This window comes from Dreissena polymorpha, chromosome 12 (genome assembly GCF_020536995.1).
Source record: "Dreissena polymorpha isolate Duluth1 chromosome 12, UMN_Dpol_1.0, whole genome shotgun sequence".
NCBI classification, from domain to species: domain Eukaryota; kingdom Metazoa; phylum Mollusca; class Bivalvia; order Myida; family Dreissenidae; genus Dreissena; species Dreissena polymorpha.
Genome location: NC_068366.1, coordinates 13809469 through 13952963, shown reverse-complemented (window position 1 = coordinate 13952963; position 143495 = coordinate 13809469). Strand labels below are relative to the sequence as shown.

At 33.5% G+C, this 143495-nt stretch overlaps 4 protein-coding genes across 4 annotated transcripts; 1 reads left to right on the top strand and 3 right to left on the bottom strand.

Moving 5' to 3' along the window:
• Positions 1–33695: 33695 nt before the first annotated feature.
• LOC127852380 (type-1 angiotensin II receptor-like) lies at positions 33696–34905 on the top strand. The gene is made up of 2 exons (XM_052386339.1): positions 33696–34397; positions 34708–34905. The coding sequence occupies exons 1-2, from the start codon at positions 33696–33698 to the stop codon at positions 34903–34905; spliced, it is 900 nt and encodes a 299-aa protein (XP_052242299.1).
• Positions 34906–56332: 21427 nt separating this feature from the next.
• On the bottom strand, positions 56333–68498 carry LOC127853982 (uncharacterized). Its single transcript, XM_052388883.1, has 7 exons — positions 68130–68498; positions 64338–67124; positions 62936–62976; positions 62687–62735; positions 61357–61899; positions 60168–60289; positions 56333–59693 (listed from the first exon to the last, which is right to left on the bottom strand). The coding sequence occupies exons 1-7, from the start codon at positions 68371–68373 to the stop codon at positions 58827–58829; spliced, it is 4653 nt and encodes a 1550-aa protein (XP_052244843.1). The 5' UTR covers positions 68374–68498; the 3' UTR covers positions 56333–58826.
• A 471-nt stretch (positions 68499–68969) lies between these two features.
• On the bottom strand, positions 68970–114771 carry LOC127852379 (uncharacterized). The gene is made up of 4 exons (XM_052386338.1): positions 114717–114771; positions 72029–72634; positions 70984–71142; positions 68970–68990 (listed from the first exon to the last, which is right to left on the bottom strand). The coding sequence occupies exons 2-4, from the start codon at positions 72608–72610 to the stop codon at positions 68970–68972; spliced, it is 762 nt and encodes a 253-aa protein (XP_052242298.1). The 5' UTR covers positions 72611–72634; positions 114717–114771.
• Positions 114772–129401: 14630 nt separating this feature from the next.
• LOC127854241 (uncharacterized) lies at positions 129402–138292 on the bottom strand. The gene is made up of 2 exons (XM_052389259.1): positions 137984–138292; positions 129402–129724 (listed from the first exon to the last, which is right to left on the bottom strand). Exons 1-2 carry the CDS (start codon positions 138230–138232, stop codon positions 129473–129475), a joined length of 501 nt encoding a protein of 166 aa, XP_052245219.1. The 5' UTR covers positions 138233–138292; the 3' UTR covers positions 129402–129472.
• Positions 138293–143495: the final 5203 nt, after the last annotated feature.

Below are 143495 nucleotides of genomic sequence, written 5' to 3'. Positions count from 1 at the left end.
CCTTTTTACATATATTTTTAAATAAAACTTGTATATGACAATTCTTTGTCATGAACCAATCTTTTACCATGCTCATAGTAAAAGAGGTCCATGGAGATAACTTTGGACAGTTGTTTTCAGTCATACAACGCTTGGCGTGTAACATTCCCGGATTTACAAATTATAGGGACATCTTGAGCTTTCGTTACGAAAGCAAGCATCTAATTTTACATATTTGCATTTATGAATCTCATTACATGAAACCGTATTTATTATAATTCTTAAAAAATTAAGATCTATATGTCGTCTACTGTTTGAATGAGGATGTTAGATTGCAGGTTTATCGTTTCATGACATAAGCAGTGCCTTCACTTGCTTCCGCCGCGCTCTTCTTCTAGTATCATTAAAGATGGACATTGGACTATCTGATATCCAATCACAGCGGCAGAAACCGATGCATCGATCACCATTTCGCTAATGAACTTGGTCAATTAGACCGACTGAAATTCAGGAAGGTCTCTTTCGGAAATTGTTTGGTTGCGTGACATGAAATCAAAACTCCCGATATAATATATGCTGCGACATTTTTTTTACAGTTGTATGTTCATCATTTACAACTTTAAATAAAGACTAAGAAATATGTTCGAGACATCATAAACGACGGAGTCGTAGTTTTGTAATTTTGTAAACAAATTGCAACATCAAGTAGTTCAAGGACATATTTATAAACATTTATTGATTAACTAAATCAATAAGGAAGCAGTAACCTCAACTTTTGTTTAGACTTATCTCATAAAAAATAGTATTACGGGTCTCACATATGAATTTACGGAAATTATGAAAGGGTAATTTGGGATATATATAGTGTGATATATTTTCTGAACGTTTTAAAATACTGGTCTGTTACGTTCGGTTTCATTATAAAGTACACATACAAAGCAATCCATATTTTATGAAAAAATAGATTTCTAAAATAATTCATGTTATGAAGAGTTATATTTGATGTTCTTTTTTCAGTCTTTTTCATTGCATATTTTAATCTGTTGCTTAAACAACATTTCAAAAGTCGTGTTTAAAATATAAACCTTAGTTTTAATGTAAAAACCTGTATGAAGCATGCGGACTGGTTTTTATCGCGAGTGCGTTACTGCACAAAATTTGTACCTCTTTTAAAACAGATATAAACAGAGAATGTTTATTTGCAAGTACGCGATATTATAAAGACTTAATTTAATTTGCAAGAAGAAAGTCTGTTATAATTGGCAAAAAATGTTGTAGATTGAAAATTTGAAAAAAGAAAGCGCAAACAAAGATAGTTTTGACGAATTTTCAAAAAAAAAATAATAGCGTCATCAGAAATAAAATATCTTAAGAAGAATCTACAAAGATTTTGTTGAAATCTTAGTAACAATTTGTCTGATTTTTGTAATACTTAATCCGATGAATACAAAATATTTTGACAGTTATTTGACTCTTTCTTGGGTTGTATATTAAATTATGCGTCAGAAGTATGGGGTTTCACGAAGTCAGATGATAGAGAAGGCATACATTCAAATTTTTGCAACAGGTGAAAATAAATGAATGTTATGTTGATGTTTATGGAAAATTAGGTAGATATCAATTGTATGTAAACAGATTTGTTAAAATTATATAATATGTGTTTAACGTTCTGAACAATACACATATTATAATGCATATTGTGTACAAACAAGCGATTGTAATAAAGGATGTACAAATTCGGTCTCAAATGTAAAGAACATTTTAACATGTTTTGGTTGTTGCTCTTTATTGGAAAATCCAAACGCTGCTTAAGTTAAAGTTTTATTCGCGAGATCAAACGCAGAGTTGTTGACAATTTTCAACAAGAGCTGTACGGTAAAATGAATAATAGTACTGTATTTGATATGTAAACAGAGTTTAAAAGCTGTTTGGACATAACATAACACATATTCAGATTTACTTCCTAGACGTCAGCGATTATTTTTTGTTTAGTCTCTGCACATCCGTTAAGAAGCTTAACGGGCAGATTCGCCAAAAATTTCACGAAATGGAAGTTATTGTTTATGTTGTAATGACTTGGGTTAAGACGATGAATTTTATATGTATATGCCGTTGTTACACTGATCTAAAGAAAGACGCATATTTTATATAAACCCATCTGTATATAAATTCCAAAAGTTATAAGTTCCATGTGACAATTCAGTAATTTATAATGTATGTAAATCTACCAAAGAGGCTCTTGTGATAAGAAATACGATTATAATAACATTGTTTAATAAATTAAAAAATGATCGTTTGAGGACTCTGAACTGTTTGTTAATAGACATGAGACCAATTTCTGTTTATTATTCTAAATTCATAAGCAACTTAAAAGTTAGATAATGTTTAAACTGAGCAACTTAAATATGACTTTACTCGTTTAAGAGATATGAACATACAAAAGCATTTAGAATTTATAAACAAGAGAAAATCACGTCTGCCCTTGGCTCGTGACAAGAGTTTATACTACTTTTTGAAATCACATATTTGAAATGGCAGATATTCTTTAAAACAATACATTCGTTAAGTGAAATATGAGCCTAATATACAACACGTGCTCACGCGGAGTATTGGAGAAGGAGAACTGAAAAAGTTTGTTTCAGATTACAAGACATTCATTAAATTCCTAAACCCAATCATGTATTGATTGTGTTCCTATACATGTTGTTTTTATTCTAAACAAGTGATTTGTTTTAATGACAATATTAATGACACAAATTGTAAGGATGGTGACTCACTTTATTATGTTATCATCGAGTTAATATTCTTTAACGGAACACTTTACTATACAAAATACCGGCTACTGTAAAATGTTTTGGCAATATAACAAGAAGAAAACATGCTTCGTCTCAATATATGCGCGAAGAACCATACACTAAGTTTGATTTCGCCTTTCCATTAAAAGTTATATCATAATATACGTAGTTGAATGCGTATGCTCTTTCAATTGTATATATTTTGATCAATCATAAGCATGAGCCTCACCTTCCAATACGCAAAAAAATATCACACGAACTAAAAAATTGTCTGCATTAATTATGATAAGTCCCAATGGCGCAGACAAGATTAATGCATAAAACTTGTATACATCTCTACATTGTACGAAATATGGCAATTATCTTATATACAACATGTCATTATTAATTAAGGGAAGTACATTTGTATGTTGACCGTTCTAATTAGAACGCAGATGATCAACCTCCGCCCATCTAGTCGACTGATACCGGGCTAATCAAATCACTGCTATCATAATAAATCTATAACATGTGTCTGTTTTTAAAAAGAATGACCCGGACGATGTGTCTAATTATAGAGGGAACACTATGGTAAGATGTATTTCCAAACATTTTACGAACATTCTAAATAGCCGTTAAAGTAATTTGATTGAAAAAAAAAAGACATTTTATGTGATGTTTCCGAAAGGGCCGTTCGACTATTGGCGGTATATTTGTACTTAATGCTATTTTTAAAAATGTCGTGAATGCTGAAATGACGTTGTACTGGTGTTGTGTCGATATAAATCGTGCATTTGAGTTCGGTCTCTTTATATAGTCTACGGTATAAGCGATACACGCAGTTACGCAGGTATTAACGGTAAGTTATTAAAAATCATCAAATTCATGTAATCTCGAATATAATTATGTGAAAACAAGTGTCATTTGTAATCGGACTTATTTAATTGTGCGATTGGACTCTTACAGGGGGATTTAATGTCGTTGGCGTTGTGTGATCTATTCTTAGATGACCTATAATTATTTTATAGAAAAGACGTCTATTCTTGATGATGATTACCTTTTATTTATAATTATGATTTTTCTGATGATATGGTAATATTCGGCAAGTAAGTAGCTGACCTACAGTAAAGAATTAACAACCTTAGGGAATATTGTGATCGTTTGTGTCTTGAAGATAATATCAGTAAAACTAAGCTACTGGTATTAAAGGGGCCTTTTCACAGATTTTGGCATGTTTTGAAGTTTGTCATTAAATGCTTTATATTGATAAATGTAAACATTGGATCTAAAAAGCTCCAGTAAAACATCAAGAATAAAATTAAAAAAGGGAAAAAAAGTAGCCCGCAGCACGGCTCGAACCAGTGACCCTCGGAGTCCTGAAGTAAAAACCAATTAGACCGCTCGGCCATCCTGCCGAGTCGAGAGACGTATTTTATAGTTCATATAAGCAATCTTTGTAGTTTCACAAAATTAAACGACAACAACAGAACTCTTTATAATTTTCAGGTTTTTAAATCGTCAAAAGATGCATATTATGGCTATATTATACCATGGTAAATGTTCAGTATTACTGTTTCCTCACAAATATCATAACTAAAACGAAAACTTGCGAATCTAAAACAACTTTTTCAATTTTGACAATTTAACAAAACGTGAAAAGATCCCTTTAAGAAAAAAGAGGGCCGTCTTCAAAAGAAAAGTGGTTATTTAAATGAGAACATTGAGATTTAATTGATGACTTTAATTACTTGCGATCATTTTTTTATTACACACCCCAGGAAACCCGATACCTTGCGGGTCGTGTAATACCATAGGGGACAGTGCTGTGCATTTTGGCATGAACTTACATAGGGTAAGTAAAATAGAAAAAAAATATTTTTCAAAGTCCAATTTGAAACAACTGTGTATTAACATTGATAACAAAGGTATTGGCCTACATGTAGAACAAATCCTGACAAATTTTCTTAAAAAATGAGCGAAATGTGGCTCCCTGAAGTAGAAGATCGGGCGAAACGGGCCATGTTCAGGCATTTAGGGGAGAAAAACTGCTTTAATTTGAAAGCCACTACCATTATTAAAATATTTATACAAATTTTCACATGTCTGCCATAACCTCTCAGCAGGGTTTCTCCAGAAAACTATTTATTGTGGAGAAATTTGCGTTTTTAATGACCATGTTGGGAAATCATTGATACCATCTGGGGAAGACCAGGAAACCATATGTGGGCAGTGACTTTATAATTCTTTTTCGTGACAAAAAACCTTATTTTTAGCCATTTTAATGCAATTTCTCTGCTTTGTAGAGGCCTATAGTAAGCGATGTGGGCACATATGCATACAAATGTACTTTTAATGCTTTTTAATACATTCAATGATATTATTTGGCTTTCATCCAACATCATTTCAGAAACGTGAATCCTTTGTCTTATATTTAATGTGGTTATTCAATGTCCACTTTAGATATGTCAAAAAGCTATCACAATGCTAGTGTTGCCCCCCCCCACAAACACATTATTATACCGCCACAAAGTCTGTTTGGGGGGCTATATAGCTATATAGGAATCAGTTTGTCCCGACCGTCCCTGTCCCAGTATGTTACGTCCGTCCCGATTTTTTGTCCGTTTGTCCGCCCGATTTATTTTCATAAAATAAATTTTGAACAAATGAACATATAACATTCAAACTTCATATGTTGATGCAACCTTATTAGCTTTATATATACACCCCACCGTCTTTTAGGTCACTAGGTCATAGGTCAAGGTCACTTAAATCTCTTATAGAAAACTTTATCATAGACTGTATAATGGAAGTGCTTCCACCTACAGCCTTTTAAATTCATATATTGATGCACCTCAATGAGTTTTACAGGTCAAATCCAGTGTCATATCACAAGGTCAAATGTCAATGTCACTTCAACCTCTAATAGAAAACTTTAATGTTGTCTTCAGAACTAAAATGCTTTCATCTGCAATCTTCAGACTTCCTATGTAGATACGCCTGACCTAAATGAGTTTTACATTATCACACTACATTATTTGGCCATTAGGTCAAAGTTCACTGTGTTCTCTGATAACGAAACATTACATTGGCCCTTCCTGGGTTCTAAAAACCTCATATGTAGATGCATCAATGAATTTTGCGCAACACATACCGTTATGATCACAGGTGGAATGGAATATACATTATTAAAAATGCATACTGTAATAGAGTGAGTATAGGTAAAATGTCTTCAACATTCAAACATATTATGTCAACATGAGAGCTATTGTTACTCTAAAATCTATCATTGTCATTGCACAAAATCAAAGACTGCTTGTGATTGTAAATTTGTTACAGCAACTAGCTGTAATATGAGCTTTTATTAGTCCCATTTTGGTTGGCAACTTGCATTATTACATCTGCAAGTAGGATAGACAGGAAAAGTTGCTTTTGCACAGTTTTCCATTTCATCCTCTTAATATATCACATGCATTTTGCAAACATGCTTAGTGTTTTCTGGCGGTGTGGTATTAATAACTTATCAAACTTCTTCTCAAGAAGGTCAGATATCTATCTATCTATCTATACTGTCTAACTCCCCTTGCGGTTATTATTGACAATATGGTGGACGAACCAGTTATCGAACACATAGGGAATTACGTTAAAATTTAAACACTTAAAATAACAAAAACATTATGTTATAACAAATGACTAAAAGTTTAATCATTTAATAACGTATCTGTAAAGTTTTCCAGCAAATATCCTTCAAGAATTCATAACAATGATTAAACTTGTCTGTGAACAAGGTAAGTGTTATTCTTTTTAGCAACTGTACTTTGTGTGGTTAAATGTATAAAATCGGTATCAACGTCATGTGTTGAAGTCTTGTTTGCGGCTATAAACTAGCAATTGCCTAATTCGTTAAAAGGGGAGTAACAAGTCAGCTCATTTAAATTAAAAGGTCAAAATCAACTATTATTTTGTTTGATAGACAATTCTTTCCAAGGCCAGTCTGTGCCGATTTTAATGTTACTTAAATACGCTTAACAGTAAAATCACAGAAAACTTAAGGCAATCTTAACAAAAATAAGCGCAACTTTAGCGACTTCATTTTAAATGAGTTTTTCTCATTTTGACATTTGCCGAATTAGCACCAAAAGTCTCAGAATACGCCACATAAATATTTTACATAAAACCCCCATATACACTTATTAAGACATCATTTGTAGGTACCTAACCAATTATTGTATGCGACAAAGCAGTCAAGTCTTTCTTTATATTTTCCAAAATAGTGTTGGTAACAAGAAATAAAACTCGAAAATGTTGAAAAGGCATTATTTATCATATATAAGGCATTAAACGTACAATTGAATGCATATGTGCCCTCATACACTTACTGTAGGCCTCTACAAAGCAAAGAAATTGCAACACAATGGCTGAAAAAGAATTATAAAGTCACTGCCCACATATGGTTTCCTGGTCTTCCCCAGATGGTATCAATGTTTTCCCAACATAGTCATTAAACACGCAAATTTCTCCACAATAAATAGTTTTCTGGAGAAACCCTGCTGAGAGGTTATGGCAGACATGTGAAAGTTTGTATAAATCCTTTAACTATTGTAGTGGCTTGCAAATTAAAGCAGTTTTTTCTCCCCTAAATGCCTGAACATGGCCCAATTTGCCCGATCTTCTACTTTAGGGAGCCACATTTCGCTCATTGTTTAAGAAAATTTGTCAGGATTTTTCTACATGTAGGCCAATACCTTCGTTATCAATGTAAATACACAGTTGTTTCAAATTGGACTGTGAAAAAATTAATTTTTCCAATTTACTTGCCCTATGTAAGTTCATGCCAAAATGCACAGCACTGTCCTCTATGGTATTACACGACCCGCAAGGTATCGGGTTTCCTGGGGTTTTACACGAGTTCGTTTTCTCTAAACGCTGAATCTCTTGCTGGAAAATGTCTTAGATCCCAAAATGTTTGTATGCATAATACAACAAATCTTGATATTAAACCCATTATTGTTTTTCAACTTTTTGACGCATTCGTGGGTGCAACTTTAAATTACGGGGGCGAGATATGGGAATTTGACAAGTTTATCGATCAAGAACGTATACAGCTAAAATTTTGTAAGTCTACTGTAACGTGTGTTTTTAAGCAATCTTGGTGCGATTCAATTAATAATAGCAACTCTTTACCTTCAGTAATATTTTTCTATATCAACTTGTCTAATTTAATTCATTTTATTCATCAGCTGTATATGTTAATCTAGCAAATCTCAAATAGTATAAAAACATAGACATTAAACAATATCTCCTGTTCAAAAATAGTATCAAACTAAAAAAATACATAAAAACACTTGGAATTTTCTTGACGACTAAAAGTGCACATAAATATGCTTACAGTAGGAATTGCAAAATAGGTGCAAAGTGCGCGTATACAAGCAAAACTTCGCCGTTCAGGCTCAAACATTTTCGCGATGTATTCCGAACAATCTACTCTGTCCTGTTTGTTTATTACAGAATATTCGTCATATAATGCAAACATAATCCAGCAATTTATATGACAACATGTTTCGGACATCGGGCGGCAGGTTTAACTTAAGTTTCGCTTTATTTTATTGAACTAACATAGGGTTGGGCATTATTTTGCACATAAGTACACTGTTCATCCATTTTATTTTTGTATACAGTGTCAACCATTGATTTATCCGTTCAAAGGGTATTAGTCAAATCTACGATATGTTTAACTGTTTAAATAATAAACAATGAAAGCCAAACTTAACATACATATGACAGGCGTGAGAAGACGGAAGCATGTTTCAATACGAGGGACTCTAATACATTTGCTTTAAGCTTTACAACGCCGGAATAAAAAGTGGACAGTGTACGTTTAAAACAAAAGTCGTGCAAGCTTTAAGACTTTAACGACATAGGCGGTTAAAGTTTGTTCATTACGCGTGTACTATGTGAAATTCATACCTAAAACGTATGTATCGAGAAAATGTTCTGTAAGTATCTTTGTGTACCTGAATTTATACGACGAAAGGAGATTTCTCGGTGAGGCTTGCCTAAGACACTAACTTAATATTATATCCATTCAATCAGATGATTTAGTTATTTAATGTTGGTTTGGGACACTATTTTAGCGTTTAATTATTACAAACTATTATAAAAAGCAATTAAGTCACAAAATAAAAAAAATATAGGGAAGCCATATGGAAACTTAAGAGTTGAATCGATGCATAAAGCGCCTTTTTTCACTGATTAACAGCATGTTAACCCTAGTAATAAAGGACGGTTTAATTTAAACATACATCCAAGGTATTCCAAATATATTTAACCCCAAATACTAGTACATGGTTGTCGATCATTACTTTTAAAAAGTGCATATTGAGGATTTGAACTCCGATATTGTATCGTTTGTATTTCAGGCATTGTTCAAATTCACAAACATCTGTAGCCAATTGTATAAATATGGAAAACTTTAGCCAATTCTACGATTACCTTATTCGGATAAAGATAACCGAAGACAAATACATTGGCTTAATCTTATCCAAAACTTTACCGAAACATGACCCTTTTCGGATATCTTATTTTAAAAACAATTCATAACCCTCAAAATATCCTTAACTGAAGATTACCAAGCGATATCCGCTGGGTAGTTGTCAAGATTAAGACAATTGCCAACTGCTGGATAAGTTAAGAAAATTATTGAATTATGAATTATACTTAAAGACTGCAATTAAACTATAAACAATGAATTTTCCATTTAATTATATTTTTGATTAATTATTCTGCCTTTAGCCAATTACGTTTGTTTGTATATACACAACTTTTATTTGAAGTTTCGAAAATCAGTAACAACATGTAATACCATTTTAACTCAATGATATAAGAAAAAAAGCTTGATCAAATTTGATATGATCTTTCCATACTTATTTATTTTATTTGTCATTTTCAACATATACCATAACAACTATTAATTATAAAAGGCGTACGTGGGCCGCATAAAATTTATGTACGTCGTACGATATAAATCTATTTCGAAACTCGTAATTAGCAAACCTGAAATTATTATTAAAATCTATCGTTGTTAGACTCAACAAAAACGTCATTTATTTTTTGTTGTGCACTTGCTGATAGCATTCTGATAAAAATGCAATCAATAATTATTTTAATCAATATGCTCGTTTCTGGTAAATATGTGAATGTCTTCAATTTTATATAAATTGTTTAATACCAAAAACAACTAAATGATTTTTCTTATCGCAAACAGTAATTGCTAAAACTTTTGCCGTTCTCTGCATTGCCGAAAATGAGCGGAATTCCGCTGGAAATCAGTGTCCCCACTGCGTAACACTTACGGCAATGATTATTAGCCAATACCCATCTTGGACAGCTATGACGTCACACACCATATATTCTCAATTTCTTAAAGGGACCTTTTCACAGATTTTGGCAAGTTTTGAAGTTTGCCATTAAATTTTTAAATGTAAATTTATTAATGTAAACATCGAATCTAAAGAGGTCCAGTATAAAACAAAAATAAGAAAAATATGTAATACAAACATGGGCTCTTACCGCTGACCCTTGGAGTAAAGTTTAACGCTTAAACAACTCGGCAATCCGTGCTGACACGGTGATTTATATATTTTATACTTTATATAAGCAACCCTCGTAATGCCACAAAATATAACGACAACAACCGAACTTTCCAAAGAATACAATTCGAGGGGTGAAAGCGAAACAGCTATAACTGATATTTTTTTTCACAAAATGACTTTGTTTTGTATATATTTTGTATCGCAACAGCCATGCCAATCATGTATTAAAATATCTTAGTGCCAGGCAATCAAATAAAAAGTAAAATTAAAATTTTGCCTAAAGCTCTAAGTGAAATTAAATATATTTTTTTTGTGCGAAAAGGTTTTATGTGCAGTGAAGTGCTGAGAGCTCTTTCGCATGTAGGTGGTTGATGTTTAGAAAATTCTTAATAAAACTTTTAGCAAAAACTGAGGGATAATTACAAAAATAATAATATATTTGTATTTTGAAAAACTTCAGAACATATAATATTTTATTAACCGATAAAAACAACTAAGAAAAATATTGATACAATTATTCACTTAGACCTTTTTGCACTGAATTTGGGTATCTTTTCAAATTTTCTTAAATTATTTTTTTCATGTGTAACATTTATGATTATATTTTTGACAATATTAACAAGCATTGAATCACTATTTAACATTCTGTTTTATTTATACATGTATTCTTTAAACTTTAAAGCTTAATATTGAAAAAAATGGAAACGTAATTGCAGAAAAGCTAGTTTAATTTGAAATGAATTTAAAGAGATGTGAACCTTGTTATGACCCGTACCTAGTTGCATTAATCCAACTCCCAGCTATTGAACCTCCGGGTGGTTGGGATGAGCTGTGCGCATGTACCCATAAAAGCTCAGAGCATTCAAGAAGAACTAGACCTGTACCTAAATGTAGATAGGTTCGAAATTAGTTAAACTTTACTAGCTGAGTCTAGTAAGAGTCTTGTGACACACTATTGGTCCATGCCTCGGGCTCAGAAGGACCTTATTAACTTTGAAATTCACACTAATACCACTACATGTAGTATGCTTAAACGAATTGCAAAGAGATGCAAGCCTTGTCCATCTACCTTATTTTTTAATATAAAGTATTTTTTTAGAAAACAAGAAGAATAAACGCATTAAAGTGTTCAGAATTTGAATATTAAGCTGTGTTATTGTTAAATTGCAAATACCTTTGTATTCTTCTCTCGGAATTGTGTTTTCAGTTTGTTGGTAACCATTCTAGTGATTTTGTTGGCAACCTTACTGGTTCATTGTGAATCAGTAGGCTACCATTCTGGTGTGATGTAATTAGGTTTGTAAGTGTGCTAATGTGTTTTAAGGTTCACCCAAATGCTAATACTAGTGCTAAGTGGAAAAAGTGTGTCCGTGGATTACATTTGAAAGACTGTTTCTGTACAACAAAATCAAACATTTATTATGATTGTAAATATATTGAAAAATTATATTAAATGTGTTTAAAAGTGGTATAGAGGTTAACTCTTATACACACACAAATCCCAACATTAAAGCATTAGTTATTGTCAGGATGACTCAACATTTTTTGCAATATTATTATTTTCAGTATCGGAAGAGTATTGTATATAAAATAAATACTATAAGCTGATCATTTAAGTTAAGTTTAACATTCACTTAGAACTTGACATTATAAAGCTTTTATTGTTTGAAGTAATAATCTGATACAGTTTTAACCTTCTTCTGTAAAATTTTGAAAAATGCACTTAAAGCTGTTTCGCTTTCACCCCTCGAATTGTTTCTCGTTTGTACCGCGTCATAATTTTCCGGTTTTTAAATTGTCAAAAGATGCATATAATGGATATTATAGAGTATAGTTAATATACAGTATTACTGTTTCCTCGCAAAAAACATAACTACAACGAAAATGTGCAAATCCGAAACATTTTTTTTCTTCAATTTCGTCAATTTATCAAAACGTGAAAAGATCCCTCAAACTACTTAACATGTCATAGATTTTTGTGACTGAAGTCAATCTTTTGAGATTCATTTGAAAAAGCAAAAGTTATTGTAAGCTGCTGCAGAGGGAATAGAAGCAATAGTCTGAAAATGACGTCACTGAATGCCAATAATCAGGTAAGTGCACAAGTACTTAAGACGCGTTTGCGTTGGTTAGAGACATTAAATCCGGAGTGACAGTGGAATCAAGACGTTTATGTCTAAAGTAGTGTAAACGTTGTTAGTTCAAGCATGATTTAATATGAGCAAATATCATATATAGTATGTGATATTTCACGATATATTTTTTATAATACTGTACAACCATTATAAATATAAAAATGTTTGTTTGATCGCTTCTTTTCTTCTCTCGGAAACCCTTGCAAAATATTTGAAAATTGTGGACTTTAAAAGTGTAACTTTGAACACGAGATATTTTATTGAAAGTTATAGAGCACCAAAGGTGTGTTTGTGGCTGAAACACACACAAACACACACACACACACACGTGCGCTTAACACACACTGATTATAAACATTTCATCAATGGCTTCGAACGGGAATATGACGGATGGTATGAATTCATCAACGAGTTCATTTTCATGGGCTTTATTCGTATCACTAGGCTTTGTTTGGATCCCGGGGATCGTCTGCAATATTATTGCACTCGTTTCCATCATCCGGGATATCAGGAAAGCAGTTTTTCCCGCAATTTTCCTGCTTCTTATTCTCGTCTGCTGCGATTTGACAGCCGTCATTTTCTCGACTCTGAATCACATTGTGGTATTTTACATTCAAAATGTAACACATCCGGTATGCGTCTTTTTGGCGACGTTCTACGTTTTCTTCAGAGTGGCATCCGCTTTAATGAACCTTATAATGGCGGTAGACAGGTATCTGGCAATTTGCCAACCATTTTTTTACAAACGGAGCGTCACCGTCGGAACGTGGAAGGTAACCTGCATTGTCGCCTGCATTTCTATAGTGGTTTATTGTATGTTTCCTGTGATGGGACTCGGTAACGTTAACGTTTTGAAAGTAGACGGAAGCGTCAGATGTAGTTCGCTAGCCTACGCGTTCAAGCCGACACAACGAGTTTTCGGTATGATGTTTCCGTTGATTGGATTTCTGTGTACGCTAACAATTTTCGTCCTCAACATGATTGTCATACGGGAACTTGATCGACTTAAAAACCGCGTCGCAGCTATAAGTTCGACTCTGGAAGGGAGTTCCAGCACCGACACTTCCGGTAATGCCAGTTCAGCCGCTAAAGTAAAACCATTCGAGGTGAAGTTCGCGGAACTGATGGCGTGTCTCTCGACTGTGTATCTGGTGTGTGGAACACCGTACAATGTAAGTGCTCGACTGTACATTATAAATGTGATCTTCATATTTGCATATACTTGAATCAATGCAAATAATAGCAATTCTAATAAAAGAATAACAATACACATAATGCTTATTTTACACTATTGACATGAAATTCATTCATAACAACAATGGTATTTGTTTCGCAAGGCCCATACCTACACAATAAAAACAGTGTTGCATATGCACGAAAACAATCGCTTGTCCCACACTGCTTCCATGCTCCGTTCTCAATAACAGGAATCTTGTTAAAAATATGGACATATTCGTTTTTTTTTTGTTTTAACCAAAAGCATACAAAGAAATAATTAATGATTTTGAAATTCAAAAATTTCTTCTTTTTATGTACAGTATATTATTATTTTCTTACACTGAACAATGAAGTGTACACTGATGAACTCATTTCTGATAATTCGTGTAAACAGTTTTATAAGTTCCATTCACTTACTCAAAAGATTACATCTAATATCACTGAGGGTCCGTCTTTAAAACATGTCGCACTTTTTTACTTTTATTTTCCCAACGTGATGGTGATGGCGTAATTTTTCTGCATTTAAAATTATGCATGACGTATATTTCCTAAGGTAATAGGAAAACGTATTTTCTTCATGAAGGTGACGAAATTTACTATTTTACGAAGAAGACGTCATTTTCCTTGAATACAATGTCCTATTGATAACTAATTAATATCTTCTTTATATTTATTACAGACGGTGGTGTTAGTCAACCAATTTGACGTTCTGGTCAATCCTGCGATCGTGGGCCCCATTCACTTTTTGGCGGCGACCATCTACACTGTGGACCCCATTGTCTACATACTAGTGCGCAAAACATCCCTTCAACGGATGAGAGATATGGTGTGTCGGTTTTGTACATGTCACAAGTCTAATGACAATATGCTAGTTTAATGCACCAATACGGCCTATGGAATGCCGTGTAATTTTCATGCAGTGAAAAGGCATATTTTACGAGTTATCTATCGTATTTGGGTACTCCCAATCTACCATGTCGACTAACTGGTCCACTATGCGTTGCTTTTAAACAGCAGGTCATGTCGGATGCGCTGGTGACATTGCTTTTTAAGGAATGAGAAAATGGTGACCTTTACAACATCACCATGTCCATGCTTTTGTAATGTTAACATTATTGCTATTCGATGCATGTATAACACTAGTGTAAGTATAATGATTTGGGTTTCTAGAAGGTCGTCGGTATATTTTAAGGTCATTTCCTTAAAACTTGTTTAGCGGATCCGACGTTCCAAGTTTTAGCAATTTCTAAATAAAATTTAGTTTTCTTCCGCTCGTATAAATGGGGAAACGTAACTCATACTTTTGTTTCATTTCCCTTTCCGTAATTTTTGTAACTACATTACGCCGAAAATACATAAAAGAACATTTTAAAATGAGCAATCGTTAATGTATGACCAGTTGTATATTGTTGAAAACCGGGGTGATCTCATTACAGCTCCACAGAGAAAATTCGCAGCGAGTTAATTCGAGATATTTCGCAAATTGTAATACTAAATAAACAGTAATCACTCTCGCACTGATATGGCTGGAAAGTGAGTGTCAATTAAAAATTAAACAAAAGTAAATAAGGTTATAAAACGGCGAAAAATAGTTGTCTCGGGATGGACGTCGCCATCTTGACTATAACGTGATTACCCCCTCTGATTAACGCCGTTACGCGTGCAAAATACGGCAAAATTTCATTGACCCATAACAAATCAACGCATATAGATTATATAGTGTGCTTATGTGATATACCTCCAGGAAATAAGTTTGGCTTCAATGCCGTAAAAATTGACTTAAGAAAAAAATTGAGAATTAAACAATCATCTAAGAGATTTTACTCTTACTACATAAAAAGTAGTGAAACAAATCATGACATCTCCAAATAATCTATATATACATGACTATTTAAATCTTGTCTTGATGAATTTCAACACTTCTGACAAAACGTATTAACGCATCTATAGATGCTTACCAATGAAAAAAATGTTCATGCATGAGACCTAAAACATAAAAGCGAATCCGTGATCAAACAGGCTTCAAAACTAGAGATCTATGTCAACTCCTTCATTTTTTTCTACGGTTTTTGAGAACGAATTCGACACAAGTGTTGTAGAACATTTGTCGTGTTACAATTGTCATGAAACATCAGTCCGCATATTAAAACATGGGCGATTCTTTATTTGTTGATGTTTTGTTAAAATATGATATTTGTTTTTTTGTTCGAAACTTGAACCAATTCTTCGAGTAACATTTCTTTACATGGATATATTTCTCATAATTTTTATTGGAAATTCCAGAACAAGAACACACGTAGATGTAGTGGTAGGGTAGTTTTATATTTGAAAGAATATTTAAAAGATGGTATTAACATTATTAAAAATCACTATGATTCAATTATCTGGTTAAAATTATATCGACATTTTTTGGTTTGAATGAAGATATTTATCTGTGGATGTTATGTTTGGTGCGAAGATTCACCTGCATACAATATCATAAGTGAAGAGTTTTTTGATTTACTCAAAAATGATATTTCTATTCATGAAAATAAAGGACGTGTTTACTTTGTGGTGACTTTAATAGTAGGATTGTGTCCAAATCTGATTTTGTTTTTTATGATGTTAAACATAGTTTGATAGATGATGTTGATTATTGACCCAGATATGTACTCTGTTAGGGCCTCCGTTGACATATCTCACAATAATCACGGAATTAAACTGCTTGATCAATGTAAATCCTCAAATTATCGTGTTGTCAATGACATAATATGAGATACGAGTCAGTTTACATACTTCCCTCATAACGGTTTATCTTCGTTTGACATGAACGAAATTTCGCACTTATTAAAGTATTTGTGGTACATGTTTTTAATGAATTCAGTAACCACGCACCGTTATCGTTTACATTATATTGTAACAACAAAACAGTTAATCAATTGTCATACACTGAAACGAAGTTTAAATGGGACGATTTATTGCGTAACTAATTTAGATCGGGTATTATTAGCGACCGACCTATGTTTAACACAATTGTAGAAGATTTAGATTGTTCAAGTTGTGACTCTATAAATAGTGCGTTAAATAAATTTACTGATGTTATACGAAATGTTGCTGATCTTTTATTTTCAAAAGAATATTTAATAACAAATACATCAACATTTGAACAGTGCAGCGCTGTTAGGCATGCCAATTGGTTTGATGTGGAATGTAAAACGGCACACGGTCGCTATGTTTTCCAGTCAAAACAATTTAATTGTAATAAGTCGGAAGACAAAAGACTTCAATTGTTGCAATATAAAAAAGAATACAAACAAAAAAAGAAAGAAAATCCCTATTTAAGAAATAAGGCCAATGAGATTGAAAGCTAAAAAAATCGTAAACCAAAAGAATTTTGGAAATACTTTAAATCAAATAACCAAGCTAAAAACCGAAATATTCCTTTGGAAGACTTTCATTTTTTTTCTCTGATATTAGTCATGGTTTGTTTGATTGTGTTAATGATGAGGCTGAACATTTTTGCATTACTCATGACTTCAATTTGCCGAATTTTCGTTTCCCCGAAAAGGATCAGCCATTTACCGTTGATGTGATTAGATTGTCTGTAAAACGATTAAAACGCAACAATGCATATGGGAGTGATTATATTTTAAACGAATATTTAATTGAATGTATGATATTTGAGCGTAGCATATATGTGATTTGTTTATGCAGTGTTGAACTCTGGTCATTTTTCAATGAAATGAACGGAAGGTATTATAATCCCTTTACATAAAAAGGCGATAAATCTGATGTGAACAATTATAGAGGGATTACTCTTCTAAGTTATTTATCTAAACTATTTACTTCAGTTGTTAACAATAGATTAGAAATTGTTTGTAGTAACTGTAATATAATTTCGGACGCCCAATTCGGATTCAGAAATGGGCGCTCAGCAATTGACGCTATATACATCCTAATTTCATTGATTCAAAAATATGTAAATGAAACTAAAAGACTATGTTATATACGTTGACATGATGAAATGCTTTGATACTGTTTATCGAAATGAATTATGGCTTAAAATAAACAAAGCTGTCATAGAAGGGAAATTACTTAGAATAATAAAAAATATGTATGAAAATGTTAAGTCATGTGTTAAGCATTGTTCATCATACTCGGAGTGTTTTAACTATGCTGTAAGTTTACGGCAAGGTGAAGTTATGTCCCCTTTGTTGTTTTCCCTATTTGTAGAGGACATAGAATTATTTTTACAGAATGACCAAATACTTTTATTGTACAATATTGTATAAATCTTTTTCTTGCACTATCAGCGAGATCTGTTAATAATACCCGAAAGGGGAGTTCAATAATATCCGAAAATAGATAGATAGATGACCCCTCTTCCGGTCTAAGTATTGTAACATTGTATTGATATTGTTGCTTTTTGCAGATGATATGGCCATATTCGGTAAATCAACCGGGGAAGTGCAGAAACACTAGGATATTTTATCAAATTACTGTAAATGCTGGGGATAAACGGTTAATGCTGATAAAACTAAAATAATGTTTTTTCGCGAACGGGGTAGATTATTTCCATCTGAAACATGGACATTTTAAGGTCAGAAAAAAGAAGTAGTAAATGGTTTTAATTATTTGGGAACCGTTTTTAATTATACTTGAAATTTTCAGTTAAATCAATAATATTTACGTGGAAAAACACTTAAAGCTATGAACATAGTATTTAACAAATGTAAAGAGTTTAAATTGAAACCAAAAACACAATGTCAGCTCTTCGATGCTTTTGTTGGATCTATACTGAATTACGCATGTGGGAAATGGGGCAAAACAAAGTCAATGGAATTGGAAAGGGTACACTAAAGTTCTGTAAACGATTGTTAAAGGTTAAGCAAAAGGTATGTAATGCTGTAGTGTACGGCGAGTTAGGAAGATACCCACTATTAATTCATAGATATGTTAAGATGGTTAAATACTGGTTTAAACTTATTCAAGCTGATAACATAATTTTGAAATCAATTTATATACAAGCATTAAATGATTGCCAAAACGGTCGTACTAATTGGGTATCTAATATAAAAAAATGGTTAGGCACCTATGGTTTGTCTTACGTGTTTAATAATCCAAGCTCTGTCTATGTTAAAATATTTGTACCACATCTAAAAATGTTGTTATTGATACCTATAAACAAGAGTGGTTTCGATCTGTTGAAAATAGCTATATTTTAGAGATGTACCGTGTGTTTAAGTCTATGTTTATTTGCGAAAATTATTTAGATTTATTACCTAAATCACTAAGACACTACGTCACAAAACTTCAAACTTCGAGTCTGCCACTTAGAATTCAAACTGGGAGATAGGCTGGTCAAAATATACCACGAAACGATCGTTATTGCCTTTGTTGTAACGAATTAGATGTCGAAGATGAGTTTCATTTTGTTTGCAAATGACCTTTATACATTGATTTAAGAAGAAACTACCTAAAGAAATGTTATTATATTAGGCCTTCTGTTTATAAACTCCACCAATTGCTGAATACAACGAATACATTTGAACTTATTAAATTAGCCAAATTTGTAAAAGAAGCTCTGATTTAAACAAATAATATTTGTAATGTTGTAACTTTACTTCAAACAGTTATCCTCCATATATAACACGTATATTTTACCTAGTTTTTTCGTAACCGTATACGATGCTGCTTATGTTTATATTACTACTATGTTTATCTCTGTGACATAATTGAATGTGAAATATCTAGTTTTTAGACGATACACACTGCGCAAGTCTGAATAGATATTTTTCTTGTCATTTCTTGTCATATTAAAATATCGCACAATCTAGACTGCGTTGCTCAAAGCTAAGAGTGACACCTTCCAGTCTTGAGATCAGAACATGCTACTACTCTCGTATTATTGGACCTCGCTGCTGACTTTGATATCATCGATCAAAGCACTCAGCTCTTAGGTCTCGAACATGACTTTTAAATAATCGACACGACACTTAAACTGATGATGTCTTATCTTGGCGATCGTTAACAAATTGCACGCATTAACGGCGACCTTTCTTATGCATTTAAATCTGAGATGATGGTGATTTGTCACACATCGTAATATATATGTTAACTATACTTTTCAGGTATTTGGTTTTAAAAGTCATTTCGCTTCCAAGTGTACAGTGTTCTCTATCTGCGTAAGTTTTCTACCCATGTGTGACCTTTTGTTGATACTTGTTTGACCTTTGAGAAACATTTCCGCAAAAAGCACCGAATGATTAAATGGAATTTTTGCATCAGTCTAAAAACGTAAACTTAATTATCTTAGCAGAACAGAACACGTTTCAAGTGAAGAGCTCTTGATCGTAAATTATATGAAGCATACCGTTAATAATTTTCACTGTCCATTCTCACAAGACACGTAGATACGGTTGTTGGTTCTAAGACATATGCAAGTGAACGCGTCAGTACCGGCATTGTGCAAATAATATCTTAATATTTATGCACATTTATAGTCCTGTATATTTGTTGTTCTCTATAACACCTAACTGTGATATACACAGAAACACACTTTTCCGCAGTTGATGTATACACTCAAACATATTAAACTAAGATTACCAATATTATTTGCATGACAATGATGTGAAATTTATACAACTAAGTTAAACTCACAGAATACAAAATTGCGATACGGAGAAAAATATTACCAAGTCGATTTGAAAGTAAATGATTCCATACAGAGATGCAAACTCATAAAAATGTCACTTGTAAGACAATATGTAGGGCAAAATTATTTCGATGATTCAAAATAGTTTTTAATAGTCGATCCTACTGTGAATTTATACTGCAAATACACAGTTTACTATCGGTCACGTTTTGTGTAAATTTAATGATAGATTGTATCATAACACATGTTTTTTTTTCATACAATTCATTTAACACGAACGGAACGCTTGTAAGAGTTCTGAAAGAGTTCGGTTAAGCATGTCACTGTACAATTTTTCATATTTTTTTTGAAAATATTTGGCTCCGGCCATATTTATTGCGTGCTAACCAACACTTGATTTCCATCTATGTCTGTAGAAACAAGCGCCGCCGTGTAAGAACTTATTTTTATACATAGGGATACATGAATTTTCGTTGAAATAATGAAGAAATAATCTCGATATTACTTCCCCTCCCCATTTTTTGGTCCTGGAAATATACTTTCAAAAGTTGGACTCAGACAAGTGATGTTGAGAGTAATATTACCTTTTATTTTATAGTTACATGTGGTTGATAGTGTACCGTTATAACACATAAACAACTCAACTCAATGAATAGTTTTTGCTCTTTATTCGATTGTTAACATAATGTTTCCAAGTCCATATAATTCTTTAAATTAGTTGTAATGCAATATTTCCAAGTCCATGTAATTCTCCAAGTAACTAATAACGTTTCCACGACAAGACAAACTCAGTCTGACTCCACCCAGACAGGACCCCACTTGGGGTCCTGAAGATAAACCTCAAGCGTCTCTCCTATGAGTAAAATCCATATCTGTTTTGTGTCCAAAGAAGCATTTCTTATATACATATATTGTTACATAAACATGTCAACTTAATGGGTCAAACTAATTTGTTGAAATGCATATACGGGCGTATTTATTATCTGGTAATTGCACCGACACGAAAACAAACATATATTAACCATGTTCATGCTATCGTGTCATGATCTTATAATTAAAATGGACTGAACCCAGTTGCAAGCGTGTATCTATTGTCAACAAACTAGTTAGTCTCCGGCCACACTGACGTAAACGCAGGGCATGCGTTATTGCGAACAAGATATAAACATCAACTATGTCACATTAGGAAGAAAGTATCAGTTATTTAAAACTCTTAATTCACTGTGTCAAGCACTAAAAAATAACAAAGATAATTATCGATAATTTTCACTGTTTCACAGTGTAACAACGTCTTTATTTTGCCGGCACGACGCTATTATTCAAGCAGTTTTTAAACCTTATGAAATGGGAATAAACGGTGGAAAGGAAACAATATATATATATATATCTATAAGATACTTTTGTTTCGGTAGATTATTGAATTTTATCCACCCCTGAACAAAGAAAATCAGTATTATCTATCGAGACTGCGCCACTCTTTAAAGAATTATTCTCTCTGATTGCTCGCGAGTTAAAATCGATAATATAGAAAAACCAGCAAATGTCATCATTTAATGGTTAGAACATCGTCGATTATATAAAAAACATGATCTGTCTGACAAGACGATAGCCATACTAGATAACCTAAATGTCTGATTTCTATATACCTGTTTTAATGATCACTCACACAGCACAATAAAATGCAATCATGCAATTAGTATTTAATGTTTCGCTTTGTCTTACTTGGTTGAAATCAGTATTGCAATATTAAACTGGAAGCAAAGCAAGTTTAACCCATTTATGCCTAGTGGACTCTCCCATCCTTCTAAATGGGATCAATTTATTTACAAAATTAGGGATATGTAGTATATTTATTTGTATATTTAGAATATTTATTACAGAAATTCGTTTAAGCAAACAGCGCAGACCCTGATGAGACGCCGCATCAAGCGGCGTCTCATATGGGTCTACGCTGTTTGCCAAGGCCTTTTTTCTAGACGCTAGGCATAAATGGGTTAAGATTGCTTGAAGTCTTCATTAAAACCTTGTTTGTGCTATTAACAAGCCTTTGTAGCCTTAATTAAGTGTTGCGTCAGATGTATACCGGTATATCGAGGATGTTTCAACAATATCAACTGTAATTGTGCGGATATGGTGATGTTTCAATACTTGGTTTCAGGTACAATCCGCAACTTATTTTGTCTGTTCAGACGTATTACGAAAGAAAGTGGTTTTATATCACACAAGATGTGGTATAATATGTATCATCATTTGCTTTGTTGAAATAACGATATGAACGTTTCAACAACATAGAGAACAATTGAATGTCTTACTTTAACAAGAACAAATTATTAGTACATACTGTATCAGATTTGTAGGAATGTCGGGATTGTAGTAGAAGATCCAGTTGATTATTAATTTTAATGGTTTACCAGTGGAAAATATTTTTTAAACATGTTGTAATAACCACCAAAAGTGTAGAAATTTGTTCAATCTTTTTCATTATTCCGGAATTTTGCACATACGACGGTTGAATTTGTGTATATTTTAAAATAATTAAACTAATGGTTTGTGTTTAAATTCCTTTCTTTATTCCAAAAATAGAAAGGTGAGCTATATTTTAAAATCTTGTTTCACCATGAGCATATGTACCGCAATACATCTTAAAAGTGTTCAAAAATCTATTATTTATAACTTTTTTTTAAATTGCAAATATGTGCTTCAAATTGTCAGATTTTTATCGGTTTTATCGGTCGAATAAAATTGATAAAGACAACACGTCTTAATTAGTAACTACCAATCGATTGCCGGTTTCAAATTTCAAAAAGTGATTATGGTAAGTTTTGATACAAGTAGAAGTTTAGCAGTTGTAATTTTTAACATTTTAAATTGTTCTTATATCAGTTTTAACATAATATTTATACAAATATCTACTCTAGGGTAAAATCACCAGAACTACCGAAAATTCACCGCACCAACTCCAAGTTAAATAAGATGAGACATGGTCAGACCGTTGAGAACCATGTATTATTCTGTTACAGATTTAAACAAGATGACCATGATGGCATTATATCGCTCATCTAACTTTTTATCATTGTAAAATATCACATACTGCAAAAAGACCAATGGTTCCATTTTTGAATTAAACTGAAAAAATATCTCTTAACTCGTTTATAACATACTGTAATGGGACTTCATGTATGTAATGCACATATTAAGTATGGTCATTAAATATCTCAACATAAGATATTTAATATTTTAATATGCTTAACATATTTGAAGTCCCATCAATATATTTTGTGAAAGAGAACACATTTGCATATATAAATATTTATGTGTTTGAAGAAAGAAATCCGCTTATCCGTAGATGTTATTAAACAACACAAGAATAAAGCGATAAAAATGTTTATTGGCCTATATACACCGCTTATGCAAGTATTTTTTGGATCATAATAACGAATTAAGTTTGCGATCAGAATGAGGACTACCTTTGTTTATGTTTGGCTCGTAAAATTATATATAGAGAATAAAAGGTTACCGGTCATGAACAATCTATCCAATATTTCATTACAGACGTAATTACAGAATCTATCCAGGTTACTGGTTCACACAATATAACGCAGCTATTAACTCTATACAAACATTCTACATGGTTATCATTATACGTATGCAAACAAATAATATTAATAAAAAAATATAAAAGAAAATTGTAAGATCTTTCGTCATCTCGTCATTTCATCAAATACCGATGAAAGAAACTGACGATTGTTCTTCTTGAATCAAAGGTACTAAGTGAATAGCTGTAGCTATAATTGCATCACAAATGCCCCTAAACGTTATCTCGCTATCTAGGTTTCGTTTAAGTTCAAGATCCATGGTATTTATTCACATACCTGGAACCATATGTTCGACAAGAAAACCTGGTTAAGAAAAATTTTTTTTATCAACAGATGGTAATCAGGCCTAGTAAGAATTGCTTTTGCGTGTTAGCATTCATCTTATCTTTATTAATATTTATAAATGTAATTGGCATAGTTCTTAGTGTGTTGTTATTATCTAAAATATCATATTGTTTTTTTATATAATATAAATATATAACGAAACGAAAAGTTGTTAAATATGATATAAATATATAACGAAATCAAAAGCCTAACTGAAAGACGTTCAAGTGTGCTTCCTGGGAAGAACCAATAGCATGTGCTTTTTTAATAAAATACACTATGGACCAAACAGAAGGTCTACAAATGCCCGGCAGGCACCATTTTAGTTACCCCTAAGCGAACTTTACATGTCCGAAATCCAGAAAAAAATTATCCCGATTAAAAAAAGACCACCATATCAATGCCCTTTGAACTATATGAGCCTTGCTCTGTGAAACAGGGGTTTAATGCATGTGAGTAAAGTGTCATCCCAGATTGACCGCTGCAGTCCGCACGGCCTAATTAGGAACAACACTTTCCGCCTATACTGGATTTTTGCTAAGAGACTTTCTTGAAGCGAAAAATATCATAAAAGCGGAAAGTGGCTTCTTTTGATACAGTGGACCACTCCATACTTATAATGAAACTCCGTGCTTCTGGTCTGGGAGATGATATAACAAAGTGTTTACAGTCATATTTGTCTGACAGAAAACAGCTTGTTGATGTGTCTGGTACCTTTTCGTCGTCAGAAATCATTTCCTGTGGTGTCCTCCAGGGCTCCATACTTTGTTCCGTGTTGTTTTTAATCTATGTAAATGATATGTCAGATGTGGTTAAACATAAATTACTCTTGTATGCTGATGATTCTGCCATTTTAGTTTCGGATAAAGCGTATCTACGGTTGAGAAGATTCTAAGTGACGATCCAAAGCAAGTCAGTGAAAGGTTAATTGACAACAAACTGTCATTGCACCTAGGTAAGAACGAGTCAAATCTGCTTAGTTCACGGCAGAAACCTAGGTCACAATCCATTTTAAATATTTAATGTGATGGAACAGCCATTTCATCTTCATCATCAGTCAAATATTAAGGGGTTACTATTGATCAAAATTTGTATTTCATTTCTATGGCAGAGTAGTCATCAAGATGGCCAATACACGGTGACAGTTTTTATATCGAAAAAATGATTTTTTTATCCACAGATACTAGAAGGCTTCTAGTCATGTCTTTAATTCAGTGCCATTTTGACTTCGGTTGTTCTGTTTGGTACACTCGTTTAACTCAAATGATAAAAAACAAGTTACAGGTCATCCAAAATAAACTTATCAGATTCATATTAAATTTGCATCCTATGTCTCACATAGGTAAATAACATTTTACTAGACTTAACTGGTTGCCTATTGAATGTCGAGTAAACCAGTTCACACTTTGTCATGTTTTTAAAATTAGCTCAAAGTTGGCTCCGCTATAATTGGGAGATAATTTTACTCCAGTCAGTAATATCCACAATAAGAATACTAGGTTCAGAGTAAGAACACAGTCAGACCCACCTAATACCGATCTTAACATGCATGAGTGCATTATATTATTATTATATACTGTGATATTATTATATACTGTGATATAAAACGTTGTCTACTATGTCATACAATATTATATCTAAAGGACCACAATGGAAATAAGGGTTTAATTGCAAACCCTGTATTGTGCAATCCTTAACGTTTAATGTTGATTGACATGGCTTTGTTTATACATGCAAGTTGTTTTTATTATTTATTGCATGTATATAACATGCTGCCATATAAATCTATGCATTTTATGTTGAAATAAATCTTGCAATGTCGTCCCTGATTGGTCGTGCGGACTGCACAGGCTAATCTTGGACGACACTTTACGCACATGAATAAACCCCATTTTCACAGCACACGGCTCATTTATTTTTATCATAACATATTTTAATAAGAAGCTTGTCTTCTAAACAGGTCTTAACTCTCTCCGTGCGGGAACCGAATTTTGAAGGTCTTGCAAACAGTTTGGATCCAGATGAGACGCCACAGAACGTGGCGTCTCATCAGGATCCAAACTGTTTGCTATTCTGATAGTATTCTTTGAACAAAATCGAAGAAAATGCTTATTTTAGAAATTCAGCAGACGACATTTTTGCAGATGACAAATTTCCCAGCATGCAAAGGGTTAAAATCTCCTAATTATAGAAGACTGTGAACTTCAAACAGAATTTACTCTGTGACACTAAGGCTCATCTAAAGGTTAAATGATCAATATACTTCTGCAATTTTCTAACGATGTAGGTGCCTTTTGATGATATGACCAAAGGTTTCATATGGCGTGTCAAACGTTGTAAAATCCAATATTTGTATGTTGTAGTATGGTTAAGAAATATTTTCCCGCTTTCGTGTTAGTTAATTGCGGTAATTACTAAGAGTTTGGATTTCCGATGCGTCGGAAGTAATAATATGTTGTAAAAAGTATTGTTTTTATTGTAAAATATTGCATTTTATTACACACATTCATGTTTGTAAAATATAATATATATTTGTATTGTATATCTACTTATAAGTATTCTTAAAATATTCGTCGTTCTGTTATTGTGTTCCCTTAGGGTTATTACACACATTCATGTTTGTAAAATATAATATATATTTGTATTGTATATCTACTAATAAGTATTCTTAAAATTTTCGTCGTTCTGTTATTGTGTTCCCTTAGGGTCATCCACTTTCGACTTAAATATTACAAGGGCGAGAACTCAATACTTCAGAGTAAAAATACAAAATATCACGCTTTCGCATCGTAATTCCGTCCCTTCGCGCACTGTTGTAAAACAGTGTATCATAATATAAATCTTGACGATTGCGTTCGCGGGAAACTCATTATAAAAAAAAACCTGCTAAGGGTATAAAACGTTGATGATTCGAAAATGCGAGTACACAACTGAAGTGTTCTTCACCTGTTGTTCTTCAATAAACCATATTGCTCAAATTGTATGATGGCATCTAAAGAATTAATAATTACGACACTTGTACACTTAGTTATATGTGTAGAATTCGATGCATGCGTCCTGTTTTCACATTTTCTTTTCTGTCTGCAAAGTACATTTCATTGAGTTCGTTTCAGAAGCGCATTTGGTTTGTTATAAATTATGTTGTAAATGTTAGGTTCGGATATCACTTGGTTTAAACCCTAACTGATTTGCCCTGACTGTTAACAGGTGTTTATACCAATGTTAATTTTTGCCTAAAGTTGGGGTTCTGTTACAAAAAAATAAGAAGATTTTCTCTCGTGATAAGAGTTTGTGGAGTTTTATTGTTTGCAATATTGGAAAGGTAGCTTGGGAGTATGTGCGTTTTTATTGTGTTTACATGATTGCATTAATAGGAGCGTTACATTATATACTTCCTGTTTAGTCTTCGTTTAGTTCTAGCTTCAGGATAAAACTATCTTAACCCATTTATGCCTAGTGGACTCTCCCATCCTTCTAAATTGGATCAATTTATTTCCAAAATTAGGGAAGTCTAGTATATTTATTTCTATATTTAGAATATTTCTTATAGAGATTCCTTTAAGCAAACAGCGTAGACCAAGATGAGACGCCGCATCATGCGGCGTCTTATCTGGGTCTACGCTGTTTGCAAAGGCCTTTTTTTCTAGACGCTAGGCATAAATGGGTTAAGTTAAATGGTTATTTCTTGAATACATAAGTCGTTTCTTTGTTAGTTTGCTTGACTTCTTCTGTTTTGAATTGGGGAGGAAGAATGATATAGTAACGAAAGTAACGGTTGTGTAGTTGTGTAGATTGTACATCTCATCGTGAAAGCTAGATGAATATGATGAAAAATAGACGGCATGATAAAACAACGGAAAACAGGGTTTTGATGCATCTGCCGAAAGTTTCGTTCCAGTTCAGCCTGTGTAGTTCGCACAGGCTTATCAGTGACGACACTGTGTTTTTTATTCTCGATTTTCAGGTACGATGTAAATAAAAATATCTTTCGACTTGATACACTTCGTCTTTTGATGATTTAAACGTTTATTGAGATTGCCTGGAAGACGAATTGCGGTAACTTGCGAGTGACTCAGCGTTATTTCACGAGTTTGATCTGTTTGTCCGCAGACAAACTGTCGATGATGTTATAGATATTGGCCGTGCTCTGTGAAAAGGGGGTTTAATGCATGTGCGTAAAGTGCCGTCACAGATTACCCTGTGCAGTCCGCCACTTCCCGCCTAAACTGGATTTTTGCTAAGAAGAGACTTTCTTTAAACGAAAGAAAATCATTAAAGCGGAAAGTGTCGTTCTGGTTAGCCTATGCGGACTGCACAGGCTAATCTGGGACGACACTTAACGCACATGCATTTAACCCCCTTTTCATAGAGCACGGTTCATAAAGTTTTGACTCCGGACTCCTTCTACAGTCACAGTGCGTCGATGCTCAAATGCAGCCTTTCACTTAATGGGAAGAAGAAGAAAAAGAAAAAGAAGAAGAAAAATTGCTATTTTACTGATATCCTAACAAGAGTATGTTAGAAATCAAATAACATTTTAATGACTGATAAACGTATACTGTCATCGTGTATCTGATCATGAAATCATTATTCTTGTAAAACAGAAGGGGAATATGATAAATTACACGTTGGTTTGTTGACAACTTTTTACGCATGCCTTGTCCTTCAAGCTTCTTCTTCGGTTACTTATTTGATTACAACTATATTTCTCACTCATGATATTAAAAATTAGTAGTACATGTACTGATTAATTGTTTAACCCGATAACATGGCAAATGGCCGACAGTCGCATTTATTAGATGAAAATGTGTCCTTTAAACCTGTTTGAGATGGAGTAGGTTTGGACAGAAGACCGTTGGATGTTGACAAGGACTATCGCGATATAATGTATGTGATTCCAATCTGAGCTAGAAATAGTTGCAATGAATGTAATGAACCGTCGTTTTTTTCATTGCACTCTTTTATTTAATTTTGCACTCCTCCTTTCTCTCTCTCGTTCCCTCGACTAAGAAAGTCGTTCCCACGACATAGCTAACTCGTTCCCGCGAGTAAATAAGTCGTTCTCTTGAAAAAGTATGTCGTGGGAACGAGATAGAAAAAAGGGGAGTGAAATCCACCTCTATGCCACCGTTGGTTACTGCCAGGGCAGTAACCTTTTTTTATCATACCTCTATGCCGCTATTTTCAAACAATTGATAACATATAATCGCTGCAACGCTTCATTAAAGCGGTAATTAATATGATGTTTGACTTTTGATGTGTACATCGTTACGTGATAAGCACTTGTTGCGAAATGCCTTTTAAACGGTGGCATAGAGGTGACATTCACTCCTCTTTTTTTAAATTGCACTCCTCTTTTTTCTATCTCGTGGCCACGAGATAGCTAAGTCGGGATCTCGAGATCACGAGATCACGAGATAGAAAAAAAGAGGAGTGCAAAACTAAATAAAAGAGGAGTGCAATTAAAAAAAGAGCGGTGCAGTAAATAAAGGAAGGGTGCATTTAGCAACAGAGAAGAGAATTTCGAGATCTCGAGATCCCGACATAGCTAACTCGTGGCCACGAGTTGGTCAGCCAATCAAATACTATCTTGTTCCCTCAAATTAATCAGCCAATGAAAACGTCCTAAAGGCAAAGCTCTGATATAACATAACATACTACTATTAGTACTACTATTACTACTACTACTACTGCTGATGTTGTTGTTGTTGCTGCTTCTGCTACTACTACTTCTACTACTACTACTACTACTACTACTACTACTACTACTACTACTACTACTACTACTACTACTACTACTACTACTACTACTACTACTACTACTACTACTATTTCTACTTTTTAGACTACTACTACTACTACTACTTCTACTACTACTACTACTACTACTACTACTACTACTACTACTACTACTACTACTACTACTACTACTACTACTACTACTACTACTACTACTACTACTACTTTTACTACTACTACTACAACTACTACGACTACCACTTGGACGACGACGACGACGGACGAAGACGGACGACCAACGGACGACCGATGTTTGAACGAGGGACGACCGACTGACGACCGACGGACGACGCGGGATGAACGACCGACGGACCACGACCGGAGGACGGACGACCGAAGGACCACGACCGGAGGACGGACGACGGACGACCGATGGACGATCGACCGACAACCGACTGTCGACCGGACGACGACCGACGAACGACGACGGACGGACAACGACTACGACTACTACTACTACTACGACGACGACTACTACTACTACTACTTCTACTACTACTACTACTACTACTACTAGTATTAGTAGTAGTAGTAGTAGTAGTAGTAGTAGTAATAGTAGTAGTAGTAGTAGTAGTAGCAGCAGCAGCAGCAACAAAAACAACATCAGCAGTAGTAGTAGTAGTAATAGTAGTACTAATAGTAGTATGTTATGTTATATCAGAGCCTTGCTTTTGGGACGTTTTCATTGGCTGATTAATTTGAGGGAACAAGATAGTATTTGATTGGCTGACTAACTCGTGGCCACGAGTTAGCTAAGTCGGGATCTCGAGATCTCGTAATTCTCTCCTCTTAATGCACCCTTCATTTATTTACTGCACCTCTCTTTTTTTAAATTGCACTCCTCTTTTATTTAGTTTTGCACTCCTCTTTTTTCTATCTCGTGATCTCGAGATCCCGACTTAGCTAACGTGTGGCCACGAGATAGAAAAAAAGAGGAGTGCAATTTAAAAAAAGAGGAGTGAATGTCACCTCTATGCCACCGTACTTTTTGCAATTTTTGATGCATTTTGTATCTTTATATATTTACATCTTGGTAACGTTTTTGTTTGTTGAATCTGGTTTAAATGTGATTCCGAGTAATATGACGTCCCTCTAAACATCAGGCAATTTTGTTTCAGGTTGATATTTATCCTTCCCTTCTTCCGTCCGGTACACGTTTGTGTCTGTAGCCATTTCTCGGCAATGCTTGGGGTGATTTCATTGAAACTTGGTATCAGTGTTTATATAGATAAGAAAATGATGCAGGTTAAATGCTTTGTAATCCATTTGCAAATAACGGAATAATGGCCGTTCTTGACTTGAAAATAAGCATGCTTTTGTTTCTGAAGCCACATCGAGGTCAAATATCCCAAAGTTGATATATTAATAATGTATGTGATATAAACCACGTACCCAAGCGGAATATAAGACAAAGAGAAGGGAATTCTTAAACTAAGTTTACTTCTGGTTACACGACTTTTTTTTAAAATGCACATACTCATGCATTTAGTGAGTTTTTACATTTTCTATAAATGTTGTTTTTGTTGGCTTAACACACATTTTAAAATGGTATCTCTGTTTCTGAAATAATCATCGAGTTTTATAATCTTCATGTTAACTGTTTACTATAAAAATCTCTCCCCAGCTGCCTAGTTAAATAGTTTTGCCATGCAACATGAAAACAATTTACCCTTCAATATATGTGTCAGAAACCGTGCAATAAGTTTGGTTGCGCCTTTCCATTAAGAGTTTTATCATAATAAACTTAGCTGATTACTTAGGATCTTTAGATTATTTTTTTGATGAATAATGCATATCATTATCAACTTCCAATTCGAAATAAAATATGACATAAACTTTAAAAAATCATTTAGTAAACTATAATAAGTCCCAACTGCAAGGACAATCTTAATGCATATACCATGTCTGCAATTATAGGTTGTAAGAAAAGTAGCAATTGTCGTATATACAAAATGCAATTATTAATTAAGTGACGTAAATTTCTATCTTGATCGGTCTTATTAAATCGCAGATCAGCCTCCGCGCAGTGATATTGCTGATGCAGGTGAATCTTATCACTGAAAATCAACACGATCTTTATTAGAACAAACTTCTCTTCATATTTTCGCAATCGACCATTGTTGATATATGCATATGAAAATATGAAGATATATTCGTACTTATAAAAATCGTTATTAATCGAATATCAACACGTGTTTTAAAAAAATAATATTTTATATATGATTAGTGCAAATCCATATTGCGTTAAAACTTTGCAAGATATACGAAAACTTCCACAATGTTCTCATTTGCGGACACTGGTTTAAATTATAATACTATAATTTTAGTCATAAAGGATTTCAATATTATTTTTCATTTATATGGTGTGAAACAGTATAATATGTGTAATAAAAACTCATTTATAGAGTTGTTGATATTTGCGCGTTGTTTTTGGTTTGATAAACTCATGTCTTTGAATAGTCTGCATGTTAAGTGTATGTGCATCTGTGAGGGAAGTACGTCCCACTTGTAGATCGATGTTGTTGAGAATTGCGATTTTTTTTAATTTTCTTTATAGTGAAACATATTTAGTTGTTTATTTTGAAATATCACCAATTGTCTTTCACCTTTATAGAGACCTTTTCACAGATTTCGGCATGTATTGAAGTTTTTCATTGATAAATGTAATCATTGGATCTAAAAAGCTCCAGTAAAAACAATAATACAACTAAAGAAATAAAAAAATAACACTCAACCGGGCTCGAACCACTGTCCCCAGGAGTAATAGTCTAACACTTAGACCACTCGGCCATCCGTGCACATACAAACAGTGTTGAATTTTATACTTTATATAAGCAATCCCCGTAGTGTCACAAAATATACCGACCACAGCAGAACTCTCCAAATTATTCAATCGTTTCGCGTTGCAACGCTTTATAATTTTCATGTTTTTAAATCGTCAAAAGATGTATTTACTAGATTTTATAGAGCATGTTTAATGTTCAGTATAACTGTTTCCTCACAAATATCATAACTTCAACGAAAATTTTCGAATCTGTACTTTTTATCAATTTACCAAAACGTGAAAAGGTCCCTTTAACCGTTTAATAACGCTGGAGACGTAACTAGAGCTATTGTTCCTGTAACGATTCTTACATGTCTTATTTTAGACAGCAATAGTTACTGTTAGCGGTTGCAGTGGAAAAAAGAAGCATTTGTGGTGACGTCACTGAATATCAATAGTCAGGTAAGTGTGCAAGTTACTTGATAAACGTTTTGTGGCTTGTAGGTATATCGCATTCTTAGTCCTATTGGAATCAAGACGTTTGTGTTTGAAGCAGTGTTAACATTGTTTGTTCAATCATAATTAAATATGAGCTAATATCACGTATCGTGTGTGAATTTTCATAATTTGTGAAACTAGATATATATTTAAATACAAAACTGTATAACTTTGATTATTACATTAATATTGTTAGTTTGATTCATTTCTTCTCTCTGAAACATTGAACAATATATGAATACTGTGGACTTGCGACTGTTTGAAATGTTATTTTGAACACGAGATATACAAGAAGAAGTTATAGGGAACCTATGTTGTGTTTGTGTAAGAAATAACAATCTGCAAAAACAAAGTACTTACCGAGGTAAATATAAACACATCATCAATGTCTAAGAACGGGAATTTGACAGATGGTCTAAAGTCATCATCGGCATCATTTTCGTGGGCTCTATTTGTATCACTGGGTTTTGTATGGATTCCGGGGATCGTCTGCAATATTATCGCACTCATTTACATCATCCGGGATATCAGGAAAGCAGTTTTTCCCGCAATTTTCCTGCTTCTTATTTTCGTCTGCTGCGATTTGACAGCCGTCATTTGCTCGACTCTGAATTACATTGTGGTATTTTACATTCAAAATGTAACGACGTTCTACGTTTTCTTCAGAGTGGCATCCGCTTTCATGAACCTTATAATGGCGGTAGACAGGTATCTGGCAATTTGCCAACCATTCATTTACAAACGGAGCGTCACCGTCGGAACGTGGAAGGTAACCTGCCTTATCGCCTGCCTTTCTATAATGGTATATTGTATGTTTGCTGTTGTGGGACTCGGTGACGTTAACGTTTTGAAGACAGACGGAAGCGTCAGATGTAGTTCGCTTGCCTACTCGTTAAAGCCTACACAACGTGTTTTTGGTATGATGTTTCCGTTGATTGGATTTTTGTGTACGCTAACTATTGTGGTCCTCAACATGATTGTCGTACGGGAACTATTTCGACTTAAAAACCGCGTCGCAGCTATAAGTTCGACTCTGGAAGGGAGTTCCAGCACCGACACTTCCGGTAATGCCAGTGCAGCCGCCAAAGTAAAACCATTCGAGGTGAAGTTCGCGAAACTTTTCATTCATTTAATCAAAACATTACTTTTAATATCAATGAGGGTCCGTCTTTAAAACATGCTGCAATTTTTGAATTTTGTTTTCCCAACGTGATGGTGATGGCGTAATTTTTTGCATTTTAAATTATGTATGATGTATATTTAGCAAGGTAATAGGAAAACGTATTTTCTTCATGATGGTGACGAAATTTACTATTTTAGGAAGAAAACGTCATTTTCCTTGAATAAAATGTCCCAGTGATAACTAATTGATATCTCCTTTTTTACATTTATTACAGACGGTGGTGATAGTCAACCAATTTGACGTTCTGGTAAATACTGCGATCGTGGGCCCCATTAACTTTCTGGCGGCTACCATCTACACTGTGGACTCAATTGTCTACATACTAATGCGCAAAACCTCTCTTAAACGGATGAGAGATATGGTGTGTCGGTTTTGTACACGTGACAAGTCTAATGATAATATGCGTGTTTAATGCATCAATACGGCTTATGGAATTCCGTGTAATTTCCATGCAGTGAATAGACATATCTAACGAGTTATCTATCGTATTTGGGTACTCCCAATCTGCCATGTCGACTAACTGGTCCACATTGCGTTGCTTTTAAAGAGTAAGTCGTGTCGTATCCGCTGGTGACAGTGCTTTTTAAGGAATGAGAAAATAGTAATCACGTGACCTTTACCACATCACCATGTTCATGCTTTTATAATGTTAACATTATTGCTATTCGATGCGTGTATTACACTAGTGTAAGTATTATGATTTTGGTTTCTAGAAGGTCGTCGGTATATTTTAAGGTCATTTCCTGATACCTTGTTAAGCGGATCCGACGTTCCAAGTTTAAGCAATTTCCTTGTCGTGTTACAATTGTCATAAAAACATCAGTCCGCATATTAAAACATTGACGATTCTTTATTTGTTGATGATTTGTTAAAATATGATATTTGTGTTTTTTTGTTCGAAATTTGGACCAATACTTCGAGTAACATTTCTTTAAATGGATATATTTCTCACAATTTTTATAGGAAATTCCAGAACAAGAACGCATGTAGATGTAGTGGTGGGGTAGTTTTATATTTTAAAGAATATTTAAAAGATGGTATTAACATTATTTTAAATCACCTTGATTCAATTGTCTGGTTAAAATTTGATCGACATTTTTTTTGTTTGAATGAAGATGTTTATCTTTGTGGATGTTATGTTTGGTGCGTTGATTCACCTTTATACAATATAATAAGTGTAGATTTTTTTGATTTACTCGAAAATGATATTTCTATTTATGAAAATAAAGGACTTTGTGGTGCATTTAATAGCAAGATTGGGTCCAAATCTGATTTTGTTATTCATGAGGTGGAAAATAGTTTGACAGATGATGTTTTTTATATTCAATATAAGACATACAATGTATACATGTATATGATCATATTACAAAGTGATACCATGTAGCATCAATAAGTTTCAGACATGTTATACAAGATATGCTAGTATATATAATTTTTTGACTTTGTGATTTCCTTTAGATTAAAAAAAGGGGTTTATAGAAAAGAAAAGGAAGAAAAGAAAAAAACAAAACAAAAACAGAATAGTTGTGAATAAGGATGAGTTGCATAAAGAGGGTAGATAGCATACTGGACTTGTTTATGAAAGTTTAATGTGTTTCCATTTTTGTTCAAATATATGAAGTGTATCATTGTTTAGGGCTATTTCTTTTTCAATTTGGATCTTCAGTTTTAAATAATTGATAAAACAGTTCATTGAAGGTATTAGTTTTTTGTATTTCATGCTGAATATTAAATATTTCATTAATATAATTATGTAATTCACAGTGTTATTAACCTCTTGTATTTTGAAGGTATTTACCCCTAAACTGATGCCTAAGAGAGATAGTTTAACATTTAATTGTTGTTTCTCTAGAAATGTTGTCAACTGATTCCATAGAGATTGAATATGTTTACACTCCCAGAAAAGGTGTTCTATTGTTTCAATATGTTCACTGCACATATCACATAGATTTGTGTTTGATAGGTTGCACTTAAAAAGATATTTATTTGTAGTCAGATTCTCTGGATGTATTTATATGGAAAATTTCTCAGTGTGCTATCAGTAGTTGATTTATATGGCATGACAAATATTTGTTTCAAATTAAATTCTTTTTCTCCAAGAAGGTTTTGGCATTTAGTTTGAGCTTTAGAGATTTCGGCAGTTTTTTTTTATTTGAACTGTGTAAAATATTTTGTTCGTTTTGTTTTGTTTTGCAATAATGTTTTCTACGAATGTTTTTGAGTACATGGTGTGTTATTTATATTGGTAACAGCTTTAATATGTATGGGTATACTTTTGATAAATGTGTAGTACATCAGGAAATTACTTGTTGGTATTCCGAATATGTAGCATAAGTTATCAAAAGTATAGAAGTCGTTTATTCTGTAGTCGTACAATTGATCTACATATTTTATGCTTCGTTCGAACTAATGTTTATAGAAAAACGTTTTATTGTTAGTAGTTATGTCTTTATTGTTCCATAGAATGATTTTACTGTTTATTTAGGTTTCTAAATTATGAGTAACTTGACACCATGCCGATAGAACATTCGATAGAAATATGTTTTGGTTGAAATTTTATCTAAGATATTATTGCCGATATTACATTAAAAAAGTAAGGTGTCACCATATGTTTTAAGAATTTTCTGGTAGAATAATTTCCATTTACTCGTATTGGTATTATCTTAATATCTTTTAACCCAACTGCATTTGACTGCATTCAGGAATGAATCTATATCCGTAAGTCTGAAACCTCCATATTCTACTGATTGAATTAATTGAGTTCGCATAATCTTATCAGGTTTACCGTCCCATATGAAATTAAATATTTCTGATTTTATATCTTCAATAATATCATTTGGTGAATTTGGGAGAACTGTTAGTGTATACATTAATTTAGTAAGTGCAAACGTTTTCAATACGGTGTTTATTTCTGATTAGTGTAAATATACGATGCTGCCATGATTTTAAACATTTTTTAAATTTTTGTAATGTAGGAAATATGTTTTTTAGAATTGTTTCATTTTCATTGTTTGTAAAGGTTATTCCTAACGTTGTTGCTTCATCTGATGTCCAGTTGAATTTCATTTTTTTTGAGACGAATATTGCTTTGTTTAAAATTACCTACTCGTATCACATTGTATTTACTTTTGTTTAGTTTAAGGCTTGATGCCATTCCATAAAGGGTTAGCGATTCTATAAGATTATTGAATGAGTCACTACTGTCATTTAAGAAATAAGTTGCATCGTCGGCAAATAGGGACTGTTTAATTTCTTCATCAGGTTCTAGCGATATTCCCTTTATATGTTTATTTGATTGGATATAGTGTGATAGATACTCGATGCATATTATACATAGCGAGGATGAAAGTGGACATCCTTGTCTTACCCCTCGTTCGATGTTAAAACTATTTTTGAAAAAGCCATTGTTTATTATTATGCTGTTAATATCGGTATAAAAAAGTTTGACCCATTTTATAAGACTTTCACCGAAGTTCATATTTTCTAAGCAAGAGAACATAAAGGAATAGTCTAGTGAATCGAAAGCTTTTTCGAAGTCTGTAAAGAAAATGAGACCAGAGTTGTTTGGTTGGTTGAAATAGTTTATGCATTATTGTATTAAACGTACGTTTTCACCAATGTAACGTCCTTTAATGAAACCAGATTGAGATCTTGAAATGACTGATGGTAATATTGTTTTAGTTCTGTTTGATATACTTTTATTTGCAATTTTATAATCGTTGTTCAGGAAACTAATCGGGCGCCAGTTTGATAAGGGTTTTAAGTTTTTTCAGGTTTTGGAATGAGTGATATTATACCTTGTTCTTGTAGCGTAGTTAAGTTTTCGTTGTTAAATGAATAGTTTAGTGAAATAATTAAATGAGTTTTAATATCATTCGAGAATATTTTATAAACTTCGATTGAGATGCCATCTGATCATGAACTTTTGTTATTTTGCATTTCTTTTAGTGCTTATCCAAATTCATATTCATTTAGTAATCCGTCGCACTGTAGTTTTTCCTCTTGATTTAAAGCATGATGTGTATTTTAAAAAGGGTGTTATTTTTAACATGTTTTCGTTTATAGAGGGTTTCGAAAAATAAACGTTGTTCTTCTAGTATTTTAGTTCTGTTTGTTATATCTTCGCCATTGACTACTAATTTGTGCACAGTTTTTTGTTCACTTCTACGTTTTTCTATGTTTGCGAAGTTTTTGTATTTTTTTCATTGCGTTCAACATGCTGTGCACGTGCTCTTAATATTATTCCATTGAGATGTGTATGATTAATTCCTTCTAATACTTGTTTTTTTAATGTTATTTCATTTTCAATGTCTTTGGTATCGTTTGTGTTTGTTTCATGTTATTGTTTTTCAAGTGTTTCAATGATTTTGATAGTTTCAGTTTCAAGTTTGTGTGTTTCTTTTTGTTTGAATGACGTGTATCTAATTGTTGTGTTTCGTAATTTTCCTTTTATTACTTCCCATAATGTGTTTGGGTTCGCATCTTTATTATTTTGAACTGTCTTGAATATTTCTTGTTTTATTTGTGTTTGATAGTGGGTATCTTATAAGATACTGTTATTAATTTTAAAGTATCCTGGGCCTCTTTCAGGTTGTATATTGTGCAGTTTAAGTTCACCTAAAGAGTGGTCAGTTATAAATCCTGGTTTTATGCTACATGTGTCAATAATGTTGCAAAGTGACTCATATATTAAACAATGGTATAATCTACAGAATATTGTTGGTTTCGTGTTTGAGTGCCAGGTGAATTTGCGTTTGTTTGGATACACTGTACGCCAGATGTCTACCATATTGTAGTTTTCGATTATGTTGTTTAAAATGCTTCTATTTTTAGGATGAGTATAAAGGTTTCCCTTCTTTTTATCTATTAATGGGTTAAGAACAGTATTGAAATCACCACCGACTATAATGTTTTTATCTTGCCTATTAATTATAAAGGATTGTTATGTTTCGTAAAATGTGGAAACATCAATGTTAGGGCCGTAAACGTTGATTAATGTTAATTGTGTTTCGTGTATTTTGATATCTATACTTGCTTGTCTGCCAACTTTATTATTTCGTTTAAGTTATCGACTGTGATTCCTATTTTATTTTTTATCAGAAAGGCAATGCCTTGTTTATTAGTATGTTGTCCACTGATATAGATGTCTCCGTCCTATTTATCCTTTAAAGCTTGTGCTAAAGTATGTGTCAAGGGACTTTCTTGTAGTAGGCATATACTATATTTTTTTCGTCTAACCATTTGAAGATTTTTATGCGTTTGTCTTTATTGTTTAACCCTTTTACATTTAGAGTGCATAATTTAATCATTTAAAGAGGTGGAGGGTGATGTAATGATTATTGTGTGTGCTTGTCCAGTAAGTTTCTATTTTAAAACATGTCCAGTTGATTTCTCTTATAGGACATAAGATGTCCATGCATACAAACAAAAAAAAGAAAGCAAAAATTAAGGATACAAGAAGAAGAATATTCCATAGACATGGAGAAGTAAAAAGAAATAATCACAATAGTGAGAAGAAAAGACAATTAAACGATTTTTCCCCAATTGAGACATAGAAAAAAGAATTAAATACAACATGTAAACACACAAAAACAAGCAAATGTGTTTATGCAAGGTAAATTGCCCTAAATATAGGACATAAATTATCGGTATCTAATGTTCCCAAAACCGAAGTTAAAAAAATTGATATGAGTAATAATAAGAATTTCACTGGAGTATGTATTTTATAAGTTTGAGTAATTAAGTTACTCTAAGTATAAGACGCTAATTTTCGGTATGTAAGATTTTTTTTTAATGTTTGAGTTTTATGTATATTAATAATAAAGGTCACACTGTGGCATGTATATTATATGTTTTAACAAAAGAGCATACTTAAGTATTGCAACATAAATTGTATATGCGTATTTGTACTATATCCATTACAGAAGAGTTAAAAAATCAACACAATACAAGTACATTTGGTGGTAAGCCGGGTTCCGATTAACAAATATTGATAAACACAATATTAATGTTGACTTTGTATACATACAAAGTGTAATATGGTTATTCTATGCTTAGTCTATAGAGCATATATAAGAAATCATAGTATACATACATATTTGTGCTTTATCCATTACAGAGTAGTTGAAAACAATACAAATACATTTGGTGATAAGCCGGGTTCTGATTTACAAGTATTTATAAACACAGTACCACTATTAGTTTTGCATAAAGAAAGGAGTTTAAACAAGAAAACAATACAAATACAGTTGGTGATGTACAAGAGTATGTTTAACAAGTGATGGTCAAAAACATAATATCAATGTAAGTGTTGTAAACAACAGACACGTTAGACAATTAAGAAGTACAATTACATTTTATGGTATGTCAGATACTGTTTTACAAGAATTGTAAAATGCTACTACTCTCGTATTATTGGACCTCGCTGCTGCATTTGATATCATCGATCAAAGCACTCAGTTTTTAGGTCTTGAACATGATTTTTAAATAATCGACACGAAACATAAACTGATGATCTCTTATCTTCGCCATCGTGAACAAATTGCACGCATTAACGGCGAACTTTCGTATGCATTTAAATCTGAGAAGATTGTGATTTGTCAAACATCGTTTAATATGTTAACTATACCTTTTCAGGTATTAGGTTTTAAAAGTCATTTCACTTCCAAGTGTACAGTGTCCTCTAACTTTGTTTCGGCGTAAGTTTTCTACCCAATCATGTGCGACCTTTTGTTGATATTTTTTTTGACTTTTGAGAAACATTTCCGCAAAAGCACCGGATGATTAAATGGAATTGTTGCATCAGTCTAAATGCGTAAACTTAATTAACTGAGCAGAACAGAGGCGTTGCAAGTGAGGAACTCTTGATCGTAAATTGTATAAAGCATACCGTTAAGAATTTTCACTGTCCATTCTCACAAGACGCGTAGATACGGTTGTTGGTTCTAAGACATATACAAGTGAACGCGTCAGTACCGGCGTTGAGCAAATAATATCTTGATATTTATATACATTGGTAGTCCTGTATTTTTGTTGTTGTCTATAACACCTAACTGTAATATATACAGAAAAACACGTTTCCGCAGTTGATGTTTACATTCAAACATATTTAACTTAGATTACCAATATTAATTGCATGGCAATGATGTGAAAACAACTAAGTCCATGATTCCATAAAGAGATGCAAAGCCATAAAATGTCACTTGGAAAACAATATGTGGGGCAAAATTATTACGATGATTCAAAATAGTTTTTAATAGTCGATCCTACAGTGAATTTAGACTGCAAATACAGTGTACGATCGGTCACGTTTTGTGTAAATTTAATGATAGATTGTATCATAACAACTTTTTTTTTATACAATTCATTTAACACGAACCGAACATTTGTAAAAGTTCTGAAAGAGTTCGGTTATGCATTTCACTGTACAATTTTTCATAATTTTTAATAATTTTTAGAAAATATTTGACTCCTGCCATATTTATTGCGTGCTAACCAACACTTGATTTCCATTTTTATCTATAGAAACAAGCGCCGCCGTGTAAAAACAATATATAATTACGGTATCTATACATGTGGTGTAACGGGCATACCCATAAACGCAATTCCATACTTGGGACATCGCCTCCAATTGAGCGGATTCGTTCGCTCCTTTATCGCTGATGTTTTTTATGCTCCCCCAAAATTTATTTTGGGGGAAGCATATAGTCGCCGCTTCGTCTGTCCGTCCGTGTGTCCGTGCGTCCTTGCATCAGTCCGTGCACAATTTTTGTCCGGGCTATTTCTCAGCAACTAATGACCGGAATTCAATGAAACTTTATGGGAAGCTTCACTACCAAGAGGAGATGTGCATATTATCAGCGGGTTCTGGTCGGATGATTTTTCACAGAGTTATGGCCCTTGAAAATTTCCATTAACTGTACATATAGTGCAATTCTTGTCCGGGTATTTCTCAGCAACTAATGACCGGAATTCAATGAAACTTTATGGGAAGCTTCACTACCAAGAGGAGATGTGCATATTATCAGCGGGTTCTGGTCGGATGATTTTTTTTACAGAGTTATGGCCCTCTGAAATTTTCCATTAGCTGTACATATAGTGCAATTCTTGTCCGGGCTATTTCTTAGCAACTAATGACCGGAATTCAATGAAACTTTATGGGAAGTTTCACTACCAAGAGGAGATGTGCATATTATCAGCGGGTTCTGGTCGAATGATTTTTCACAGAGTAATGGCCCTTTGAAATTTTCCATTAACTGTACATATAGTGCAATTCTTGTCCGGGTTTTTCTCAGCAACTAATGACCGGAATTCAATGAAACTTTATGGGAAGCTTCACTACCAAAGGGAGATGTGCATATAATCAGCGGGTTCTGGTCGGATGATTTTTCACAGAGTTATGGCCCTTTGAAATTTTCCATTAACTGTACATATAGTGCAATTCTTGTCCGGGCTATTTCTCAGCAACTAATGACCGGAATTCAATGAAACTTTATGGGAAGCTTCACTACCAAGGGGAAATATGCATATAATCAGCGGGTTCTGGTCGAATGATTTTTCACAGAGTTATGGCCCTTTGATATTTTCCATTAACTGTACATATAGTGCAATTCTTGTCCGGGCTATTTCTCAGCAACTAATGACCGGAATTCAATGAAACTTTATGGGAAGCTTCACTACCAAGAGGAGATGTGCATATAATCAGCGGGTTCTGGTCGGATGATTTTTCACAGAGTTATTGCCCTTTGAAATTTTCTATAAAAAAATCTTTTCCCCCCAACTATTGTGCCCTCAAGACGTTTCCTTTTATCTGAATATATAGTGCAATATTGTGACAAAAAACCTTTGGGAGCATCACCCGTCTCCGATGGTTTCTTGTTTTTCAAGACCTTAATCTTGCTGGAATTAATCATCCATAATAAACGAAGAAAAACATCACTTATTTGTTTCGTGTTTTTATTTTTTAATCGTAAATTTAGACTTTATAACGAAAATTGAATAAAGACATACGTTTAGGAAATCTAGAGCAATTGGAACTATTCATGTTTATTTAAGGCTCTATATTTTTCATGTTAAACATGTTTATCGTGAATTTAGATGTAATTAAGAAAAATTAATAAATAATGAAATCAATTTAGAAAATATTGAGAACAGCCCAAAACAGTTTATTTCAGACTATAAACTTTGATATTACATGCAAAACGTTATTTCAGTAATAATATAAGAAAGTTATAAGCAAAAGCTGATATGTCCTCTTCAATAATAAAAGTATGCCATGTCCTGACATGTTACACAGTTTTGCAAATGAATAGCTCCGGTACTTCACAAAATTCATATCCGGCTAGTGATTTTTGTATAAGCTTGAGAGCGATTTTTAAATAAAAGAAATTGCTTAAAAGCACTTTTAGTTTTAGACATACATTTAGTTAAAAAAAGTTTACCTCTACCTGAAATCTTACAGAGGTTCGATAAGCAATATTTCTGGACCAATTTTATAATCACAAACTTCATTTCGGCTAAAGATTTTTACCTTTAAATGACACTTACAAGGGAATAATTAATAACGAAATGGAAATAATACAGGCTTAAACAAAGGCAGATTCTACTTTTCAATAAAATTGTCTACCTCGTCCTGAAATCTTTTAAAGTTACGCTCATTAAAATCTCCTGCACTATTTACGCTAAAATCACAACGTTTACTTCGGACTTTAGATATTTCTATAACTTTTAACATTTTCATTGAATAATTTTATTCCATAAAGAAATATTTAAATTTTATACAAAGGCATTACTGAAAGGTATGCTTGCAAAGCAAACTCTGCCTTAAACATTACGTTTTGTCACTGAATATTGTTTGCAGAGACACATATTTTATAAATCTATCGTGTTTATTTCTTTTTTTTTTAACTTATATTGATTAACGATGCGATGCATATGACACTTGGTTTCATGTTTCAATGGTTTACAATCCTACTGTGCGAAGTCATTAAGTACTGTTTATTGGAATATATATTATATATATATATATATATATATATATATATATATATATATAATCAACTTCCAATGTTAAAACATGTTAAAAATTGAATTGAATTGAATGGGAGACATATAAATATTCCGAAAAACGAACGCATATGTAATATATATAACTCAGGTGATATTGAAGACGAATACTATTTTTTAATTGTATCAGTGCCCCATATAATTATTTGGGTTATATGGTTTTCACCCATTGATTTTGAAAAATAGGGTGATTTCAATTTTTAAATAGGGTGAAATAAGTTATTAACATTTATACCTCAAAATCATTGCCGCTTTACTTATGTTATACAGACTAGGTGCAGTATGCATATTTCAACTTATTTTTTCTGTCCAATAAACGTCAACAATTTTTAACCAGGGATATGAATTTTCCCACTTTTGACAGTTTTTTTTTCTAATTACGGATTTTCCGTCATGTGCTTGGATGTCAACTCGCTACTTTCAACTGCTGCATACACAGTTTCTAACTAAGCAATAACACAAATGATTCGGTTGTTTGTACTTGGTTGGAAAAAATTTGCGATTGACATATATTTAGCGCAACAATCGCGGACGTCTTTCGACCTCGCTGAGACATTTTTATTACGCACCGTTATAGAAACTGAATGTACAGACGCTTTACAAATACATTCATGTCATAAATATTTTAGTCTTGCTAACTTTTCGAATGAATAAAATCTTCGCCGCCGTACGATAATTCCAATGAGAAATTACCGAAATTGAGCAAAGCATTTTTGATCGAGACTTGTATCGTACGCATCCATTTTAATGAATAAGCGTAAAAGTCTAATTGATTGCGTTTTCAATACGCATTATATTGAATTTCTTTGCGTTTTTAAACATTTTATTAGGGTAAAAAACGCCGATACGCAGCTTATCTGGGGCACTGATTGTATGTCCTCTTTATACAGATGTAAGAAAAATGTATATTGACAAATTCTATTATAACCGACCTAGTATGCAGAAATTTATTTTTTTGCTAACAATTACTAAAATAAAGTCCTAACTAAACTCGCGATATTTTGTAAAAATGCTTTTAAAATGAGAACTAATAAATTGAATGCAAACGTTGAGTAATATGATGGCCTAAATGCATTTTTAACACCTTTTTATGTACTATTTTTGTCACTAGCGCATTACTATGCATATGCTTATTGCCTATGTATTGTCAGTTATGTATATGTAACGATGAACTGGGAATGTTCAAGTTATATGAATAAACTTTCTGTTCTGTTCTGTTCCAATGCGAAATAAAATATCAAATGAACTTAAAAAAATCATGTAAATAAAGTATAATTAAGCAGTGCTCTATGAAAACGGAGTTTAATGTATGTGCGTGACGTGTCGTGCCAGATTAGCTTGTGTAGTCCGCACATGCTAATCAGGGACGACACTTTCCGCTTTTATTTGCTGTTGACAGAAAGTCTCTTCTTAGCAAAATCCAGTTTAGGACTGCACAGGCTAATCTGGGACGACACTTTACGCACATTCCTAAAACCCTCTGTTCACAGATCACGGTAAACTATGATTAGTCTAAACTGCAAGGACAAGCTTTATGCATATAACATGTCAACAATTATACGTTGTACGGAAAGTGGCAACTATCTTATATACTGCATGCAATTATTAATCAAGTGAAGTACATTTCTATGTCAATCGGTCTAATTAGATCGCAGGAGATCAACCTCCGCGTATTGCTATAACTAATGCATTTAATAATGGCAAATCAACATGTGGTGATATTTGATTAATAAAGAAGTTTATTAGTACAAACTTCTCTTCATATTTTCGCAATCGACAATTGATGATATATGCATATGAAAATATGAAGAGAAATTCGTACTCATAAAAAACTTAAGTAATCGAATATCAACACGTGTTTTAATGAATACATTATTTGTATATATGAATAGGGCAAAACCATATTAAGTTAAAACTTTGCAAGATATACGATATAACTTCCACAATGGTCTCAATTTCGGACACTGGTTTAGTTAATGACACCATAAATTTCTTCATAAAGGATTTCAATATTGTTTTTCATTTAATTGCTGTGAAACAGTATTATATATCTAATAGAAACGTATGTATGGTTGATATGTTCGCGATGTTTTTGGTTTGGTAAACTCATGTTTTAGAATATTCTGCATGTTGAGTGTATTTGCATCTGTGACGGGAAGTAGATTGATGCTGTTTAGAATTGCGATTTTTTTATTTTCTTTATGGTATGTTATTATTTATTTTGAAATACCACCAAATGTCTTCCACCTTTAAAGGGACCTTTTCACAGATTTTAGCATGTATTGAATAAATGCTACATATCGATAAAAGTAAACATTGGCTCTAAAAAGCTCACGTAAAAACAAGAATAAAACTAAGGAAAGAAAAAAGTAACCTTTCAACTGTGTTCGAACCCTTGACTCCTGGTCAGTCTAAAACTCAGATAACTCGGCCATCCGTGCTCATACAATGAGTGTTGTATTTTATACCTTATATAAGCAATCCTCGTAGTGTCACAAAATATTACGACAACAACAGAACTCTCCAAATTATTAAATCGTTCGCGTTGCAACGGTTATAATTTTCAGGTTTTTAAATCGTTAAAAGATGCATATAAAGAATATTTTAGAGCATGATAAATATTCAGTATTACTATGTCCTCACAGATATCATAACTACAACGAAAATTTGCGAATATGAAACATTTATATATATATTTTTACGTAAATAGAGCTATTGTTCCAGTAATGATTCTTACATGTCTTATTTTAGACAGAAATAGTTACTTTAAGCGGTTGCAGTGGAAAAAAGAAGCATTTGTTGTGACGTAACTGAATATCAATAGTCAGATAAGCATGCAAGTTACTTGATAGGCGTGTTGTGGCTTGTAGGTATATCGCATTCTAAGTCCTATTGGAATCAAGACGTGTAAGTCTGAAGCAGTGTTAACATTGTTTGTTCAATCATAATTTAATATGAGCTTATAACACGTATCGTATGTGGATTTTCATAATTTGTAAAACTAGATATATATTTTTTTTATAATAAAACTGTAAAACTATGATTATTACATGAATATTGTTAGTTTGATTAATTTCTTCTCTTGGAAACCTTGAACAATATTTGAATACTGTGGACTTGCGACTGTTTGAAATGTTATTTTGAACACGAGATATACAATAAGAAGTTGTTGTTCGGAACCTATGTTGTGTTTGTGTAAGAAATGAAAATCCGAAAAAACAAAGTAATTACCGAGGTTAATATAAACACATCAGCAATGTCTACGGACGGGCATTCGACGGATGGTTTGAAGTCATCATCGGCATCATTTTCATGGGCTTTATTTGTATCACTAGGTTTTGTATGGATTCCGGGGATCGTCTGCAATATTATTGCACTCGTTTCTATAATCCTGGATATCAGGAAAGCAGTTTTTCCCGCAATTTTGCATGCATCCATCCGTCCATCCATCCATCCATCCATCCATCCATCCATCCATCCATCCATCCATCCATCCATCCATCCAGCCAGCAGCCATCCACCCACCCGCCTACCCAAAATCCACCCACCCACCCACCCAAAACCCACCCACCCACCCAAAACCCACACAAAACTCACCCACCCACACACCTACCCACACACACACCAACCCAACCACCCACCCACCAACCCTACCATCCACCCAACCACCCACCCAAACCCACCCTACCACTCGCCCACCCTACCACCCGGCATTTGCGGTTGACACCAGACAATCACCACGGCGAACGCTTAAACACTCGACACTCATTTAACGACCCTCGACGTTTGAGGATTTTTATGTATAAATGTTGTCTTGCTGGCTGGCAATAATGCATAAAAATTATAGTTGTAAAATAGCTTTGAAACAAGCAAGTATATTATATTTTATTTTATTCAAACATTCGTTTAATCTACTTGTACGTTAGTTCAAACCAATGGGCATTTTATCAAAAACAACAACAGCAACAACAAATACAAAAGCAAAAAAAACTACAACAATATACCTTAAAAAATAAATGCATTTTACACAATCTGGCGGAGAAGATTTGGACATTAAATTCAAAATTCTTGCTTACGCACAAGCAAGCGTACACACTTTGTGTGTTTTCATTTACCAGACCTAATACGTATATTATTTGTATGCAAATCGTATTTTTTCGCATCCCGTGTTGATATTTTGACCAAGTCCAAACACATTGTTTGTTACCATTTAAAATAGCGACAAAATATAGGTTGGTCCGCATTTTTTACTAAACACAAGTTATTTTTTTCAACTTTTAAATATTTTTGTCACAAATATGTTTTTATTTTGCTTATTTTAAGAAGATTAAAATACGATCGAAAGTAGAAAATATTATTGCAACTGCAACTTGTAATAGATAACAAGTTTAAAGACGGCCGCGAAATATTGATTTAGTGGAATCACACCCTTTTTTAATTTTTGGTATGAACGCTAAACAACCTTTTTTTCTAATATATTATCAATGATTGTTGTAGACAGGTTTGAAAATTTTTAGCATTTAACATTTTTTTTGAGGATTAAATCGTACATAATAACATAAATCTTGTTAAACTGATGAAAGTATATACACACTTGTTTGATTTTGTTGTTAGTGCTAAGAGCATACACACAAATAATTAACGATGTTTTAAATATAAATAATCAATCTTTTCATGTACAGTACTATTTTCTTGCACAGCACAATCATGTCTATACAGATGAAATAATCCCTGATAATTAATGTCAACAGTTGCATAAGTTCCATTCATTCTTTAAAATATGTTGCACACTTAGGCATTGTTTAACCACTAAGGTGATTATGGCCTCATTTTATGCATTAAAAATTATGGACATGGACGATGCATATTTCACACGAATATAGGCAAGAGTATTTTCTCCAGGATGACGACGTAATTTTCTATTGGATGAAGGTGACGTCATGTTCCTAGCATTAAATGTCTCATTGATTACTCCTATATATATATATTACAGACGATGGTGTTAGTCAACCAATTCGACGTTCTGGTATCCCCTGCGATCGTGGGCCCCACTAACTTCCTGGCGGCTACCATCTACACTGCGGACCCGATTGTCTACATACTAATGCGCAAAACATCCCTTAAACGAATGAGGAAAATTGTGTGTCGGTTTTGTATGTGTGACATGTCAAATTATAATATTCGTGTATAATTCAACAATACGGCCTATGGAGTGCCTGATACTGTAAAAATAGAATTGAGACATTTTGAACGATTTATCTATCGTATTTGGGTACTCCCGATCTATCACACCAACTCACTTGTCAACAGCGATGTACTGCTGATGCGCAATTGATATTTTTACGCCTGAAGGAATCAATGTGCCGAGTATGAGCACTGGAGACGATGACTGTCAAGGAATGAGAATTGGTGATCACGTGACCTTAACATCATCTCCATGTCAATGATTTTATAATTTTAACATTATTGGTATTCTGTGCAATGTTTTCAATGTTTTTTTTTAAAGAAAACTTATTTTTTTTTCTTCCGCTAGAATAAATGGGAAAATCTTACCGCTTTTTAAATTATCCCTTTCCGTTTTTTATGCAGTCTTGTCGCATTCCAACCATGGCTTCAGACGGCGATAATACATATAAGTACAGTTTAAAATAAACAGATGTTAATAGTTTGTATTTGAGTACACATGCATATATATGTTAGTTAATTTTCTTGGTTGTTGGTTTAATCATGGCCGTAATTCACATATTCTGAAGAAAGTTTACTTATAACGATGGCATTAACCAAGTCCATCTAATGGACGCAAGTTCATTGTCGTGTTTATTCTAGCCTGGTGAGTTGAAATAATGTTCATATTAATATAAATTTGCATTGTATTGTATTATGAAATGTGTGGGAATTAATTTGATAGTAATTTCATTCATATTTCATAATATTACATGTTTTTTTCTGTTTGTAAAATGTCTCTTATTGTCGTAGTTTAGATTGATAATGTCTGCAAATACATTGATGTATAAATCCATGAGCTTTATTTTCCATACGCCCAAACCATTAATTACTACATGAACATGCCACAAAGATTTAACTGTTGTTAAAGGCAAGACCCGGCACTTTGGTTGACAAAACATATGTTAATGAACGTGTACCCTCTTGCTACCACATCAAATCTCCGTCGCAGTGGTGGACATGGAGGGTGCCAATCACATATACGTACAGGACCACCATTGACATCCGTTATACGAATCTCTCTTTGTAGAAACTTGTGTTATATTGAGTTCATTATTAGCAGGTATATTAAAAGACCATCATCACACAAATATGGCTTTAAGGATAGTGACTGTCTTGAACAGCTATGATTCAGATATGCAATTTCAGATAAAAAACATAATTGTTGATTCTTTAAACTTTCATTAAGTAAATCACACAGAAAAAAGAAATTATGCCAGACTCGTTAGCGCAGTTACACGTGAACTAACATAAATTGGTGAACATACTTTAGATGTGATTACTACGAGCGAATAGTTTCTTATGTGGAAGTTACTGATCCTTGACTGTGTAATACTCCTTGAAAAGTATCACATACACGCATCGCATATTAAACTGACCTCCAACAAAAAAAAATCGTCTAAGAAACTGGCACAGGATTAAATAGACTTTCACTAACAAAATAAAAACTATTAGACTCGATTCATATATATATATCTTCTACCATACCATAAGAAAATCATCTGACAGATTTTACTCCTACGTCATCCCAGGAAGTGAAACAAATCATGATCTCCAATTAAATCCTGTGAATAAGAATTTATACCTAAAAGGCTATTGAAATATTGTCTTGGGTAATTTTACCACTTCTGACGAAACTTTTTAAACTAATCTCTGGACTAGGAATATGTATTAAAGACATATAATTGTTCATGTAGAAGGCCTCTATTAAAAGCCAAGGCCGTGGTCAAAACACGCTTCAAAACTATATGTTTTATTATATGTCTAATCTATCATTTATTTCAAAGGTTTTAGAGAAAGTAATTGAAAAACGTAATGTAGAACATTTGTCGCGAAAAAGTCGTCATAAGGAAAACATCAGTCGGCATATAAAACGTTTCACATCACATTAACGGTTATATATAACTGCTGTGATCAAAGCTCGGACTTCAATCTCCCAGTCTTGAGGTTAGAACACGCTAATTACAGGACCTCGCTGAATCCTTTGACACTATCGATCATAGTTATCTGCTCTCAGGTCTCGACAATAACTTTGGAATAAATGGTAAGCCACTTACACGAACGATATCTTAGCAATCGTTTACAAATTGCATGAATTAACGGATACCTTTCCAGTGCGATGAACACTGAGAATATGGTGATTTATTACACACATGAAAAAAAAATGTTTGTATATGTAATATATACTTTTCATGGATTTTATTTTTCATCAATTTGCGTCTTGGTGTACAGCACATTTTCAGCGTAAGGTTTCTAACCCATGTTTGACCTTTGTTAATATGTGTTTGACCTTTGAGAAAAGTGTCCGCCTTAGGCCCGAATGATAAAATTGATTTTTTTGCAAATGTTAAAAATACATGAACTTAAAACGTGAGCGGAATAGAAAACTTTTTGTTTTCTCTTATACATGTATCAAGTAATTAGTTGAATAATGCTTTGACGGTATATATTATGTAGCGTAAAGGGTCTTCACGTTTTGGAAATCGTTATTGTGGTACCTTCATGTTTATACGACACATATACACGTTGTTTTGGTTCTGAGACATATACCAGTAAATGTTTCGGTACCGGCGTTAAGCTAAGAATAATATGGTAGTTTTGCCCATTTTTAACAATGTATTTGTGTTTTTCCCTATATTACCGTACTGTGCTATACACAGAAAACGCATTTTCCAAAATTTGATGTTAACATTAAAACCTATTTAAGTGTTAAGACACATGTATTGAATTGCGATGATGTGCAATTGGTATACATTGTACTTACATTTAACACAGAGCATTGAACGGCATTCAGTGTCATTTCTCGATCAGTTTATTATTCTATAAATTCATTAATTGGGAGCCAGATAAGAATACATGCAAGTGTAAGTTGATAGCACAGTATTGTTTTCTTCAATATTCAATACCACGACAAAAGCATCGTCATTTACACGATGCCACGAGATTGTGTGAAGTCTATTGAACTATAAGAAAGCGGTGAATGCCGTAAATTTGCACCTTGAACAAAATACCTGAATAGTATAGAATGTCATTTCAAGAAAAAAATAGTATATTTATTTTTGCACATACGTTTATCGTTCATCTTCACCTGTCGAATTGTATGTGCCGATTATTTATTTATTCTTTGTTTTCATTTTTGTTTGCAAACAGGAAGTGTTTACATTAATTCTATAAGCTGATATAAGTGATATAACGAGACGAGGAATATTATGTATCGTAGTGTAAACCTTATAAAAATTGTATATATGCAATTAATTAAAAGACAAAAAATGTAAAACGATTGGAAAATAATCAAGTAGAACATTTTTTTTTAGTTTTAAATAACCTGATTATGTGAAACTGTCCGTTTTCAACCTTTATTTAAATATTTAACGCCGACATTTGTTTTTAAAGAAATTTCTGTTTCAATCTTTGAAACAAAGTTAGAATATTGTTATTTTGTCAATCTGTGAGCAGGTCCCTGTAGTAATGTGAATTATATTATTTTTTTATTCATTATGAGACATACAATGTATACATGTATATGATCATGAAACAAAGTGATACCGAGTAGCAGCAATAATGGTCAAACATGTTATACAAGATATGTTAATATATACTTTTTTGACATTTTGGTTTCCATTCGATTAAAAAAAGTTAATATGTATTTTTTGCTTTTGTTGTTTGTGATAGGTGTTTTAAAAAATAACAACAACATAATAGTTATGAATAAGGATGAGCTGAATAAAGTGGGTATAAAGCATACTGGACATGCTTATGTAAGTTAAATGTGTTTCCATTTTTGTTCAAATATATGAAGTGTATCATTGTTTAGGGCAATTTCTTTTTTTAATTTGAATCTTCAGTTTAAATAATTGATGAAACCGTTCGTTGTAGGTGTTTGTTTTCTGTAGTTCATGCAAATTATTTTGATAGTTAAAATTTACGGTGAAAAACAAGTAAAGGAAAGGAACGGATAAATTGTTCGAAGAAAAGGAATATTTCTTCCTGTCATTGTTCATTGAGACTTCACGATTGTATGAGTTTAAATTTATATATTCTTCCTCGTGTACATGACCAGATATATATATACTCGATATATTACTGAAATCAGAGAAAAGCTAGAATAGTGAAACTTTACAAACGTATTGACCAGCAAGGACAGTTGCATTTGATATTTTTAATTTAATTTTACGACATAAATATAAGCGGAGAACTCAACTATTTTGGCGAAAGTATAACAATTATGAGTTTGCGTTGGGTGTCAACCAATAATATTGCTATCAGGTCAAAACTTTACAAACATATATAAATCGGCACGTTAATCCTATTTTTAGGCATTTATATGACATATAAGCGAAATTATTGTCATACATGCAGAAATAAAATGATGATGATAATAAGGATTCAGCCATAATTATTTCAGAATACTTGGGTTTCCTTCTTTGTCTTTAAGAACATGCGTCGTCGTGCAAGTATTTATTCATAGGGGTACAAGAAATTGTATTTATGAAAATGCAGAATTTTGGTTATTTTACCGCCTATCCCCATTTGATGGGTTTAGAAAGCTACCGTCTCAACTGTGAATTATACAAGTGATGGGGTATTACAGTGATATTATCATTTAGATCATAAGTTGATGTGGTTTATTGCCAAAAATAGTGACGTAAAACTGGTCATTCACTGTGGGAAAACGTGAAATCTTTTTGCAAACTACGTTATGATTTTGCTGCATAGGCGTTCTTTATTTGCAATTAACTCTTTTTAAATCTGAACAAACGTTGGAAAAGCAAAAAAAGTTAAACATAAGGTATATTGGTTTCGGTATGTAAACGATTTTTATCCACTTATGATCATAGAACATGACTGTTATTAATACTATTAAATACTCTGATAACTCGTGAGTTCAAATCGATAATATACGAAACAAAAAAAAAATCTGTTTATGTTTGGTATTATGTCGTTTATATAGTTCCCAAGTTTCAAGTTTTTTTTTTTTATTGGAACATCGGCAAACGCCTTTGGTTATTAACGTTATAGTAAACCAAATAGTTAAAGTGCATCAGAACGATACAATGACAAGTGTTCAAACATCAAACGCAAAGAATGAGCCATGATCTGTCGGGCCAGACGACCGCGATATCAGATTGCCTACGTGCCTGATATACCTATTTTTTAATTGAACACACGCATAGAGCAATTAAATGCCATTATGTAATTATTTATCAATGTAAAGCTTATTCTCAATTAGTTAAATTCAATATGGCAGAATTGGAACGGAAGAAAAGCTAACATAGGATTCCGTGTCGTCTTTGTTAATACCTTGTGCAATTAAAAAGCTTTTGAAGTCTCAAGTAAGTGCTTATATCGAGACTGATTCAGCACCGTCAATTGTGCGGATATGTGGATGTTTCAGTACATGTTTTTATGTACAATCCGGAATTTATTTTGTTTGTTCAGATCTATTTCAAAATAAGAGATTTACATCAAAAGACGTTGCATAATATGTATTATCATTTGTTCCGCTGAATTTACGATATGAATACAAAACAGCATGGAAAGAAATTAAATGTCTTACTTTAAGAAGATAACATTATTTAGGACATACTATATCAGATTGTCGGAATGTCGAGCTTAAACTTTAAGCTCCTTTTTTATATTCATTTAACATTAAGTTGTTTCGGACTTGTTGTGTCTTTTTAAATCTGGTGGCTACTACTTAATTTCTATGTTTTATTTGAAATAAAAAACGGTTATCAACATTTTAAAATTTGTCTGACGATGAAAATCTGCAGAGCAATAAGCTTGCAAAAAATCTATTATTTATAAATTGTTTCATCTCAAGTATACGCCTAAAATTGTAAGTTTTTACCGGTTTTATTGAGGGTATAGAATTGAAACAAACACTAAGTCTTGATAGTTATAAAATGTTACGAATATAACTTGTGATGTTTGTTTTCACTCTAAATAATTCAGTGTACTGATGCTTACTAAGTTACTTCTTGACCAATATTATAACTTTCCTCAGATGTTGTCTGATATTGTCTATTGGCCTATTTTATTCAAGATTTAGTCGTAAATGTAGCTTATATAGCGGTTACAAGGTTTTACAAAAGATATCACTTTGTGAACTTGTTGACCCACCAGTACCGAGATAAGAACACTGTCTCAACATTTTGAAGATAAACCTTATTTCCAATATTGAGCCAAACCAATGTCTTCTAGAGTGATCAAAAGCAAAAAGTTGACGACGCACATCGCACAAAGAACGTCAACAGACGCCAGAAAAAGACTGATCACACACGATTTATTTAAGAGCGTAGTTTTCAGGCAACCTAAAAATGAATCAGCAAAAGGAAAAACTTGCACGTGTATCACTACATGAATTAAAATGTATATATATATATATATATATATATATATATATATATATATATATATATATAAAAAATATAAATACAATATATATATAAATACATTGTATATATATTTTCTATTTATATATATTTATAAACATATCGCAATAATTTTTCTTTTCATAATTTTGTTAAATACTCCTTTAACTACCTGCCTTAATACTTATTTATTAAAAGACATACATATATATCCATACATACACATACATATATATAGTCAAACGATATATTCTCAACCAGCAGCAAGCACTCTTATTTCCTAGATACATGTGGCACAGTATGAGATACGCTGTTGCATATATCTTCTATAAATAATATATAGCGTAACAAAAAATACACAACTTATTTAACAAGTTGACGTATATCTGTTTAAAACCATGTAAAAAAATATCATTTATTTGAATAAATTCGCATATAACTCTATGCATAAGTACATTTGACATGGGTGCCAGGCATAGTTTAATAAATGCATTATTGGATCTTCCTGCACGCATCATTACATATCAGACTCATGGCACACATGCAAACGGTGTGATTGTCTAATGACTGAATGGAATTATATTTTATGAAAACCCTTCTATGCGAATATGAGATATTAAGCAGATACGAATGCAATGACCGCTAGAATATTGTCCTTCATGTTGACATGTCTTTCCGCCTTCCACTTCTGAATGACCATATAATTTTTGCCAACATTCTTGAAAGGGTATACTAGATATATTGAGCAGGCACACAAATTGAAGTTACACGTTTGCCATTCATCTTGATCTGACCTGACTTACTCATGCCGCTTGTATATTTTATCCATGACTTTGAAATTTGATGAATTTTCATAAGAATATGTCCAACGGATATAAGCTAAATGGAGCAGACACACAAATGAAGTCTAAAACGATTGATTTTCAAGTGTGAATTTAACCTTCAGCCTGGGTTACTGACGTCTGCAAACTGTCTCAATTGTATAAATATTGTAGCTATGTTCCATGAAAACCCACCAAGCTATAAGATATACTGATCATACACAATAAGGGAGGCTCAAACACTTGACTTTAAAGTTCGACCTTGACCTATAATCGGAATGACTGACTTATGCCTTCTGTACATCGTCTTAATGTATTTAGTATTTAAGTTTCATGAAAATCCGTATATAAGAAGGGGGAGGGGGCGGATAAGCACTTGTTACTGACAGACTGACAGAGAGGTGAAAAAAATCCGCTTTGCAGCGGGATATTAAAACAATTTAATATAACACTGTGTACCGCCTGCTACCCATAATATCATCTTTTAGTAATAACAAAAACATCCAAAGACAAATTGTTTCCTAACATATGGAAGTCGAAAGGAAGGTCGTGACATATTCGTACATATCTTCCATGAATTTTATTGTTTACATAGTATTACTTTAATAGAATAGTAACAGACTAAATGCCAATAACCAATTCGCATGAAATCTAGTATAACATAAGTGTTCATATATGCGCATTTAAAATAACGTAAAATTAGCATTACATTACTTAATACAAATAAAAGTCCTAAAGACATATCCATTGCATATTTACAAAATATCACCAATTAAGAGAAAAACCAAATCGAAATCATACATAATCAGTGACTATCACCATGTTGGCAATATATCAGCATACGCATACTTTTAAATTCAAACGGGCACTGTTAATATCGGATTTGTTAAAAGTCAAAAGAAGGTATTTTTTTTAACTTTAACTTAGTCCACATCATTGATAACATATTAAAAGGGTGATAACATGACACTAGTACTCATTACACAATGCATTAAAAAGTCATATAGTCATACCGCTTATTTTTTAACGATCCCATAAGGTATGCGTGATACCAAACATACGGTTTTATACAAAAACATCCTTATTTATGTATTACATCTTTTCAATAAATAAACTTGTTAACAAAATATAAGGATACTATTTCTATTTTACACTAGTATTAACAATAAAGATAAAAACAATGAAACTTCAATAACAATATCAGAAGAGAAAAAAATGCTACTATCATCTTTTATTATATGATAAAAAATATTAAACAAAACACTGTTTATTGGATTCAGCTTGGGTTTCCGCCTTAAAATTGTCAGTGAAAAACATTGTGGGCTTTAACCTGTTAGATGGCTTGCAGAACCTCACATACAGCGTATACTTAATGACACAAAGATACATGTGAAGTCAAAAATATAAAGCAGACGCTCAAAATGTAGAATTTAAGGTATTGATTGTAAGTCTTTATTATTTAAAATACTATTTTAAAGTTTACCAGTTATTGATGAGTTAAGTACGAGTTAAACACACGTGATTCCCTATGCAGATGCAAAATAAAACACCATCGAAAGTGCTGAATGCATTAATTGTCCAATACACCTTTTTTCGATGTATCAAACGTATAGATAAACACGTTACGGGTTATATTATACAAATGTAACTTTACAACACAAATCGAATATGTATTATAGGTGGCGTTGCACTTAAAGCAAAAGTACAAAAATCCTTGCTAAGCGTAGGTGTAAAACACATTTTTATTAAAGAAATTAGGTTTACTGCTAACAGCGTCTGAAGAATGATATACGAAAATATTGAAGGCCGCATTCCTGATTCAGAAAATGCAGACAACTTGGATATAAACTTTATTCACAACATAATCTAAACTCTGAGGAATAAATTAGTGCTAGTTTCTGAAATGATTCCTCTAACAGTACTCCAACATAACGGCTGTGCGATTCACTCGATCTACTTTGTAACGTTCCAATCAACATTGCGATTGCGTATAACGTCTGTCCCCTTGCGTCTAAAGCACAAATAATCGCACCGCTGTCACCCTTGTTCGCGAACGGACAGCCCGTAATACGGTCTTGTATGGTTATTAACAATCCACCACTCACATCCATTATTCCTTCAATTATCCCTAGTCCGGGGGATGATGCTGCTCCCCATATATGCACAAGCGTCCCTTTTGTCAAATAATCCCTTTTCTCTAGCCCTATTAGTGTACCAAACATACTTTTTCCGTCTTCTGTTCTGAAGCGAGTATCACAGTGCTTCACACATTCGTCGTACACGTCAATAGGTAAAATGTCGAGCATTGGTTCGTTGTGAATAGAGTCCGTAGAACCAATCAGTTTATCGCCTACGCGTATTTCAAACCGACTTTCAACACTGTCTATCCTAGCTGCATGGCGTGCAACAAGGGCAACCAGTTTCTTAGTATTGCTACATGCGCCGTATTTATCCTGTGGGTTTGAAACATAAGTCCTTACTGCAAAACCACCGAGAGTTGAACGTGAAGGTGTACCCGAACAAATCTTATCTCCCGCAGAAAAGAAGAATGTAAACTTGCATCTTTCATATATGGTTTTTATATTTCGTTGTATTGTGATATGCTTGACTTGTTCTTGAACATTTTTATAGTCGTTGTCATCAATGCAAACTTCGAGCTTTCCACGTGTCTTTGAACAACCAAATACCCCCTTCACGTTAAGAACTTCAGCAATCACCTACAAACAATAACAAAGGTTGGGAAATTATTCAACGTTATGAATGGCTTGCGAAATGATCGTTTTAGACTTCATACTTAAGACAATTTAATATCGACAATTCTTTAGAATTATTAAAATTTATTTGATTAGTTTTAGGAAAGGCTATGTTTAAATAAAATTCCATATTTTCACAAAGAAGTTGCGCTTTAAATGAAATGAATAAACACTTTATAATAATTTAGTTATTTATCGCGCAAATGAAATTTATTGAAAACTAGATATAAAAAAAATGAAAACAACAGCGCGCAAGTTTTAGTTAAAATGTAGGAATAGTAAAATTAAGGAAGATCGGGGAAAAAGTAATGTCTCCAACAAGTCACAAATACATGGTTTTGAGATATGTATAAATTGCAGTATAAATATATAAAATATACATATTAAATCTATCAGTTAAAATGGTCAAACTATAATTTAATATATGGCAATACATACGCTATCAATATGATCTGGATAAGGAATCTCTGGTATACATGGCTGTTCCCGGAATGGTATTTCGCTTCTTCCGTACGCATGTTTTGCACACGTATAAAGCTCAACCAATGTTTCAGTTGTATCTGTAAATAGAATAGTAATATTTGAAGTTGATAATCAATTTATCGTATATTCAAATTGAATATAAATACAAATTACACATTTTTGTATTAAGTATTGATTCATTTGTGTACAACAAACCGAAAGCAGACTCCTGCAGAAGCCTATGTATTATGTCATCAATTATTGTACTATATTTATGGGCTCTATTACAAATAACATCGTTTTGAACACTTTCATGCATAACGTGTTAGTAAAAATAACTTAACTTTTCTGAAATTCAAAGCACGTGTGTGTTTAACATTTGAGTACATTTTAACGAATTCGTTTGACCTTTTTTACCAAAACTATTACCCTGATCCTGGTATACTTTTATCTTCGAACTGTTCAACCCATTGGTAAATTTTAGTATTGCTAAGTCCGTTAACGTTTACAAGAAAAGTGGCGTCGAAATATATTTCCCCGTGGCAACAATACTAAGTTTACGATTTAAATTGATTTTGAACGGTTGTTCTGGATTTGTAAGCTACCATCGAAGCCAACAGGTAGTACATTGAAAACACAACAAATACTATTATATGAAACAATCGTGGTTGTAAGTTTAAAATTATGAATCATTCGGACGCTTTATTATGTCCAAAAATAGGAATATACCATTAAGCTTTCCTCTGCGTCTGTATATTAATTTGACAATCGAAAATGTAATAACATAAGTTATTTTCAATATGTTCATTTCAAACAAAATATCAGCTAAATCATATTCTCGTGAAAAATAGTTAAAACTTCATTACTACTCCTATCTTCGAATCCGTATTGGTTGATATGTTTAAATGCATGCCACCGAACAATTAGTATTTGCTTTAGACTTTATATGTAAAACATACTAGTTATAGTGGTATATATATAGCCAAGTCAGCTCATATATTTGAAAAAGTCACGTAATTAAAAGGCACGATCGGGAATTGGAACAAAATGACTTACTACTTGCTACATGCAACAATAAATTATGTCAGTTTGTTTGGCTTTGCTATGGACAAGTTTACGAATATTCACATATGAAAATCAAAGTATAACATGGAAAACGTCTCACCCGAAGTATCCTCTAATATGTCGTACATCGACTTGCATCTTTCTATCAATTGTTTTAACATAAAAAAGACCATTCGTTCTAAAATGTCATTGGCAGAAGCCTTTATGTTTGAGTCGGCTGAATATTTAACAAATATGTTTCGTCTGGGTGGAATGTACGTGTTGTCTTCTCCAGGGGCTAGTAACAAAAAACATATGCCGGCATTATTTTCACGAGATGCCCCTATCCATTCCTCTACAAAACGTTGTTTCTCTTTTCGCACGATTACTAGAATCGGTTGTCCAACGAATTCCTTAATAAAACAGTCATTGGTCACAGTTGGCACGACATCAATTGCTTCTTTTAGTTCTTGTAACAAAGAGGTCTCTGAGTATATTTGAATTGATTTGGAGTTTACTAATGTGTAGTCAATATGTTCAAATACACGTTCATCAAGACCGCATTTCGCCTTTGCTCGTTCGACTATTTTCTGAAGCTCAGCACAACTGTGTGAAAACGCTGGTAGGCCGCCCAAACCACACTCAAACTGGAAATCAATGCCCACTGCGAAAACAGAAACCTTATGTGATTATCCGTGTGTCATGAATACATCGGAACATCATTCATTTTTGTACAGGAAAACACAATAATCATACATTTACTCATTTTATACGATATATTATATCTGAATGACACACACACACACATTTTGACTGTTCTCCAAAGTATATATATACTTTTGAGTACCGTCAAAATATGTAGATGTTCATGAGAAAAATTAGATAAACACAATTGCATTCAATATGCATGTTGCTGTACAATAATATCATTATACATGTTTAGTTTAAACTCTTTTTAGAATATGAAGCTCGTTTTTTGTTCAATCATGCTATTGGCATTGCAATAGACTTTAAGGAATTTTATTTTTTGAACCAATGTATCGTGTACTATTTGGTTTGGTTAAGGATAGACATACACAACGAAGATATGTAATGTTCCCTTTTTACAACTAATTATTGCTTCTTCCATAGATGCAAAAACGTGATCTGAATGTTACACTATATGATTCTATGCCTCTATAGCTTTTTTATCAAAGAAACTGATGCATCTGACTCTTGTTTTGCTATTAATTCATCGTGTCTCAGAAAGTAACGGTCCTGGTGCTCTGGTCTGTATACAACCATAGATGAATTAATGCTAATTGCATTAAAATGATAATTTACATCGTAGTACTGTGATTTTATTTTCTATTAACAATTAAATGTTTTAAGCCAAGTATGTGGTTTAGAGCTCCTTAAAACATATGTTAACTCCTAATGCCTCTCTATTCGTGTAATGTAACTTAACTCACATTTCCCAAAGAGCTCGTCCCTTTCTACGATATTGGCAGGGACATCTGGCTGTTATTGTGAAAACAATACAGGAATACAGGATGTTATACAGTGTTTCACGTTCAACAACATCGTATTTAATGTTATCTTTTATAACATGATTCACTAACACAAATTACTTTTGCACTACTTTGCATGATTACTGATACTCCAAACAAGATAATTGAAATTGCTTTTGCGAATATAAAAGAATAACATAAAATAAATACCCGTTCGTTTGTGCGTGTGTATATTTCCGTCGTGGATATTCCTATCAATATATATATATATTATTTTCAATCTGCAATTTAACATGTCCTACAACGGCAAAACTTAGTGTTTACACGGATAAGAATGTGCAACATTAAAGCTTTTTGTCAAGTTTTTCGCATGATACTCAAACAATATAAATGTTATGTGTATATTGTCATATGTGTGAGTGTTTATTCTCAGACAAAAACGTTTTTCTTACAAGTTATTATAGTTTTTTAATAATTTGCATTAAGCCTCGCGATTCAAAATTAATGTATGAATATTGGCGAATTAAAAGCACTGTAAAAAGAACGTTTTTACCTTCGACGTGTATAGTGGTAATCAAACGTTAATCGTCATTGCAAATAACTTATAAATTCGACCTAGTTGTGGTTGGTACTGTAAACTTAGCCAACACATAGGGCACATATCCCCCCCCCCCAACCTGACTTCGACCGTTCATACCCATGGAGCAAACTCTAATGGCGGGACATTGAGGGAGCACTAGAAAAAAGCACTAGAAAAAAGAAAATGTTCAGTTTCGCAAAGTTTCGTTACAGTTATGTATTTATGAGGAAACAGTAATTCTGAACATTTACCATGCTTTAAAATATCCATTATATGCATCTTATACTGCTCTAACATTAGGTGGAGGGTTATCTAAGATTAACGAAAGAAGTATTCTGATAAATGTTTCAAATAAATGAATGAGTGAATAAATCAAAACATCATAATTGACTAAACGACTAATTAATTCAACCCACATACCACCCAATGAACTGTTCCACGAGGACCTTTATGTCTGCAATCGGCCTAGCTTCGTCCCTACATATTAGTTATGTGGGTGCGAATATTTGTCCTTAATCATTATTTAGCGAAAACTTCAATAAAGTGCAGAAAATTGTATGAACTGTAAATACACTTTCTTACGCTCTTTTAACCTAAATAAAACATATCAACGTTAATGAAAATCATTCAACGTGTGAAGTAACCATCTAATGGTAGAAAATGCAACTGCTTGATTATCAACAGTATCATTTCTATTGTTATGTTATATAGTATACAAATATCTTTTGTTTAGATAAATACGATAGTTAAGCAAGTCAAAGGTGAAACGAAGATAATTCGGCTCTGCTCACTTTAGCACTGGAAATTTAAAATAAACCATTGCTTAATTAAAATGGAATAAAATATATAACATTATTTAATCGATATACTCAATTTTAATTCAATTTAATGTATAGATTTATTATCAAATTGATGTATTGCACTATGAATATTACAAACAATCTGCTAATAATATATTACACATAAACACATATAGTGTTATTTTTTAGTAAATTCAAAGAAAAGTTAATGGTATTAGAGTATATTACATACCAAACAATTCATTATATAGCCCAGGGCTGTCTTCAATTACCACGTCGACATTTGACTGCGAGATTGTCGCTGACATCGCCATTTGTTCGAACGCTTCCGATAATGTCCAATCATAATATTTAAGTTCACACCTTACAGGATGACCTAATGCAGACAATTTGTCCAGTAACGATTTCAACACAGTTAACGAACTCGAACAGCGATTCAAACTTATAATCTCTAGACACGAAGGGAAATTAAAATCAGAACTGTTGAAATTCGTATCATGCAGATACATTTCCCTTAACGTTGTTAATGTATGGAGGCTTTTTGATACCAATGCCATATTTACCGAAGTGAATGTCAAAGTACGGAATGGCATGTGTCGTAAGGCTTCATACAGACCCGGACTGTCATTTACAACAATGAGTTCGAGACTTGTTATATCAGCGTTTTGGTTTGAATCGGAATAAAGCACCTGTGTATTATCTCGAGAAGTGATGTCACTTGGTTTCACGTCACACGCTTCCAAAGTACATCGCACAACATGATCCATGTTTGACAAATGCATCAGCAATGTGTACAGCCAGATTGGCGAGCATGAAATCCATCGCAAACATAAGGATTCTAATGATTGATGAAGCTTGATATTCAAACTTTCTAATTGTGTTCTAATCAATGTGAATGTTTTTAATTTAGTCAAAGACGGTAAAGTTTGTAATAACAATTCATCATTGTGAACAGATTCTAATTCAAGACGTTGAATACCCAGATCACGCAAAAACTCATACAAGCCCGGACTGTCCTGACATATCTTCAGCGAAACTATTGGCATGTCAAATGCTTGTTTTAAACCTAATTCGGAATCGGAAGTCCGTGAATATATTTGCTGAGATTCTTCAGATGTATCAACAACACAATCATGTAGTGTACACTGCACATGTTGGCCAATATTTGACAGCTTGAGTATAACACTTAGCAGCCAGTGGGATTGAAAATGACATGACACCAATACAAAAGATCTTATTGAGTCAGGAAGACTAACTTCGCGTGCCTTGATGTCCCATTCATTTATTTCGAAATCGGACATATTTACCAGGGTAGGTAACATTTTTGATAATTGTGCTGAATTATTTAAATCCTTAAATCCTAGCCCGATGCACTTACTTATTTTTAAATGCACAATACACTGTGCGGATAAGATCATAATATTAAATATGTCATTGGCATTCAGAACATATCGGTCTAAAACTAGTGAACGAACATTTGACGCGTTGTTCGACAAAAGCATCTTCAGCTTATCTGTGTCATGGTCCGACACATACTCATCAAAGTTAAAATCTTTCAGATGAAGATTTATGTTGCATTGTTGATTGGCTTCAGCTTCATTGTAGCCAGAAATGACCATTGTTTGTGATTGGTTAAACATTGATGCGCGGCATACTTTAACTTTCTCGGAATTGAATTCGCACGATACTGTGGTGGCTGTTACAATATCAAGTCCACACAGGTGTACAAATACAAGCTCAGTATGGTTCACACTGAGACATCTGTAAGGTACAATCCTATCGCTTGGTTGTTTCTTTGAGTCTTTAGCGATGTAATATGCGGACAGGAATTCCTGCAAAGTCTTATGCAGAAACGAAATTGAAGAGTACGCAACTGCTTTTGAAAAACATCTTCTTTCGGTCAGAACGCCGGCACGTAGTGACACCTGTATCTGATCACGTTTCATATACTTGCACAGTTCTCGTTCGGTAAAAACCAGTTTGTTTTCATACAAGAAATGAAATGCAGCTTCAGCCAACACATCTAATACATCCATAACGTCATGTAAATAACATGTCTTATCAAAACAACGAAAGGGCGGCGTTTGAAAATATGTCCTGTGATCAGGATCATGTACTTTCTTAAAGAGATAATCTAACAGGTTACATTGTATGTCACATAATGAGCCATTTAGTATAATGCCTTCGTTCCATAAACAGACAAGAAGCGTGAGCAGCATTGGTGACTCCAAATATTTCCCCAATCTGCGTTCAGAGACGTAATCCATAAATTTCTTCGTCACAATATCTGGTTGGGGATTTTTATTGCAGTTTAAAATCAACTTGACAAGTTTTGCTGGATCGGCGATGCCCTTAAGTTCAATAAGGCTATCGATATAGGAATCATCTATGCGTTGGTCAACAAGTTTGTATGGTCGTGTGGTAGTTAAGACAACACACCTTATGAGCGTTGTTTCAATAAATGGTATCGCGATCTCCTTTTTAGGATCAGCCCAATCGTCTAGAGCATCGATAACAACGAGACATTTCTCCGTTTTCAGGATTAGGTTAAGAAGTCTGTAATTGCGCTCTCCATCTGGATACATTTGATCGATGATTTGAGATTTAATCATTTCAACTACTGTGCGCAGTCCCGCTGTGTATCTTAATGCGATATGGAAGACATATTTAAATTCTTGTAATGTTTCCACATCGTCAAAATCTATATCAGGATTTCCTGCCTCCATTGGTGATAATTTAATTTGACACCAATCAAGTATCAATTTTGCTGTAAATGTTGATTTTCCTTTTCCAGGATCACCTTGAAGATATATCCGACGGTTTAGTTTTCTCGATTTGTAAAAGATGTCTTTATACTTGTGCAACATTCCTCCAGTCGTCCTTCCATCTTTGGAAATGTGTCGAATATCAGGCGATACAAAAAAGTCTTTGATAGGTTTGACGTGGCTTTGTAACAACGGCGAGATTGGTACATTCTGAAATTTTGTCTGCAAATGAGTCACTAAATCTTCATGAAATGCTGAAACAAAAACGAAAATAATTGTTTTGTAACAGTAATGAATGAACACACAACAACAACACCAACAACATTAACAGCAGCAGAATCACCATCAACTACAAGAACTAACTCTACTACTGCTTCTATTATTACATCTACTTCCACCAATACATCTACCACTTCGACTACTAATACTACTTCTACGAAACAACAACCAGTCGTTATTGTTTAACACTAGTGTGCTTAATTTAGTCACAAAACCATGAAGTCAAGAATTACGACTGCATTTAAGTTGACATATTTGCATACTGGAGAGCGAGAGAGCGAGTGTGTGTGTGAATTTGAATGACATATGCATGGATACGTGTTGCTGTGAAATAACAGTGAATAGATAACTTGCCTCAAATATAAACTGTGAAAATGATCCTATATAATAGTTGTGTAGAATTTACTCCAACACTGCAGTTCAATGCTTGTAAATGCGTGGAGAACATCGTTCACACATTCGATTAATAAAAATTATGTGGTTATTATCTTTTAAGACATGTAACATATTGATAAGAGCATTAAAGCAAGGCCGTACGAGGTATTTATTTGTCGTATACAATACATATTTGACTAAAAAAAATTATCCTCAAGGCATTGAGTTTTTTGGAATTGTAAGAATAAAGCATATATACTTTACATCATAATTCAGTCGCGACGTTTAAATTGTTAGAAACGTCGGAAAAGAAGGGGTGCTTTAAATTTAATGATGTGTTAGTCTGTTTCCGGCGCGTACCAATATACACCTAATAGAATAAAACACGCCAAATTTTGTTGACTTGATATAAAAATATTTCTTAAGTCACCAATTTTTAATTCACCTATGCGTGAAGAAATATTATAAACGTGCGGCAACAACATTGTTTCTGGTTATTTCCCTTGATCATGTGAATATCTTAATAATTCTAGAAGAAAATAAGAATGTGTTATTATATTTAAATTACTCACATTTAATTGTTCATGAACATACATAGTACCTACCGGTTAATGTACTATTCATTGTTGCATTGTCTTTATAATTCTGGACTTCATCTTTTTGCTTTCTTATTGTTTCAAGTGCATCATCTCTTTTGCCGTCTATCGTATCAAGTACATCATTTCTTTTCCCGTCTATCGTGTCAAGTACATCATCTCTTTTCCCGTCTACCGTTTTTAATACGTCGTCCCCTTTCCTTTGTATTGTTTCAAGAACTTTACTTAGCTTTTCATTAAATGCATCGACCATTTCCTTTACAAGTGTATCCTTTTCTTTTTCAAGAGCATCTTTTATTTTTGCAATTATATTTTCTTTCAAGAGCTCAAATGTATTTGCAACATCTTCAGTAGTAATTGCTAGCGTTCCATTCTTCAACTATGAAATAGCAAGTGTGCAATAATTATATAATAACCTTGCGCAATTGATTAACAAATGCTGCATCACTTTTAAACATGTTTTGCCGTTTTGTAAATAATTTAAAAAGCTAGTACAAAATTTACATAGATAAATATGTTCACCTACATAAACTGCTATACATTTTAAAACAAGAGGGCAAAGATGGTTATGATCGGTAAACTGTGCAATGGATTATGGTCAGTCTCAAACAGTGGCATAATGTGAACAAGATTTTTAAAAGATCACAATCTGATGTCACATGCCAAGTATAACAGCTTTGTGCGCATTTGTTTCAGAGAAGATTTTTTAAATTGATTACATACAATGAATACATTTGTATTCTATATGTTTCACTGCCATAGATTTCATTTCAACACTCCCAGGCATGGTCCAGTTTGACTCCAGTGATGTAGTAGAGAACCAATATATTATTTTACATGCCAAACGTTTCAACTCTCTGTCTTATTTTTCTTTAGAGATGTTAACACATATTAAACAATATAGGTATGTATAGATCATGTGAACACAGGGGTGTGGTCAATTTTAATCGCAGGAAAAATATTTAAGCAAACTTTGAATAGGACCAAAATGTAATGTTTAATGTAAATATTAGAGATATCTGGGACGTGTGGTTTCCAAGAATCGGTTCTTAGTTGTTTGATACTTATTTTTTTTTTAAATCACATGACCCATTGAGCATGGTCAGTTTTGGCCCCTGGGATATGCTTTGAAAATCTTTTTAGAGGACCATTATTCAATTCAGCACACCCAATAGTAAATCCCTGATCTTTTCGGTTTCGGAGAAGATTTTGGTGATATTCGGAGATGCTACAGGGCACTTCCAAATATTGACAGTTTCCAGTTTATCATCAATATAACACTTTGAAACGGTTATTAATTGTCATCGAGATTTTCATTTAACCCATGGAGTTTACGACTACTGACCTCCGATAATATATAAAAAAGCGTTCAGATACATTAAATTGTTTTTTTACACAGTTTCTCAGGTTAATTTTAATACATGCCAGCCATCAAAATAAACTGTATATCAACGTATATAGAACATATAAAACGGCAAATTATGGTCGTTGATTGCTGCGATTATACTCAAAATAAATGTAATTTAGACATACACAAACCTGAAAAATAAATGAGTATTTGGCCTCTTTATCCATCATGTTTGAACTGCGTTTGGGTTAATAAACTCTGGATAAAGACCGTGTACAACTAGTGATCAAAGAATCTCTCTGATGCACTTCGGGCAAAGTAACTATGAGTTTAATCGAAGCGCTCGTAATTGTATTTATTGTAATTTCTATGTTGACAGACAACTTAGACAGAGATTTCAATAGATTTTGAAAACCAGGAGTCAAATGACACAGTGCTTGAAAATTTCAGGTGTAAAGTTTCATTGAGCAAAATACTGAAGTAAATACTTAATACTAATTGAATTCTCTCTAAATGTTTTAAGTATACATTTATCAATCACGCGTTCTTGCTGCTTTGACACCTTTCACATTTATCATGAACAACTATTTTCTATGGCCTGAGTAAACGAATTCATAAAAAACTGATATTTATTGTGTAACTATCACTCCAATAAGGAAAACTAAATAAGAATTGTTTCGTATCAATCCTTTGCCCTTCACTTAGTCTAATACTTAATGTACTGCAAATTTTTACGTTCACTGTTAGAAATACATACGTTTAAACCAAACAATAAACCATCAAGCAACTGATTGGTTAGTGATTTGTTTTTAAATAAACACAGCATACGCAGATGTATGCACGTGTAGTTTTATTATTCAAATTATTTATGCTCTTTAAACCTATTTTTTTTGCTTACTTTTTTTTATAATGAATATATTATATAAAGCAAAACCAGAAGGTAAAGGGCCCTAACGCGCATATGAAAGCGGGGAGAACGGGGAGCGCACAATAATAAAAGTACTTCTGAAAAATAAATATTTAAATTCCATGCACACTTTTATTTCCGAACTCGGCTGAAATAACATTATAACATAACATGATCTGGCCACGTTTCAGGAAGATTTGACTGCAAGTGTGACTTCTAAATTATCAACAAACGTTTTCTTTAATTGAACCTAATAACCTTGAGGAGAGCGGAGATAGCGAAAGAGAGAGAGAGAGAGAGAGAGGATAGAGAGGAGAAGAGAGAGAGAGAGAGAGAGAATAGAGAGAGAGAGAGAGATAGAGAGGAGAGAGATGGATATAGAGTAGAGAGGAATGAGCGAGAGCGAGAGGATCAAGAGAGAGAGCGAGAGTAGAGAGCAGAGATAGAGATGATAGCTAGAATAATCGATAGCTATAGAGGTAGAGACGGAGACAGAGACCGATAGACAGAAACAGACAGAGAGAGACAGAGAGAGAAAGAGACAGAGGGAGACAGAGAGAGACAGAGACAGAAAGAGACAGGGAGATAGAGAGAGAAATGCGTATTACCTGTGTTAACATGTCAACTGCAGTCTTTGCCGCAAACTGGTGGTTGACATGTTTTAGGTTCTGCAACAGCGCTACTAGAGTGTCGATGGCTCTGTCACTTTCTTGGCTGGTCATTGAGTTTGAGGGAGCATGTCGTACTTCACGCCCCACATCTCTAGCCTGAAATGTCAGCTTTTCTTTAACAAATTTTGCAATGTGTGAGTTCATGCATTTATTTCTTAATATTAGTGTTTAATTATTTCGACAACAGAACACTAAATATCAAGAAAGTAAAATACTAGTACTTATTTATAAGAATAAACATCATAGAGTACAGGTTATTATTTATAAATATATAGAAAATTTCGATTTAAACTGATCATAAAGTGTTTGGCTCATTCATTCAGTATTTAAATCAGAATAAAAAATAAACATGTTTAATTCTTTATATAAAATTCAAATAAAAGTATGTCAGTGTTATTATCTTTTGAATTCTATGTTTATTCCGTACATGAAGTTAACATTTCTTTACAATACTTGAGTGTCATAGAATCAGATAATTCTAAAAGTGTCCTGTTAAGGCTGTTGTATTAAAGTAATCTATTTACAAAAATAAATGTTTAATAAAATCTCGAATACATATACTGAAAAACAGGCAACAGCATCATAAAAGATCAAATAAATCAAAGCCCCCCTCCTTCGTCGGGTTTTCGGACTGGGAACAAACCTCCCTTGAACCAACCCCATCATCCCCATGTCACTTTAATGGTTGATAATTTCTTTTTTCAAATTGTATTGTCTTGTCAAGATCATCATATTACATTGGCTCAAACAATTATCAATCTTAACCAGCAATCCATGGGACCGTTGCTTATGGGGTGGCTTGGGGTGGGTCCACAGAGAGATGGGCCGCCGGAGCGATTTGTTTATGATACTCCTGCTTGTGAACTAAACTTCTGAATGTCTCAATAATTCACAAATGCGTTATAACTTTATATTAATATTTTCAATTGCTATTGTAACACGTCATAAATTATTACTGCTGTAGCCCATACAGCAATATTACCTTGGTGCAAACATTTCTGCTTCGATCCAGGTTGTCCTTTAAATACGCTTGAAAGAATTCACAGTTGTAAATGACATATACTATGCCATTGAAGTCGATATCTTCTGCTAGGTTAACGTCCGTGTAGCCTTCCTTTGAGAGATAGCATTTGGCAATTTGCCATGGGTCGTTGCACCATTTACACGCATCTGTGTTTACCCAGGTAGGGCCTTTAAAGCTTTGTTTTTTCGAACGATTTCGAAATCTGTGGTTTGCTACAATTTCCCTACATATTGCATTGCATAAATTAGCCTTGGGGCAACTTTGTTGCTTGTGAATTGTATGAAATTCGCACGTTCCATAGTTGCAGCATTTATTATTGGCATCACAAGGCAGCACTTTTGGAGTATTACACTGACTGCAGACAACATCCTCTTGTATACCATCTTTTATTTTTATCACTTTACGGATCTTATCATACAATTCATGAGTCGCCTGTTTTACAATGTCGAGCAGACAGTCACGTGTGATCTTCATAGCCATTGCCGCCTTAAACCAGCCGAGGGTTTCCGGCTTGCGAATGATGTCCTTGTAATCTGCCATTTTCCTTGACAATTATTTATTTGTCTGTAAAAAGAACAAGATGTGTTTGTGAAACACTATGTCCCCGTATATGACGTTTGACCTTGAAGGATGACCTTGACCTTTCACCACTCAAAATGTGCAGCTCCATGAGATACGCATGCATGTCAAATATAAAATTGCTATCTTCAATATTGCAAAAGTACTCATAAAATGAGCGATTTCGGCCACATATATTTGACCTCTGACCTTGAAGGATGACCTTGACCTTTCACCACTCAAAATGTGCAGCTTCATGAGATACACATGCATGCCAAATATCAAGTTGCTATCTTGAATATTGAAATATTGCAAAAGTGTACATTAAATGAGTGATTTTGACCCATATATTTGACCTTTGACCTTGAAGGATGACCTTGACCTTGACCTTTTACCACTCAAAATGTGCAGCTCCATGAGATACATATGCATGCCAAATATCAAGTTGCTATCTTCAATATTGCAAATGTTATTGCAAATGTTAAAGTTGGCGCAAACCAACAGACCAACCAACAGACCAACAGACAGGGCAAAAACAATATGTCCCCCACTACTATAGTGGGGGACATAAAACGTTATTATAACTAAACATATAATATAATAAATACGTTCAATTTTATTTGATTATTAAATACTCTGTAATTTATAAATTATTAAAGTCTAATGATATTCAAAAGTACATATTTCTTATAAGAAAATGCAGGTTTACACAACAAAAGTGCATCAATTTAATTCGATCGATGACAATGTACGTTAATCACATTTACATTCATGTTTAAAAGTTAACTACGTACTTGGATAAACCATAAACAACACTTTATCTCCATATCTCTATAAAGTTTGATAATATGCATTGAAAGGGAATTTTATTTTATTAAGATGACCTGTTAACTGTCTGTGTTCATTTTGCAATGCAGAGGTATTAAATATCAAAGGTAGACAATTCAAGATTTTCCAACTCATCACAGCGGTTACCTCAGCTATTGTGCTGAAAACTTTTTAATCTATCGATTTAGTACATTTTTTGTTCGGAGTCTAAGCTAAGATAACACCATTTCAAGGCGTCACACTAAGTCAAATCATAATATTGATTAAACCTAATATATTGAGACATAACAGTTCAAACAATTATATCTTTAATCAATTTTTAAACTTCCTAGATTTAGAATATTTCATACATTATACAAATGGTTGCGTTTTTATGTCCCCCACTATAGTAGTGGGGGACATTGTTTTTGCCCTGTCTGTTGGTTGGTTGGTTGGTTGGTTGGTCTGTTGGTCTGTTTTCGCCAACTTTAACATTTTGCAATAACTTTTGCTATATTTAATAAAGCAACTTGATATTTGGCATGCATGCGTATCTCATGGAGCTGCACATTTTGAGTGGTGAAAGGTCAAGGTCATCCTTCAAGGTCAGAGGTATAATATATGTGGCCAAAATCGCTCATTTTATGATAACTTTTGCAATATTGAAGATAGCAACTTCATATTTGGCATGCATATGTATCTCATGTCGCTGCTCATTTTGAGTGGTAAAAGGTCAAGGTCAAGGTCATCCTTCAAGGTCAGAGGTCAAATATATGTGGCCAAAATCGCTCATTTTATGATAACTTTTGCAATATTGAAGATAGCAACTTGATATTTGGCATGCATGTGTATCTCATGTCGCTGCTCATTTTGAGTGGTAAAAAGTCAAGGTAAAGGTCATCCTTCTAGGTCAGAGGTCAAATATATGTGGCCAAAATGGCTTATTTTATGATTACTTTTGCAATATTGTAGATAGCAACTTGATATTTGGCATGCATGTGTATCTCATAGAGCTGCACATTTTGAGTGGTGAAAGGTCAAGGTCAAGGTCATCCTTCAAGGTCAGAGGTCAAATATATGTGGCCAAAATCGCTTATTTTATGAATACTTTTGCAATATTGAAGATAGCAACTTGATATTTGGCATGCATGTGTATCTCATGGAGCTGCACATTTTGAGTGGTGAAAGGTCAAGGTCAAGGTCATCCTTTAAGGTCAAATATATGGGTCAAAATTGCTCGTGTAATGTCACTTCTGCAATATTGAAGCTAGCAATTTTATATTTGAAATGCATGTGTATCTCATGGAGCTGCACATTTTGAGTGGTGAAGGGTCAAAGTAAAGGTTATCCTTCAAGGTCAAACGTCATATAAGGGGACATTGTGTTTCACAAACACATCTTGTTAATGATTCTAAGAATGCTTATTGATAACACTTTTCCACTTTTATAACAAGATTTATTATAAGCATTGAAATTTTAATCTCTGTAGAGACATAGAATCCAGTTACTACCATCAGAGTGGGCCTATCATGTAAATGGTAATTCAAGTATTTTTCAGATTTTATTGAAAAAAGGTGCTAAATACATACTTAAAATACGACATCTGCCTGCTTTTTAAATAAATTATTACCATAAAATAACAAAACGTTTTAATATTTAACAATATAATGCTTTTGTTTTGTTTTCTCTTGATATTATATGTTGTTGTATCATTGTATTTTTGTGACATAGGTTGCTTCAATACAATTGAATGGGTTATAGCTACCTTTTGATTAAAGCCACACACCTTGCCTCTGACCTTGAAATGAAATACATGTTAATTAATACATAAAGATGCAATTTGAAAGGGTGCAAAATTGTCATTAAATCTATAGCCTAGTTAGCAAATAATTTATTATTTTTCAAACGGTACCGCTTTAAAAACCGAAAGAAGAATTTATATACGTATACGTCTCAATTTCGACAAACGCGATTATTTTTAGGTTTTAAAGCGCAAAAGACCGGATTGTTACCTTTTAACAAACAGATATATTGAAATTTACATAGATAACATCAAATCTATAGCCTCGTCAGCAAGAAATTTATCATTTTTCAAACGGTACCGCTTTTCAAACCGAAAGTATGATTTCTATACGTCCATTTTTATAAACGCGATTATTAAGGTTTAAAGCGCAAAAAAGACGGATTTCTACCTTGTAACCACCGGATATATTCTAATAAGCATAGATACAATTAAATCTTTAGCCTAGTCAGCAAGTAATTTATAATTTTTACCGGTACCGCTTTTAAAACCGAAAGTAGGATTTCTAGACGTATACGTCCATTTCTACAAACACGATAATTTTTTAGTTTTGAAGCGCAAAAAAGACGGATATCTACCTTGTAACCCACATATATTCTAATTGGCATACATAAAATATGTTTTATTTATACTTAAATTTACTATTGAAAATAAGGTGTGTGGCTTTAAGGTTTGAGCTGGTGCAGCGGTGATATTTCAATAGCCTATATGGCTGTGTTTCTGAAGTTCAACATATCCATAATACGTATAATACGGTTCTTGTTGCCTTAATTAGGATCCTAGCAATTCTTACTGTTTTTATAACTTGACCTTGTGACTGGTAATGTCTTGGAATGAATTTTGTGTATTTAGTCCCATATTTTTGTGATTGGGCGCATTTTAGTACTTAAAAAAGGTCCAATTTCTAATGGTATTACGTAAGTTATCATACGCGATTTCAAGCTTTGAATCAAAGGTTTGATTGCCAGACGTTTATTTTGATATTTCTGATCAGGATTCAAACGCCTGGAAAAAAATACTATTTACATTAAAATAAAATCATCGATGCCGATTCTATCATTTTGTTACATAGACTGTTCAAAGATAAAAATGATACATTTCGGGATAGTCTGGTCATCTGGGCTAATTATAATGTGTGTCATATGCCAGACAAATTGCAAAATACAACACTCTATACTTAAAAGTCCACACTCTTTTGGTTAGTCAATGGTAGAAAGAGCCAGTAAACAAAATACTAACTGATATCAAACATGAAGGATTTTTCGAGGTTTCGGTCTTTCGCAAATCAAGCTAAACAGTCTAAAAATCAGCTTAAATTCGCAATATTTAATACCAGTTATGATTGTTCTCACCCCACTTTATCGTTTTCACTGGTACGATCTACCAACCGGTTAATGGACATTGGTCGTTCACCTGAATTTGATTCATTTAAAGACTTAATTCAAAATCGTCTTTAGATACAACAAGAGCTTGTCACAGTAGTGCTAAATCCCCGCCAAAATGTGTTTGCTTGTATGACATTTGTTTTAGATAGTAGAATAATATTTGTATACATGGCACCTGTGTCATTTATTTATATTTCAAGGATCAATTAGTTATATAGTGTTGGAGTTATGCTGTAGAGAATAAAATATATGCAAATGAAAGAAAGGGAGGTAATTTAAAAAAAAAAGACTATACACAGTTACAGTTCTTGATCACTGTATTTTTCCTTAAACTCATCTATTCATTTTACACTGAATACTTCAGTGTTCAAATTAAAATATTATCGTGAAATTAGATAAAGGGAGACATTAAAAATTGAAAAGCTAAAATATTTACTATGAAAATAAATTAAATATTATTTAAAATTATAAACAAATAAAATATAATATAAAAATTACATAAAAGAAAATAAGGGAGATTATTAAAAAACTACGGCCAAAAGAGTTATGGTTCATGTTCACTGCACTTCTCCTAGCTGCCATCTTTTTAAATTTCTAGTTTCAAGTAAATCCCTAAAGTAGATTTAGAGTTATGCTCCGGACAAAAATTTACTTTGAAATAAAATAAAGGGATATTTTCAATAAAAACTAAAGTAGATAGAGTTATGGTTCTTATTCACTGCACTTCTCCTTCTTGCCATCTGTATATATTTCAAGTTTCAAGTAAATCCCTTCAGTAGATTTAGAGTTATGCTCTGAACAAAAATTTACTTTGAAATTAAATAAAGGGTGATTTTCAAAAACTAATGTAGATAGAGTTATGGTTCTTAGTCACTGCACTTCTACTTGCCATCTGTTTATATTTAAAGTTTTAAGTAAATCCCTTCAGAAGATTTAGAGTCATGCTCCGGCCAAAAATTTACTTTGAAATTATATAAAGGGAGATAATTAGGGTAGATAGAGTTATGCTTCTTAGTCACTGCACTTCTCCTAGTGACGATCTGTTTATATTCTAAGTTTAAAGTAAATCCATCGAATAGATTTGGAGTTATGCTCTGGACAAAGTTTCGGACGGAAGGACGGACGCACAGACAGACGGACAAACGGGACCAATTACTATATCCCCTCCGAAAATTCTTTCGACGGGGATAATTAAAAAGTAGACAACAGGCTTCGATGTACGACTTACAGCCTAATTGTTCCCATAAAAGAAATGTGGAGGTATTTGGCGTACAGTTAAGCTATATAAAATTAGCTAAAATAAATAACAGTTATATAAAATTTCGGATTTTTTATCAAATGTATCATCTTCAGTCGTTCGCTTATTTTATGAATAAGAGAAGCCGAATTAACGTAAGTATTGCGAAATCGGACAATATGTTAACATTCTAAGTTGAAACTAAAAAATCAAAGAAAACCTACTTTTATTAATGAAAAGCATACGCTACCGGTAATATCGGTCTTATTTTTTAGAAATAGTTATCAATGTTAATGTACAATCTAAAGGGATGTCGCAATACAAGGTATGACATTTTATGAAAGAAAAGAGAATGAAACTCAATGTGTAAGCAAGTAATTGAGCAGAAAGTATCGTTTTCTGTTTGTACTAACATTTTTTCACACCCGCTCTATGTGAAATCCAAAATGGGTCTTGGTATAAGGTACATATATTTTTTTTATAACAATGCATTGCCAAGTCATTTAGGAGAAAAAATACTTTTTTTGTTCCAGTGACCGTGATCTTTTATTCCCAATATGCATTTCCGAGCAAGAACTATCTATAAGGTATCTGCTAATGAAGTTTCATCACAGTATATGTTTACATTATCAAGTTATTGAGTGGAACCCATTTTCAGAATTTAAATAACAATGACCTTGACTTGGATAGAAAACGAAAGGAAATGCATGCCTACTCTGGCTATAAAGTTTCTAAACATAAAGTATATAAAATCAATCTCAATGCATTCTTCAGATTAAACACATTTTATCTTTTCAGAAAAATTGACTTTAATCGTGACATTTACCATCCTTTCTGTCATGCAAAGTTATGTCATGATCATCGGTATCTATTACAATATCTCAATAATCTATGGTATTTACAGTTTTAAGTTATTCAAACATTCAAATTAAAAAAGGGGTAATAACTCCAACAAAATCATTCAACTTTTACCTTCTTTTGTCTGCAGATTACAGGCAGCACGCACCATAAACAGCTTGATTCTGAATTTACTGTCTTTGATAGTTGTTGAAAGATAATGAACATTTAAAAGCAATGTCCACATTTAATAATACCATACAAGCGCAACTCTAGAACTCGCACTGGGAAAACGGGGCTTAATGCATGTTCGTAAAGTGTCACCCAAGATTAGCCTGTGTGGTCTGCTGAGACTTATCAGGGACAATACTTTCCACGTGTATGCTATTTTTCATTTAAGATCATTTAATAAAGTCTCATCTTAGCGAACATCCAGTTAAAGAGAAAACTGCCGTCTCTGATAAGCCTGTGCGGACTGCATAGGCTTATGTGGTAAGACACATTGAGCACGATGTCATGAATTATGTCCTGTTTTCCAATAGATTGGTTACCTCCCCTTATCTATCGTTACTCTCTATATATATATTATAGTCAACGGTTATATTCAACGGGGAACCAGTTTAGTTTTCCAAAGGCGAGGCTCAAAAACGTACCTCATAGTTATCTGTATTGTTGGAACAGAGGGCCTAACAGGTATTAACAATTGCATAAGGCTACTTTTGTTTTTAACAAATAGGCTCTTATAAAAACTAAGCCAGAAAACAGAGCGGTTACTTTATAGGCATATTTTCATAACAAAATTGAAGACAACGACTTTTAAAATGAGCTAAAAAAATTCAATGACATTGGTACATATAAGTAATTAAATTATCAACAATACACATATATGTTTAATAAAAAAATACTGTTGTGATATGACTAGTCACATATTTAAAGTAACCAAATAACTAAATAAACAACAATACTACATGTAATTAATATTGCAACATGACAAGCACAAGATTTAAAATAAAACAAGACGACCAACTTTGCACTGTGTCGCTCACCTGACGTTTGGGTCCTCCATTGTAAGAATGTTCTAACGTGTCCACACACAAAAGGATTGATTGCAACAAAAGATAATGACAAAACTAATCAGCAAATACATGAGATCAACAGGACGATTAACAAGAGATGCTTTTAAAACATGTATGACCATGATATGCAGCCAAGTGTCATGACTACACAGAATAATATTTTATATGATGATTAAAAAACACAAGTGACCTTTACCTATGGCTTGAAAATTTGCATCATGATACAACACAGCGTTTGTTATATATTGTGCTGAAATAAAATAATCTTAATCTCATTTTACAAGCACCTGAGATCTTGACCCGTAACCTATTGACCTAAAAATCTATAGGATTCTACCTTTCATTTGCTAAAAGGTAGGTTTAAACTTTCTCTAGATACTGTACAGAAACGAAATGGTCTGCATTTCATGTGCAATCCCATAGGACCTTGACCTTTTATCGGTTGACTAGACAATCTATAAGTGCCGTTCTTTCCTCCCAAGTGACCATTAAAACAATTAGCATGAAGGTAGGTATACTAGTAAGCGTTTTCAATATATCATGCTCAAACAAATGTCATAATTCAAGCTCTCGTGAAAATGATCTGTGGCATTTTGAACTCAAAATTGACAGGCATACTTTGTCATCCAAAGTAACCATCATGTCAATGTACATGATTGTAGGTCGTTGGTAAAAGCTTTCTCTAGATATCATGCATAACAATCAAACCGACCGATAGGCAGACAAGTGCAAAGCAATATACCCCCCTTAATTTGAAAAGGAAGGGGGGCTTAAATATTAATCTCTTTTTAAGTTTGTATATGTAACAATCCCTGGTAAAACATAATAATGTTGGTAAAGGACCATAATTTGGTTTATTTACTTCAAGTTCAGACAATTATATATCAGACAATTATATATATATTTGAAGAAATTTGTTGACGATGGCGAAATGTTGTCATATTAACTTTTAATAAGGAACCCTACAATGTCGATAATGTCTACAAATAAGGAGAACAAACAACGAATTATATAGACAATACAAACAGCACGATCTTAAACATAAAAAAACGATTTGCTGCAGGGCCCTCTTTTGGCCGATTTTGGGGCCGAAATTCGGCCCCATTCCCCCCTTAAAATAGTATACTTTTTTCCCTATTTCAACTAAAAAATTCCCCCCCCTCCAAAAAAAATAAAATAAAAAATTATTATTATTATTTTTTAATTTTATACCTATGTTGCCAGCTGGTATCGTGCTATTAACCTCTGATTAAATGTATATTCATGTATATTACATTAAAACAAAAATAGCAATTTTAAGTGTTGAATGGTTGGTGAAAAGATCTTCTAAAATTCCCCATTTCGCCCAAAAAGACGCGAAATCCCCCCCCCCGCTAGGGGCCTCGGCCCCAATCCCCTAAAGTGTAGCAAGGGCCCTGTGTTGTGATCAACGACGTGCGAAGGTCTTTGAAAATATGGCGTTTGAACCAGTTGTAATACACAACAAGCCTCATACTTAGCCAATAATTTATCACAAAAAACACACGTGTGGATAAACTGCATGACATGGTTTTCAAATTTAAAAGTTATAATGGAGAAATAAATCGATTTGAATGCTATATAACTAGTCCTTTGTCTGAGGCTCGATGAAGTAAAAGTTGCAAATTTAAACATACTGATTTGCTTTGAAAAATCATTAAGACTGTAAAAAGCATTTACGTAAGTATTACCACCACTTTGTTATTTTAAACTTAAATGTGAAAAAAGTTCTTAGATGTACAGTTTTTGAAAATTTCAAATTGTAATGAACGTTTTCGACGCCATAACCATTAAACTATATTTCTGCAAAAAGACCTGTCTAAAGTGAACTTTTCGAGTGGCACACACGTAAGATAGACATATAATACAAGGATAAATTACTGCAAAATCTCAAAATCTCAGCACTTTAAATCCAAATAAGAATTATTTATTATTTTTATGATTAAATGCTTCTTTTAAACACACAAATTAACTAATTTACTTTTTACTTCAAAGGCACCTTTTTACCGATTTTCTGAATTTATTGAAATGTTTTATTGAATACTTTATATTGATAACTGCAAACATTGGTTCTAAAAAGCTCTAGTAAAACACTAGAACAAAATTAAAGAAAGAAAAAAAGTAACCCACAACCGGACTCGAACCCCCGACCCCTGGAGTAAAAGTATATCGCCTAGACCACTCGGCCATCCGTGCTTATACAACGAGTGATGTATTTTATACTTTATATAAGCAATCGTCGTTGTATCACAAGATATAACGAAACCTAAATAACTCTCCAAATTATTCAATCGTTTCGCGTTGCAACGCTTTATAACTGTGAGGTTTCTAAATCGTCAAAAGATGCGTACATTGGATATTTTAGAGCATGGTAACCGTGCAGTATTACTGTTTCCTCACAAATAGCATAAATACAACGAAAATTTGCGAATCTGAAACAATTTTTTTTATTATGTCGAATTACCAAAAAGTGAATAGGCCCCTTTAAAAGCAGTTTTCTTTGAAAAACATAGCTGCATTCCATAAGCATGAACATTCACAAAAAAGGCGTTTGGACAATACTGTTATTTTACCATCTTAGTGTGACAACAATGACGTTTATCAACATTAACACAGATAAAGTCATTTTGATACCCATCGAATAACAAATTAACACAGGAATTTGTGTATTCATCTTAATATAAACCCGATACAGCAATTCCTCATAAGATACATGATCATATTTCGTTTCACCTTCAAGAAATGGCACATCTGGTTTATGCTTAAACAATCTAAGTGCACAGTTATACGAAATATTCACTTCATCTTTGCAATAAAATAGCAAGGGACATATCTGTGAGGAAATATTTTTCTCCGACTTAAAACAAGAGCATAAATAAACGTCAAACCAATCAGAAATAACATTTACATCTTGGCTTGCAAAATACCAAGCACCCTTGATACGTGTTTCTGATTTTCCGATTGATATAGGATTTGTTGCCATATTTCATCACTTCTTTTTTTTAAGTTGTACTTACTCATGAAAAGAACTTCTCTTTTTGTTAGCCTGTTAGATTTTCTTTAGTCAACTGTTCCTTTAACAATTACTTCAGCAGAAACTTCCATGTATCTTCCCAACAGACTATCAATGCTGTCAGCGCTTTGATTAAATGTATTTGTTACTGGTTTATGTTTCTTTAAATCGTTATAACGGATAAATCATTGTATTGTTTCTTGAAGAAGACTGTTGAGTTTTAAGGGCTGTAATATAATTAGTAAAACTTTGTGACGGCAAACATTTACCTTGTGATATGGGCGGCAAGAGAGGGTGGTCAAATCGCAGCATTTAGATATTAATCTGCTAATTATGTTCCATATTATTTGAAATCATTTTAATACTTTGAATAAGGATGAAAGCCTTCAGAACGTGTGTTCCAAAATAAAATGTGTGTTCCAAAATATGTATTATTTCTTGTAAGTAACGTGGTCGGTAAATACAACAACAAGAACAACGAATTGTTCCTTTCTGTTTAAACGAAATGAAGCGAACGTTCAAGTATAATGAAAAGGTACAAAACAAAACAAGCAAGACACAGATATAACTTTGACCTTAGCTACCGAATGAAAAAGTCGTTCAGTCTCTTAAATAATAATTAAATGATTATGTTGAATACCACACAGTACAAGTATCTCAAAATAGTCTGCATCTTAACGGTGGATCGAATAATAGGACAGTATTTGACAAATTGTTTATTGTGAGTTCATTCCAACCTTCATTTAGTCTTATATGTCAGTCTTATTTCTTGCTCACATCCTTTCAGCGCTTTGGTTTCAAACTGTTAACGTAAAGCAAGCATCCAGAATACGATAACCCGCTGACAATACCTGATCATAGCATGAAGTTATTGTTAAATGGCGCATTAAAAGTATTACCTTACTTCTCATTACCGCATGTCACGATAACACCGATCTTATCGCGTTCTTCTAAACATGACTCATGTATTTTATAAAGGTCTTTAAATCTTTTTGCAAACAGGGTTTGCAAACTAAGCAATTAGAGTGTAGCTCATTCTCGTGACTAGCCGTTGCAGCGAGCGAAACTTGATATCGGTTAAATATAGCTTAAATCTAGATCATTTGTCTGATAAGTGTTTTGCATTACCACTTCTGCAAGTTTAAGATTTAAATGCATTTTTTCAAGCAAAGCAAATCATGGTTTGATAGAAATCAGTGTATTTGTAAGCAATAGTTTGTTCCGAAATTGCATATGACCTTGTTTTCCAGTTTAATAATGAATTAATAACGGAAAATGTTCATTCATCGGATTGTTAAATATCTGTATGGCAAACAACTCATCTTATGATTCACACATTCAAACAAAATATAACATAAAAATATTAATAAATTAACTATAAACGAGAATGCACAATAACGCTCACACCTGTTATTGAAATATTCGATCGTTTTTTAGTGCGTTTTGGAAAATACAAATTGTATTACTAACAACTATAACGACTTGAACATCGTAGTTCAAAACGATATGTCTAGATTAGTTCAACTAGTATAGTTTAGTTTGGAATAAAGTCAAGAACTGTATTCAACAATAACAATATCTGTTCAACCAAATTTAATACGCTAACAAAATGGCGCAGGTACAAAATGTCCTGTCGACAAAATTAGAAACACAAACTAGTTTAAACAAGAGAATATAGTAAGTTTTGTGCGAAAACGAAAAGTAGCAGAATATGTGTCTTGTAAAAGTATGGAGTATAAATAAGATATATATGTAAATACCTTAATATCCGACAAGATTACCCTGTCAAATTGCCCTTTTATCGTCCATTGTTCCGACAGAGTGCGTTAGGGTGTGTCGCTGATATGAACGATTCGTAATCCAATCACGTGATCCACGTGAATAGCAGCATGGTTGTTGATTGGTTAGAAATGCGATCATATATTCTTTCTGTATACATTCCTGACTTAACTCGTACTTTGGTTCCCGATCTTTATTTAACTATACATGGTGTCAACCAAATCTTCTACGGTAACACCGGTTTAACACTGTGTGGCGACCTAATGTTATGTTATATTGGATAATTTAAATGAGCAAGCAAATACGTGTACTCCAATGCGGGACATTGTTATAAATAAAACTGAAGTTTTTGTGTTTATTGCTTAGCTCGCCATACCTCTATAGTTTAACAAACGCTTTCCTATGGTGGTATAGAACTGCCATGCAGAGTTTATTCGAAGTTTTGCAAAACGATAATTTTTCAAACAGGATTCTCATTGTATCTCACCTTTGTGAAATTGGAAAAAAACAAACAACAAATGTTCGTATATTATTTATTATCAATCAAAATCGTAAAAAATAATAAAACGTTTGTAAAGATTTTCATCGAGAATTTAAAAAACGTGTAGTACTGACATAGCGTTTCAACTACCTCAAAGTTTAAAAGCCTGTGTGGAAAAGTGATAAAGCGCTCCAATTGTTTATTAGACGTCCCGGATTCAAACCTGGTAGTAAGTTCATTTAATGACATTTTAAAAAAAACTACGAAAAACCGTGAACAATGACCTTTTAAAACCTTACATGTTTCACGAAAAAAGGTTGTTGACTACATTACAATTTAGTTAATGCTATATGCCTGCACAACAGATTGAAGAGGGGTCTATACTGGAATAATGTTTTCCGTTTGGTAAATAGATTTCATCGAAAGAAGGTGAAGTGTACAGGACCTATAAACTATTGATACCATAATCGCATGACTATTGCCTTTGTTAATATTTTATACTTAACTGCTATATGAGGCTAAAGTCCTTTTGACACATGCCTGATATCATTAAGAATTTTCCACTTTAATCTAACAAAATACTAACAGCTACCAGTGGTGTGTTATAGGTCGGTGATTGTTGATATACTCACACTTTTATACAATTCAGCCGGTTAACAAAAATTAACTGTTCATTTTTACACTTTTACCTAATGGCTGCCCTTTATGAATCAAATGGCCGTACACAATATTAAAAAAAAACAAGATGTGTTTGTGAAACACTATGTCTTCCTACCATTATATTTGACCTTTGACCTTGAATAATGACCTTGACCTTGACCTGTCACCACTCAAAATGTGCAGCTCCATGAGATACACATGCATGCCCAATATCAAATTGCTATCTTCAATATTGCAAAAGTTATGGCAAATGTTAAAGTTTGACGCAAACAAACCAAGAAACCAACAAACAAACCAACAAACATACAGAGCAAAAACAATATGTCCTCCAGTATTGACTGGTGGACATAAAAATACACAGACGTTTTGTCGACGGTTGTCAGGAATCTTACAAAACGATCTTCGGATTGAAGTTCAGCGATATTCCAAGGAGCTGGCCGATCAAATTCAACGACCACCGGAAAAACTTTGCGAAACCTAAATTTCGCAAACTCAAGTACCCTTTTTTCTTGAAGATTTGCCTTTTTGAGATAAAGCATGCTCAAGAAGTCTTATTTTTGATTAATAATTGATTATTTTTGCTTACAAAATATTTTTTTTTCACTAACGAATCTATAAGCAAACTTGGTCTTCCCATGGGATTTTTGCATTTTCCCATGGATTTTTATTTTTCCCATGGGCTTTTTTTCCAATTGGAATTTTTACCCACAATTTGCAGATGAGAAAATAGCAAATGGGTTTTTGGCATTTTTAAAAACGTGTTTTTTACAATTAAATGATAATGTGTAATGTCCCTTTTAAATAACAAAATAGGTTACAGCAATGCGTTCCTTAAAACAAGTACAGAGATTCTATTCACCTCATCTATAGTGAGTTATATTACAGCGCGTCTTAATAAATTGTGAAACAGTATATAATTAAGCGCGTAACAAAATGATCAAGTATTTATATGAAAATACAAGCGAATTGATTATTAGTTGTATCATGGTGATGTAGGTTGTAGCAGTGCTGGTGGTAATTGCAGCGGCACTAGCAAACTTCATTGCTTTTTCTTGAATCATTTGTCCAGAAACACTTATCGTTCTGGCCTTAGCATCGAGGAACCACTTAAAAAGCAGATCGTTCAACCCGCTGTATTCCGTGTCAAAATTTGGACGTTTCAAACTCACATTTCCATTCGCCTAATACTCCTCCATAATTTCTCGCTTACGCTTAAGCACACTCTGCAATTGCGTACGTCCAACACTTGCTATTACACGCGATGTTTTTCCAGATACAAACAGTTTCAAACACTTGACTCGCTCATCAAATGTGAGGAACTTACGTTTACCACTCATTGTTATTCCGTGATTTATTATTCCGATTTCTTGTAAAAGTGTTGTGCATGCTAAAAAGATCTTTTAAAGAATGATCCGGAATGACGAAAAAAGAAAAGTTGTAAAAAAAACGTATGTTTGTACAATTATTAGTTTAAACTGTTTAAAATATCACGACAGGAAATTTACTTGAAAAAAAGTTGTAAAGTTTTCATATTTTTATTATATTCGGTAATAAATGTTACTGGGTACCGGTACCAGGTAACTACCAGTGAACGCCAGTAGATTGATCATCATCGTCGCATGGTAAACCCAGGAATGCAAATTGTGCATGCGTAGAGAATTGTATATATTTTATATATACAATGATCAATGTACTTGCGTTATTTTTAGTGTGTTTATCATAATGTCACCTATTTTCGCAATGTACTTTCGATTTCACATCGCGACATTTATTACCGAATATACTGCAAATATGAACTTTTTAAAGTAATGTTACATACCAGTCGTGATATTTTAATCAAAATAAACTAATAATTGTAAAAAAATACGGTATTTTACAATTTTTGTATTCTTCGTCGTCGTGGTTGACGGTACCTTTAAGTTTGTAAGTACAATGTACTAATTAGCTAATAACCATCCTCCCCCTTCTCAATATCATCATAATCATCACAATCATCATAATTATCATCATCATTATCATGATCATCTATGATACACATAGTCTTTTATGTGCGAGTACCAAAATGTATGGTAACAAATGTTTATTTATTTCAAAGTGGTTAAATAATTCGTACAATTCTTTATTATCGCCATATTAAACACGTGCATTTAACTAAAAATTGTTCGCTAAAATCATAACGCTCTGCTCATGGTTGTTTCAGAGTATAAAACACCCATTCCTCTACTTTGAATTTAAAATCAAGTCTTGGTAAAATGTTGATGGTTGCATTCCTTATTGTCAATAGGACAATAGAAGTATGTTGTTTTAAAATAGTGAACATAAACAGTTTTAAGTTTGTGGGACACATTTATGCAAAGGCATTATTCTGACATGTTATGGTTACCATCCCAGAAAGTTTACATTTAAACCGATCAGCTGTTGAAGACTAACACTTCAACTGATATGGAGCAAATATTTTACAAGCAGTAAAATGTCTTGCTAATATAATTTCCCAAATAAATCATACAACTGAAATAAATCAATGGTTTAAGTAAACACTTTTATCTTTGAAACACTCAACGCACCATAAACATGTTTGCCAAAGACACTAAATGCATCAATAAACCAGATCTCGAAACGCATACACAAGGTCAAGAACAAGCAAGTCATGGTACAAATACAAAACATATTTGGCAATCTTTAATGGAACGTGTTCGAAGACGATGTTTTGCACGTGGTGTGTTACATATTCGACTTTATCATAAATTAGGTTCCCTTCAGTGCGCTCTTGTATGCGTTTTCCAAACAACTATACTGTACTTCAAGGAAAATCGTTAAATCAACAAAAACGTACCCGATACAACTACGGATGATAAAACAATTCGATCAAAACGGTAATTATTGATATATTGTATAAAATAAAAAATATTTTATAGTACAGAATGTAATAGAGCAATGATTTGTCTTTTCTTCTGAATTTGATTTGAACATGTTGACGTCGATACATACACTTAGACTTAGACAAAAGAATCGATAATAAATTAAAACGAGGTTTATAGCAAATAGCTTTAATTTATAGCGGATTATTGTAAAAATTAGTGTATTAGTGTATTAATGAGCATATTAAATTCGCTATAATTTACTGTGTCGACGCAAATCCATGTAACATCAACCTTTCCTATTGTCAACATCATCATCATCATCATCACCATCATCATCATCATCATCATCATCATCATCATCATCATCATCATCTTCATCATCATCATCATCATTATCATCATCATCATCATCATCATCATCACCACCATCATCATCATCATCATCATCATCATCATCATCATCATCATCATCATCATCATCATCATCATCATCATAATAATTATCATCATCATCATCATCATCATCATCATTCATCATAAAAGCGGAAAGTGTCGTCCCTGATTAGCCTGTGCGGAATGCACAGGTTAATCTGGGACGACACTTTACGCACATGCATTAATCCCAATTTTCTCAGAACAAGACACATATAAACATATGCAATAGATTGTTTTAAATCTCGTAAACATTGACATTTCCTGATTATTTAATGTAAACGATTGTAAACATTTGTGTCTTGTTCTGTCAAAATTGGGCATAATGCATGTGCGTAAAGTGGCGTCCCAGATTAGCATGTGCAGTCCGCACTGGCTAATCAGGGACGACACTTTCCGCCTTAACTTGATTTTCGGTAAGGAGGGACTTCCTTAAACTAAAAATACCATAAAAGCGGAAAGTGTCGTCCCAGATTAGCCTGTGTGGACTGCACAGGCTAATCTGTGATGACACTTTACGCACATGCATTAAGCCCAGTTTTCTTAGAACGCGGCTCATTTAATGACAGATAAACAACAAATAATTTGTGTTGCGTTAAAATGCACCTAAGCCCAAGTCGTGTTTGTTCCGCACTAAGTCGCTGATGTTAAAGATTGCCCTTTCATTTCGTTGAATTCAAATGCAAACTGTGAAAAAAAACACGGCTTGCAGTTATTCCAATAAACATGTTTTGAACGTTTTTGCTAAATGTTTGCATACCTAGTTATGTGTTTTTAACAAGGTAAATCTCTTAGTATTTGATGTTGTGATAGCATACTTTTTCAATGTATTGATTAATGAGGTTCGTTACTTTGTATAGTTTTTAAGGATAAACAATCGACTCGTTTCTTTCAGAAGACTGGCGAGTTTTAAGGGCTGAAATAACGTTAAACTTTGTGACGGCAAACATTTACATTGCGATTTTGGGTGGCAAAAGAGGGGGGGGGGGGGGCAAATTAAAGTAGTTTTATATTAGTCTGCATATGTTGTTGCATATTATTCTTAATTCTTTGAATCATTTAAATTAGGATAAAAAACTTCAAAATGCGTGCTCCAAAATGCAGCGTGCATGTAATATTTTTCGTAAGTAACATGGTCGGTAAATATATTAATAGCAACAACAACACAAAAACAAAAAAAGAATCTTTGCTTTCTGCTTGAATGAAAATGAAGCGATGGTAACAGTATAATGAGAAGAAACAAACAAAACAAGAAAAACAAAGATATAGCTTTGACCTTTGCTTACGAATGAAAATGTCGTTCAGTCTCGTAAATAAAAAATGTAATGATAACGTTAATCACCTCCTAGTACACATATATCAAAGGAGTCTGTAATAGTTATGAGAAAAACATACTTCATCTTTGCAATTTACAAACAACGGACATATATCTAGGAAAATGTTTTTCTCAAAATTAAAACAAAAGCATAAATAAACAACCAACCAATCAGATATAATATTAACATCTGAGCATTACTTGCTCGCAAAATACCAAGTTCTCTTGATTCGTGTTTCTGATTTTCCGATTGATTTAGGATTTGTTGCAATATTTCATCACATCTTGTTTGATTTACTTGTACTTATTCTTAAACTGACCTTTTTGATAGCCTTTTAGATTTTCTTCAGTCAAATGTTCTTTCAACAATTACTTCAGCAGAAAGTTCCATGTATCTTGCCAACAGACTATCAACGATGTCGGCGCTTTGATTACATGTATTTATTACTTGTTTATGTGTCTTTAAATCGTTATAACGGATAAATAGGTGTCTTGTTATTGCAAAAGACTGGACAACTTTTAGGGCTGTAATATCATTAGTTAAACTTTGTGACCGCAAACATTCATTTTTGTGATTCGAGGCGGCAAGAAAGGGTGGTGAATTTAAAGTATCTTGATATTAATTTGAAAATTAAGTTTCATATTACACTTCAACACCGTTATTTCGAACACCGATAATCCGAAGTCACCGTTATTTCGAAGTATTTTTCCGGTCCCGATTTAGGTTCTTCTTTGTTTAATGTAAAATTTCATTGTTAATCCGAACTTCGTTAAACCGAAAAAATCGTTAATTCGAAGTGATTCTGTCGGTCCCAACACTATAATTCGCACCTAATCATCAATCTTTAATCCGAAGTCAAAGCTGCAAAACGCTGAGCATAATTTCACACCTTTGTCGTCTGGGCGTGGTGCGTCAAAAGCTAATAATTACACCTTTGTCGTCATCGCGTATCGTGTTAATTTTATAATGTCGTCAAAAGCCGATAATTACTTTTTATGTAGTTTGCATTCTTTAGTAACAAATAAACGTTAGGTCTGACTAAATGTTGTCCAAGGAAATTCATCTTATATAAACTCTACCTTCTGCGAGCAAAACACGGGCGGAGTGAGTTCTTCCATGTCCTTGACAAATAGGAGAAATATGTTACACGCGTCCAGTTTAGTGGTGTTCAGAGAGACATCGCGTCTTATTTACAAAAAATGTTAATCCATTTCCGAAAATGTATTCATCTGTATTTACGTCATGTATGATAATTTGTGCTATTCGTTATATTTTATATGGTCTGGTACTTTGTGCTATTCGTTATATTTTATATGTTCTGATAATTAGTGCATATTCATTATATTTAATATGTTCTGTACTTAGAGAAAACATAAAAAGAAGAACAAGAATCGTCTTATTCCTTCGTTTGTTACAAGTAGAAATCTATTCCAATCTGACAAAAAAAAGTAAACAATTATTAATAGTAGCGTGTAACCGAACCATGCGAATTCCACAACGTTTTATTATTACAGAATCAAAGAAGTCGTCTGTAAAATGTTTATTTCGAATTATCGTTAATCCGAAGTTTTTTTAACGGTCCCGACGACTTCGAAATAACGGTGTTGAAGTGTATTTGTAATCATTTTAATACTTTGAATAAGAATGAAAGCCTACATAACGTGTGTTCCAAAATACAGCGTGCATGTATTATTTGTTGTAAGTAACGTGGTCGTTATAAACAACAACAACAACAACGAATTGTTCCTTGCTGTTAAAATGAAAATGAAGCGATCGTTAAAGTATAATGAGAAGTAACACACCAAACAAGCATAACAAGATATAAATTTGACCTTATCTACCGAATGTAAAAGTCGTTAAGTTCCGTAAATAATAATTTCATGATTATGTTGATTACCACCCAGTACAAGTATCTCAAATGAGCCTGTATCTTAACGATTGATAAAATAATAGGACAGTTACACGCCGGGTATGCGAATACTTCGTTTACGGATGGCACTTCACTAACAGAGAACAACAAACGCCACGCGCTAGAGGTAAGTTCCTCTGTTTTATTTAAAGTTATATCCTAAAGATTAGTTTTTAAGACAAGACACATGGTCGAGTTGATAAATGGTGTATCCTTTTGTATTGGGAATACACAATTTCACGGAAGAATGGAACAGTTTTGCCCAAAAAATAGAAAATTTGATAGGAAAACAGCATAAACTGGATGAACAGTAAACATTTTAACAAAATAAAACTACTTAGAATTATTGCAAGAAATTTTTTGCTATTCCAGCATGTAGAGTAATCACTGTGCTTCAAATACTGAAATTTTGATAGCATTCAATGAAATATAAACAAAGATAGTACATTTTGTAATAATTGGCATACATAAAGTTGCAGCCACTTTGTTTACCGATAAAGGGCACTTCAGATTACGGAGACTTTCAACAAAGCGGGCACTCTAATAACTGAGTTTTATCTTCTACCTCAAATGCATTTATTTATATTATGGCTATTCATACGAAACATTTTTAAAATATATTTTTCAAAAATCACATGAATATTAATTTATACTATGTTTATTATTATTGCAATTTTCAAATGAGATAATATTTATTATTAAATAAATGTGTACGGATAATGCGAATCAACACAATCGTGTTTAATTTTACTTATAGCAGGGCTCTAGATAACGGTAGTGAAGGGGTCTTTATGACGCAAATACACATTTGTTCTTCATAAAATCCTATGTCGGTTGTGCTTATTTGAATCGCATCATCAAGACGATACTTATGCGTAGCAACAAAATTAAAAAGAGAATGGTAAAACTCCCTGTATTTTGAGCCCTGCTTATAGGGAGCACTTCCCTTTACGCAACGCTAACGTTTGCTCGAAGTGCGATTCACCTGACCCTAAATCACTGTATTGGTTGAGTTTTAAGGATCACGGTTAAAATTAAATCGTAAAATCAACTGATTCTGGAAAAAAAGGAATGCGTACATAAAATGTTTAAATGTCATATTATGGAGTCAGTACTTAGTATACCCACACAAACGAAGTTTAGGGTGCTATATTGGATAGAACTTCATATGCAGCATGTGTTGTGTTTATATTAAAAAAAGACGGATATGCATAATTTTTACACCACTATCGTGTGATTAAATCAACCCCGCCCGTTCTTTTATTGCTATTTTCGTTTATTGGCATTGAGCTAAAAAGTTCCAATAGAATTTCGAACCTGCATCGCTGCTGATATTAATCTCTGAGAGGCAGTTTAAGCAGAGTGATTATTCATGACATGCTATCTAATATAAAAGAAAATAGCCTTAGTACCTTCATTTGGACATAAAGATAAATGCTTTAGATCAACCGCTTAGAACGTAATTTAAAATATATGGTCATATAGATTTTACTCATTAGACATATCCAATTTGTTTAACATTTATCTTTCACATTTATACCAAATCATAATCATATTTCAAAGGGATAAGAACATGCTTCGGTTATTCGTTTTTTATTTGCGTACTAAGTACATACATTTTTATTTATTGCCTGCTTACTTTAACAGTATTCCACAGCGAATTCTGCATTTTTGATTCAAAAAATACGAGTGTGTTATATCTGGAAAAAAGTGTCTAGATGTCAGGAAACGAAGTGCCATTGTTTTTTAGATGATCGGTAAACGAAGTGCAGATGAAAAATGTGCATGCGACTCTTAAAACATTTGAATGTTCTCAAATACATTAGTAAACTAAAATGTAACATGTTGTAACATTACTGGATATATTGATCTTTTATTTCGAATAGTAAGCACGTTCTTGATTTATTTCCAAGTATGTTTATTTTGTTTAAATATGTACTGATCATTCAATTCATGCTGATTATCGATGAAATTTTATCGTTTTTTTTTAAATAATTCACCGTTTTTCCGCGAATTTCTTTCTTCGCAATACGAAGTGCTATACCATTAATCACCCAAACAATGTTCTGTGTCTAAAAACCAAATAAACAGAACATAAATACAAAAAAGCTGAAGAACTCACCTCTCGCGCGTGGCGTTTGTTGTTCTCTGTAAGTGAAGTGCCATCCGTAAACGAAGTATTCGCATACCCGGCGTGAGTTATGAACAACGTGTTGATTGTGAATTCATTCAAACCTTAGTTTAGTCTTATTTGTCAGTCTTATTTCATTCCAACATCCTTTCAGCGTTTTGGTTTCAAATTGTTAACTTAAAGCAAACTTTCAGAATACGGTGACGTGGTTATAGTGCTGCAAACAGGCACACATAAGTCGCTTTTTTAGGGGAGTTACTGGCCACTGATCATAAACAAAGAGTTTTATATACAGAAATTTTCGTCTGGATCTGTAGATTATGGTATGAGATTTCATTTGTTCGAAAAATGCTGGAGGGCTTCTAAATCCAAGATTGATTTTAAAATGGCCGCCAAAAGTTTCCTACTCACTGTATACATTACAACTATTATTTTATGTGGGGAAAATTGCTATCCTCCTTCTTAATTAACATTAAATGAAAGGGATGTGTATCTTAAATGCTTTATTTACCTATAACCATGTAATGGAATGCATATTTGTGCATATTTTACTGAACATCAGCAAAAAATGCTCCAATTTTGGGGACAAAGTCTAATATCTTTATGTATAACTATCAAGTATTTGATTAAAATGTACTTAAAATCAGGTAAAATTAATAAGTGTATTAATATCCTTAAAAACAAATGAAAAAGAAAACTTTATGGTCAAGAATACGATCCAGATATCATTAAATAATATTTTAATTGATGAAGTGATTTGTAACTGTACTTTCATTTGATACATTGTGTTAATTCATAGCTTAAAACTTAAATTATGATTTTATACCAGTAATATGTTATCAATTTAAATGAAATTATATACCATATGTATGAACTGAGTCAACTTTAAACTCTGAAAGCTATGACAACTATAATAATATAAAGAATTACCAGAGTTGCGACACCTTAAGGGTTTCGCAGGATGGAATGAGTGGGGAGATCAAATCAAATTGTAAACCGATTATTTCTACCAAAAAATTGGGTACGAAAAACATTTGGGTACGAAAAAAATAAATGGGTAAGAATAAAAAAATGTGGGTACGAAAACGTTTGGATACGAAAAAAAAATTGGGTACGAAAAAAATGGGAACGAAAAAATAATTGAGTACGAAAAAATTTGGGTACGAAAAATTTGGGTAGAAAAAAAATGGGAACGAAAAAATTTGGGTACGAAAAAAAATTGGGTACAAAAAATTTTGGGTAAAAAAAAAGAGTGGGTACGAAAAAGTTTGGGTACAAAAAAAGTTTGGGTACGAAAAAATGGGTACGAAAAAAAAATTGGGTACGAAAACATGTGGGTACGAAAAAAAATTGGGTACGAAAAAAAATTGGGTACGAAATAAATGGGTCCGAAAAAAAAAATAGGGTACGAAAAAATTTGGGTACGAAAAAAATGGGTACGAAACAAAAATTTGGGTACAAAAAAAATTTAGAAGGAAAAAAATGGGTACAAAAACATTTGGGTACGAAAAACATTTGATTAAGAAAAATATTTGGGTACGAAAAAAATGGGTACGAAAAAAAATTCTGGGTACAATGGGTTCATGTTAAGGTTTTAGCATGGCAGACGCCGGTGGCGAAAAGACACTTCATGACACAATGAGCTTGCTATGACAAAACCTTTTGTCCGAAAACAGCCGAGCTCATATGCATAAATCAGTGAGTAATAGTACTTATACTCAATAAAAGCTAGGCACAGCGTATAAAATCAGAACCACTGGGCCGAATCTGCTGAAACTTGGTCGCATTATAGATTATGGTCCAAACAAGCTACAGAATGAGCGCTTCTGGACCTGACAGCGTAAAACATTAACCGATAACGGACAGCACAAAATGGGTCATTTTGTAAAAAAAAAGAGTAAACTTTAAGTGGCATTTAATGACTTTAAGACATCAGAAAGTTCAAATGTTTCATAATCTGCACACTTCGACTTGTTTGTTTTTTTTACAAATTTAGAAGCATTTATCCTTGGGGTGTATATAAACCCTGTTATTCAATGTCAAAAATAGCTAAGCAGCAATTCCCCTTTAACATTATTCCTTATATTTAATTGTATTGTTTAAAAAGATAACTGTGTATATTTAATCATAATGGCTCCGTATTTCACACTTGATAGGCCACTGCTGGGGCTTGAACCCAGAACTCATCTCACATTGTAAGATGCATTTTTCAATTAAACTACAATGACTGTATCGTGTGAAGTGGAGCCAACATACGCCCACATAAGTGAAAAAATCATTACGTCGATATATTTGTCCTGGGCGTTTTCGGACATTGTCGCATAACTGTTTACAACAAAAGATGTATACATAGATAAATATACATACATGTAAATGGGGAAAAAATGAACCGTCTATTTTTTATTTTTGCTTCATATAAACACATTTCCTAGCCATGATTTAAAATTATATCATGTTGAAATCATTTTTAGACAGAATATTACTGAAACTGCAATAAACAATAAGATGGATAGATATAATGTTTAATTCTATCTTAATGTTTAATTCTATCTAGTACAATGAACAAATGTTCTTCCGATGCCATTTTCACTAAGGTATAGGTATTGAATCCTGATATATATACGACTAAAAATGAACATCTAAACAGCAGTATTTTACATGAAGAGTACTCACAAAACCACAACAATAATACTCGATGAATGGGCTGGCTGAAATCCAAAAAATATGTACACTACAATAACAAGACGTTAATACAAAATATGCACGTTAACATTATTCAAGATATGAAAGCAATATATCAAGGGATATAGGAAATATTTGGGGTGGTACGCACACTTTAACATAGAGTCAGTGTGCAAATTTCACTTTTGAAACCACTAGCCCGTTCGGGCTACCAGATGGAATTTTTCACTAGCCCGAACCAAAGTTTACTAGCCCGAACTGTTTATCACAAGTTTTTAAAATAAGTTGATATTTTTGCGGTTCTGGATAGATTTTATTGCAGGTAGGGTGTAATTGATAGGGATTGCAACTAACAGTTGATCCCAATTAACTGGAAATGTTATTATAATATTTCAATGACACAATACGATTATAATATTTATGTATGAGGATATTCGTCAATCAATACCTTACATGCAGTCAAGATGCAAAGGTATATATCCAGTCTGTAAATAATTTTAGATGTCAATTGTCCCAAATTTGAAATCCGAAACATTTAGCCGAAAGTCTGAGGCCGTATGATAAAGCGAATAGAGGGCAGTGTCTCCTCCCCCTAGCTTACTGTTCTTTTTTATAGTCTTTCTAGGTCCAATTCTGGTGAGTACAATGTGAAAAATTATCAACCAGACCATCCGTAACATCGCATGTGTATTCATCATTCTAGATATTTTTTTATCAAGAATGTCGAAAATAAATTAAAATCGACAGATAATACCGTATCTGGAAACAACTGTCCAGAAACATATCAATGTCAGTCTTTGCACGTGAAATAAAATATGCATATCGTTTGACTGCCAAACTGAAAATCAGTAAAAAGTAACCAAGCAACTACGCTATCAATATATAATTTGGTTGACATATTCTATTAAAATATGATATTGCAATGTGTTAATTCGTCAATAGATCATTACAAATCCAAGATGGCGGACATTTAAAACATTTGTAGACTTGTATGGTTTTCTGAAAGTACAGCAAATTGAACAAGCTGGGTAGATCCGCATTTTATTCGCACGGTATCAAAAAAAAATGTCATTCAAACTCTGTCATGTCAACATAATCGGAAGGGTGAGGAAACGCGATACGAAGCTAAATAAACCCTCTAAGGTATGGTTCGAAAAATCAATAGCCCAATCGGGCTAGTACCCATGGAAATTCAGTAGCCCGAAACAAGATCAACTAGCCCCGGGCTAGTGTGAATTTCAAACACTGTAGAGTTATCAATAATATGCATATTCTACATGGAAAAAGTGTCATAATTCTTACGAAATGCAAGTGAAACAGTTGTCTGCTCTTGTATTTAGGTTGGGGACATGTTGGTTAAGAAATATGCAAAATATGGAAGCAATACGTCAAGGGACATAGGAAATATTTGGGGTGGTACGCAAACTATAACATTTGCACGCTAACGCCAATGCCGGGGTCAGTAGGATAGCTCCACTTTATATATTTCATATATAATAGTCGAGCTAAAAAGTAAATATACTATATTAATAAAAACAAGCTTACCTCAATCACAACTTTAATGCAATGCTTATAACAATAAAGTTACAATGATATTTCATTGATTAAAACTAACTTATTACTATTGGTTGCCCGCACTGGCAACCATCTTTAGTATTTTGGTTGCCCAGATAAAAAATAACGAGCCCAGAAATATGTACATGTGTATATTATACTTTCTTTTAATAAAATAATAGATAATTAAATAAATTTGCTGACATTGCACTACTCAATGTTTGATGTTTTATTATGAGCCTGAATTTGATCATTTCCTATTCCTAAATAATGAATGTTATTTAACTAGTATTGATCCATGGTGGTCAATTGTTATTCAATTTTTATTGCACTGAATTGTTTTAAGCTTTAAAAAAAAAAAAGTTGCCCGGCCGGACTATCAACTTTGGAAATTGAGTTGCCCAGGCCAAAGCTACTTGCCCTGGGCTCACGGGAAACCACTAATTTTCATCCCTGTATACCCTTTCATTTTCTGTTCTTCCATCCCATTCTCAAAATGAATTTTAAACCACAATACTTTATAATAACATTTATATTGAATGCTGACCATATAATGACCCAAAAAACAATTTTACAAACCCATAATCCAGTCGCAGCGAGTTTTTTTATTATCCCCACACTTTTTGAAAAAAAGGTGGGGATATTGTGGTTATCTCCGCCGCCCATCCGTCCGTCTGTCCTGGCCACTATCTCCTCCTACACTAAAAGCACTAGAACCTTGAAACTTACACACATGGTAGCTATGAGCATATGTGCGACCCTGCACTATTTGGAATTTTGATCTGACCCCTGGGTCAAAAGTTATAGCGGTTGGGGTGGGGCCGCGTCAGAAATTATCACTCATTTTTTTAGGTTATTTTACATTTACTTCTTTATTTCTACACCGATTCACTTCAAATTGATACTGGACCTCTCTTATGACAATACGGTCAATCTCAACCATGCATGGCCCCATTCCCAACCCTGGGGCGCCACACCCACCAAAAATTTCCATTTACTATAATTTTTTCATTTCTACACGGATTCACTTCAAATTGATACTGAACTTTTGTTATGACATTAGGGTCAATCTCAACTATGCATGGCCCCAATCCCAACCCTGGGGCGCCCGCCCACATAGGCCACACCCACCAAAAAAATTCCATTTACTATAATTTTTTCATTTCTACACGGATTCACTTCAAATTGATACTGTACTTCTCTTATGACATTAGGGTCAATCTCAACTATGCATGGCCCCATAACCAACCCTGGGGCACCGCCCACATAGACCACACCCACCCAAAATTGCCTTTACTATAATTTCTTCATTTCTACACCGATTCACTTCAAATTGATATTGAACTTCTCTTATGACAATACAGTCAATCTCAACTATGCATGGCCCCATTACCAACCCTGGGGCGCCCCGCCCACATAGACCACACCCACCCAAAATTGCCTTTTACTATAATTTCTTCATTTCTACACCGATTCACTTCAAATTGATATTGAACTTCTCTTATGACAATACGGTCAATCTCAACTATGCATGGCCCCATTACCAACCCTGGGGCGCCCCGCCCACATAGACCACACCCACCCAAAATTGCCTTTTACTATAATTTCTTCATTTCTACACCGATTCACTTCAAATTGATACTGAACCTCTCTTATGACAATACGGTCAATCTCAACTATGCATGGCCCCATTACCAACCCTGGGGCCCCGCCCACATAGACCACACCCGCCCAAAATTGCCTTTTACTATAATTTCTTCATTTCTACACCCAGGGGTTTTTTTTAGAGAAAGGGGAAGACGCTGGACGCTGGGTGAAAGGGGAAAAAAAGAGTGCGAAAGAGAGATATTAGGGGAAAAAATAAAAACTGTTCATTTCAATGTCTATAACTCATCAAAAGAGACTTGTCTCTGTCATTTTTGTTCTTAAACACATTTAACAGGTATTAAAGTCAAAGTCCTTAATAAAGTTGCAGGTTTAGATCTAATAATGGGAAATGTTTTCAACTATATTTTTGTCCTGGGGCCGGGGGACGATGTCAATTTTGTGATTTCAATTTCATGATGAATGGGTTGACGATCTTGATTTGCTCACTTTCACAATGTTCGATGTTGATTACCTCGGAATCCTGCTGGGTTATAACGGTTTTCGATGATTCTTTCTTAAAAAATGCCTCGATGCGTTCAGTATCTTCCGAGTTCGAATGTTTTATTTTGTTTGTGTAAGAACGCTAATTGTGAGACATTTTTTTCTGTTTTCACGTTTATACCTCGGCTTGCACATAGCCCTAATGAAAATTCGACTGGTTTCCGGTAATTAATTGACGAAACACCCTTCTCGCGCAAGACCGGTATCCAGTAAAATAGTCACATGATTATTACGATTAGTTGCCCAGTTTACATGACGTTATTTAAGAGCTATATTTAGAATAACTGGGATTCCCAGATGTTGTGTGTTCGTCTGGAGAGAGAGAGAGAGCGCGAATTCGTTGTACATGGTGCAAATTGGATAATTGTTGAATGCCCCAAGGAAAAATAAACATTTCTTTGAGAGAAAATATTATATTTTGGTGAAAAATGATATTTTTGGTGGGGAAATTGTATTTTAAGGGGAAAAATTCTGGTAGGGGAAGACGCCGAATATCGGCGTCACTTTCTTAGTAAAAAAAACCCCTGACACCGATTCATTTCAAATTGATACTGAACTTCTCTTATGACAATACGGTCAATCTCAACTATGCATGGCACAATTACCAACCCTGGGGCGCCCTGCCCACATATGTCACACCCACCCAAAATTGCCTTTTACTATAACTTCTTCATTTCTACACCAATTCACTTCTAATTGATGATGAACTTCTCTTATGACAATACGGTCAATCTCAGCTATGCATGGCCCCATTACCAACCCTGGGGCACACCTAGGTCAAACATTCGGCGTGGGGATACGCGTCGGCCTCTGCCGCGCCATTTCTAGTTTAGTTTACCATTATCAGTGTTCTCTGTAAGACCGGCAGCGGGCCATTTCGCCGGTTACATTTACTCTAGACGCCAACTATTTTCCCAAAGTATATCAAGTAAAATGTCACAAATGCTTTAGTTTTACTGCATAGTTGCCGGCCATATAACTGGCTACTCAATTTTTTTTGGAAAACACTGAATTATGCATGACAAACACTAAATATTAAAATACATCTTAGATTTGTTTGTAAAATAAAATGACACTTTTAGCTTGTCTTCATTGAAATCCAAAGAGTAAAATAATATCATACGAGATAAGACAAAAATTGCGCTATCAATGGAATGGAAAATTAAAGTAAAAAAGCCAGAATTTACATAAATTTATGGTTGATAAACACAACAAGGTAAAGGTAGTTTGTGAGATATAATCATTATACAGTTAGTAAGGCTCCATTGGTCATTTTCGCCTCGGGTACTACATGTACTTACATGCACCTCAGGTACTCTTAAGTACACTGACATGTACCCTGGGTTCAATAAATATACTACAACGTACTGGTGAATTTTAACGCTAAATCGGTTGTTGTTGGCAAATTTGTAAAAATTAATTATGTTCACATTTATGTCAATTTTCTGCTAAACAGCCTTTATAGTATCTAAACGCATACTCAAAAAGCAACATGATGCAGATATTTTGAAAAAGAAGTTTGTTTAAGGTAAACAATCTCATTTTACGGTAATCAGTAGCGTGTTTTACGACATCAGATTTTGGGCAGATATACAACTAGGGTACAGTCTAACATCACCGGGTACGTTTAAGTATATTTACCATACCCGGAGTACATGTAAGTATACTTTAGAGTACTTGGGGTACATGTAAGTAGAACCCCAGCCGAAAATGACCAATCAAGCCATAGTAAGTGAGTGATGGTGTATGGGATATACCTCCTCAGTAATTTCATACCATACGAGAGCTTCGCTGTTTGATCAGTTTCATCTTTTCCAGTTGATATCATGAGTCAGAGAAAAAAAACTCAATAATGAAAAAAAAAAAGGTAAATAGAGGGACAAATGTTTTCTTCCCATTCATTCATTCAATTTAGATTTAATGATTAATTTGTCCAGTGTGAGTCTTTACATATACTGTTAATTTGTTAAACAGTTAAAACACAAGAGTTGTCCTTATATTATATAAGGACCACTGTCACACAATATCATTATAAAAAAATGATAATATTAGGACTGTAAAAATACATTCGAATTACTCGAATACGGCTGTGGATGATTCGTATTCGTTATTCGCCACCTCCCGAACCGAATATTTGACGAATACAAACAACGTGGTTCGAGTTTGAAAGTTTAATCATCTTACCTTACAAATGAATGTTCATACAATTAACCCCTATATTTAAATGTTCTTCTCCTAATTCCGGTGTTTTTCATCATGTTTACCCCACCCACTATGTTACACAGTGAGATTATCAACAAAAATGGCGGGAACCGGTTAAATATTTACGACATTGAAATGAATTGAAAAATCTTTCGTAGTTGTTTAATGTTTATTTAGGTAAATACGAATGATTTGATGCTTAAACATATACACAAAGGATAAGCAGATGCAATTTCTTTTTTGTTTATCTTTACGACAATGATTGTGCAACTTATCAACAAACATGGAGCCTTGCACAAGGAATGCTATTGGTATCGTTGACATGCCTGCCAAATACACGTTGTTTGTCTGGCGCTACTTTGGTTTCCCCAAAAAAGACGATGAGACGATGACAATTTGCAGTGTTTTGTTATTTCAAAGTGTTATATGTCATATTTTCAGTATGCAATGATACTCAATTAATCAAATTGACAAATACACATAGTTTCATACTATATAATGTCATGTCAAGTTGTCAGTATTACTTTTGTTCATTGAAATTCATATTCCTGAATAAATATTCATATTCGCTACCCTGTATTCCTGATACGTATCGTATTCGTCACCTAGTGTATTGGTTACAGCCCTAGATAATATAGGCATATGATATGGCCGTAATCAACTTTAAATAAAAAATAATTACGAATATCTTTAAACTGAAACCTTTTTTATAATAGACTTGTTTTTTTCCTCAATCATTACTAGCGATAGCTGTTTTGTCACAAATTAGAGGAATTTGCAATGCAAATGGTCAGTATTTTAATTAGAGGATTTTGCAATGCAAATGGTCAGTATTTAAAAAAGTGTGCAACTCATTTTTTCACATTTTTGAACAGTTAGCGACTTTTTTTTTTCTCACAAATTTGAACAGTTTGAGACTCATATTTTCACAAATTTGAACAATGCTCAATAAATTATTTTCACAATTTCCAACAGTCACAAGTCAAATTTGTTCACAATTTTGAACAGTGTGCAACTTATAGGGGACAAAAATATTTCTAAACTGCACTCGTCTTGCAGGACGAGTGCATTTAAATTTGCACTCGTCCTGCAAACACATGCACTCGTCCTTGAATATGTGTGAAATAAATTTTTCAAAGGGCTCATATGACTAATAAAATTGCCTATATCACTGCTAAAATGCTGCTTACTCAGTTATTCATGCCAGCTGATCAAAAAAGAAATGTTAAGCAGTGAAATAAGTTCTTTATGAGGAACACAAAATAAATTAATGAAGACTGCTGTTTTACTTTTTCTAATGCTTGCGTGATTTCTGTTTCGGACGTTTGAACATCAACCCCCCCCATCCCTTTAAAGAACGCTCAAATGTCAGATATTTTTCGGACGAAATTCAGACTAGTTATAAACTGTACTCTGCAGTTAAATAATTCTTTAAAAATCAACACTTACAGTGAATGCAGTTGGATGGTTCCCTGTCAACATTGACACCAACATTTACATGTACTCGGGACTTAGTCTCGCATAACAATGCGCACCTGTTGTATGAAATTTACAATTACTATTTCCAGTTCATTCTCGTTCTACTTTCGGAATAGATATGCTTTAAGAAAATGATTTTATTTAATTATTTACGGGTCCTAAAATACATATTTTAACATCTGCTTTTCCTCTTGTCCTGTAGGACGAGCGCTTTAGGGAAATTCACTTGTCCTTATAAAGTTTTCACTCGTCAATATGAGCGGACGAGTGGAATTTTTGTCCCCTGACTTATTTTTCCATAATTGTCTAGATCGCGAGGCTCATTTTTTACAACCTTCAACATTGTGCGACTCATATTTCACAATTTCCAACATTGTGAGACACTTTTTTTTACAATTTTCTAATGTTTGCGACTGATATTTTAAGAATTTTAAACAATGCGCGACTCATTTTTTCACATTGTTGAATAGTCAGTGATTTTTTTTGCTCAAATTTACAGCCGAATTTCGGCTGCTTCCCAATCGCAAAAATACACGTTTTTTCCCAAAATTCTGACCAAAATTTCCCCAAAAAAGCCCAACTTCCAAAAAAAAAAAAACATTTTTTTTTTTTTTTTTTAGAAAGAAGTCTCATAAAACTTACAAAATATATAACTTGAATTTAGTCATTTTTGTCCATAAATCATTCCCAAACTTGCCACTTTTATTGATTAAAAAAACAACAATTTGACCAGACTCCTTTTCTAGAAAACTCCCTGAACATGCACTTAAAAACAATATCACAATATCACTTCTGTTACTTATAATCCTATTTATAATGTTAATTTTTCCCAAGTTCATGGTTTATCGCGCTATTTTTCCCAATTTCACGGTTTATCGCGCTTATTTTCCCAATTCAAAAGGCACAGGCTGTAACAAATTAAAGCAAAAAAAATCACTGAATAGTCACCACCCATTTTTCTCACTGTGAACAGTGTGCGACTCATTTTTCCACAATATGAACAGTGTGCGACTAATGTTTTCAAAAAATGAGGCGGCCGAGGTTGCTGCACAAAGATAAAAAGCCCACTGCAATAAATTTTATCCAAAAAATAGCAACATGGCTTATTGAAGCTAAACAACCCTTTCTACATGTACTTTCAACAAGCACACAGACCAATGACAGTAGGACTACTGGCACTGACCGTTGGTTCATCAGCATGAAAAATGGGTGTCAAAAATAGCACAAATAATGTAAAATGTGTAATATGCATGTATAACGATGAAACTTACCAACCACTCGACCAGGAAACATCTGTTGCAGACTATGTGGGATTCGGGATGCTCTCCCACTGGCATCATATGCAGATCAGTGGTCACAAGAACGTACACATCATTAATGTCAGCAATATATATCTCCGACTTCAAACACACAGCTTGCAAAATCGCTGAATATTGCACAAAAGCAGCTTCGTTACAAACTTCCAGCAACTCGAAATCCACAAGCAGTCTCGTTCCCCACCAACTTTGACTTCGCAGCGAAGGCATGTTTTTTTTGGGAAACCGTTAACATCTCACAACTAAACGTATACTACGGAGATTGACAAGTTGAAAAATAAATTACTGTAATCACTTCCAATTTGCGCACTACGTTAAAATCCAGTTCCATTTTGTCTTTATTGTTGAAATGCTACTCTACACATTCGCTTTGAAAATAGCGGTTGGCGTGTTGTTGGAAGTACATGTACATGTCGAATGTGTTATTGTAAAAACTATTGGTATTGTGTTTTTAGTGCAGACATTGTATTTAAGTTTCGATTTCTAGCTTAAATTTATATATTTTGTTCAATAATTTGAGTTTAAATGTGATTGTTTGTTGCTTACTTACGAACTATTTTTTATGTGTAAATATGCATAGACGCTAGTGGATATGTAATCAGGTTACCATATTTACAACAATAAAATTTAACGGTTGTTTGTTTTTGTTTGTTATGTTAATATTTTCTTAAACGTATGTTAAACGCAAGATGAAATTATTAATTAATTTTGGAATAAAATCGCATTATGTATTATTTAAAATCAAATTTGAATTGCCAAGCGCGTGAATTGTCTCCTGGGGGTGAATTGTGTTTGGGTTGCTATTAACGCTATTAAAGCTTCCGGCGAGAACTCATTTTATAGCGATTGCGCAATAAAAAACACCACTTTTTCGTCATTTTATCAAAAACTGGACTTTTCCCAGACATGACGAATACGCCATCGTCTAGATCGCGTTCTGGTCCATATACAGGTCAAATTTGATGACGTCCAATACATCACTCATTCCATATTTGATTTTAGATACTAAACATTTGTTGAGTTACTCCCCTTTGATATAAATTTACCATACACAAAAAGTTAGCAGACACCAATGTCAAACTTGTTTTGTCATTCTCACAGTTTTCATGTCCATGTACATCTAATATGGTAAGTATTTAACATGTTTATTCATTGTTCGTTTCATAACTACATGCTATGTTTATAGCTTTTAATTGATAAAACATTTTCTCAAACATCATCACAAGGAAATTTGTCTTCAATGTCATTGATGTTATTCATCACATATATTTACTAAAATCCGTTTGAATACATGCAAAAGTAGTGTGCGTGAAAAATTGAAACCCTAACATGAAACCTACACTGTCTTTTGTATTTAATAAGAGGTGCAAATATTTGTTTTTCCAAAACTTGAGTAGTACTCGGATAGGTACTAGTAAGCGGACATTTTCACTCATTTTATTATCTTGTAAATTAACTTATTTGAATTTTTTTATATATTTTTTCTGTTGATGAATTATTGTGTATGCCTAATATATGTTAATTTCTGCCTTTTCTAAACTATTGTTTGGAATATATTAATAGGTTCGACAAAAGAACTTCATCAGCCAAGGGAATGCCACAGTCTTCGGGGAAAAAACATGGCTACATCTGGAGAGAACTTAAAGATCTTAAAGATGACTGCAAGGTAAGAAAGTATGTATTGTTAATTGTAATTCTGTTGATCCATTATAACAGTCATTTATTAAAGAGGTTTGTGTATCCTAAATAGTTAGATATACATGTACTTACAATGAGAACACAGGCAAGTTATAATTATTATTAAATCAAAGATGATTTTTGTTTGCTTCAAAAAAATGAAGCAGAGGAGTGTACTGAAGACATATATGACAACCATGTGGTGATCCTGGTCTGGTATGACAATGGTAATGATATTCATAAATATCATAGTTTGATTTCTCTCAAACATGATCATTGAGAGTAGAACATTAATGTCATTTCAAATTCTCTATTTTTCTGCAAAGGATTTCATATGTATTTCTGTTTTTCAGGCCCAGATGGTCCTATGATGACTCAGGAAAACACAAGAACACCTTTTTAAGACGAGGTCCACTTTTGAGAACTTTGAGTGGAAATTATAGTGCTTCATTTGTGGCGAAAAGTGCAGCCGTCATAGAGACAATACATCAAGAGGTTTTAGCAGAAGTTGGTCCCTAGGGCCAAAAAGAAAATGTGTGTTTCGGGAAACGGCCGAAAAAAAAATTAGGTAGGGTAGGTATTTTTTCTGGTCTTTGCGATGGCTCACATGCTTTTGCAATGGGAATATCCAGAAAAAACCATCGTACCGAAGTATGCGCGTGCTAGAAATTGAACCATATTCCGTTTCTTGTTGAATTCTCAAATGCGCATAATTTAATTTGTAATCCGAAACACTCTTCCCTATTTTTTTTACTCGACGTTATCACATTCTTCAAACAAACTGTAAATGTACAGTGTGTTTTAAAATTTTCTCTCGAGAAAAGCGCGCGCAAATTATTCCCTACATAAACAACGTCACGTCAAACGCATGGAAAGCGTGCGTGCATTACATTTCCGTTTAATGTTCCGTGGTAAATTTTAACAGAATGATATAGCGAATGATTTGGACTTTGACATTTCCTCAAAATTAATTGCAAATCAAACACACTGTATATTTATCGTTACGGACGTTTACATAAGTCACTATTGAAACAGTTATTGTACTGTATACTGGTGCAACAGAAAATCCAGACGAAACTGGATTGAGTGTTGGGTACTCTCAAAACGAATACCGGAATAAACCCCCTTCTGAAGAAACACCCTTCCCTAAAAACAGCATAGCGGAAGAAACCCCCTTTTACATTTTGCATAAACGGAAGAAACACCCTTCTTTAACGGAAAAAAACCCTTCCAGTTTTCAGACAGGCGGAATAAACCCCCTGCATAACTGTTATTCAAACTGTTCGAAAAACATTGACACGTTATTCGATTCACAATTTTCCTGTTTGAAGCCATAATAAACATTTTGTATATTACATGCTCACATTAGTATCACTACATTATATATATATATATTAGAGACAAAATATAAACTGTGCAGAAACAATCTTGTGTCAAGCTCGTAAGTACCAATAGGGGTCGTCGTCAACCGGGTTTCGTGTTTTAGTTGTATACTTATACCAGGCCAATTTTATGTACTGAAAAGCATTTAGAAAAACAAAATTATGAAAAAAATAGTGGTTGATGTATTACAACGAAACACAAATAACACTATTAAATAGTCTTATAAGCAGTACGTTGACCATATCTTGTGTCAATTTCATAGATCTATATGTGGGCTTTTAATTGCTAATTATATATAAAAAAAACAGATTGACATAGTTACACACCGAAGTTTGACAGGGAGTTATGTAGGAGTCACGCTGTTGGGCGGTCGGTCGATTGGTTTTTCGGTTGATTGGTTTGTTTGTTTGTCCGAATCAAATGGTTAAAGTTTGTTGAGCGACTTCATTTGTCAACTATTGTATTTAAACTTGGAATATGTAATCCCCTTTAAAGTGAAGATATGCAAAACACTTTTTCATGAGCAGTGATCCACACGTTCTTGAGTTATTTAGCCTTGATAGTAAACCAATTATGACAAACGTATACAATTTTCTCCGTTTGTGAAGTGATCTTTTTCCATATTTCTCAAGCGATAGAATTGAAACTTGAAATATGGTAATAACATAGTGTATGATGTTAAAGACAGAATTTTGTTTGCGGTTTCAAAGTGGTGAGAGGGTATGTTAAGTCATGTTTGTGACAAAGCTGTAGTTTATGTACGTTAAATGCATCACGTATAACGATCATGAAGTTTAAACTTAATTAGTTTATACCCAATTCCAAATCATGGAACAATTGTTAAGAGTTTAATGGGCAGATATATTGACTTTAATTTAACATAAATGAAATAATGCATAATGCCACTTTTAACCTGAACGTGTTTTTAAATAAACCTTGTAAAAATCTTCTTGCAAATTATCTGAAAACCTGTGTACTTATTATATTATGCTTGCAAAAACTGTGCATATTTGTTTTAAATGAGGCACTCCATACATATATATCAGCGCATGTAATTTAATCATGAATAAGGCACAATTATAATATTGGGAGATTAATCTTATAAACATGCTTGACATTGATGTCAATAGATGCTACAAAGTGGTTCATTTTTAAAGATTCTACACATCCATGTTCTCAACAAGATATTGTTCCCAAACAGTCGATACTTACAGATAATTCTTACTCACTTTAAGATCAAAACCGTCGGTGGATATCGTAATCCTGACAAGTAAACAAAGATGAGAAGCTATTTATCATACGTGATATGGAGAGTCCTCAGTTAATCTGCACTAATCGGAGCAAATTATCAGCTACATTTGTTCGAGTGGACAGGAACCAACGCGTTTATCTTGTAATCTAAAAGTGCTCAGTTTGAAAATTATTATAGGGCGGTTAACTGCATTGCTTGTAAAACTTGGTTGACAAATTAAATTGTTGCAAAATTTTGCCCAGATCTTCGACTTCAATAGAAAAAGCCATATATACATGAACATAATAATCTGCAATTCTGTCGTGTGTGTTTCTTTCCCCATAGTAATACTGTATTCGAATAGTAAAGCTTAATGCATGTGAACTCGTTTATATTCGAGGGTTAAGATATCTTACTAATAGCCTTCTACTGCTTGATAACCCAAGCTAAAATAAGTCGTAGCTTGCTGATTCAAGCCGTAATAGGTCACAGTTTGCAACTTCGATGATACGCGTGTCACAGTACAGAATGCATGCTTAAATATACGTAGTACGTATGAAAAAAGAGTCTTGCTAAACTATAATTAGAACTTATAAAACAAAGTGTCTTTTATTTCATTGAAACGAATTTTGTTTGAAGAAAAAAAAATGTGTCTGTTCAAAAGCGCTTGGTGCGATATATATGTTTACTTATTTTTGCGTGTGTACTTAATCAATTAACTCTTAAGGCTTCTAGCGCAATCGCTTGTATAATTCTATCTATGCAATTAATTATAGCAAATTGTTCGTTATTCTACCGATTACAATGCGGGTTTTTTCAGTAACGTGTTTATCTAAATCATTTTTTTCCAAGTGTGTTTGGAATTGGATTAAAGGTAGATCAAAAAGTGTGCTTCTGCTCGTTGGCGCTGTTCGGCAAATGTTGCTGTAATTTCACCCGACTTATATTTTAAGTTGTGTCCAAATACATCCTTGCTTGAAATTAATTCCTGAGTCAGACAAAAAAAATGTGATAAAAGTCATAAAACTTATCCTCGGCGGTAAAACAATTTGTCCGCCTGTGAGAAGTTTGTTTGAAAAGCTCTCCATAAACAAGGATATTATCATTAAATGTGGGGAATCTTAACTCTGCACAAATGTAAAGACAATTATCCCCATCAAGTAATTTCTACTGATAGCATGTTCTGATTTATTCGCCAAGCTGTTTGTTTTCACTGCTGTTCACAATGATTTTATCTTATCTGAGTACACATTGCTCACGAAGACCTTTTGTGACAATGTTGTGTGCGTCGTCTGTTCGTTATCATGTACCATATTAACACCAGAGCACACATGGATTGCTCAATTTTCACGAAACTTTTTCAGCACATTTGTCGCAATGATATTTCGGACAACGTCACTTGGTCAGATTTAAAAAAAGGGCTTGTGAAAACTGTAGAAGAAACATGTATTACACAATCTTCATGAAGCGTACCCAGAACATGTGTTTTTATGATATATCAGCAGAGTGTTTGGAAACGATTTTTGTTCGTTAAAAACATGGCTGTCTGCGGGAGGGGGGTAGCAGCTGTTATAACATGGGTATAGTCAAATCTTGTGACACTCTAGAAGTCTGATGTTTTGCACAATCGTAATGAGATTTGCATATAACCTTTTTTTCAAATGATATATCAGCATAGTTTGAAAATGGCCCTTGTCCTTTTAAAACCATGGCCGCCGTTGGGTAGGGCAGTTTTCTTATGTGGCTATAGTGAAACAAGGAGGTGAGGCAGTTGTTTGAGGCTATAGTGATATATTGTGGACGCGCTAGAAGACAATCATCATTAATTTCAATCAGAACATTTTTTAATGATATCTCGGCTGAGTTTGTAAATGATTCCGGTCTGGTTTTTCTTCTTTTGCGTCTGGGAAACCATGTAAACACTTAAAAACACATAACACGCTTAGCGGTTCTACTGGCCTATTGTGTAGACAGCGATGTTTCATCAAAAGGGATTAAAATGTGCGAAAGCGACTCTTTGCGGATAATGGGTCGTGTCTGTCAAAATCGTCAATACTATGCGTATCCTTGGAAAATTATGAAATTCTACGCTGGATTATAGTGTGCAATCGATAATTGCCGGGTGTAAAATCGGATGATTGATGACGATAGTGGAAGTGGCAAATGCGCGGTTATTTTCGGGCACTATTTTTTTCAGAGATCTTTTTTTTTTACAAGACGAAAAAAGTAGGGTCGGGACCAAAATCGTAGGTAGGGTCGGGTTACCCGAAACACACATTTTTTTTGTTTGGCCTAGTTGAAACTTCTATATCTTCAGACTCTTACTCTATATATCGCAAAGTGTAAGATATTGCTACTGCAATACATGATGTAGACATTATTGTCAGATTGGAAAGTGTTCCAAATGGTGATCTTGTAGCCATTGAGGCTCGATATCATAGAAAAAAGGTTGTTTAACTAAATACTACCAGTGTTATACTTATGCATTTTCCGGGCTGACACCCAATAAGGCCACTTCTGAAAACCAAACAATTTCATACACAATAATTGATGAGATATTTAAAAATGATTTTGAGCATTCTTTTGTTGTTGATAAAAAGGTGTTCTTCTTTCCTACATAAAAAACGTTTTGTTGAAATTGCTGAATCAGAAGGATGTTCAAATGATGCAAACTCTTATAAAAGTTCCAATTTGAAAAGGTTGTTTGAAAAATTATGGCCAGATATATCCTTTATTCATCAGCATGAAAAGCCTGACCGAGTGTGTTCATCTAGTTTGACTATAAGTTATGCTGTCAGAAAGTCAAAGGAGATGGAACAGGTCATTCAAGATGACAATGAGTGTTCATACGATGAACTACCAGAGTCAGAGGACGACACAGATGAAGCTGTAGTTCATAAGGCGATGGGTATTTTGAGAAGACGAATTATAGAGAATAATCCTAAATTTGATGACTTCTTTCGCGTTCCAGAAGAAATCAAATTGTCGGATCAGAAGCAGTTTGTGGAGCCTCTTCTTCACAAGGCAGTGTGTTGGTTACATGACAAAATTGCTACAAGGAAGCTTCTGAGAGGACCATTACAAGATTATAGCTGTTACTTGTGACCTAACTACACTTGTCACGTAAAACCCATCCCCTAAACACCTGGGCTTAGGGATACACCTCGTGGATCTCATATCCAGATCTTCGGTTATTCTTGACATCAGCAGCCCAACAGAACATTGCATCACACAAAATAACAGACTCTGGTGGTATTGTACCAGACAATATACTACCTAGAGACCTGTAGTGGCAGTTGCTGATAACTGGAATCTGAATGAGCGAACAGTTGATGGTAAAAAGACGACTTCTGCGATGACAAGCATGTTGGTCAGCAGTGCGCCAGCCGAGTCAACGAGGATTCCACGACTTCCGAAAGCAACAAGTAGGACGCTTGACAGTCAGTCACTTCCTGGTTTACAGGAGTTGTTTTTCAGAGTTTGTAACTTGATAACATAATTTGTTATTTGCATCATTTGTATTAGTAAATACAATGTAAAACCTCATAATTTAAAACATTTGTAAATAACGTTTATGAGTCTGTATCAAGCACTAATACCTGGTTAGATTTGATTGTTGAATAAATATGATACATGGAACACTGCATAGCTGTTCTTAACATTTGCCTTGATAAGTCTTAAAGTATTTATTAAAGATTAAAATCAAACTTATTAAACTTGATGGTTATAATGTGAAATGACTTTCCACGAACATGAAAAATGGCTAAATAGCGTATGTAGTCTTGGTTACCATGGTTACCAAAACAATTTCAGGCATTTACTTTTGTTTAAAATGAAGCTTGTAAATGTGGCTATATAATAAAGAGGTAAGTTATCACAGAAAATGTAAAGCATTTGAATTAAAAAAGAAAATGATATGTCAATACTCAAATTTTCGTTTATTTTTCCATTTTGACCATGAAATCACCTTGACCTTGACCTTTGGTGACCCTGGTGATCTGTTTGGTAGAAGCCCTATATCAATGGATTACTTCTATCAGATATTAAAGTCAGTACATATAGGCGTTCAATAGACGTATTCAATTCATCTTTATTAGAAATTGAATCATAAAACGGCGGCCATCTTGGACGCCATCTTGGATTTCTAAGCCCTCCAGCACTTTCCAGAAAAACGACATCTTGTTCTGAAATCTACAGACCCTGACGAACATTTTTGTATATTAAACTCTCTGTGTATGAGTTGTGGCCAGTTAGATGTTATAAAGCTTAACAAATTTGCAGCAATATACCTGAAAAACCTGTTCATAGCACGAAGTTAATACATAATGTGAACACGACGTTAACTTTATTTTTCAAATATGTCAAGTTATTTATATTCATTTGCAAAAATCTTAAGCGCATAAAAGACAGTGTGTCTTGCAGTTTGTGCTGATATTTTAAGGTATAATAATAAATCCTTGAATACGTCAGAAATCGGTGACACAATTCCACGTTTCGTGAAGCATAACCGTATAGTATACAAATAATTTTTGAACAATAACACAGGCATATTAAATATAGTAATTGTGAGAACATTGTATTTAATATCGCCATACTTAGCATATTAATCTGTCGTGAGTACACTAGTTGAAATTCTTGTTTTAAATTTTTTGAAAAGGAAAAGCACCTCCTACCGTTGTGTTTACATCCATGAACGTGTAAATGAGAACCACACACAGTTACGTGATCTTGCATCCTGATAAAGGTCGGGCATTAATCAAATCTCGTACGATAACACCGGTTGCACACTAAGTGGGTCATTTACAACAGTAAGCAAATACGTGTCCTTAATTCTGTGCAGGGCATTTCTATGAATAAAATTGAAATTTCTGCGTGTATTGCTTAGCTCACCAGAATTTATATGTTCACAAACGCTTTCCTATGGTGGTATAGACCTGTAATACAGAGCTTGTTCTCAGTTTGGCAAAATGTTCCTAGAATCACACTCCTGTCTATTTTATTTAAACATTTGATCTTTTTTTTATAACCAATCGAATTCGGAGTAATAATAATACATTTGCATGTGCGTCGGAAGCAAATTGACATTGGGGTGGCGGATGGTGGTGGGTATGGAAGGGGGTATGCCCCTCCCGTTGGTGGGGGTGTGGGGCTTTCCCCGGATTTTTTTTCTAATTGTAGCATCAAATGGCGCATTCTGGTGCGTTTTTATGCCTGATACCTTACCTAGTACACGTCTATTGCAGGCATATTCTGAATGACAACAGTTGTGAAAGACAGACAGACGATGGAGAAGTGATCTCTATATGTCGCAGTTTTTAGCAGGCGACACAACAATAGGGATCATATTGGTTGTAAGAACGTTCTTCGGAATTTTTTTCCCGAAATTCCGTTTTGCAAATTTGAAATTCGTTGGTTGGTTTTGAGTAGACATATTGAAATGACACACAAAATTGGTAAACAACATTCAATTAGCTTTTTAGAATTATCGATTTACTTTGAGTTATTACTTTTAATCCAGGTATCTTGAGGAATCTTAATTTTGTAATAATAAAGGACTATTGGATATCGGCACATTTGATTGACGTCATCCTTTTCTTATATCAATAAAAAAGCAAAGGCTTAGATCATACCGACAATTAAAGATTCCCAGGTTTAATTACCCAAGAATAAAAGGATTATCGTTATAAAAGAGACCGATCAATTAACAACATAATTGACACGTACATTATCGCGGGGCGGGTGTTGACAATCAACAATACACGTGTCATAACCGCGAATTTTGTTAAGTTTTTTATATACAGTTTTTAAAATTTGTATAAATGACAAAGCGTTTCAACTACCTCACAATTCAAAAGCCCGCGTTGGAAAGATGTAACGTGCTTCAATTGTGTATTAGACGTCCAGGATTCAAACTTCCAGGATAGGCATTTATTATTTTATATTTTTTGAAACAATTATTATTCGAAACTATTAATAGATTACAGTTTCGGTAGTACATTCATTTAAGGACATTTTTAAAAACTACGAAAATCTGTGTACTATGTCTTTTTAAAACCTTACATGTTTCACGAACAAAAGGTTTTTGCCTTCATTACAATCTATTTAATGGTATATGTCAGCACAACAGATATAAGAGAGGTATATACTGGAATCATGTTTTCCGTTTGGTAAGTAGATTTCATCAAAAGAAGGTTAGGTGTACAGGGGCAATAACTATTGATACCATAATTGCATGGCTATTTCCTTTGTTAATATTTCATACTTAACTGCTATACGGGGCGTAAGTCTTTTTGGCGCATACACGATATCATTAAGACTTGTCCCCCTTAATCTAAGTAATAAAATAGTACCAGCTACCAGTGGTGTGTTAAAGGTCGGTGAGTGTTGATATACTCACACATTTTCACAATTCGGCCGGTTAACAAAAATTAACTGTTAATGCTTACACTGTTACCTAACGGCTGCCCTTCATTAATCAAAGTGCCGTAAAAAATATTTGAAAAAAAAAACACAGACGTTTTGTCGACCGTTGTCAGGAAGCTTACAACACGATCTTACGATTTGAAGTTGAGCGATATTCCAAGGAGTTAACCGATCAATATCTTTATAGCGTTTATAATGAGTTTCTATGTAAGTTTTATCTGCTTAACGCAACTCTTCACAATTTTTTTTCCGTTTCTTAAAATTTTATTCAATCGTACCCTGGGGTGTAGAGTGCCCCAGGTACCCGCTAAAAGAACCTTAAATTGTAATAACAAATATAGGTGACTTAGTATGTTTTCTTGATTAACACAGTTACAGGAAAAGTAAAAATAGTCTTTGTACGTCTACACGTTTAAGTTCTATACAGTCTTTATTTACGTCTGCACGTTTGAATAGTAAATGTAAATGTAAAAGCGATAGAAAAACTCAGCAAATTGAAAGTTTTAACAACAAAAAAGTCACCTTCCTGAATTAAAGCGGGTCTTAATTAGTAGTTAGTATTGAGTTTATATTTGTACTTAGTAAAATAGTATTGTATTCACACTTTTTTATTAATTGTATGGAATAACAAAAGAAACAAAAACATATAAGGTTATATATTTAAATAAAAAACTGTAATTAAATAAAAAGAGGTTCCCAGCGAACCACCTCAGGTCATGCACGGGCACTTCCTGCGATGGTCCGCCAGGAACATGATAAAGAGTCTACAGCTGCCCTGGATGATGGAGTTGAAGCACGTAACAGCCTTTAGTACCACTACTCACCCGCCTCAACCACACCATCCAGTTAAGCCTGAACAAGTGTGAAAAGGTATTTTTATATAATATGAAATATGTTTTCTTATTGAAACTCAATACACAAGTAAGGTTAGTACAATGTTCCTATGACATAGGAAACATTGATGATAACAGTGATAATACATATATATATATATATATATATAAACATCAATACATACAAAAACACATCACAAAATTGACACAAAAAACACAAATTACTGTATCACTTTGATGTTCTCTCTCTGACCCAGGATGACAACCCGAGCACCGGCTCGCTACGTCCTCGCTGCTGTCATCCTGAAAATCAGAGAGAAAACACAAACAGCAGAGAGCTAATGTATTACATTAAAAAGTTGTATAAGTTGATGAGTCAAGTTCTTTGTGAAATATTATTATATCAATTGTCAGTGTGGCCATGCCGCCCCAATATAAATAAAAAGAGTCGTTTGGTAAACGTTTAAAATCTAAGGCTATTCATAACTTAATTCTATCTAAAACTTAACAATCAAATTAAAGGGGGGATGATATTTTTTTCGTGTTTAAACGCACGCACAAATTTGAAAAATGACGACTATTTGAAACCAATTGAAAGTCTCCAAGAGGCACCTTTTGGATAATTGGGATCTTCATGTCAGTTCATAAACAAAACAAAACCTGTAGGACGACCTCCCATCTAAAACCAAGCCAACAAAATTTATTTCCTCACACCTGTTTGAAATCGAATAAATCAGGTGCAGACAAGTTTCTCAATTGTCCATAGTTGTCCACATCCCATCCTCTAGGGAGCTAAGCCCTGATTCTTTGTTTGACAGTATAAGCAGGCGTCCAGTAATCTAGTATTGATTAATGCCATTTGCCATGGCCACTTGCGGATGCGTTACGAAAGTACAATTATAACTTCCTGAAAACTTGCCACTCAAAGACTTTTTATGTCTGCCAACACCATTCACAATTTTCAGTACATTCCAGGCATAGGTTTAACTGTCATGTGGTAACACTGTTATGATTGTCAAAGATTTTTACTGAAGTAACACTAAAGAGAAACATAATGAGTGGGGTTCCTAATGTAAATTTTGTGTATGGGTTTTTAATAATGAAACCAACAATTATATTATTTATATTTTTATATTCTTTATTTAAATGGATTTTTGTTGAAAATTTGAAGACGTGTGAAATATTCATTGGTACTCCTATTTCAGTAGGGTTCAACTATTTATACAAAGAAAGGAAAGACAATTATGTGGTGGGGAGTTAACTCAAAACGTAAAACAGTTACAGTTTAAATCTTTCAACATAAAATTCAACAAAACTATCTTCCCCTAAAACAAGTTCATCATTAACAGGGCGATAATATCATACAATCCCTATGATTCAACAAATTGAGAGTAATTCAATCTTTTAAAATCAACAAAAATTCTAAATCTTAATAATGACAAAAACATGGTAAGACTATTGATAACTTTATACTGTTTTTTATGACGTTTTGTTTGATTTCGCAAATGTCAAATAACAAATCTGGAAATAGATAAGATCACTAAAATTGTTTATTTATGTCCAGCACTATCTGCTTTAATATAAAAAACCTAAACATCTTTTCAGAAAAGTGATTTTTTATTCTGAGGCAATATTTAACAAATATGGAACGGTTTTATTGAGGGGACTAAAAAGGAACATTCTATAAAAAGGTGCGAAACAGTTTCATTTTTTTTTTACAGAAATTACAATTTTTGATTTTTTAAAATTCCTTTCAGGTAAAGGTAATAATTAACGTAAGATACATCATGAACTAAAGTAAAACAAATATTTCTATGGCATGGGTCAATTGCTTTGGAAAATATGTTTGTAAAAGAGGTAGAAAAAATTAATTTGCGGAAAATTAATTTTGCATTTAACAACTTTATCATCTACTGTTAGAAGCATACAATAGAACTGTCAGGCATTGATACACATAAAATTAACATCTTCTTTTATTTTTAAGATGGTATCTACAGCTTTAACACAATTTTTATAAAATAATGGCATACTTTCACTTTTGGGGTATAAATAACTTTCAATATTCTTATTATATTTTCTTAATTTGAAACCAATCCAATATTTAGTAAAATGAGTCAATGGGGCATTATAGTCTGAAATAAACTTTTGTACATGTGACAATAATAAAGAATACCATTTATACAAAACACGTGGGACATTCAAACCTCCTTCCTTGAGAGGTAAGTATAATGTTTTCCTATTTACAGGTTCAAAAGTAGAAGACCAAATAAATTTAAAACACTGTTTTTGAAACATATTGATATATAAATCTAGGAAATGTCCAGCATATATATAATACAATATTTTTGAAAAGGCTAAAGAATTCAGAATTGTACTTTTTCCTTTATATGATACTTTAAAGGATCTGCATAAATTAATAACTTTTGTAAACTTTCAAAATAAATTAGACCATAATTCATTATAATCAATATCATAACCAAAATAATAACCTAAAACTTTGCAATGTTTTATCCACGATATACCAAAAGGGTGATCAGATCTAGTTTTCCACTTTCCCATAAATACCCCAATAGATTTGGTATAATTTACTTTTGAGCCACTAATTAATTCAAAAAGTTAACATATTTAAAGAAATGAGAAATAGACACATCATCTATTAAAATTGCGGTATTGTCATCTGCATAAGCTGACATTTTTATTTCCAAAGGTGATCCTGGCACTTGTATGCCTTTGATATTAATATTATTTTGGACTTTTAAAATAAATGGTTCTAAACATAAAACATACAATAAAGGACTCAATGAACAACCTTGTCTCACAGATCTTGATAAAAGAACATGTTTAGATATATGATTATTAACAATAATTGATGATTCAGTATCTGTATATAAAACTTGAATAAAATCAATAAACTTTGGTGCAAAATTAAAAGATTGCAAAACATTAAACATATATTCCCATGACACTCTGTCAAAAGCTTTTTCTTGATCTAAATTAATAAAACATGCTGAGATTTCATTTTGATTACAATAATCAATCAAAGTACTGACAGTACTGGTGTTACGATACTTTTGAAGAGGATTGATATAAAAGCATCTATTTAAGTTTACTTCACCGCAATTGTGCATGTGGTTACGAAAATTTTGGGTAGGAAAAAAAATAGGTACGAAAGTTTTGGGTACAAAACCAAATTGGGTACGAAAAAAGATTTGGTTACGAAACAAATTTTGGGAAGGAATAAAATTGGGTACGAGAAAAAAATTTGGGTACGAGCAAAAATTTGGGTACGAAAAAAAATTGTGTACGAAAAAAATTGGGTACGAAAAATTTAGGGTACGAAAAAAAATTGGCGGTACGGGAAAGTAGTACCCGCGGGGAACTTGATCCATTCAGCGAAACTGAGAGGCGGGTTACATTCTCGATCAAATATAACAAGAAATATCTTTAAAAAGATATTCGACGTGTATTTTCTGTACCACTTATCTTAAAAAACTTTTTGTTACAGTTAAACGTTTGTGGGTTATAACATTACGTTTCAGCATACAAATTAAAAACTTGACATGCTCTTTAATTACACCATGCTCTTTAATTTCACGCGTATATCAAACCAAACTTTATATTTCGTTGTTTCCTTTTCTAAGTTAATGATGCTATGTGTACGGACGTGATTTCACATGTCCATGAACATATAATTTGTTCTCTTTTGATTATTTTTTGTTCTCTAATTCAATAAGCTTAGGCATGTTTGTTCGTTAAACACGGCAATAATTTCATGATGATTCCCGAAAGTAGGTAGATCTATGAGCACATAGTCGTAAGAGCACTTGAATATGTGAGTTCGCCCATGAACACATGGTAAGGTTAACTACATCTCCGCGATATGACCTAATATGTGTTTAAAACAGCAAACAATATCCAATAAACGAATGAATTATCAAACATAGTATATGCACTTATGTGGCTCTGTAATATCTTTTTGAAAAGTTAATTAAATATGCAAAATGAGAAAGCACGCATAAAAGCGAGTTTCATAGATACCGTATGGCTATTATGTTGTTCATATACCATAGTCAGTACAACGTTTGCAAATGGCAGGTTCGAAATAATTCGTTTCCTTTACACTCATGATCGCGTTGAAAGTTAATTATACACGTTTTAATTCGCAATTTATAAACTGAATCGCGACAAATATCAAATACAATACAGAAAATGCATAGTTGTTTCATTGATCTATAAACATATAATGGATTGAATATAACTGATTTAAAATTAACGTTTTCAAACTATTATTAATTTTTTTCCAGAATATGCTGTCCTATTTATAGCTGAGCTGCCTATACCTTTATCAATGATAATCGGCGAGGTATGCCGATAAGAAAAATCTCAATCGGACTGGCTTGGTCTTTTAAAAAGGTCGCCATTGTGAAGAATTTTTCATTGTTCTACCTTTAATTGAACATGTTTGACTGAAATTAGTGATGGCAAAACATTTCCTAATCTATTAGTTATTATTTTTGATAACATTATCCTATCTACATTTAATATAGCAATTGGCCTATAATTGTTAACATTTGCACTATTATTTTTATCTTTACATAAAAGAGTGATATAGGACAATTTTTGTGATGGTGACATATAACCTAGTTCAAAACATTTATCATAAATACTTGTTATCACATTGCCAAATAAATCAAAGAATTTCAAATAAAATTAAGCTGTTAGATCATCACTCCCTGGTGATTTATTTTTTCCATGCTCTTTAAAGCTAATAAAATGTCTTCTCTACTTATATCTTGTGATAATATATCATTATCTTCATTAGAAACTTTAGGTAAATTGTTTAGAATGCATCATTTAAGGAAGCATCAATAGGTTCACTGGTGTATTTAATTTTGAATAAACACCAGTAAAACGATTTAAAATACTTTCAGATGATTTACAATCAACATCATTATATTTAATGTGGCTAATAGTTTTATTAAAACCTTTTGATTGTTGATACATAAATCTTTAATTAAAATGTTCATATCTTCCCAATATTGTTAAGTAATTTCATCAGTCTTTGACATAATTTGCCAGTAATATTTAAATGTTTCAATAAAATCATTATCTTCTAAATAAGAATTAGTACCCAACACCGACCATAGTTAGCTAAAACTTACGGAGTAGAAACGAATATAAACGTGATATTTATATATATAGGATCTGGCACGAGTTGTCATATCATGCCAGATTTTATTAAGCGAGTTCAGGAATTGTGTTAATAAGCGAGCCTTTGGCGAGCTTACTAACGAATTTCCTGGACAAGTTTAATAAAATATGGTATAAAATGACAACGAGTGTCAGATCTTTTTTATCACATGCTTTTAAATGAACAAATTTAATAAATATTTACGCAAACATAATGATCAATCCCGAATGTTGTTTACATTTCGTGACGTCATTTGTCGTTGCAACGTCATTTCCGCAAAATAACAAAATGCCATTGGTCAATCGAACAGAAATAAGCCAATGAAAACGCTTAAAATTTATATTACACATGTGTAAGATAAAAATATTTGTAATAGTTATATTACATGGGAAACAGGGTATGACATGTGATAAATTTTTATTTGTAAATTAATAATCGAGCTGAAATTCACCCAAGTATAAAACAACATACGACGAGACGAACATATAAGTTAACAGGACTCAAATAATGTATAATAATTTATGTAGAAAGGTATTAAGCAACAACAAATAAATAAACAGAAACAAAACAAACAAAACACGCGTATTTTGGGTTTTGCGGAACACTATGGGCACAACTTTATCAGAAAAATATATAATTATATAACAACATTCCCAACAAATGTAACATATATTAGTAGTTGGAAATGTTATGTAACTGCCTATTTAAACAGTTATTATAATAAATAATATTGAACTGCATTTTATGTGTAGTAAATATTAAATCTCATTTGAACTCCACTTCTAAGTTAGCGTAAGGTAGTTTTAAGACACCATACACTTGATATTATTTTGGCAAAGTTCAGGAATGAGCATTTAAGCGTTATAAGTAACTGCAAGTCTTTTTTGAGGACAGAATTGACGTGCGATAAAGGCCTACCTGCTGCAGTTTTACCAAACTCTGACGGATTCTGACAGGGTATACTTGTGGAAAATGATTAATGCGAGCAACTGTCTTAAAGGTGCTGTCATCCAGATTGACGGAAAAAGATAAGTTCTAAAATACCGTATTTGTTTTACAAGTATTCGTTTATATTGATTAACATATCACGACTGGAATAATACATAACTTGAAAAAGTTGTGAAGTGTTTATATTTTCAGTTTATTCGGTAATAAAACTTAACAATGTGAAATCGAAAGTACATCGCAAAAATAGGTGACATAACGATATACACACTATAAATAACGCAAGTAGATAATTTTATGCATAAAATATATACAATTCACTACGCATGCGCAATTTGCATTCCTGGGTTTACCACGTGACGATGATGATCAATATACTTGCGTTATTTATTGTTAAGTGGTAGTTACCTGGTAGACATACTCAGTAAAATTGTTTTACCAAAGTTAGGTGACATGCGTGTGTTTGATGGATCGGCATTTCGGAGTCGGGAGGATATTGTGCATCATATTATGAGCATAAATTTGCGGATGTACAATGAGACGGAGAGTATCAACTCAATCAAATGCGGAAATAAATTGTAACAACCGAAGATGCCTTTGACGCAATAATGCTATATCTGAAAGAACGACGCGCAGTTAAGTCATGCATACATACGTTGAAAAGGGAAAACAAAAGATTGACAGATGATATTATGCACGCATGTTTAATACATGGCGCAATAACTGTAGACCATACACTGTCTTGTATGGAGACACAGGCTGAGATCGATTGTATTTGAGACGACACACTGATGCAGGAAACGTACGACCGTCCTTCTTGAATCAGAGATTTAGAAATAATAGCTGTAGCTAAAATTGAATCACCAACCCTCGCTCAAGTGATATAGGAAAGCAGGAATTTTTACTCGCGATCCATGGTTCAAGGTCTATATTCATTCACACACTTGAAACCATTTGTTCGACAAGAAAAGCTGCTTTAGCATCCAAATTTGTCTCCACAGCAGAAAATCAATCCTTGTATCAATCACCTTTGCGTGTTTACATTTATCGATTAAAAAAAAGAAGATTACAAATGCAAATTGCATGGATTATTGATTGCTGTTATTATCTTAAATTACGTGTCGCTGTTAAATATACTTTTAATATATAACGCAAGCAAAAGCCTCACAAAAAGAATCAAAAGCGCGTGTGCTTTCAGAAAATATTTGTTTCAAATGCTCTATAGTATGGAAAAAACAGACGAGTTGCCAACTGCATGAAAGGCACCATGATATTTAATCATCATCGACTTTGGCATGTCCGAAATATATACACTAAAAATACTTCTATTCAAACAGCAATTAAAATATAATATTAATTTCCTTTAGATCACTATATTTGTATCATAGGATATTCCAATATGAAGCTTATTTGCTAAATGGGACTTAAAATCTGCTAATTATAGACGACTCTGAACTTTAAACATAACATGTTCTGTTAAACATTGACGCGTTTAAGGGTTAAATGATTAGTATGCTGATAGGCATAAGTAGATTATTCAAAAATGAAGGTACATAACTGCAATGCTCTTTACTTTTCTTAAATGAAATATATTGCTCAAACCTGAAGATTTCTATTTACAATGCTAGTTAATTAAGATTTTGTGCGTAGTCTTCGATTCATGCGTCAGTTTTGCAATTAATGTTTTTAATTTTCTAACTGTTAAATACATGTGATAGAGATATTTTCCGAAGCGCGTTTGGTTAGGGATAAATTCACGGGTAAGTTTAAGTTTCGGCTAGTCTTTAAAACCGTTTAATCCTCAATACTTTTCATAGACCGTTTCAAGGCGGTGAATCCAGTTTTAACCAATGTTCTTATATTTAAGGATCTGTTACAAAAGTAGAGAAAATAAAGTTTTCTCTATTGAAAGAGTTCGTGGAATGTCATGTTTGCTTTATTGAATACGTACTTTGAGCGTGTGTGCGTTTTTATTGAGATTGTCCGGCATTGCTCTAAACGATTGATTGATCGATTGATCTTTTGATTGATTGATGGATTGATGGACTGAGTTAACGAACGAACGAACGAACTAACAAAATAACGTATAAATCATTCGTTCATTTAGCCCCAATCTTACCCAATAGACTTGCTTCTCACTAGGTCCGGCTCTGTAATGCAATTAGACATCGCGAGATAAATGCCACAATCTTGCATCGTCTTTTCGCACTTTTGACTTATAAATATACAAGGGGATATACCGCGACAACACGATCCGAAAGCAGCGGCTATGAAGAATATGTAGGATTCATGCTACCATTTTGCACTAAATGCAACACAAAGAGTCACCCTTGGCATGATAACATCCATCCACCAGTTATGTCAATGACGAGTGTGTTGGCATGTTAAAATTAATTGGAATAAAACAATCGATGTTTTAATTGTATATGTGTAATGAAGAAAATCGTAATATAATTTGATTTGACCTGTTCGGAACATATTGAAAAAAACCATTTATATTCTAATGCAGTGCTGAATGTTTAAGTTGCATTTTGAACTGTTTAGAATATAATGACCTAAAGAGGAGCGTAACATTATATAATTTTGGTTAAGTCTTCGTTTAGTTTTACTTTTTGACGGAAATTACTTTATATTTAATAATCACTTGTTGAATGAAAAAGTGTTTTCTTTGTTAGTTGATAAAGAAAGTTTAATCACAAAGAATCACCGCTTTCTTTTCCGTGTTGAATTTGTGAGGAATTATGGTGTGAACGTATCGGTGCGGAGTAAACATATCATGAAAGCTAGATTAATATGTTGCAAAAAAAATTGACGACTTACAAACCTTATCCGTGAGCAGGGTAGCCGGGGTTTGATGCATGTGCGTCAAGTGTCGTCCCTGATTAGCATTGTGAAATCCGCACAGGCTTATCAGGGACAATACTTTCCGCCTAGACTGGATTTTCATTTAGAAGAGACTATAATTGAACGAAAAATAACTGAAAATCGGAAACTGTCGTCCCTTACAAGTCTGCGCGGACTGCACAGGCTAATATGTGAGGACACTTTACGCACATACATCAATCCCTTTAACCCAGAGCGCGGTTCAAAGCTTTGGTGAGTGGAGCTTTAGCCAGTCGAGTTTCGAGTTATTGATATGCCACAAGAAAAAAGGGTGTTAGGTTAGTGCCTCTACGTACATGAATTAATTCAACTTGCATCCGCAGGGTTTATACAGCTTAAAAAGTCCGACACAAATACTCTTAGAATGCATGCTCTCTATAATTTGTTTCGTCATGCAACCATGACCTTATATAAGGGCGCCCGTACAAGTGTTCCTACATCTGCTGTCAACTGTCAAAGTGGGGAATATTTTTTCCTGCTAGTACAAGAAGTGTATTTCTGCGCAGTGAATAGCAAAAGAAGGATATAAAATATGGACCGTGCTCTGTGAAAATGGGTTTTAATGCATGTGCGTAAAGTGTCGTCCCAGATTAGCCTGTGCATTCCGCAATCATAATTAAATTTTAATTAACTAAACTAGAGGCTTAATTGAATGTGAAACAAAAAGAAATGTTAAGTTATAAGGTTGCGGTTTTTGAAAACAATTTGAAACTGACAAGTACATATGTATTTCATTCTTTCACAACGAGAGTAAAACAACAATAACAACTCAAACATATACATATTGGAACTAAATTAATGCTAACATTATTGAACGATCATAATATAATTATACATGACAAAGTGACAATGAATTCCAATTATTACTTACACAATACAACAAAATAGCCCCCTTCAACAATTCCGCATTCAAACTAGTCAACAAGATGTTATGTGGGTGCAGCATTCATAAAGTCAACACTTTTTAACGTTCAAAGAAGAACGTCGAATCACAAAACATACATACGTTGACGTCTTCGTAATCTTGATAGCTCGACTGGGGAGCAACTTAAAAGAATCATTAACACACGCAAAAACAAAAAACAAAAGATGACTGCAAGTATATAAGTAAATTATTTGACATATTGTATTAATGTTATACATGTATACTGAGCTACCATTGCGTGATACATGTATATCGACGTTTCTCCTTTTCATAGACATGCATAAATATACTTTTCATGTTTTCGCATATGTATATATATGCGCCTTCGAAAGAACTCTTATTCAGGCCTACACAATCACATCGATTAGAATTTTAAAGTTCCATTTGTTTATTACACACTGTAGGTTACTCGAGTAATGCACATGTGTCCAGCATCGTTGGTTTTACTGACTATGTGTATGCATCAATAAATGTGGACTTTCAAAAATTTCCCGTCATAATTTGCAGTAAAAGTAGCTCCAAGTCATATGTGTCTTGTTCTGAGAAAACTGGGCATAATGCATGTGCGTAAAGTGTCGTCCCAGATTAGCCTGTGCAGTTAGCACAGGCTTATCAGGGACGACACTTTCCGCCTAAACAAAATTTTCGGTAAAAAGGACTTCCTTTAAACGAAAAATGCCATTAAAGCGGAAAGTGTCGTCCCTGATTAGCCTGTGCGGACTGCACAGGCTTATCTGGGACGACACTTTACGCACATGCATACATGAATTTTCACTGAACACGACACATATGCATGTACAAATAAAAACATAATAATTTGAGCCTTGCTCTGGGAAAACCGGACTTAATGCATGTGCGTAAAGTGTCACCAGATATGCCTGTGCAGTCCGCAAAGCATGTGCGTAAAGTGTCACCAGATATGCCTGTGCAGTCCGCATAGCATGTGCGTAAAGTGTCACCAGATATGCCTGTGCAGTCCGCATAGCATGTGCGTAAAGTGTCACCAGATATGCCTGTGCAGTCCGCATAGCATGTGCGTAAAGTGTCACCAGATATGCCTGTGCAGTCCGCATAGCATGTGCGTAAAGTGTCACCAGATATGCCTGTGCAGTCCGCATAGCATGTGCGTAAAGTGTCACCAGATATGCCTGTGCAGTCCGCATAGCATGTGCGTAAAGTGTCACCAGATATGCCTGTGCAGTCCGCATAGCATGTGCGTAAAGTGTCACCAGATATGCCTGTGCAGTCCGCATAGCATGTGCGTAAAGTGTCACCAGATATGCCTGTGCAGTCCGCATAGCATGTGCGTAAAGTGTCACCAGATATGCCTGTGCAGTCCGCATAGCATGTGCGTAAAGTGTCACCAGATATGCCTGTGCAGTCCGCATAGCATGTGCGTAAAGTGTCACCAGATATGCCTGTGCAGTCCGCATAGCATGTGCGTAAAGTGTCACCAGATATGCCTGTGCAGTCCGCATAGCATGTGCGTAAAGTGTCACCAGATATGCCTGTGCAGTCCGCATAGCATGTGCGTAAAGTGTCACCAGATATGCCTGTGCAGTCCGCATAGACTGGATTTCCGTTTAGAGATATATCTTATTTAAACGAGTATTCAATAAAAGCGGATAGTATCGTCCCCGATTAGTCTCTGCGGAGTGCACAAGATAATCTGGAACGACACTTATCGCACATGCCTTTGCTCGTCATATCCTAGGGATAAACAATCACGACCAGAAAAGAATAAACCAAAACAATATAAAATTTTCGGTTCATAAGTGTTCAATATCTTGCTTGTTATCTAAAGATCAAAATAGTGTTTTGTGTTTTTAGTTTGGCATTATTTTTCATAATTTCACTGCAATTTAACACTTTTTGGAATGATTAATTGACCTCTGGTTTACAACACTAACGTTTCTACGGTAAAATCTGAAAAATTACGATCGCTCTTCAAAGTAAAAAATGATGTTTTCTTCTTGGCTCTTCTTCTTCAATATCTTATTTAGAAAAAAAAATCCCGCTGACAAAGTGTTCAACTATACTAGTATGTGGCCTAAAATAGTTTTTGTTAGCGGCATCACTTGATAAAAAAATGAACACATACAAGCAAAAACCTTATAAAAGGAAAGCGGAGACACTTGAAAACGAAATAAAACAAATACACGACAGTGAAATTTTACGAATAAAAAAGCCAGCACAAAAACATAAACATAACGGCGCAAAAACGAGATTTTAGAAAAATTCTGTAGGTCTTTCTGCTTTTGCTATCTCTGATGCGTTTCTTTTGTTTAATGAAAGTGCCCCAATCCCATGCGACTTTTCTCGGAGACACAACCCACAGAAAAGTTTCTTCAAACGTTTTGCCTTGCGAATCAGGATGTATACAATTGGGTCGACTATGTAGATGGTGGCCGCAAGGAAGTGAACTATGCCTTCAATCATCGGATTTACCGGAACGGCAAATTGCTGGACCAACACCAATGTCTGAAACAAAATGAGGATTTGTTAATGCGACTGTAATGACTTTCCGTAATTAAAATAACGACATATTCATAAGCGATAAATTGTCGTCATCTTAAACGGGGAGGGGGGGAACGTGGTTTATTTTTATTATACGAGATGAAGCCATCTTCATCACGATATGAAACGACACGACGTTATCGTTATAAAAAAATACGCATTTTCATTTTGAAGAAAATGACTTCATCTTGGTTTTACTTATTCATTTTTATTTTTTCTGAAGAATTTCAACTAGTGCCTACATAACAGTTTTGATGCGGCTTATGGAGAACACATGGGAATTACTTTCTTCAAACAGTCTGTGTTATTGGCTAAAAATTCGATGTGTAATAGATTCATATACACGTGTTCTACGTGCAACGGGAGATTTTGGCACCGATTTGAGGGGTATTTAATAATGTATTCTTAAATCTTAAGATATCGGCTCAAACTGCAAGAAATACTGTATTTAATGCACTAAAGATGTTTGGCTAATATATTTCAATAACTTGAGATATTTGCAAAAAAATGTTCTTAACGGCGTGTTTTCATTCTGTGCAGCCCGTGTGTAAAGCCCGGTGAACCCCGTTGATACTGCAACCTGTACACGTTATTAAATTCACTGACAGTGATCATGTTAATTTAGCTTATTCAGTTTATAATATTTACACATTATCATTTAAGATGCAGTCCTACGTATACAACTATAACACCTTGAAAACATAGATTATGTTTGTAAATTATGCATTTATTATACCAGAACATTACTTGTACTTTGGAATTATTTGCCTAGATGCTCCATTTAAGATCATTTTGGAAGTAATATAACCTAAGCGGTCATTTGTGAGTACTTCAAATAATTTAAAATGAGATGAAAATAGCATTAGACATCTCGTTTTACAAACAGATATAATTATTGATTAAGCATAAACTACCGTACATGTTTCAAAATACAAATATAAATGTAACGTGCCGACAATAATATTAAAATCAATTGTCCAATTTTTATAGCAGTATAACATGTATGTAGCGTATTTTGGAACTGCGCCTTGCTCTGGGAAAACGGGGCTTAATGCATGTGCGTCAAGTGCCGTCTTTGATTAGCCTCTGTGGACTGCATATTATAATCTGCTACGGCACTTAACGCTCGTGATTTAAACCCTGTTTTCCTAGAGCGCGGCTCAAATGCATTGCTAAATAGATCTCTAAATTTATGTTAAACGTCAATCAACGGTGCTATTCAATTAAATAATGTGCTAAGTAAGACGTAGCACCAAAGTAGCAGAACTCAGTGAACAATAATCGAATCAAATCATTCTGGTAATATGCAAAACTTCGATTGGTAATGAAGCTTCCAGTTAAGTTGTTTGAATTCCAGAACGTAGCTGCTTAAACATGCACCAGACAAGTACGTAAAGAATGACGCATTAAACGAGCACCAGACCAGTACGTAAAGAATGACGCATAAAACATGCAACAGACAAGTACGTAAACAATGACGCATTAAACGTGCACCAGACAAGTACGTAAAGAATGACGCATTAAACATGCACCAGACAAGTACGTAAAGAATGACGCATTAAACGAGCACCAGACCAGTACGTAAAGAATGACGCATTAAACATGCAACAGACAAGTACGTAAAGAATGGCGCATTAAACATGCAACAGACAAGTACGTAAAGAATGACCCATTGTTAAACGATTCCTATGAATGCACTCTTCTTTTTTGGTAATGAAATTTCACACGAATAATGATTGCATTCTTATTAGTAGATGCAGAGAAATAGGTCGGACAATTTTGAATGAATTCTATATTTTTTCACAAGTCCATCCATTTGAAACAAATCGTTGAAGCAGAGAATGCCTCCTCTTATTAAAGAACTTGTCCAATAAATTTGCAGAAATTGGACCTTGATCAAGCAAGTCATGAGATGTGCATCATTCGCCAATTTAATAAATGAGCCGTGCTGCACGGGCTTATCCGGGATGACACTTTCCGCTTATATAATATTTTTTGTTTCAGAACAGAACAGAACAGAACAGAACAGAACTTTTATTTTCACCCAAGTATATAACATATACAATAAGGGCAATATAACAAAGTACAATTTTTATAACAATATTTTGACTTCCGATAATTTAGCAACAACAGCACATATTATCCAGCGAGGGTGGGGGTATTCAGAATGAGCATATATAAATATATTGACTACGAAAATGTGGGAAAAGTTAATCAATTACAAAAAACACCAGATTATCATACATAGTGAGCAATGCATGAGAATGAAATAACGGTTCGTAATTGTGTAGCCTAATTTGTCGAGGATTCTAATATTATTAGTGATCTTTAACCTTAATTATGCGGGGTTGTCTTGTTCACACGTCACTTAACTTTGCACGCGCTGTTACCGATAGCAGTTTTCAGGAAAGAAAAATGTTTATTTAAAAAGTGCAGGTTAAAACAGTGCGTTTAAGGCGATAATGCAACTTGCAGTTGGTAGCTTTAATTTCTGTATTCGGAATAGTTGCAGACATGCTTTTTCGTGATTTATTCGCTCGACTGCACCCGCACAATGAAATTTGCCAATGGGCGAATGGATAATGTCGGAGCAACCCGAGGCCATGAATGATAGCTGTACTTCTCAAGGACAGAATAGATAAGGTACTACCGTTAGGATTAAGCAAATTGTGTGTACTGCATTCAAAAGGAATGAGCAAGGCCTAAGCGGTATCAAGAGGTGATTTTTTGTCAACTTACTATTATAATGGCTTATTTAAAACAAAACGATAATTCGTGAATCGAGACGGTACACAAATATGAAAATCACTAGCAAAAAGAATTGTTATAAGTTATAAACTGATATTATTATTATTGCAATATATTCTTTTTTTCTTTTTTTTGTTTTTTTTTTTTTTAGCTGGTTTTCCGAGAAAGTATTTGTTTAAGAAGCCAGGGTCATGAAAAGCAAATAAATATATGTACAGATTTTTAACATATCAGAATGATGCAAAAGTAGACGTAGTCATGATATATAAATTATCAGTTAGCGAGTGAAATAAAGGATATAACAAATTTATGTACATTTCTCACATTGATACACATTTTAAGTATTATCAAGTAATTAAATAAGCATAAACGTTCCTCATGCTTAACAATTAATGTTTTTAACGGTAAAGTGTAGATGTACATAGGACTGAAAATGTGTCATGTAAATTGAATTTATGGAATTTATTTAATTTCAAGTAGGTAACTACAGTCAACTTTCTATTATACTGGTGGTATAAGTCGGCTATTTAAAACAAAACACAAATTAGTATATAGAAATGGTACAGAATTATAAAAATCACTAGCAAAAGGAAATTGTAATAAGTTATAGACTGGTTATTATTATTGCAATTTATTCTATAAATTTTTGGCCGGTTTTTCGAGGAAGTATTTGTTTAAGAAGCCATGGTCATGAAAGCAAATAAATATTTGTACAGATTTTTAACATATCAAAATGATGCAAAAGTACACATAGTCATGATATATAACATTATTAGAGAAACACAACCAAATTAATATAATACAATCATCAATTAGCGATTGAAATTAAGAATATAGCAAATTTATATACATTTCTCACACTGGTACACATATTAAGTATTAACAAGTAATTAAATATAACTTATAAGCATAAATGTTCCTCATGATATATAACATTATTAGAGAAACCCAACCGAATTAATATAATACAATCATCAACTAGCGAATGAAATTAAGAATATAGCAAATTTATGTACATTTCTCACACTGATTCACATATTAAGTATTAACAAGTAATTAAATATAACTTATAAGCATAAATGTTCCTCATGCTTAACAATTAATGTTTATAACGGTAAAGCATACATGTACATAAGACTGAGAATGTGGCATGTAAATTGAATTTATTCAATTTCAAGTAGGTAACCACAGATTATACAGTAGTAAACGGATGTAAGAAAAAAAGTAGACTCTTTGAAGAAGCAGTAATGTAGTTATTATCATTAAAGGGAGACTATTTAGACAAAAATGTGCCCTAGTTAATAATAAAAAGGATGGCTATACAGGTTTTGAAATGAAATTCATTTCCAAGTACATAATAACGCATTAGATCGAGACTTAACAAAAAACTAACAGTCAATTAGTGCACTGTAGTAGAACATATACTATAATTTGGTGGTCTGGTGGCATTTGTATTTATAAACAAATGTGTACTTGTATTGAATCTTTGTTAGCGTTTAAATTTACTGAATATAAAGCGTATAAATTTGCTTGTATTTTTAAGTAAAGGTAAGGATTCTGATGATAAGAATGAGCTAAGAGAAGCATTATGTGTGTCATTACCTAGGAATTGTTCTCTTTCAGTATCAAAGAAATCGCAGTTAAGGAGGTAGTGGTGTTCGGTGCCAACCTGACCCGAATTACATAGCCTGCAGACTCTATCTTCAAATGGGGTTCCGTCGTATCGGCCTGTCTCGACTGGAAACCAGTGGTTAGCAGTCCTGAATTGGAATAGGTAAATGTATTCTTTTTTGGTGAGTTTAATAAGGTAGTTTTCAAGGGATGGTGATTGTTTGAAGCTGGTATATATTTGTCCTTTGTGTGTTTGCTGTAATTGGTGGTGCCATTGGGTTTTGAACTGAGTTAGTAACTGTGATTTAACTAAGCGGTGGATATTAATTTGGTTTATTTGAAACTGATTATCCCATATGCTACTTTGGTTAACTGATGTGAGTATTTCTTTTATTTTGTTTGACCACTTAAAATTTGAGTTTGGGAGGTTCATCATGTACTTATAAATCTGATGTGATATTTTCTGTTCTTTGCCTTGAAGAGTTCTACACCAGAAGGAGATCATACGAGTTTTAATATTGATTGCAATTGGATGCCTGCCAAGTTCACCGTATAGAAAAGATATAGGAGTAGATTTTCTGGCTTTAGTAATTTTTCTGAGGAAGTTGTTGTGTACTCTCTCCAGAATGTCTATGTTTTTCAAAACCAAATATTTCTGAACCATATGTTAAAATTGGTAGCACTGTGTGGTCGAAAAGTTTAAGGATTAAGTCTATGGGAAGTTCTGCGTTGTTTGCTCTGATATATAATAGGTGCATTGCTTTTGTTGCTTGTTCAGCTAGGTGTTCAAGAAAGTCTCTTTTTAGCAAAACACCAGTTAAGGCGGAAAGTGTCATCCCTGATTAGCCTGTGTTGGTTGCACAGGCTAATATGGGACGACATTTTACACACATGCATTAAACCCCCTTTTCACCGAGCACGGCCCAAATATTTTAAGTCTTATAGCTCTGAGTAAAATCCATGGAACGGGACATCCTGTTAGAATGCAGTGAGTTGTGCAAAAAGAAGGGAGGCGGAAAAGCGGCGACTATTAGCTCCCCAGTCACCTTTTCGAAGAGCGTAATTGAAGGTTACGCATATTCTTGTCTTATGATAAAATGCATACCGAATTCGATGATCATAGCATACTCTGTTCAGTTTTACTTAAGGACGGACAGATGGACAAGTACACCTAAAAAGAGATAGGCGGCCCAAAAGGTAAACCTTTCAAGGGAACAATATACTTAAGTGTGATCCATTTTTCATGTTCGTATCTTATGGAATTCTTTAGTGATAAAAACATTTTTCGTCCTTAATAAAATAAATAAATAGCTTATCAAAAATAATAGGTTAAGAATATGTCCTACCTTTCTTTTTATAAGAATATGACGATTCAACTAAGTATCCACAGTACTGTCTGAGATACTGCAGGGTGCAGTTTGCGGACACATGAACTAGTCAATGGAAGGGAGCACTGATGAGATATTGCAGGGTGCAGTTTGCGGACACATGAACTAGTCAATGGAAGGGAGCACTGATGAGATATTGCTGGGTGCAGTTTGCGGACACATGAACTAGTCAATGGAAGGGAGCACTGATAACGACGGAGAGACGAACCGACCACGGACTATCAGAAAGATGGACGAACGAATGGACAGAGTGTAAATCTATAGGAGGCTTTATTTAGAACTGTTTTGTCTAACTTAAAAAGCTGAGTAGATGTTCATGAAAAGCGTTGACCTTAGCCATGTGATTGTAAAGTTAACTAGTTTATTATAATGTTAGAGTGTTAAAGTGTTAACCCAAACTGACCCGTGTTAGAGCACGTGTGTCCTGTCTAGTCTTGATTGGTGTTCTCAACTGCAAGCCGTGTTTATTTCACAGCTTGCATTTGAATTACATGAAATGAAAGGGCAATCTTTAACATCAGCGACTTAGTGCGAAACAAACACGACTTGGGCTTATGTGCATTTTAACGCAACACAAATTATTTGTTTTTTATCTGTCATTAAATGAGCCGCGTTCTAAGAAAACTGGGCTTTATGCATGTGCGTTAAGTGTCATCCCAGATTAGCCTGTGCAGTCCACACAGGCTAATCTGGGACGACACTTTCCGCTTTTATGGTATTTTTAGTTTAAGGAAGTCCCTCCTTACCGAAAATCAAGTTAAGGCGGAAAGTGTCGTCCCTGATTAGCTTGTGCGGACTGCACATGCTAATCTGGGACGCCACTTTACGCAAAATTTGCATTATGCCCAATTTTGACAGAACAAGACACAAATGTTTACAATCGTTTACATTAGATAATCAGGAAATGTCAATGTTTACGAGAGTTAAAACAATATATTGCATATGTTTATATGTGTCTTGTTCTGAGAAAATTGGGCTTAATGCATGTGCGTAAAGTGTCGTCCCAGATTAGCCTGTGCAGTCCGCACAGGTTAATCAGGGACGACACTTTCCGCTTTTATGGTATTTTTAGTCTCAAGGAAGTCCCTCCTTGCCGAATATCAAGTTGAGGCGGAAAGTGTCGTCCCTGATTAGCCTGTGCGGACTGCACAGGCTAATCTGGGATGACACTTTACGCACATGCATTTTGCCAAGTTTTCCCAGAACACGACTCATATCAGTTTAATGTTTAATTGCTTTTTGTTATTTCACGATTCGCATATCCATTCATATATCGTAAACAATTGTCCCACAGCAATATTGAATAACAAATTAACAAACTCAAAATCTTAATAATCAAACGAAACGATTTTTCATGTAAAAAGATATTCTATTGTCAAAATTGTATGAGTTGTAATTAAGACAGTCTCTATTACATCACGTTCGTATATTAGTATCTTATTCGTTTAAATATATGGTTTTACCGAATAACTAGACATTTACATAATATTATAGTACAACTGAACATTTGCCATACGATACACATGTTTTTGTTAGCATTGTGTGAGTTTATTACGTTCGAATACCATTCATTCCATGAATGATAAAAATACTGTTAATTGTAAGAATATCGTGTTTTAATTAATAACACGTTGAGTACAAGAGCGCCTGGCAGGACAACGGTACTTGAAGACCTCGACCGCCGGAACAGTTTCATGACACTAAAATACCTGATGTTTTGTTTATTGACTTAAAGAAAATTTTACTCATTTATAAAACATACGTTGAAAGAGTGGTGTAGGTTTTTTTTACTTAAATATACGATTGTTTCGATAAGCGACATAAAAAGAATGTAATCAATTTATAATCATTATTTTAAAAAGCCTAAACAGGACCGAATGTTTTTTTTCTTTATCTATAATATCTGAGTTTACCTAGCAGCTGGATCTTACCTGCGCACACTTCCCCCTCTAACATTCACTTTTTAGGCCACGCCCGAACCTTACACCAATGGAACTCACGAAGCTTAAGCTACTAAGCTATCCAAGTGTGTGCTCTCATTCAAGCCGCTTCACCTTTATATTTGTGTTAACATTATTCATTATTATACAAAGTGTGGTACCCAGCAGGGATAAAGGTAAACATATACAGGAAAATCGTAACACTTACCTGATATATTTCGCCAAAATGTATTTTTTTCAAAATGCGTTATTTTATAAATAGACTACATTTAATTGATCTAACTCAACCATATAATTGTATATTTCCTCAACACAATACAGAACAGAATAAATATTCTATTCACTTAAGCATTTTGCAGCTCATCGTTATCAAATTAAAACATTCATGCGTGAAAAGATATAGTAATAAAGATAATAATAAATTACTCGTGAGAGTGTTGTGTGTTAATGTACACACTGAATTCAGTATTTATACTCAATTTTATATAAACCCCCCCCAGATAAAATAACAATTTGTTTTATAATGAATCACTTACATGGTAAGGCAATCCACATGCAAGGTACACGATCGAAAGCGATGCCATCATTTTCGCAAAGGCCACTTCGAAAGGCGTCACCTTGGTGTTTGATGAGTCTTGACCGGAAGTGCCGGCTGAGTTGTTTCCTTCCAGCGGGGGAATAACAGTAACTATGCGATTGCCTAATCGGATAAGTTCCCGTATAACAATTGCGTTGCACAAGAAAATTGTTAGAATGCACAGCAACCCAATCAACGGGTATATCATACCGAAAACTCGTTGGGGCGGATGTTCCACGTAATCCAGCCATATGCAGTTCAAACTGTCGCCGAGTTTCTCCACTCTGACGTCACCTAGTCCCATCAACGGAAACAAGCAGTAAACCCCAATCGAGAGGCTTGCGATAACGCAGACGACTTTCCAAGTTCGGGCGGTGACGTAACGTTTGTAGTAAAACGGTCTGGAAATTGCAAGGTACCTGTCTACCGCCATAATGAGGTTGATAACGGCAGACGACACTCGCGAGAAAGTGAAATTTGACAACAAGAAAATGCACAAAGGTTTCGTCATTGTGGGTATGAAAAATAAAAAGATGTGATGTATAGTCGAGAAAATGACGGCTGTCAGATTACAACAGACGAGTATTAGAAGCAGGAAATTGGCGGGAGAAACAGGTTGTCGGATATCTCCTATAATACATTTGAGTGCAATAAGGTTACAGATTAACCCCGGTATCCAGACCGCCCCTATAGAAACATACAACGTCCATGCAAAAGAATTCGGCGACGATGAAATACCAGTAATCGTAGTCGCGTTGAAAGTCACCGTTGACGACTTTTCCATTGTTTCGGGAATAGTTCACGCTCTCGTTATATGATTATTTCAAGTACAAAAAAAAGGTTTCCGGAAAGCACATATTTCCATTTACGATTTAAAAGTCTTGCCTCGTTGCTAAGTGATTCCTTTTTGATTTTTCACATTTGTAAAATGTTTGTGGAATCCTATCACGCAAAGCATTTACTCATAAAATCGTATTCATGGTCGTCTTAAATACAATCCCAAAATTATTTATCACAACTGGTTTAGTCTCAACACGGACTTATTCATTTTGTATATACCCACACATATATCACTCTCTTTTGGATATTTCACATAACTTGCGAAAGTACTCTTGTACTTAACTTATGTAAGCTCTACCCGCGTAGAACACGTGACCTTGAGGTGCCTTCAGAATATCGCAAATTAGTTTCAATAGTATTGAATATGATTGACATGTGTGGGAGCATGTGTTATCGTACGGATACCAACTTATGTAAGGTACAAACTGTCAGTGACATCATTGTTATGTTACATAACCCAATAATCTATCTTGATTTACATGTAGGTTGAATAATAACTACCTTAGTGCCTTCCAAATCAATTTTGCAAAAACGGTTAAATTTTTTATTGTTATTCAGTGCTCGTAATGTTCTTAAGGATTGCAAGCTCTGTTCCGTTTGTTGATTTTAAACGAGAAATCAAATCAAGCACGCTCTTAAAGGGACAATGTTACAGATTTTGGCATGTATTGAAGTTTGTCATGAAATGCTTTATATTAATAAGTGTTAACCATGGATCTAAAAAGCTCCAGAAAAAAAAACAAGAATAAGTTTAAAGAAAAAAAGTAACCCTCGACTGGGCTCGAACCACTTACCCTGGTATAAAAATCGCTTAGACCATTCGTCCATCCGGACTCCTACAATTAGGAATGTAATTTATACTTTATATAAACAATCTTCGAAGTTTCACAAAATATAACGGCAACAACGGAACTCTCAAAATTATTCAATCGTTTCGCTTTCAATGCTTTATAATTTTGAGGTTTTCAAATAGTCAAAAGATGCGTATAATGGATATTTTAGAGAATTGGAAATGTTCAGTATAACTGTTTCCTCACAAGTATCATAACCACAACGAAAATATGCGAATCTTATTTTTTTTAAGTTGGTTAATTTACCAAAACATGAAAATGACCATTGAAGATCAGTTTGTGTTCAGATGCCTACACATGAAGTTTGTGAGATCAGGAATTGATGTTTGGGCCCCTGTTGAGAAGAAAGATATATAAAAGATAATTATGTTAAGCCACACACCTTATTTGGCATAGCAAATTTAAGGATAAATAAGACACATATTTTATCTATGCGAATTAGAGCATATCTGGTTGTTACAAGGTAGAAATCCGTCTTTTCGCGCTTTAAAACAGAAAAATAATATCGTTTGTCGAAATGAATGGGCGTATTCGTCTAGAAATCCTACTTTCGGTTTTAAAAGCGGTACCGTTTGAAAAATAATAAATTACTTGCTAACTAGGCTAAAGATTTAATGACAATTGTGCACACTTTCAAATTACATCTATGTGTATTAATTACATGTACATGTATTTCAAAAACCGAGGCAATGTGTGTGGCATTAACGGGTTGTTTGATAACTTATTCCAGTATGGTCAAGGTTTTTAAACTTGAATTGTAAACAATATGGAACAAAGATCTATAAATATACATTTACCGGTATTTATATATTTTTGAATGCGGCTTGCGTAGTGTGACAAACAATACTTTGCCAAGATGAAACATTTACATTTCAACGTAATTATGCGTCCCGCCTGGCGTCTAATTAAATTATACATGTGCTAGTTGTCAATCAGTTACTGTCAATACTATTGTTTTCTCAATACTATTATTAGCCAATCAGCGCTCAGACAGTCGACAACACGGATTGACATAAGGTTTACCATGTTTCTAAAAATGAACAACAAACGTGCTGACAGAAATATAAGGTTTCTGCGCTAAGATTTTATTCAGTAATATAAAAATATGACTATGATGACTTGAATTAAAAATTTCGAAAGCTTTCAATCAGGACAAAGGATTTAGAAGACATACATGACAACTGTTTATTTGAAGCTATACTTTATTAACGTCACACGAAAAGTAATTTTCGCCGATGCGTTTGATATTACACATTCAATTATAGGAATTTTAAAATACTTTCATTCAATAATTTGTTATTTGATTAAACAATATTTAACACATGGAATTTACACTTAATACGAAATACGAAAAAAGGTTACCCACGAGTATTTAAATTGTGATATGCTTATACATATATAAATACATTAATGACCTGACCAGTTATGTCGAAATCCGGTTGTTTCCTTGTCACAATCGGGTGTGACTCTTGTGAACCGCGATGTTCTGGATCTGTGAATGTGTATGTGAAATATAGAAAATACACATAGGAACCTTTAATATAGTACAAGAAGATGTGTGGTTTAATAGCCGTGAATTAAAGATTTAGATTTAGAAATTTATATAATTAATGAACTTATAGACACGAGAGACTGTGATAAATGTGTAAACCTTGTAAAATATCACCGCAGGAGATTAGCAAAGTATTTAGTAGCCTCATATTTGAAACGTAGGAGCAATTTATTTCATATATGAAGCAATAATAAAGTTTATCCGTTTTTATCAGCCGTTTTTGTTGTGAATGATGACTATATTTATAAAATCATATCGTAATTAATGTCAATGCCATAATATGTTAATTACAGCGTTGATAAGATACGTTGAACGTTACATGTATGCTGCTTTTACATTTCATATATATATATATATATATATATATATATATATATATATATATATATATATATATATATATATATATATATATATATATATATATATATATATATATATATATATATATACAAGGTAGGTATCTCTTGACACAGGAATATCACCTAAGTCAACATATTTTTAAGCCATTAAGTGTCTAAATGGCGGTCGATTTTCGTAAACTATGTACCATTTTGTTGGGAAAGGTTGCCTCTCGAAGAAAAATGACCACGAAAGGCTACTTTCCAACATAAACTACACGAAACACTTCTCGAACTCGTAGAAATGCCAGGTCGGCTCTCGTCTGACCGAACTTTTAGTGCCGATTTTTACAATAGTAAAAAGTTACAACACATATTGGTCATTTCGTTTGCGTTATAACGTCGAAATCGTTGTAATCGTTGTAAATCGGAAATTGTTTATCGGGTATAGGCTCCCATTCTATACATTGATGGTGACGTCACTACGTTATTGTCACCTCTATACTTAGACGCTTCACACACCTCCATTTGGAGGCATTTATGACTACGACACAAAGAAGTCCGCGGAAGAATGAACAATTTGCTTTATAAGTAAACATTCATGTTATGATTTGAAAGTTAAGTATTATTTTGTTCAGTCTTACGGTCTTATGCTAGTATCAATTAAAATTTTCGTTAGTTTTCAACAATTTCGCTCTTTATTCATTTTTTTAAACTGTACTTTCACTTTCGGTTGTATAACAACATGTATCCTTTATTGACGAAAGTTTGCAATGAAATAGCGTTTTCAAAACCGCTTAAAAAGTTTCAGAAGGTGTGTCTGATGCATGTTTTGAATACACACAATGTTATAGCTATATTGCCGACTAGTATTGGAACAATTTGATATTTCAAGTGGCTCCATTTGCATTGCAATTGAAGTTCAAATTGACTTGTTCAGTTTGTTAAATTTTGACACCCTAATTATATATTTTTTTTATAAGTGCCTGATTTTTTTCTTTCAATAATTGAGATCAATAAAAAATTTAGTAAAAGCACAGCATTGATGTTCTATGATGGTCATTTTTAGTAGAATAGTAGGTGACAATAAAACAATTATAACTTTTGTATTAATGAATTTAGATTAGGTGTCATCTTTAAATGGGGTAGTAATTCATTATATGAGATTAGCACATTATATAGTTGAAAAATAAATAACACTTTAATGACTTACCATAGTACAATAAACTAGGATAGAATATGTTGCAGGTCATAATATGTAAAACTGAAGTTGAAGAAGCTTTAAAAATATTATACACTGACAACACTGTTGATTTTCCCAAAAAATTCCTTCCTATCTACTTGCCCTAGTTTTTTGGGGCAAATTTCAATATTATTAATATCATTGAGTTAAATTATTAAAATATCAATATTTTTTTTATTACATTAGCTAATTATATTATTAATAATGAAATACTTTACAAGGAAAGTCCAATTCTGTTTTAATTAGTCTTAATAAGCTACTAGTAAAATAGAAAATATTAGTGACATCTAATAATTGGATTATATGCGTATGAATGCATTTTTTTTACAGTTACATAGTTCCCTATTTAATTGGATTAAAAACAACAAACTACTATAGTTCCACAACCCAGCCCAAGTTTACTCAAACTGAATTAATTCATCAATTGATCCTATTTAATTATATTAAAAACAACATGTGTAAGATTTTGAGAATATCCCATGTATTCCTCTAGTATTTCTCTAGTACACCAACATGCACTTACTAATAATTTACATGCACTCCTTAAACAGTTTAACAAACAGTTTAACAAAAATTATGAATGATTAATCCAAAGAAAACAAAAAACAAGCTGCTTCATATAAAAAGTTAATAACATAAGATTA

What these genes read in the sequence shown, in the direction of transcription:
- LOC127852380 (XM_052386339.1), top strand. Translation starts at nt 33,696, where the DNA reads ATGTCTAAGAACGGGAATTTGACAGATGGTCTAAAGTCATCATCGGCA. An exon ending in ATGCCAGTGCAGCCGCCAAA is followed by an intron (nt 34,398 to 34,707) that starts GTAAAACCATTC and finishes CATTTATTACAG; the next exon opens with ACGGTGGTGATAGTCAACCA.
- LOC127853982 (XM_052388883.1), bottom strand. Translation starts at nt 68,373, where the DNA reads ATGGTCGATGCATTTAATGAAAAGCTAAGTAAAGTTCTTGAAACAATA. An exon ending in GGACGAGCTCTTTGGGAAAT is followed by an intron (nt 61,900 to 62,686) that starts GTGAGTTAAGTT and finishes CTGTTTTCGCAG; the next exon opens with TGGGCATTGATTTCCAGTTT. An exon ending in ATCCAGATCATATTGATAGC is followed by an intron (nt 59,694 to 60,167) that starts GTATGTATTGCC and finishes TATTGTTTGTAG; the next exon opens with GTGATTGCTGAAGTTCTTAA.
- LOC127854241 (XM_052389259.1), bottom strand. Translation starts at nt 138,232, where the DNA reads ATGATATACCCGTTGATTGGGTTGCTGTGCATTCTAACAATTTTCTTG. An exon ending in CATGTGGATTGCCTTACCAT is followed by an intron (nt 129,725 to 137,983) that starts GTAAGTGATTCA and finishes ATTTTGTTTCAG; the next exon opens with ACATTGGTGTTGGTCCAGCA.
- LOC127852379 (XM_052386338.1), bottom strand. Translation starts at nt 72,610, where the DNA reads ATGGCAGATTACAAGGACATCATTCGCAAGCCGGAAACCCTCGGCTGG. An exon ending in GCAGAAATGTTTGCACCAAG is followed by an intron (nt 71,143 to 72,028) that starts GTAATATTGCTG and finishes CTGACATTTCAG; the next exon opens with GCTAGAGATGTGGGGCGTGA. An exon ending in CAGTTGACATGTTAACACAG is followed by an intron (nt 68,991 to 70,983) that starts GTAATACGCATT and finishes ACATCTCTAAAG; the next exon opens with AAAAATAAGACAGAGAGTTG.